We start from the raw sequence: 123,065 nt of genomic DNA, 5'->3' as shown, positions 1-123,065 counted from the left end.
ACCCCCGCGACTGAGGATCCACCACTCCCATCAACCCCCGCTCCTGAGGATGCACCACTCCCACCAACCCCCGCGACTGAGGATCCACTTTCCCATCAGCCCCTGTGAGTAGGATCCACAGTTCTCATCAGCTCCTAACCTTAAGGACCTACCACCCCCCTAAACCCTCATCAGTTTGTGGTTCCACTTATTCATACGCTTATTGGTTGATTCTTGTCTGTGCCCTGACTAGGGGTCAAACTTGAAACCTTGGTGTATGGGGACGACGCTCTCATAAAGTGAGCTACCCAGGTAGGGCCCACCTATGTCTTCTTGTGCCTTCGTCTTTTCATCAGTGCAATGGGTATGACAATAACCTACCTTGCAGGGTTGATATATAGGGATGAAAGGAGTTAATAAATGTAAAGTGTTTGAAACAGTGCATGGCACATGGTAAGTCACGTAAAAATTATTTGTTTTTATTATTCCTACAGCGAAACAGAGAACTAGGTCTTTATCCTACTTTCTTTATGCACATGCACAGAATTTGGCATAAACAGGACAGTTTATACTTATGGAGATGGTTTTAAAGCATTTTTTAATAGTGTAAAGGGGTCCTTAGACCAAAAAGTTTGAGAACTGTTACCTTAGAGATACTTGTGCACAGTTAAACCAGATGCATGTGCAAGAATGTCCCTGGCAGCGTCGTTTGTCATAGTCTCAATCTGGAAGCAATCCAAATGTCCACTTAGTGTCAGATAAAGAAAATGTAATACATCCACACAATGGAATACTACTCAGCAATGAAAAACCCCACTGCTACACGATGACATGGACAACTCTCCCAAACACAGTGCTGGAGGAAATAAGACACAAAAGAAGACATAAAGTCTTGTTCCAAAAAGATTTAATCTTAATAACAGTGAAAAGAAAACTACATAAGTGGCAGCACTAAAAAGAAGAGCAAGGGCAAGATTATAAAAATGTTAGAATGTTTCTCATTTCTGGAGGGATGGAGAAATGACTGTTGGAGAAGCCACTGGAGGAAATTCTGAAATATTGTGTATATTTCAGTTCTTGAACTATATCACAAGAGTGTTTACTTTAAATTTATAATATATGTATGAATACATTTGTTTTATGAATCTTTTTGTATGTTATACTTCACAAAAACTAACTGAGGGCAACAGTCTACACCTACTTCTGAAACTACTGGGGAAGCAGCAAAGATTCTGTTTGTGGTACAGCTTGAGCAAAATTACATTATCACTTTCGGCCAAATTTTCCTGAAGAGGAAGTAATCCTTTCCCTTAGTCACTTTCTATTAGTGAGGAAGGAAAGCTTAATAACTCTGTGGCAATATCACTCTTACTAGGATCTTTTACTAGCCAAGTGAGCATGTATTTAGTATCAGAACTGAGAAAAATAACAGCTAAAAGTATTGAGAAATCATTGTTTCCACATTCTAATGTTAGAATATTAAAATGAGACTGCTATACAGCTTTAACTCTCCATGTTGAATTAATTTTAGTGTTTTGAAAAGTTGCAAAAATAGTACCTCAAATTCCCATATACAGTTCTCCCAGATTTCCCTAATGTTAACATCTTATTACTGGCACCAAGAATACACAGTGGGGAAAGGACAGTCTCTACAAGTGGTGTTGGGAAAACTGGATATTCACATATAATGAATGAAATTGGACCTTTTGTTTTTACACTACACACAAAAATCAATTCAAAATGGATTAAAGACTCAAACATAAGACCTGAAGCTGTAAAACTCCTAGAAGAAAACACAAGGGACGAGCTCATGACATTGTTCTTAGCAATGATTTTATGGATATGACACCAAAAGTAAACACTTGTTATGATATAGATCAGGAAGTGAAATATACACAATATTTCAGAATCTCCTCCAGTGCCTTCTCCAACAAAAACAAAACAAAGAACAAGTGGGACTACATAAAACTAAAAAGCTTCTGCACAAAAAGGGACAATCAATAGAGTGAAAAGCACCTACAGAATGGGAGAAAATATTTGCAAACCATATATCTGAGGAATTAATCTCCAAAATATATAAGGAACACCTACAATTCAAGAGTAAAAAACCTAATATCCCAATTTAAACATGGAGTAAGGACTTGAATAGACCTTTCTCCAAAGAAGACAGAAATGGCTATTAAGAGTAAATATTTTTATATTTGGAACAAGACTTTATGTATTTTGTGTGTGTCTTTTTTAATTTCCTCCAACACTTTTGGAGAGCTGTCCATGTGGCCAAGTAGCTCTAAGAATGTTCAACATAACTAATCATCAAGGAGATGCAAATCAAAGCCACAATGAGATGCCACCTCCCACGTGTCAGGATGGCTACGATAAAACACAAAGGCCCTGGCCAGTGTGGCTCAGTTGGTTGAGTAGCATCCCATGCACCAAGAGCTCGCCAGTTTGATTCCTGGTCAGGACATTTACCTGGGTTGCATGCTCCATCTTCAGGGGGCGTGCAGGAGGCAGCTGATTGAGTTTCTCTCTCTCTCTCTCTCCTTCCCCTCCCTTCCTCTCTCTCAAATCAATAAAAACGTATTTAAAATAAATAAATAATTAAAAACCACACAAAAGACGACAAGTGCTGGTAATGCAGAGAAATTAGAACCCTTGTACACTGTTGGAGGGCATGCAAGGCAGTGCAGTAGCTGTGGGAACAGTATGGAGGTTCCTCAAAAAATTAAAAATATGATGCAGCAATCCCATTTCTAGATATTTATACAAAAGAATTGAAACCAGAATCTCGAGAACGTATTAGTAATCTCGTCCATTGTAGCACTATTAACAACAGTCAAAGCGTGGAAGTCATCTAAACGTCCACTGAGAGGTGAATGGGTAAGAGGAATATTACTCAGCTGTAGGAGGTGGGGGCTGGGTTCTGCAGTGTGCAATAATAGGGTGAAACTCGCTCATGTTAACCGAACTAAGGCAGTCACAGAATGACAAATATTGAATGATTCCACTAATGTGAGATATCTAAAATAGCCAAATTAATAGAATCAAAGAGTGGAACCATAGTTCCCAGGGGCTGGGGGGAGGGGGAATTGGGGAGTTACTAATAATCTGACAAAGTTTGATTAAGTAAGATGAATGAATTCTGGAGATCTGCTCTATAACACTGTTGACCTCTAGTCAACAACACGGTATTGTGCACTTAAAAATTTGTTAAGGTAAATCTCATGTTAAATGTTACCATAAAAAAATTAATTATAAACTCAGGAAATTAACATTGGTGGAATACTACTGGCATTATTATATATTTAAAAATAAACTATTGAGAACTTTTCATATAATTAGCAGTCTTTTGGACTTGTTTTTTGCAGTCTGCTCAGATCATTAGCCAATTTTTCTAGTGGGTTTTCTAATTTTTTTCCAATTAAATTTGTGGTTTCTTTATAATCCCCATTGAGGATTATTGTGAAAATATTTGTGTATTAAGTCATTTAACATAAAACAGTTAATCTATTTCATCACATATACCTATATTTTCAAAACCAAAAATCAATGTGAAGAATGACATTGTTTGGAAGATAACTGAAATTGCATAGTACCTGTTTCTTTAGTGAATTTATTGTGATATATATTTTTAATGTTCACCAGAGGACATGCTTATTAATTTTAGAGATTGAAGAAGGGAGAGAGAAACATTAATCAGTTGCCTTCTTGTATCCGCCCCGACCTGGGATCAAACCCGCAACCTAGGTATGTGCCCTGACTGGGAATCGAACCCAAAACCTTTTGGTGAACGGAAAGGTGCTCCAACCAACTGAGCTACACAGGCCAGGGCAGTACATTTTATTTTAATTTGTCATTATTTTTCTTTAATTATTTCCCCTAGATTTCCAGTTCAGTTTTTATTCTGTTGTCTTTTTTTTTTTTTTTGAAGCAATCGAGTGTGTAAGTTTTTGTGACTTTGGGTCAGGCAAAGACTTCTTTTTAAAAAATATGTATTTATTGATTTCAGAGAGACGAAGGGGGGGAGAGAGAGAGAAACATCAATGATGAGAGAGTCTCACTGATCAGCCGCCTCCTGCACGCCCCCTATTGGGGATCGAGCTCTCAGCCCGGGCATGTGCTCTGACCAGGAATCGAACCTCCATCTCCTGGATCCTAGGTCGATGCTCAGCAGCTGAGCCACGCCCAGCTGGGCCTATTCTGTTATTGCTTATATCTAAAAAATAAAGTTTTCTTTAATTTCCTTATGAATGCGAAGCTGCTACAGTCTGCCGGTCTTTTTGTTTCTTAAGGTTAATCAATTAAAATACTCTTTATAATTTTTCCATGTTATATTCTTTTTCTACTTTATTGTTTTTCAAAATTGTGCTGGAAGAGAGCGAGAGCCTTGGCCTCTGGTGGATGCCCGTCTCCCCACGATTCACCCGTCAAGCGTGCTGAGCGCGGGTTGTCCAGCAGGGGGCGGACTTGGGCTTTGATTTCCTCTGGTCCTCAGGCTGAGCAAGACCCACCGGTGAGAAATGAAGTTAGAGAGTGAACCTCTGGCTAGAGGAATTTTCGTTTGGTTTCAGTGCAGGGGAGACCACTCAGAGAGAGAATGCAGCCAAATAAATCTGGCAGCTCTTGCTCAGCCTCAGCTGATTTCTGCAAGAGACCCTGAATCACAATATTCCTAACAACAAAACTAACAAAATAGTTTCAAGACTTCTACACTAAAAACTGGAAAATGTCACCGAGAGAATTTAAAGTAGTTCTAAATGAGAAATATATCATGTTCATGGATTAAAATACTCGATATTTTAAAGTCAGTACTTCGTGAAACAGGAGCCCAGGTGCGGATGGTTTTTCTCCCCAAGGCTCATCTTAGTGCTGCAGGACAGGGAGTGGACTCTGCGGTCAGCCAGCCAGACCAGGTGTTCTTCATCTCTGTTGCAGTGTTTTTTTTTAATTCTACCATTTCCTTTTGATTCTATCTTAGAGCTTCCATCTCTCTGCTACTTTCCCACCTCTTCTTGCATGTTGTCTACTTTTTCCTTTACAGCCTTTAACATTGTAATCATAGTGATTTTAAATTTTCTGTGTGATAATTCCAACATTTATGTTGTGTCCGAGTCTGGTTCCGATTCTTGGTTTGTCTTTTCAGACTGTAGAGTTGTTGATGTTTTTAAAAAAATAAACATTGATTTTTTTAGAGCTGTTTTAGGTTTACAACAAAATTGAGCAGAAAGCACAGAGAGCTCTCATATATCCTGCCTGCTGGTTTGTTGTTTTGTCTAGCTTTGCTTTGTCTTGCCTTTTAGCATGCCTTGACATTTTTTTGTTGCAAGCCAGACATGATGTATGGAGGGCTAGGAACCGAGGTACCTAGTTGTGCCTTTACTGTAAGATTTTATGTTAATGTGACCAGGAGTTGGGCTGTTTTTGTTTTCTGTAGCTGTAGGTGCCATACTCCAAACTCCTCTCCTCTCCCCTATCAGCTATAATCTGTTGTTGTTATACTAGAGCCTTGCAGGTGTGGCTAGGGGAGGTATTCTGTACTTTTATGTAACAGTTTTCTATAGCTGCTGTAACAAAGGACTACAAAATTAGTGGCTTAAGACAACACAAATGTATTCCTGGAGGTCATTTCTGCTTCCATCATCACATTTTTTTCTCTACTTCTGTAGTCAAATGTTCGCCATGCCTCTGTCTTTTAAGGGCCCTTGTGATGACATTTAGAGCCCACCCATTTAATTCAGGATACTCTCCCCATCTCAAAGTCCTTAACTTAATCACACCTGCAAAATTTCCTTTTCGATCTGAGGTCACACTTATAGGTTCCAGGATTAGGACCTGGGGGTCACTATTGAGCCTACCACATTCTATGATTAAATCCAGGTTGGTAATAGACTTATTGGGGGGATCATTTTGTAAATTATATAAATGTCTAACTTCTGTGCTGTACACCTGAAACTAACATAATATGAAATGTCAACTATAAATGAGGAAAAATTAAAATAATAAAAAATTTAATGGATGTAGTGAGTGTGCCTGACATTAAGCTTTGGATTGCCAAAACATTCATTTAAAAAGACATCCATCTTGAATAAACATTGCAGGTTTTAAGGTACAGCTTCCAAATTAGGCCACATCCACCCATGAAAGGTCCTTTTATTAGAAAGCCTTGGATAACCAAGATAATTGACCATTGAGTGATCCTATTTCTCCATTCCCATGCCTTAATTTCCTCCCTTATGTTTTCAATTAGCCAATAAAGAGTAAAGCTTTGAAACCCAAAGCATCCCATCATTGGACTCTAACAAGGGCAGAGTCCCAGGTCCATGCTCCCTTCTTTTCTCTCTACCAGCAACATTGACCACACCTGCTTGTCCTTTCCAAGACCTATGAATAATAAGTCTTTTTTTTCTTAAAAAAATATTTTTATTGATTTCAGAGAGAAGAAGGGAGAGGGAGAGAGAAACAGCAATGATGAGAGAGAATCATTGATGGGCTGCCTCCTGCATGCCCCCGGCTGGGGATCGAGCCTGCAACCCGGGCATGTGCCTTGACTGGGAATTGAACTGTGATATCCTGGATCCTAGGTCGATGCTCATCTGCCGAACCATGCCAAGTGGCTGAATAATAAATCTTGTTCCTCAAAGTTCCCTTATGGTTTTTGCTGAAGTCATTATAAGAACAATATTTGCTCTGGTTGGGGAAATGTCTTTGGGGCTGGCTGCCAGGAATAGGGGCCAGGTGGGTGCCCAGGCGTTCCTAACCCATAGCATCACTACTGAGGCTGGGACCCACACAACAGTGGGCCTGTGTTTCTGGCCTGTGGCTTTCACATGTGACCCTCAGCCTCCCTCCAGCCCTCTTAGGTGAGACAGGAAAGCACGGGTGTGCTGGATTTAGAGAAACGCCATGAAAATGCTGACTGCGCCGGGCGCAGCAGAGGTTGGGCTTGGCCTTGGCTTTCCATCCAGGACCTGAATGAGCCAGACCCTTGCTGAGGAGCTGAATTAAAGAGACACCCTTTGCAATCGCCCTGGGGATGCAAAGCGCAGGACAGGGAATGTGGACAATGATATTGTAATAACTATGGGCGGCGCTGGGTGGGTGCTGGGAATACTGGGGGGAGCCGCTGGAAAAGTACACGATGATTTTGTGTTTTTTTTTGTTTTAAAAAAAATTTTTAAAATATCTTTATTGATTTCAGAGAGAGGAAGAGAGAGAGACAGAAACATCAATGATGAGAGAGCCACCGATCTAGCCCACAACCCAGGCACATGCCCCGACCAGGAACCGAACCCGATCGCCTGGATCCCAGGTCGACGCTCAACCTCTGAGCCACGCCCGGCCGGGCAGTACACGATTGTTTAACCACCCTGTTGTACACCCAAAACTAATACAAAATAATATTGAATTGTAAACTGTAAATGCAAAGTTAAATTTAAATTTAAAAACAGAGACACCCTTCCGCCTGTGGGGATGGCGAAGGGGTGCAGTAGGCCTTCGGAACTGACCATGGTGGGGGAGGTGCAGTGAGCAACAGCTCCGAAGTTTACACCCCCAAAATGAGCATTAGCAATTCTATGGGAATTTCACCTCCACAAAATTTCATCATTAGTTTATCTGTAAAAGACACACACACACTCCTCTCCCTCAGATGGATTCTGCGGCCCTCCTTGAATGAAAAAATAGTTGCCTCCTTTCCCCAATACTTTAGTTTGGGGTCTATCAGGATGGGGGACCTTGTGCTCTGAGGGGTGTCAGCCCAGTCTCTCCATCTGCCCCTGAGGCCCATCTTGCCTGGCACAGGTTCTGGGGAAATTTCCTCTTCTGCTTTCCTGTCTATACCTTGTGGCTTGTGGTGAGGGAGAGTGTGTGTGTGTGTGTGTGTGTGTATGTATGAGAAGAGAGAGAGAGAGCGAGAGAGAGAGAAACATGGATATGACAGAGAAACATTGATCGGTTGCCTCTCTTTCGCGCCCTGGCCCAGGACGGAAACCCCAACCTAGGATAAGCCCTGACCAGGAATCGAACCCACAACCTTCTGGTGTATGACGGGATGATACTCCAACCAACTGAGCCACCCGCCCAGGGTTATTTATTTACATCTTTATTGTCCTTCCAAAGAGATTTCTTATTTCTGCCACTGAGGAAGTGCATCAGATATTTTTGTGAGGTACATTTCTGAATATTCCAGGAATATAAGTTTTGATGCTAATGGCAATGGCATCTTTTATACCACCCTATTTTTTGTTTCTCGCTGTGATAGAGGAACACATTTAAGTTTTGTAATTCGATTTTGTCTCTAGGAACCTTGCTAACTCTTCTTAAGCCCCCTAAATGTATCTGCATACACTTGTGGACTGTCTAGATGTAGTCATTTGTTAAGAAAGGCAGCTTTACTTTCTTTTGAGTTGTCATAGCTTTCACTTACTGTTCTCGTCTGTCTAGACTAGGACCCGCTGCTACTGCATTAGGTGTGATGTTTGCTGCAGACACCCCGTATCGTGTCTGGTGAGGAAAGTCTCCTTTCCTCCTGGTTGCCTGTGAATTTTATCATGAATGCCTTTGAAATCGTCCAGTGCTCACTGTTTCATCTCCTGAGATTCCATCGGGTTTAATCCAGGGCCAATGAGGAACACAGAAGCCCCACCGTGTATTTCAGCCTCGGGAATTTAATGTGAGGAATTTGTTATGCTGATGCTGGGACACAAACGGAGCAGAAAGAGAACATGTGCTGTCAGCCTTGGTGGGGCTTTGAAAAGGGACCGAGCATGTGAGGGGCCCTGAGGGTGGAGTTCCCTGAGCTTCGGGCAGCCAACTGGCTGCTGTGCTGAGGTCCCCGACAAATGGGGCGAGATCTCCCTTCACACATCCCGTGCTGAGCGGGCTTGTGCGCCCTCCCTCTCCCACGGACCTCAGACCCCGGAAGCCAACACATGTGCACCCCGTGCCCCCAAAAGCCTTCAGAGCAAAAGGCTAAATGCTCAACTTTTCCCTTGGGTTCCAGCCTCCACTGGAGTTGGGTCTCAATTCCTTTCTCTTTTGCCGGCAGTTGGTCTAAATAACTATTAAAATTACTCTTTCCCAGAAAGTTCCATGGTTTCAGCTAGAGGGTGGGTCCCCATGAGTCACCAGGACCTGCTCTGACTGACATGGCCCCTGGGTGACTTCCCTCTGGACTTAAACACCACCTGTAAGGCGATCCCTTTTGGGTTGACACCTGGACAAGGCTCTCACCCTTGGGGGCCCTGGTATTGACCTGCAGGGCTGGGGTGGGGGTGGGGGAGGTGAGACAGGATGATTTCTCCATTGCCACCCCACCCCCCAAGTCCTGTGGAGCCCAAGTTCCTCTTCCAGCTGGAGCACAGCTCTCCCCCAGGGCTTCCTGTTGGCGTATACTCGGCCCCACCCCCCAGCTGGGCATCTCCCTCGGACCCAGGGACCTGGACTGCTCTGCCCTGTCAGATGCAGACATGGTGCCCCTGCTGCTGCTGCCCCTGCTGTGGGGGGGTGAGTGGGCCGAGGGAAGGGGGGCTGGGCAGGTGGGGGAGGGGCAAGGCTGCAGCTGAGCCTCTGTGTCCCCCCAGGGTCCCTGCAGGAGGCACCAGGCTATGAGCTCCAAGTGCCAGAATCAGTGACAGTGCAGGAGGGTCTGTGCGTCCACGTGTCCTGCTCCTTCTCCTACCCGAAGGCTTTTCAGGGTTCTTCTAACAAACTCTACACCTACTGGTACCGGTATGGGGACAGCCCATACTATCCTCATCTTGTGGCCACAAACGACCCCCAAAAAACAGTGAAGAGAGAGACCAAGGACCGATTCCTCCTCGGGGACCCCTGGGACAAGAACTGTTCCCTGACCATCAGAGACGCCAGGAGGAGTGACACAGGAACCTACTTCTTCCGAATGGAGAGAGGAAGTGTGAAATATACTTACCAAGATAAGCTGCGGAATTTGCAAGTGACAGGTATGGCAGGGGCTCAGGAGAGAACCCAGGGACATGGGACCCTGTCTTAGAACAGGAACAGGACGCTGGGACACTCCCTGTTCAGGCCTTGGGCCAAGGGTGGTGGGAAGAGGCCCAGGGCCTGGGGTGAGCTGAGGCCCTGAGGCTGGGTCCCTCTCAGGGTCACGCTCTGAGTCCCCACTTCCTGGAGCCCAGGCACCTGCCTCTCTTCTCAGCCCTGACAGAGAAGCCCCACATCCACTTTCTGGAGCCTCTGGAGTGTGGCCGCCCCACTCAGCTGACCTGCAGCCTGCCAGGGTCCTGCAAAGGGGGAAGACCTCTCACCTTCTCCTGGGCGGGAGCCGCTGTTGACTCGCTGAACCCCCAGACCCTCAGCTCCTCGGTGCTCAACCTCACCTTGAGATCCAGTGACCATGGCACCAACCTCACCTGTCAGGTTAATCGCCAAGGATCTTTGGTGACCACGCAGAGAACCATCCAGCTCAATGTCTCCTGTGAGTGCCTGAGGGGTCGCTGGGTCCCATGAGGCAGGAGGGCCAGAAGGAGGTCCAGTCCCGGGATCCCTTTCCCAGAGGGTTTTGGTGAAGTAAAGCTCCACCCCTTCCGCTTAGCGGACTCCTGGGGCAAAGGGCAAATGTCCCTGCTGGCCCTCACCGCATTTTCCCTCCCCAGATGCTCCTGTGTTGACGATGAGGCTTTCCCAGGGAAACTGCACAGGTCGGAACGATTCTCTCCTCTGTGGGGATGGGAGGGGAGCTGGATCTCTGCCAGCTCAGGTGTCAGGGCTTAGAGATGAGACTTCCTCCCTCACCCTTCCCCCCCGTGTGGCTCTGCCCCCTGCACCCTCACCAACGTCTCACATCCACGGGGCCACTCTTGCTTTTGGCTGCTCTCTGCTCCTTTGTCAAGTCCTACGTTTATGTTTCATTGCGGCAAAGCACACGGAACATACCATTTACCATCTTTGCCATTTTTAAGGGGGCAGCTCAGCAGGGTTGTGCAAGATGGAATTTCTTCCATCTTCCAGAACTGAAACCGAAACCCCCATCAGACTCTAACTGCCCATCCAGTCTCTACCCGCAGCCCCTGGCATCCGCTTCCGCTTGCCATCTCTAGGGTAGTGACAACTCCGGGTTCTGCATCTTCCTGCTCTCATTTCTAGAATTCCCCTGTGCCCTCCCCTCCTTCTTCATCTCGGATCTGGTCATTTTCTGCAGGAGCCCTCACTGGTCCCACTCCCCACAGCTCCACCTGGGCCTCCTTCAATCTCTCTGCACTTTCCCAGGCTTGCCCGTCTCGTCTGTCTCCACCTGAGATCCTTCCTCTGTCCTGACCCACAGCTTTAACCCGGCCACAGACCTGCACAAGTAGGCACCTCATTTATTTTCTTTCTTTACTAGTCCTCACTTGAGGATATTTTTCCATTGATGTTTTAGAGGGAGTGGAAGAGAGGGAGGGGTAAAGAGAACGGGACAGAGAGAGGAAGAGAGAGAGAAACACTGATGTGAGAGAGACACACCAATTGGCTGCCTCTTGCATGTGCCCTGACCGACCAGGGCCGGGGATGGGACCTGCAATCCAGGTATGTGCTCTTGACTGGGATTCGAACCCGTGACCCTTTGGTGCTCGGGCAAGTAGGCGCCTCTTGCCGGTGCTTCTCAATTGCCCCGGGATCACACTTAAGCCAGATGTGGTGTGACTCACTGTAGACGACTCCCTTTCTCACCAGCCGCACCCCGAGTCAGTGAGCCTCGGAAACTTCACTTCTCAGATCACTTCCCTCTTCTCCTTGCCCTTGGCCCCAACTCAGTCCAGTCTTGTCCTCAACCCTGGACCCCGTAGCCTCAGCCTGCTCCTCAGCCTCCCTGCCTCCAGTCTAATCTCCCTGGTGCAGACCCCACGTGGCCCAGCTGGATCTCTGTAGACTCAGCACCCATCCTCTGCTTCCCTGCGCGTAGCTCCCTGCTGTTCTCTGGAGAGCCCAGGGCACACCCTAATGCCCTCAGCCAGGCACTCAAGGCTCTAGGTTTCTGACCCTGCCTCCTCTCCACCGCTATCGAGCCCTTGCTGCTCCCTGGCCTCCTGCCACTTTGCAGGTGTGGATGCATTTCCTCTTGCCTGCTGCGCGGACTAAACCCTTGACGCATCTCCCTCTGAGCTGCCCACCCACGACTCACCTGTCCAACCTCAGCTCAGCCCAGCCCCCATCTTCCTGGTAGCCTGGCCTGACAAGCAAAGACATTGTGTCTCTTATTTCTGTTTTTCTGTTTTGTTTGTTTTTTTAGTTTCTTATTGATTTCAGAGAGGGGATGGGAGAGGGAGAGGCCGATAGAAACATCGAGGATGAGAGAGAGCCCATGGATTGGCTGTCCCCTGCATGCCCCTACCTGGGATCTAGCCCACAACCTGGGCAGGGTCACTGTCTCTTGAGTCACCTTCTGTGTACCCCTCCACAGCCCCCAAGACCCTGAGCAACCACACGTCCCTGACTGTCCTGGAGGGCCAATTCGTGTGCCTGGTCTGCATGGCTGACAGCAACCCCCCTGCCATGCTGAGCTGGTTCCTGATGGGAAAAGCCATGAGCCCCTCCCAGCCCTCAGAAACCGGGATCCTGGAGCTGCCCCATATAGGGGCTGGAGAGGGAGGGGAGTTCACCTGCTGGGCACAGCACCGGCTGGGCTCCCAGAAGGTTTCCTTCAGCCTCTCTGTGCAGAGTGAATGCAGGACGGGTGCTGGGGCCGGCTGCTGGTCAGGTGTTGGGGCTGCGGGTGGGACTGAGACCTGGGACACACTTCACTCCCTCCCTCTCCCCAGGAAGCCCGCATTCCGGCAGACCCATGACTGAGGAGCAGCAGGGCTCCTGGCCCCTGGTCTTCACCCTGCTCAGAGGGGCCCTCATGGGCGCTGGCTTCCTCCTCACCTATGGCCTCACCTGGCTCTACTACACCAGGTGAGGAGGTCTGTCTCTCTACACCGGGGTTCATTGGTTGTCCCCGAGTTCCAGGGGGGCTGAGCTGTCTGGCTCTGCCTGGAGTTAGAGAGAAAGTGGCCGAATCTCTGAGCTGAGACGTGTGTTGGCTCCGCAGGTGTGGAGGCCCCTGGAGAATGAGGCAGAGTTCCTGACCCAGTCTCCCTTCTTGTCAAGACGGGACTGAGGTGTGGGACAGTCGTGGGACATCAATGTCACCGTCTCCCTGGGAACTCTTGACTAACCTGTCTCAATTGTACTCCTGGGATTTTAATTTGTGGAAGGGACTGAGTGACAACAAGGAGAGACACTGTCATTGAAAGATTTTTATCACTTTCATTTCCTGTCAGGTTCCCACCCTCCCACCCACCTCACGCCAGGCAGGACCACAGGGGAAGCACCGGGTTTCCTCAGGATGTGGGCGCAGGTGTGGGGAAGCCTAGCCAGATCCCTTATTGGGGTTTCCATGGGAAATACAAGGCAGGGCAGGGTGCGCAGTTTAGGATCAGCTAGTAGGTATAAATCTGGGGAAGCTGGGCCTGCGGGCATGGTGTCTATTTGCCTGGTCCCAGGTCCTGGGTGATTTAGGGCAGGTTGGGGTGGCTGGGGAACTTGGGCTCAGGATGGGTTGGTTTGCATCTGAAAGGCTGTTCCTGGCAGAGTTCTTTGCTGTCTCTGAGAATGGGCTAGCCCTGGGAGGGGCTGTCTCTCTCCTTGGCCTCAAAGTGGTGTAAGATGTCAAAACTTCATAAGGTACAGAAAATAAAAAGTCATACACACCACTGACTGCCCCCTGGTTGCTGCCCACGCCTCTCCTATTTGACCCGTTCTGTGTGTGTCGGTCCTGCCCACCCACTCCCCAACCCGCTGCTCCTCTCTCCCCATCCTCAGGCCCAGGAAAGAATAGAATTATTTGGGGCCTTAATCTCCCGTTGCCTAGAAGTTACCTGGTTAACACCTGAGCCTCTCGTCTCCCAAACTTCCCCATCAAAGTAAATGTCCATACACAGCAGAGTTAGGGGCACAACTCTTCTTCCCCAGTTCAAAGATACCTACCTTGCCATGATCACTATAAAAAACCCCAACATGGAATTAAAAATAAAAATTTTATTAATAGGACATAAAAATTGAGTTTACTATTTAGTGAGTGTGGGAGTTTCTTGAGCCAAATTGTGGGATTCTGAGACTGGCTGTGATTAAGTGAATGGTTCTGGGCCAGGCCGGTCATGAATGTGAGCCGTGAATTCTTGCCTTTCCTCTCTCGAGTTTCACTGACTCTAGATCCAAAGTGCACAAAGCAGAATCAAAGTCTACCTTAGGTTCTGGGGGACCAGCAAATCTGCCCCTGCTCCCTAAGCTCTAGAATCTCTCAGATGTTAGAGTAAAAATCAGGAGGTACTTGTTCCCATGGGCAGGGTCTGGTGTGAGACGTATTCTAGACCAGGAAAATGCTGACTGAACTGGGTTCAGCAGAGATTGGGCTTGGCCTTGGCTTTCCATCCAGGACCTAAATGAGCCAGACCCTTGCTGAGGAGCTGAATTAAAAAGACACCCTTTGCAGTCGCCCTGGGGATGCAAAGCGCAGGACAGGGAATGTGGACAATGATATTGTAATAACTATGGGCGGCGCTGGGTGGGTGCTGGGAATACTGGGGGGAGCCGCTGTTGTACACCCAAAACTAATACAAAATAACATTGAATTGTAAACTGTAAATGCAAAGTTAAATTTAAATTTAAAAACAGAGACACCCTTCCGCCTGTGGGGATGGCGAAGGGGTGCAGTAGGCCTTCGGAACTGACCATGGTGGGGGAGGTGCAGTGAGCAACAGCTCCGAAGTTTACACCCCCCAAATGAGCATTAGCAATTCTATGGGAATTTCACCTCCACAAAATTTCATCATTAGTTTATCTGTAAAAGACACACACACACTCCTCTCCCTCGGATGGATTCTGCGACCCTCGAATGAAAAAATAGTTGCCTCCTTTCCCCAATACTTTAGTTTGGGGTCTATCAGAATGGGGGGCCTTGTGCTCTGAGGGGTGTCAGCCCAGTCTCTCTGTCTGCCCCTGAGGCCCATCTTGCCTGGCACAGGTTATGGAGTAATTTCCTCTTCTGCTTTCCTGTCTATACCTTGTGGCTTGTGTTGAGTGAGTGTGTGTGTGTGTGTGTGTGTGTGTGTGAGAGAGAGAGAGAGAGAGAGAGAGAAACATCAATGTGAGAGAGAAACATTGATCGGTTGCCTCTCTTTCGCGCCCTGGCCCAGGACGGAAACCCCAGCCTAAGTATAAGCCCTGACCAGGAATCGAACCCACAACCTTCTGGTGTATGACGGGATGATACTCCAACCAACTGAGCCACCCGCCCAGGGTTATTTATTTACATCTTTATTGTCCTTCCAAAGAGTCTTCTTATTTCCACCACTGAGGAAGTGCATCGGATATTTTTGTGAGGTACATTTCTGAATATTCCAGGAATATAAGTTTTGATGCTAACGGCAATGGCATCTTTTATACCACCCTATTTTTTGTTTCTCGCTGTGATAGAGGAACACATTTAAGTTTTGTAATTCGATTTTGTCTCTAGGAACCTTGCTAACTCTTCTTAAGCCCCCTAAATGTATCTGCATACACTCATGGACTGTCTAGATGTAGTCATTTGTTAAGAAAGGCAGCTTTACTTTCTTTTGAGTTGTCATAGCTTTCACTTACTGTTCTCGTCTGTCTAGACTAGGACCCGCTGCTACTGCATTAGGTGTGATGTTTGCTGCAGACACCCCGTATCGTGTCTGGCGAGGAAAGTCTCCTTTCCTCCTGGTTGCCTGTGAATTTTATCATGAATGCCTTTGAAATCGTCCAGTGCTCACTGTTTCATCTCCTGAGATTCCATCGGGTTTAATCCAGGGCCAATGAGGAACACAGAAGCCCCACCGTGTATTTCAGCCTCGGGAATTTAATGTGAGGAATTTGTTATGCTGATGCTGGGACACAAACGGAGCAGAAAGAGAACATGTGCTGTCAGCCCTGGTGGGGCTTTGAAAAGGGACCGAGCATGTGAGGGGCCCTGAGGGTGGAGTTCCCTGAGCTTCGGGCAGCCAACTGGCTGCTGTGCTGAGGTCCCCGACAAATGGGGCGAGATCTCCCTTCACACATCCCGTGCTGAGCGGGCTTGTGCACCCTCCCTCTCCCACGGACCTCAGACCCCGGAAGCCAACACATGTGCACCCCGTGCCCCCAAAAGCCTTCAGAGCAAAAGGCTAAATGCTCAACTTTTCCCTTGGGTTCCAGCCTCCACTGGAGTTGGGTCTCAATTCCTTTCTCTTTTGCCGGCAGTTGGTCTAAATAACTATTAAAATTACTCTTTCCCAGAAAGTTCCATGGTTTCAGCTAGAGGGTGGGTCCCCATGAGTCACCAGGACCTGCTCTGACTGACATGGCCCCTGGGTGACTTCCCTCTGGACTTAAACACCACCTGTAAGGCGATCCCTTTTGGGTTGACACCTGGACAAGGCTCTCACCCTTGGGGGCCCTGGTATTGACCTGCAGGGCTGGGGTGGGGGTGGGGGAGGTGAGACAGGATGATTTCTCCGTTGCCACCCCACCCCCCAAGTCCTGTGGAGCCCAAGTTCCTCTTCCAGCTGGAGCACAGCTCTCCCCCAGGGCTTCCTGTTGGCGTATACTCGGCCCCACCCCCCAGCTGGGCATCTCCCTCGGACCCAGGGACCTGGACTGCTCTGCCCTGTCAGATGCAGACATGGTGCCCCTGCTGCTGCTGCCCCTGCTGTGGGGGGGTGAGTGGGCCGAGGGAAGGGGGGCTGGGCAGGTGGGGGAGGGGCAAGGCTGCAGCTGAGCCTCTGTGTCCCCCCAGGGTCCCTGCAGGAGGCACCAGGCTATGAGCTCCAAGTGCCAGAATCAGTGACAGTGCAGGAGGGTCTGTGCGTCCACGTGTCCTGCTCCTTCTCCTACCCGAAGGCTTTTCAGGGTTCCTCTAACAAACTCTACACCTACTGGTACCGGTATGGGGACAGCCCTTACTATCCTCATCTTGTGGCCACAAACGACCCCCAAAAAACAGTGAAGAGAGAGACCAAGGACCGATTCCTCCTCGGGGACCCCTGGGACAAGAACTGTTCCCTGACCATCAGAGACGCCAGGAGGAGTGACACAGGAACCTACTTCTTCCGAATGGAGAGAGGAAGTGTGAAATATACTTACCAAGATAAGCTGCGGAATTTGCAAGTGACAGGTATGGCAGGGGCTCAGGAGAGAACCCAGGGACATGGGACCCTGTCTTAGAACAGGAACAGGACGCTGGGACACTCCCTGTTCAGGCCTTGGGCCAAGGGTGGTGGGAAGAGGCCCAGGGCCTGGGGTGAGCTGAGGCCCTGAGGCTGGGTCCCTCTCAGGGTCACGCTCTGAGTCCCCACTTCCTGGAGCCCAGGCACCTGCCTCTCTTCTCAGCCCTGACAGAGAAGCCCCACATCCACTTTCTGGAGCCTCTGGAGTGTGGCCGCCCCACTCAGCTGACCTGCAGCCTGCCAGGGTCCTGCAAAGGGGGAAGACCTCTCACCTTCTCCTGGGCGGGAGCCGCTGTTGACTCGCTGAACCCCCAGACTCTCAGCTCCTCAGTGCTCAACCTCACCTTGAGATCCAGTGACCATGGCACCAACCTCACCTGTCAGGTTAATCGCCAAGGATCTTTGGTGACCACGCAGAGAACCATCCAGCTCAATGTCTCCTGTGAGTGACTGAGGGGTGGCTGGGTATTAAAACTGGCGTGTGTGTGTGTGTGTGTGTGTGTGTGTGTGTGTGGAGGAGGCTGAGCTAACCTGAGGACATGTTTGCATGGATGGGAGTGTAGGCTGGAAGGGGCCAGAAGGACAGCATCCCACCTTCCCAGATCCCACAGTCCCTCCCTGGGTTCGGGGGTGATATCCTTCCTTCTCTCGCCTCTGAACCGGGGCCATATCTTTCTGTCCCAGATGCCCCTCGGAACCTCACCATGGGACGCTCCTTCAGAAATGTCACAGGTAGGAAAGAACCTCACTTCTTGGGAGCTGGGACCTGCCCCTGGGCTGTGGTGGAGCAGAGGGGGGATCCTAGTTTGAATGGGATCAGACATGGGAAGGGCAAGGATGGGAATCATCAGCCTAGTGCCTCAGCTCTTGTAGGTGGCTGCCTCCACCTGAGTTTCCTCTCTCTCTGTCTCTCTCTGTCTCTGTCTCTCTGTCTCCCTCCCTCTCTCCACGTCTCTCCCCTAAGCCTTTGAGATTCTGCAAACCACATCCCTTTCCATCCTGGAGGGCGAGGCTTTGCATCTGCGCTGTGTGGCTGACAGCAACCCCCCTGCACAGCTGAGCTGGTTCCGGGGGTCCCCAGCCCTGAACGCCACCCCCATCTCCAGCACTGAGATCCTGGAGCTGCCTCGAGTGGGGACTGCAGAAGAAGGAGAGTTCACCTGCCAAGCTCAGAACAGGCTGGGCTCCCAAAATGTCTCTCTCAGGCTCTCTGTGCTCTGTGAGTCAGGAGGATCGGGAAGCACCCAGGGAGTGGGCGCCTGGGTCCTAGAAGGGAGGAGGAGCCGCTGACCCTTCTCCTCTCTCCCCACAGACCCCCCACGGCTGCTGGGACCCTCCTGCTCCTGGGAGGACCAGGGTCTGACCTGCAGCTGCTCCTCCCGAGCCCAGCCGGCCCCCTCCCTGCTCTGGCAGCTGGGGGAGGAGCTGCTGGAGGGGAACCGCAGCGAGGCCTCCTACACCGTCACCTCCCACTCGGCAGGGCCCTGGGCCAACAGCTCCCTGAGCCTCAGCGGGGGGCTCAGCCCCAGCCTCAGACTCAGCTGCGAGGCCAGGAATGACCACGGGGCCCAGAGCGTCGCTGTCCTGCTGCTGCCAGGTCAGGGGGCCTCTCGGGGCAGAGGCTCAGGGAGACAGGAATGGGTCAGAGAGCAGGTGGAGCTGGGGGAGAGGGGCTGCGGCCTGGACGGGGGTGATTGCTGGGACAGGGCCCTCCATCTGCTGCCCAAACAGAACCTACCGGGGGTTCTGCAAGGAGGTGGGAAGAGGGGAGACTGAGCCCTGCGAGTGGTGGTCTCACGCCCCTCCTCTCTGCAGGGAAGTCGGTGTCCCAGGTGGGAGCGGTTCCTGCGGCTCTCGGAGGTGCTGGTGCCATGGCCCTGCTGGCCCTGTGTGTGTGTCTCATCTCCTTTTGCATGTAAGCTTCTGTCACAGGACAACAAGGAGCTGTGTCCTAGGGAGTGTGGAGGGAGGTCACTGAATCTCACAAAAATGGAGCTTAGGACATCCAGAGGGGACATATTTGGGCGGGGGAGTGGTAGCAGCTTTATTGAGGTAAAATTCCCATATATTTAAAGTGCACAATTCAATAGCTTTTACTTCAGTCGCAGAGCTGTGCACGCATCACCACAATCAATTTTAAAACTTTTTCATGACCCTGAAATGAAAAGACAAGGAAAGAAAGTAAGACACGGCACATCCCTTCGTCGGCGGCCGGCCTCCATTGTCCCCCAGCCCTTCGGCAACCACTATTTCCTGTTTCGCGACATGTGCCCATTCTGACATTTCACATAAATGGAATTATATAATACACATTTCTTTTTGTGACTTTTTTCATATTGCCTGATATTTTCAAGGTTCCTGTGTCAGAACTTTATTCCTTTTTATTTCCAAATAGTATTCCAAGGTTTGCTGGGGGCACATTTTTGTTGGTCTGTTCATTGATGGACATTTGGGTTGCTTCTGCTTTTTGGCTATCACAAATAACATGGTTGCGATCACTTGAATACAAGTTTCTGAGTGTGAGAGGAGCCTTCGGTGATGAAAATTCAGTCTTGCCCAAACACCTGGTCATCCAGGGGGACAGAGTCCTCACCTGCATGTCAGGAGGGTCCCTCAGTCTGGTTCCAGGGTCTGGATGCCTCGTTGTCTGTCATGCAGTGGGGGCCTCCTGCCCACCTGTGCCTGAGCCCTTCTGGCTGCTGACTTCTTTCCTCAGAGTGAAAGCCCTCAGGAAGCAAGCAGCCGGCAGACCAAAGGTCACGGGTGATGAAGACCCTGTCATGGGCACGGCCACCTGGGTGAGTGATGTGGGTGTCTTCTCACGCAGTGGAGGGAGGGCTGGGCATGTCCATTGAACGAGTCCACACTCAGCTCCTTGGCATTTCCCTAAACCTGCTCCTTTCTGATCACTTCCCGGAGCCCATGCCAGCCTTCTGCCCCAGCCATCCTGACCACCGAGCCCACCTGACTTCTCTGATAGGCACAGGTTGCCAGAAACATCTCCCCAAGACTGTAACTTTCTATCCATTCTGCGTGTGTTGCTTCACCTCCTCAGCTCAGTTTCCTCATCTGTAAATGGGGATAACAGTGTCATTGACACTGGTTTTTCTGTGAGGATGAAATGTGATTAGTAGGCCTTCAGTATGGTCTAATCAGTTGTAGTATTACAAAATCTTTAATGCATGAGAGAATAGTTGAGTTCATAAGAAGCGTGTGGAGTGAGAGGATGAATGGAAAACTGTTCCATCAGCTCAACTTCCCCTTGGGACCGTGTCTGCCTTAATCTTCTCTCACTCCCTTCTCTCCCCTTCACTCAGGGCCCCCAGCAAAATCCCAGACCAGACAGGCCCCCAGAACAAGTGTCACCTGCTGAGCATGACCCTCTCTCAGGGGAGCAACAGGAGCTCTACTATGCCAACCTCAGCTTTGAAGGGATGAAGCCGCGGGAGCCTCAGGACCAGGAGGCCACCAACACCCACGAGTACTCAGAGATCAAGACGACAAGCAAGTAAGGACTTGCTCAGAGCTCGGTCCTGGCCGGAGGCATCACAGCCCCTCTGGGGGAAAGAAGTCAGAGACTCATTGGTGAAGCACGAGATCTTGTGGCATGACTGCCACTGCTGTGCAGGCACCCCTGGCTGAGCGGAAAGAAGACAGGTGATGGGGTTACAGAACTTGGGGGCTCATAGGCAAGCTTCAGTGCTTCCTAAGGCATTGTCATCAACCGATCCACTTTCATTTCTCGGTGCCTCAGTTTCCCGTTCTGTGCAGCACAGGCCATGCATCCTACTCAACCGTGGTTGTGAGCATTAAAGGCGTTAACACACGGAAATCAACAGCGAGTGCTCAGGGCTTGCTGGTCTCTCTTATTTATTTTGACAGAAAGGTCCTGCTGGAACGTTCCCCTGAAGCCGGCGGTGATGAGACACAGAGGGCAGGCTGACAGCTTGTTGGTGCCATTTTCCATCCCAGAACTCTTCAAAGGCCCCCCAGGGAAAGACCAGCCTCCCCGACCTGGACTTCGGGCCCTGTAGCATCTTATCGCCTCTCTGGGGTCACCTGGCCTCATTTTCCCCTGTCCATTCTCCCAGCACCTCCTGACCTCCAGTCCCTTCCCTGTGCCATTTACGGCCCCCACATGGATCTTCCCAACAGCCTGTCCACCGTCACCAAAGCGGACAAGGTAGTTCTTCACCAAAAAGGACTTATTCAGGGGGAAGAGACAGGCACGCGAGGCAGCGAGCGCAGCCAAGGCGAGCAGCTGGCACAGGCTGCGCCGGACGCAGGAAGGAAGCCCTTTTACGGAGGGGAAGAGGAAGTTAGGGGGCGGGGCTATTAGGACCATAGAGCTCTGCCCGTAACCATAGAGAGGCGCCTGCAGGGCTCTCAGCACGACACAGGGTGCGAGAGCTCCCCCCACAGGCCCTCCCGAGTCCTGCCTTGGTTGAGGTCTCCGGGCTACATGTGGACAAGCGCGAGAGTTGACCCTGACTCTCTCCTCCTGCACAAACCCCTTCCTGACTCCCTGGCTTTAGAAAGTACAGAGCAGGCATCTTCCCCTGTCATTTATCTACTCCCCCACCCTCTCCTCGCGGCCCTCGTTCCTTCAGTCCTCCATGGAAGTCTTCGCAATTTCAGATCCCTCTCCAGGAGGCCATGCCTTCTTGCTTTCATCTGGCTTACACCATCCTGTCCTTCAAACCTGAGTTTGTTTTTTTTTAGTATGTATTATTGAGATATAATTGACATATAACATTATACCGGATTCAAAGGTCCAACTTCATGACTTGATGTATGTCTATATTGCGAAGTGCTCACCACAACACGTCTTGTTAACATCCATCACCACTTTGATTTACACACCATTTTTCATGAGATGAGAATTTTTCGCAATTCTCTCTCTCTCAGCCATGTACTCTCTTAGCAATTTTCAAATATGCAACACAGTATTCTTAACTACATTATTGTAGTTAATAGTATTAATACCTACTATTATTAACTACAGTCACCATGCTGTACATTACATCCTCATGATTTAATAACTTTATAACGGGGAGTTTGTACCTTTGACCACCTTCATTCATTTTACCCACCCCACACCATCTGCCTCTGGCAACCACCAACCAGTTCTCTGTATCTTTGAGTCTGATTTCTTTCAAAGTTTCTACACCTAAGTGAGATCATACGGTACTTCTATTTCTCTTTCTGATTTAGTTCACTTAGCACAGTGCCCTTGTGGTCATTCCATGTTGTCACAAGTAGCGGGATTTCTTTTTTTTTTTTATGGTAGTGTAATATTCCATTGTATCTATCCCACGTTTTCTTCATCCATTCATCACTGGCCACATAGGTTGTTTCCACATCTCAGCTATTGTAAACAATGCTGCAAAGAACATAGGGGTGCTTATGTCTTTTTAAGTTAGTGTTTTTATTTCCTCCAAATAAATACCCAGAAGTGGAGTGGCTGGGTCATGTGGCAGCTCTATTTATAATTTTTGAGGAACTTCCATGCTGATTTACATAGTGGTTTTTCCAATTTACATTCCCAGAAACAGTGCTAGATGGTTCCCCTTTCTGAACATTTTTGCCAGCACTTATTATTTCTTGTCTTTTTTATAATCCTGGCTTTGATTTGCTGGACGGATCAGTGATGTGGATTTTGGGGGCACAGCCATGGAAATCCTGCTTTCTTTAGCCCTCTAGCTTTCACTAGACAATCTTCATTGTAATACGTGAAGAGTCTGGGTGGGTGGGGGTGGAGCTGGTTACCACTCGTTCACTTGTGCCCGGGGCAGGGGAAGACTCAGGTTTTGTGGAGCCTGATATTTATAGAAATGTTGACATCACTGTACCAAAAAAATACAAAGTGTCGCAGACATGGATTTTTCTGAAATGAGAAAACACATCAGAACAAGTCACAAAAGTGAAAATGCTTAAAACCAAAATATAAGACAATTGAGGAAAAGTACAAGCTGTTTTTGTTAGCCGTGTGGCACACCTGTCTGGCACACCTGCAAAATACATGTTCCCTACAATTTTTTTAAACCGTCACCCAAGGGTATGTTTATTGATTTTAGAAAGAGAGGGGGAGAGAGAGAGAGAGAGAAAGAGAGAGAGAGAGAGATCGATCAATGTGAAACAGAAACATCAATCGGTTGCCTCCTGAACTGACCACTACAGGGGATGGGGCCCTCAACCTAGGTATGTGCCCTGACCAGGAATGGAACCCACAACCTTTTGGTGTATGGGGCAACCCTCCAACCAACTGAGCCACAACACAATTTTTGACTGATACTCTTTGATTGCCTTTTTATAGGAGATTAATTCTGTCACATAGGAATAAATGTTTGTATTATATGAATAAATATTAATTATTATAATAATATTATATTTATATAATACAGAGAATAGAAAGAGAATTCAATACTTCCTTCAACATGGATGATTGACATTTCTTTTTTCCTGTATAGTTAAAGAAACTTTCTTTCAATCACACAACTTGTTATTGGGTGCCTGAACTGTTTCACATCCTTGTAAAATTTGGAAAATTGTTTATCAAGGTTCTTTCTTTCTTAAAATAGCAGTAGGATTGCAGGTTAATTCCACACATCACTGGAGCCCTTGCTGGGCTTTGAAATGGGACTGAGTACATGAGGGGCCCTGAAGATGGAGTTTCCTGACCTGTAAGGTGGCAAATTCGAGGCTAGGCTGAGGTTCAGCCTTTGGGGTCCCCCAATGGGATGATATCTCCCTTCACATATAGTGGATTGAGGGGCCTGTGTGCCACTGCTGACCCACAGACCTTCAGGCCCTGGAAGACCAATGTGTATGCTTCCCCTGTCCCCAAAAAGCCTTCAGAGCAAAGGACTTTAACTCTCAGCTTTCCCCCTGGGTTCCACCCTCCACTGGAGTTGGGTCTAAATTTTTCCCCCTCCTGCCAGCGCTTGAGTTATCTAAAGAAAATTTAAAGTTATCTTTTTCTAGAACATTCAGTGGTTTCAGCTGGAACATGGGTCTCCCCCCAAGCCACCAGGACCAGCTCTGACTGAGATGGTCCTCTGGGCAACCTCTCATCTTAAACATCATCTGAAGGTGGTCACTTTCGGATGCACATCTGGACAAGCCTCTCAGCCTCTGGGGCCTCAGTATAGTCATCTGCAGGGTCTGGTGGAGGGAGACAGGATTATTTCTCAGCCACCACCACAACGCTCACAACTTGTGGAGGCCAAGTTCCCCTTGTAGGCCTGCCCACAGCTCTGTCGCCCAGGGCTTCCTGTGGGTGCACTCTAGGCCCCACCCACAGCTGGGCATCTCCCTCCCTGACCCAGGGACCTGGACTGCTCTGCTCTGTCAGATGCAGACATGGTGCCCCTGCTGCTGCTGCCCCTGCTGTGGGGGGGTGAGTGGGCCGAGGGAAGGGGGGCTGGGCAGGTGGGGGAGGGGCAAGGCTGCAGCTGAGCCTCTGTGTCCCCCCAGGGTCCCTGCAGGAGGCACCAGACTTTGAGCTCCAAGTGCAAGAATCAGTGACAGTGCAGGAGGGTCTGTGTGTCCACGTGTCCTGCTCCTTCTGGTACCCGACGGGTTTTCAGGGTTCTTCTAACAAACTCTACACCTACTGGTACCGGTATGAGGACAGGCCATACTATGGTTATCCTGTGGCCACAAGCAACCCCCAAGAAACAGTGAAGAGAGAGACCAAGGACCGATTCCTCCTCGGGGACCCCTGGGACAAGAACTGTTCCCTGACCATCAGAGACGCCAGGAGGAGTGACACAGGAACCTACTTCTTCCGAATGGAGAGAGGATATATAAGATATACTTACCAAGATAAGCTGCTGAATTTGCAAGTGACAGGTACAGCAGGGGCTCAGGAGAGAACCCAGGGACATGGGACCCTGTCTTAGAACAGGAACAGGACGCTGGGACACTCCCTGTTCAGGCCTTGGGCCAAGGGTGGTGGGAAGAGGCCCAGGGCCTGGGGTGAGCTGAGGCCCTGAGGCTGGGTCCCTCTCAGGGTCACGCTCTGAGTCCCCACTTCCTGGAGCCCAGGCACCTGCCTCTCTCCTCAGCCCTGACAGAGAAGCCCCACATCCACTTTCTGGAGCCTCTGGAGTGTGGCCGCCCCACTCAGCTGACCTGCAGCCTGCCAGGGTCCTGCAAAGGGGGAAGACCTCTCACCTTCTCCTGGGCGGGAGCCGCTGTTGACTCGCTGAACCCCCAGACCCTCAGCTCCTCAGTGGTCACCTTCACCCCAAGGTTCCGGGACCATGGCACCAGCCTCACTTGCCTTGTCAAACGCGAATGGTCTAGGTTGATCACACAGAGAACCATCCAGTTAAATGTCTCCTGTGAGTGCTGGACAGATGGATGGGTCCGTAGGGGTAGAGGGACTAGTGTACATGCATGCTTGTGTGTGCTTACACTTGTGTGTGTGTGTGTGTGTGTGTGTATAGAGTAAGAAGGCATAGAGGCTGAGCTAACATGAGGACACTTCTGCATGGAGGGGCCCACAAGGAGAGCATCCCACCTTCTTGGTTCCCACTGCCTTCCTTGGGTTCAGGTCATCTTCACTCCTGCTTCTCCCCTTGAGGCTGGGCCATATCTTTCTGTCCCAGATGCCCCTCGGAACCTCACCATGGGACGCTCCTTCAGAAATGTCACAGGTAGGAAAGAACCTCACTTCTTGGGAGCTGGGACCTGCCCCTGGGCTGTGGTGGAGCAGAGGGGGGATCCTAGTTTGAATGGGATCAGACATGGGAAGGGCAAGGATGGGAATCATCAGCCTAGTGCCTCAGCTCTTGTGGGTGGCTGCCTCCACCTGAGTTTCCTCTCTCTCTGTCTCTCTCTGTCTCTGTCTCTCTGTCTCCCTCCCTCTCTCCACGTCTCTCCCCTAAGCCTTTGAGATTCTGCAAACCACATCCCTTTCCATCCTGGAGGGCGAGGCTTTGCATCTGCGCTGTGTGGCTGACAGCAACCCCCCTGCACAGCTGAGCTGGTTCCGGGGGTCCCCAGCCCTGAACGCCACCCCCATCTCCAGCACTGAGATCCTGGAGCTGCCTCGAGTGGGGACTGCAGAAGAAGGAGAGTTCACCTGCCAAGCTCAGAACAGGCTGGGCTCCCAAAATGTCTCTCTCAGGCTCTCTGTGCTCTGTGAGTCAGGAGGATCGGGAAGCACCCAGGGAGTGGGCGCCTGGGTCCTAGAAGGGAGGAGGAGCCGCTGACCCTTCTCCTCTCTCCCCACAGACCCCCCACAGCTGCTGGGACCCTCCTGCTCCTGGGAGGACCAGGGTCTGACCTGCAGCTGCTCCTCCCGAGCCCAGCCGGCCCCCTCCCTGCTCTGGCAGCTGGGGGAGGAGCTGCTGGAGGGGAACCGCAGCGAGGCCTCCTACACGGTCACCTCCCGCTCCGCAGGGCCCTGGGCCAACAGCTCCCTGAGCCTCAGCGGGGGGCTCAGCCCCAGCCTCAGACTCAGCTGCGAGGCCAGGAATGACCACGGGGCCCAGAGCGCCGCTGTCCTGCTGCTGCCAGGTCAGGGGGCCTCTCGGGGCAGAGGGTTAGGGAGAGAGGAATGGGTCAGAGAGCAGGTGGAGCTGGGGGAGAGGGGCTGCGGCCTGGACGGGGGTGATTGCTGGGACAGGGCCCTCCATCTGCTGCCCAAACAGAACCTACTGGGGGTTCTGCAAGGAGGTGGGAAGAGGGGAGACTGAGCCCTGCGAGTGGTGGTCTCACGCCCCTCCTCTCTGCAGGGAAGTCGGTGTCCCAGGTGGGAGCGGTTCCTGCGGCTCTCGGAGGTGCTGGTGCCACGGCCCTGCTGGCCCTGTGTGTGTGTCTCATCTCCTTTTGCATGTAAGCCTCTGTCACAGGACAACAAGGAGCTGTGTCCTAGGGAGTGTGGAGGGAGGTCACTGAATCTCACAGAAACGGAGCTTAGGACATCCAGAGGGGACATATTTGGGCGGGGGAGTGGTAGCAGCTTTATTGAGGTAAAATTCCCATATATTTAAAGTGCCCAATTCAATAGCTTTTACTTCAGTCACAGAGCTGTGCCCCCATCACCATAATCAATTTTATGTTGTTTGTTTTTTATTAATTTCAGAGAGAGGAAGGGAGAGGGAGAGAGAGAAACATCAATGATGAGAGAGAGTCGTTGATGGGCTGCCTCCTGCATGCCCCCAGCTGCAGATGGAGCCCACAAGCCAGGCGTGATGCTCAACCACTGAACCAGGACGACCTGGCACCCCAATCAATTTTATTTTTATTTATTTATTTATTTATTTATTTATTTATTTATTTATTTATTTATATTTAATATATATATCTTTATTGATTTCAGCAAGAGGGAGAGAGAGAGAAAGAAACACGAGGATGAGAGTCACTGATTGGCTGCCTCCTGCACGCCCCCCACTGGGATTGGGCCTGGAATCCCGGCATGTGCCCTGACCGGGAATCAAACCATGATCTCCTGGATCCTAGGTTGATGCTCAACTGCTGAGCCACGCCGGTGGGGCCACAATAAATTTTAAAACTATTTCATGACCTGGGCATCCAGGGGGACAGAGTCCTCACCTGCATGTCAGGAGGGTCCCTCAGTCTGGTTCCAGGGTCTGGATGCCTCGTTGTCTGTCATGCAGTGGGGGCCTCCTGCCCACCTGTGCCTGAGCCCTTCTGGCTGCTGACTTCTTCCCTCAGAATGAAAGCCCTCAGGAAGCAAGCAGCCGGCAGACCAAAGGTCACGGGTGATGAAGACCCTGTCATGGGCACGGCCACCTGGGTGAGTGATGTGGGTGTCTTCTCACGCAGTGGAGGGAGGGCTGGGCATGTCCATTGAACGAGTCCACACTCAGCTCCTTGGCATTTCCCCAAACCTGCTCCTTTCTGATCACTTCCCGGAGCCCATGCCAGCCTCCTGCCCCAGCCATCCTGACCACCGAGCCCACCTGACTTCTCTGATAGGCACAGGTTGCCAGAAACATCTCCCCAAGACTGTAACTTTCTATCCATTCTGCGTGTGTTGCTTCACCTCCTCAGCTCAGTTTCCTCATCTGTAAATGGGGATAACAGTGTCATTGACACTGGTTTTTCTGTGAGGATGAAATGTGATTAGTAGGCCTTCAGTATGGTCTAATCAGTTGTAGTATTACAAAATCTTTAATGCATGAGAGAATAGTTGAGTTCATAAGAAGCGTGTGGAGTGAGAGGATGAATGGAAAACTGTTCCATCAGCCCAACTTCCCCTTGGGACCGTGTCTGCCTTAATCTTCTCTCACTCCCTTCTCTCCCCTTCACTCAGGGCTCCCAGGAAAAGCTAGGCCCAGACATGCCTCCAGACCAAGCGTTGCCTGACAAGGATGCCTCTCCATTGGGGGAGCAACAGGAGCTCTACTATGCCAACCTCAGGTTTTATGGGATGAAGCTGAGGGAGCCTCAGGACCAGGAGGCCACCAGTACCTATGAGTACTCAGAGATCAGGACGACAAGGAAATGAGTACTCGCTCAGAGCAAATTGAATTATCTCTAGCAACCACGAAAAGCAGAAGAAAACAAATACTGTGTTTAAACATCACATTAAAATTTATGCTCAGTGGAGATCATTTAAAAATGAGAAAGTAATACAGATGTTTTGGAGCAAATAAATGGGGAGAAGCATTGCCTGTAGTGTAAAAATATAGGTTTTAAATTCCTGACAGTAATAACAGCTAAGTCCAAAGTGGTCATGGTGGCGTAAATGGATTTTACATTTCTTAAACAGAGAGGTTTTTGTTTACTAAGTTAATTAGGATGAAGTAAATTTTATGCTAATGACTCTACAAATAGAATCAGAATGTGTAAGTTACCAACTAGAAGTAGTTATAAGTGTACTGTGGCCCTGGCTGGTGTGGCTCAGTGGGTTGGGTGTTGTCCCATGAACCAGGAGGTTGCAGGTTCACTTCCCAGTCAAGGGCACATGACGGGGTTGCAGGTTTGATCCCTGGTAGGGGGCATGCAGGAGGCAGTCGATGGATGTCAAGCTCTTACGTTAATATTTCTCTCTCTCCCTCTCCCTTCCTTTCTCTCTAAAGATCAATAAACTATTCTTTTTAAAAAAAGTGTACTGGGAAAACTTAGTAAATCAGAAGAAGGCAATATCAAAGGGATAAAGTAATATGGAATTGTTGGCACATATATAAAATAAACATAGTGTGGGATACAACTGGATAAATGCTTCAGTTAAAAACAGAGGGTCAGCTTGGATTAGTATTCTAAGTATATGCTCTTAATAATACATTCATCTAAATGATAAGGATAGCAAATGTCAAAAAGTCAAAGGAGACGAGATTATGTACTATGCCAACATAAATAATAAAAAAACTGGAGTAGTCCAAGTAAGGTCATACAAAATACATGTTACTACATCATGTTACTTACGTGAATTTCCGAGGCAACTCCCTTGTTTAAGAACAGATATGAAGGTGCTATGCTCACAGGCAAAGGCAGGAAAAAAGATGGCCCCAAACATCATGGGTGGTAACCTATGAGGAGGCTTGGATAGAATGGGCAACCGAGAGACATTCTGAGGCTCCTGGAGCCTTCATGACTTGAGAGGTGATCACATAATGTAAACTATAAATATATATTTATATAATATAAAATATACTTGTAAGATATATTATATATTTACACTATATACATACATTTTAATAACATGAGATACAGTATAATAAATTATAATATATTATGAATTATTATAATTATATTTATAATACACACTTATATAATATACACTATAATAAATATATGAGGTTTACACAGAAACTATAAGTATGTTTTCCACAGCAAATATATGTAAAAATATTTCAGGCAAGGAAATGTCTTATATTCTGATGGTCATCTTTTGTGGAATAATTTGAAGGAAGAATAACACTATTGAAAGAGATAGTGACAAAAAGTTAATAAAAACAACTAAGCCTTCTCGACAGAAACTGTGAAGGATGAGACAACAATAAAGTTGAAAACACCTGTGAAGGACAATGCAGAAGCAGTTAATAGGTGAGAGACTGGGGGGAGGGGTCGGCAAGGTGAAGCCCCCAGGGGGCAGAAGTGGGTTGTGGAGAAGCAGGGACGGGTATACCAGATGGAAGGACCTTTCTGAGCAAAGGCAGGAGGCCCAGCACAGCCTGCCTTGTCCTGAAATTGGGAGGGAGGTGTGGCTAGGGTTGGGTAAATGCTGAAGAGACATTAGCAATGGGGCAGTCGAGGTCCCCAAGGCTCCTCCCTGTCCTCACAACCGCCCCAAGGTCACCTCAGGCCAATGGTGTTCTGTCCTGTTATACAGACAAGGAAACTGAGGCTCCACAGGATGTTCTGCTTCACTCTGAAGTCAGTGTCAAACCTGCTTTGTTCACCTTTGAATCTCTAGCACGCGGCCCAGTGTGCAGCCAAGGCAGATGCTCACGTTTATTTATGACTGCTTCGAGTAGCTCAGCCTCCCCTCAAATATAGTTTATTTTGTAAGGTGAATTCCTATATTGCTAGTGCAGGGGAGAAAACATGCAAACAGCTAACAGTCTTTCCAGCCTCTGGGCAGTAAACACATATGGTCAATATTTCTTTTAGTCATTATGAGTGCCTGCAAATTCTTCCTCTTTATGTGCTGCTTCCTCCCAGGCTCCTGTTTCTCCTTAGCTGGCCTAACCTTTCCCCCAAACTACCCTTTTTGTATATCACACTGAGATCTTAATTCTTAGTGGTGGCCTGATTATCGTGGCAGATCCCCTGAGACATGCAGCAATTCAATGGGGAACTTCCTCTTTTAGGGATATTTCAGTCTCAACGCTGAGTGGAACCCACCGCTTCAGTAACAGTGAGCATGCTGCTGGCACCACAGGTTCAAAGAGTAAGGCCCAGAGGGGTGAGAGGAAAAGCACAGATGCGAACCAAGCCCGCTCCACCCCTTCTCCTGACTTTCCTCCCCAAGAGGGCCCGGGCTTTTCTGAAGCCCCACTGACTTAGGTGCCCTGCTGGCCTAAGGCTTGGGACCTTGGGCTTGTGAATTGAGATGCTTGGCAGAGCTGAGCCCCTGCTGCTCCAGAATCGGGACAGAGCCACCCTCTGGCCAGGGGCTCCCCAGGTGCACGGATTGCCCCCTGGAGGCCCGGCCTTGACTTGTCTCATGTGGAGGGGAGAGGCTGGGGAATGAGGCTGGTGACATTCTGCCCTACAGGACAGAGGTGCAGCCAGATGCCCCCTCAGTTTCCCCCTCATCCTAGGGAAGAGGGGTCTTAGCTCCAGAGCCACAGTGCGTTTCTCAGAGGCCGCTGGGTTGCTTGCCCCCAGGGCTGACTCTGCCTTCATCCCTCCAAAAAGCCTGAGCCACCAGACTCCTGCCCTTCCTCCTCTCACTTCCTGCCCTCGCAACAGCGGGTCAATATTTTGCTCTTGATTTTAATCTCTTCCTGGTGCTGTCACGGAGCTCTGGACGACAGAAAGCACGATCTGCGATCCTTTCCTGGTGCCGGGCAGGATGCCAAGTCCTGACTCAGTGCAAATGAAGAAATGAAGAGTCAGAAGTCCGGTTGAGATGTATTTGGAGCTGGCAGGTTACACAAATTCTAAGTTTTAATTTATTCTACATAAAGGGTAAATACTCAGATTGGGGAAAGGATCCTGTGGCCTCAGTGGACCACAGCATGGAAAGAGTTGTCATGAAGGGCAGGGCAAAACGGCAAGGTCAGGGGGAAATGGTGGTGGGGTAAGGAGAGGGGGATTCAATAGATGCCATAAAGAGGGAAGGCCTTTTGTAGCTGGAGGAACTGTTTAGGAGTTAGAAGGAGTGAGTGCAGGACTCATGGGAACCCTGAGGATGGGTTCACAGCCACGCACAAGTCCAGTGTTTTTCTAAACTGAAATCGACACCAGAAACCCACAAACAGCACACTCACACCTACAGCTGGAGTCAGGGTCACCGCCGTCAGTTCTAGCCTCTGGCCATAAGGGGCCCCTTGTGATGAGTGAGTTCAGCCATCCCTCCTTGTGTCGCCAGGCCCGGGCTGTGGGCCAGAACAAAGACAGGATTCGTTTCCAGGTAGGTCCTGGCTTCCAGACCCTCCTACTCCCAGAGATATGTTCGGAGAATTTATGAGAACAGAGAGGGAGCACACTTCATCCCTTCTCTGAAGGGGGGGGGAACAAACACTTGGGACAGGTGACACGAGAAGGGAGCGGGATGGAAAGGGGCCACCCTGACAGGTTGTCACCAGACTTGGGGTCAGAAGAGCTCAGTCTTCACTTCCCTGGCTGTCACTGGGGAGAAGGGAGCTCCTGAGAGAGGCAGGGTTTGGAGGAAACCCAACCCAGAAAGAGCCCTTGGTGCCCGCTGCTCCTGCCACTGACCCCGATCTCCAGAGAGATGGGACTGACTGGGTGATGTCCAGCGTCCTGGACTTGGCCCCTCCCAGCCCAGCTGTTGCCGCCGACCCTGCTGTGCACGTGTGGGGTAAGAGGGCTGTGGGACACGGTCCTGGGTCTTCACTGGAGTACAACTTAGAGCAGAACGCAGGGTAGAAGCTGCAGGTATGAGGATTGGGGACACGGTGTAGGACAAAGTGCCCGTGTATCCCATGCTCTGACCGTCTCTCATCCTGAAGTTTATGGGTTTACTGTAGAATAGCCCACACATCCTCTGATTTAGGAAGAGGCCAACATATACTGTGGTCCTCCTATGCCCTACAGACCAGGTCAAAAGCTGCAGGTGACGACCAAGGACCTCGGACTGGAAATGGATGAGCCCCCATAGGGATGGAAGCCGGGCTTTGAATTCTCTTAATCCCTGATCGGATTGCAGGGACCCACCTGCTACAGGCAACAGTAAATATACCTGGAGGAAGAGGTACTAGCCAGGGTCTAAAATCGGCTGTATAGCTGGTCAGAGCCGCATCAGACGGTGCGATCAGGAAAACAGCCACCGAGAGGACCATGAGAGGAAGGGATTTATTAGAAAGCCCAGGCCTTACGCAATGTGACAGGGGCAGGAAGTGATGTTCTGGAGGCGGCGGGACGCTACGAGAGCATCATGAAGCAGCGCCCCTGAAGCACAGGTGTGGGTGGACTTGAGAGCGTGGGGGAGGGTGCAGAAAGCCAAGATGTCCAGCCTCCAGCTCGGGAGTCCAAAGGAGAGGCCCACAGAAATGTATCGGGGAAGCTGTTGTGTCTGCGTGGCCACTGCCTCTGTGCGCACACAGCCGGTGGCTGGTGATGCTGGAGTTGCTCATCGGGGTTGGCAGTTGGGAGCATGAGCTCCAGGTGGAGCAAGGTGGAGCGCATTGCCGACCGTGTTCCATCTGGTGTGACGGTTGTTCACAGCGGGAGGGTAAGTGTGGTACCAGTCATTCCTTTCTGCCTGGGTCTTTTGTTATGTGCTCTCGTTTGACAGTGAAAGTCCCCATTTTAGCACCTGTTTTCTTAAACATGTTGATGACTGTCCATGCCTGAAGCTCCTGCGCCTGGTTCACCCGTGACTGTGTGGATGCCCTATTTTCCTCTTGGTGCTCAGCCATTTCGTTCTATCCCCAGGCGTGCTAGTACATTATTAAATAAAAATAAAAGTTTGAATACTGGGCATTTTGCGTGAAAAACTGTAGAGATTTTCCGAGGCTCTGGTTGAAAAGTTTTCCCTCTGGATTCTAGCACAGTCTAGAACAGTGCTGCACAATGGCATTTTCTATGATGGAAACATTCTGTACCGGTGCTGCTCAGTGCGGTAGCCACTGGGATATGTGGCTGTGGAGCACTTGAAATATGTTTAGTACGACTGAGGAGTGGAGCTTTAAACTTAATTTTAACCAGTTTAAATGTAAATAGGACCATGCGGCCAGGGCTACCCTTATTTTGCTATCTAGCAAGCAGATAGAGTAGGAATCTTCCTAATCCAGTGTAGGCCCTGGCCAGTGTGGCTCAGTTGGTTGAGCATCATCTCGTGTACCAAAGGGTCACTGGTTCGATTCCCAGTGGGGCACATGCCAGGGTAGTGGGCTCGATCCCCGGTTGGGGTGCATATGGGAGTCAACCAATATTTCTCTCTCACATTGATGATTCTCTCTCCCCCTCTCCTTTCCTCTCTCTCTGAAAATCAATACAAACATGTTTTTTAAAAAAATCCAGTGTGGGATTGAGTTTGAAACTGGGCTCTGGTGTTGTGGTTGGGTCTACTTGCCTGTGACCCTTACTCTAATTTATAATTCTATTTGGGTCCTAAGTGAGGTATTTATGGGCCTCTCTTTCTTCGGAGACCCTGAACATCAAGTTTTGTTTCCCAAATTCCATGACACTGCCCAACGTAAAATATGAGCACAATGTTGAGCTCAACTCATTGCTCTTCCCTTCTCCCCAAGATTTTGGCCTCTTGAGTCCTACCTGCCTCCATAGCCCCAGACTCCATTTCTGTCTCCAGCCCCACGAGGCTGCTGAAGACTCAGCTCGGACTCCCAGCCTCTCAGCCTGTGCTTTTTGGCAGCTTCCTTAGTCTTCTGGCCCCTCCTGCAGAATGAGCTGCCCTTTGCTCTGGGATCCTGGCCACCTTGGCTGCTCTTTGATGTAGTCAAATACATTGTGGGTATTATGTATTTTTTTCCATTTGGTCTCAGTATAAGGATTGTTCTGACAAGAGATATTCCATCATGGCTGGAAACCTCCCTTTCTTTACTTTGGTTTCTACCCAAGTCACCTCCTCAAAGAAACCCTGATCTCCCAAACTAAAATAGCTCCCTTCACAGTCTTTCCCCTTGGGTTCCTTCATTCTCTATTCACAGCAGACCTCATAGCACGCATTTACTTGTCTGCTGTCTCTCTCTCACTGGACTGTAGGCTCCACGAGTGAGATGATTCTTTTTTCTTTTTTCCACTAACCCCTTGCATATATTAGGGGTTCAATAAATGTTGGATGAATGATGCTGTGTTGGTTGGTGGGGAAATTGTTCAGCCACCTGCTCCCCAGACCCAGGAGCCCAGGGTCCCAGGTACCTGGTTCCGACCCCCTCCCAGCCTCACGCTGAAGCCCGGGACAAAGGTAACAGGTTTATTCACAGTGTCATTTACAGGCGCCCCGCGCTCCCCGGTCGGACCCCAACAGAGACCCTTGGTCCCTAGGACGTGAGGACGGCCTCGGAGGCGGGAGTTCGGACCTGCTCCGGGCCGCTGGGCTCCCCCGGCGGCCCCGCCTCGCCCCGCGCCCCGCGGCCCTCGCCGATGGCCAGGCGGGGCCGGCCGCGGTCCAGGCCGTCCAGGAGCGCGCAGGCCTGGCAGAGCGCGCGGCTGGCCAGCGCCCCGCAGCGGGAGCAGGCGCCGGCGGGCGGGGGCCGCGCGCCCGGGGCCAGCGCCAGGCGCTCGGCCGAGTGCACCAGGTCCAGCGCCGCCGACGGCCGCGCGGCCTCCAGGCGCTTGAGCAGGTCGCGCGCGTGGGCGCGGAAGGCGTCGGGCGCGTACACGCACTCCTCGGAGAAGTAGTCCAGGCGGCGGAAGTGCGCGTACAGCACCACCTCCTTCTGCGAGGCCAGCTGCAGCGGGCGGCAGCGCGGCAGGGCGCCCCCCTCGCCCGCCGAGCCCAGGCCCCCGCCCCGCGCCAGCCGGCCCGCGTCGCCCCGCAGGAAGTTCATGAGCACGGTCTCCGCCATGTCGTCCGCGTTGTGGCCTGGGGGTGAGACGGGGAGCGGGTCAGGAGGGGCGGGGGGCAGCTGGGTGGAGGCGGAGGGTGGACACGGCGAGAACCAGGGAGGACGGGCTCCGCTGGAGCAGCTGGGGGCCCTCACTGCCACCCCCCTACCGGACCAGGCGCGCCCTGTGCTAGGTGCCGCTCGCGGAGGGAGCACAAGGGCTTCACTGCAAATACCCTCCAGTCTCAGTTTACCGCGCGCTCGCGCTGCACACGAAGGGCCAGATGGCACCTAGTGCGGGCTCTGGAGCGCGGCCGACGGAAGGGCCTCCGGGAGGGCAGAGCGCGGGGAAGGGACTACGCAGCAGGCGCCGTAAAACTCAAGCGAAACCTCTACTTACTCGGCACCCTGTCATCTTACACTCGAGTCTGTCCAGGGAGGCGCTGGGCTCCCTGGGGCTCCCCGTCGGCCCCGCGTCTCCCCCGGCCTTTGCTCAGACACCCCCAGCCTCTCCCCGACAGTCACCCAGTTACCCGCGCAGCCTTCGGGTCTCGCTGCCTCGGGAAGCGCTTCCTCAATCCCCACCTTCCTGCCTGCACTAGGTCCTCCTGCCGCAAACTCACAACGTGTGATTTTCCTTGTTGGCATTTCTCAGGCTGTGGCTGTTACGGGAGAGTCGGGCAGGAGCAGGCGCCTCCAGCCCTCCTGCCACTGCGCGTGCGCCGGATGTGGGGCGCCCCAGCAGCTCGCCGCGCGCGGCCCGCCCGCCCCAGGGCCCCACACAGACCCCCTCTGCCTCCCGAGACCCTCCGCTTAGGACGCACCCGGGCGCCCCCTTTCCACGTCTTGGGCATGCGCCCCAGCCCCTTCAGCGCGCGCCCCTCCCACAGGCGTCCGGCTGCGGCTCACCCGTCACGACGTGCGTGGCTCCCACGAGGCGCGCCCCCTCCTCCAGCGCCCGGCGCCGCAGCACCCCGCAGAAGGTGCAGCAGGAGCGGCTGCGGCCCGAGCCGGCCGTGCTGCGGGCCACCGCGTCCATCGTCCAGCCCCCGAAGAGGTCGGCGTAGGCCACGACGGTGAGCGGCAGCGCCCAGCGCGCCGCCTGGCGCCGCACGGCCGCCAGCGCCGCGTCCCGGTAGCCGCCGATGCCCTCGTCCACCGCCACCAGCCGCAGCGCGATGCCCAGGCGCGGCGCCAGCTCGCGCAGCACGTGCGCCAGCACCGTGGAGTCCTTGCCGCCCGAGGCGCCCACGGCCACCACGGCGCCGGGCGGCAGCAGGCGGCCCGCGACCACCGTGTGCAGCACCTCGGCCTCGAAGGCGGCGCAGAAGCAGGCGCCACACAGCGCTTGGCCGGAGCGCGGGCGGCGGAGGGCGGCGCGGGCCTTGTGGCAGGAGGCGCACTGCGGCGCGGGCATCTTGGACTCGGGCGGGTGGCAGGGGTCCGCCTCTCCTGGACTAGGACAGAAGGGAGGCGCGTTACAGGTTGATTCTGGGTTGTTGGGTCGTTGCCTCCAGGGAGGCTGCCTGGATAGCGCCCAGAGTAAACCCACTGCCTGGAACACTCTTCCGTCAGCACTGTGCAGGCCAGGCATCTTCAAATCTCAGGTCAAGCTTCCATCTATCCATCCATCCATCCATCCATCCATCCATCCATCCATCCATCCATCCATCCATCCAACAAATACCAACTCAGTGGATACTAGGCACAGGGGACACAGAAGTGAACAAACAGGAAAGGTTGCAGGCACTACGTTCAAGTGGAGGGACCAACCGATGGATAAGTAAGAAATAATCGAGATACTTTAAAAATAATGAGAAGTAATGTGGAGGAATTATCATCTGGGATGAAGGGCAAGGAGCCAGGCATTGGATCCGGATGAGAAGCGTGTTGCAGGCAGAGTGAGTACCAGACGCACAGGACCTGAAGGGTGGGCGCCGTCCGTCTGTGCTCGATTGGTTGGAAAGTGTGCGGTGGCTGAGCGGGAGAGGGTCGGGGGCTTGGAGGTTGTCAGGGTGAGTAGCTTGGCCCTTTTCTCAATGAGACAGGACTCACTGGGCGGTTTTACGCTGTGGAGTGGCAGGGTCTGACTTATATTTTAACAAGCGCCCGCGGACTGCTGTGTGTGACTAGAGCGTGGAGAGCGGCCGGCCGACCCGAGGGGAGGCTCCTGCGGTGATCCAGGGGAGCCGCAGTGGAGGCGCGGAGCAAGTGGAGGGAAGTGGTCAGATTCTGGGTCTCTTTTGGAAATGGAGCAGATGGGACTCACAGGACATGGTCGGGGGAGAGACACAGGGGGCTCGGGGCAATTACAAGGTTTTGACTTGAGTAACTGTAAGGAGAGTGGGACTGTTTAGTAGGGAAGAGGGGCGGGATAGGGAAGAATGGGAAATACTGCGAGGGGGATAGGTTTAAGGCGGAGAATCTGGAAATTCACTTGAGCATGGCAGAGCTGAGGGCCTTCGCTCAGGAAGTCTTTCCTGATGGCGCCTTCCCTGGGCTCCAATGGCCGCCACGATGCCCCCCCCCCCCCCCCCGCGCCCCCTGGCCAGCCCTGACCACTCTAGGTGGTAACCAGGACAGAGGCAAGTGCGATCGCACCGCACCCAGCTTGGGTGGTGGAAACGAGGAGTCAGACCCGGCCTCTGAGGCCAAGGCGGGTCGCCGGGAGACGGGCACTGGGGGATCGCGGAGAGGAGTGCCATCTCTGCAGGGGCGCCTACCCTGTACGGGAGAGAAACAGAGAAACCACCCCCTCCTGCACGGCAGCGAGACCAGCCCGCTGCGAGAGGGGACACTCACCCGAGGCGAACGGGCGCTGGAAGGTCCAGGCTCCGGGAAAACGCGGAGGCGGGCAAACAGACTACGACTCCCAGAAGGCTTCGGGTCCGCCCGCCTACGACTCCCAGGTGCGCGTCTCGGGCCGCAGCGCGAACTGTGCTCCTTTCCGACAAGCTAGGCCTACAGCTCCCGGCGAGCCTCGGGTGACGTCACGCGCCCCGCCCGCCCCGCCGGCTCCGGGCGCGTCCCGCCCACTTCCCGTCTGCGCCCGTTTCGTGTGCGCTGCGGCGCCGCGTACTGTGCGGTGCGCTCCGAGCAGGGGGCGGGTGTTTCTCAGATTTCGTGCTTTCTTGAGAGTATGATAGAGTTTGTGGTGCTGGTGGGGAGGTATGGGGTGGGGCTGGGGAGGAAGGATGGGGTGCGAAAGGGAGAGGTGACGCGTGCGCCGGGCAGGTTCCGAGGGGACACGGGGTGGCCCCTGGCGCGCGCCTCCGCTGCCCGGCAGTTGGGTGCGTGCGCGAAGCCCTCCGAGCCAGGTTTGCGGTTCTCTGCACGTGCCCCAGGCTCGCGGCGCGGGCCCGGGGAGCGGGTATGCGCAGGCGGGGTCCGTAACCTGTGCGCACGCCTCCTGTCTGGTGGGGCTGAAGGCAGAGCTCGGGATGGAGGGCAGGTGAGACCCGTGAAACAGGGTTCCCCCGGGCACAAGCCCCCCAAACCAAAACACGGATGACCCCTCCAGGTCCGAGCCCCCGGTCCTGTGTGTTATTATCTGAGTTCCTCTTGTGTCTACTCTTGTGAAGCCCTTGATAAGGGAGGGTTGAGAGTGAAGGATGGCTGGGTGGGTGGGGCATCTGTTGTAAGGGTTGAACCCTGGTCATCAGACTCATTCATTTCCTGGGGCTTCCTTTGTACTAAGGCCTCATTTTGTGAGACGGGTGTGTCAGGCCTGGTCGGGGAGATAGGATGATAAGGCTTGATGGGTAGGCACCTGAGTCAGGGGCTGCAGGAGCCCAGAGGTTACAAGTGCTAACCGGGACCTGAGGGGCCGGGGTGGGGTGGGGTGGGGGGACAACACTTAATGAGCAGTCCGCCTGTGCCAGGCACTGCTTGGCACTTCCCATGCACCACCTCAACTTCCTCATTTGTAAAGGGGATGACAGTAATAGTACCTACTCGCGGAATGCTTGTGAAGAAAAATGAGTTAACATGGAAAGTGTTTATTGACCAAACAGAAAACTTGGATTATCTTCTCATTTAGTTCTCACAATCAGGGAAGGCTTCCTTTTCTGGGCCAGGCCTAAGTTTTCTTTTAAAACAGGCAGTGAGATGGGAATTTCAGAACCTCAGGCAATCTACAGATAGTCTGTCAGTTCTCAGCTGGGGGTGATGTTATCCCCCCCCCCCCAGAACTATCTGAGGACATCTTTGGTTGTCACAACTAGGGGACAAGGGGAAGGGTGTGACTGTTACGTGGTAGGTAGAGGTCAGGGATGCCACAAAACACTGCACAGGAGAGCCTCCCGTAACAGTTATCTGGCCCAAAACAACAGTAGTGCCAAGGTTGGGGAACCCTGGCCTAAGTGGTATTGTACTGTACCTTGGTTTTCTACATGTTCAGCTGTTTCTGTGTTGGTTTTAGTCTCCTGCTTTCAAAGCTTCTTTAATATGTTAGCAGATCTCAAGACCAATCACATACTTTTGAGTGAGAAGTTGGTAAAAAGAAAGTAAACTGCAGACTGGGCATAAATGAAGAAAACGGGATGTGAAAGCCAGCCTGCCCGGGTGACTAAGCCCACTTACTAAGTTGTATGACCTTGAATAAGTGGCTTAACCTTTCTGTGCTTCAGTGTCTTCATTTGTTCAATGGGGATGATGATAGCAATTTTTGGGAGAACTAAATGAATTTGCACATGTAAAGCGTTACGATGTACTTCCTCCAGGAAGCCTACAGGATCCCTCCTCCACTGCACTGGATTAACAAGCCATGTGAGGGCTCCCACAGCCTCTGGTCCCTCACTTTGTCAGAGGCCCTGTCACCTTCTGTGTCTATTTCACTGTCTCTCTGGGCTGGGAACCCCTTGAGTGAGGGGTTTGGTCAGATTTGAATCTGGCTTTCCAGCATCAGTGGGCACAAGGCCTGGTACAGAGCAGGCAAAATATTCAAGGCCCTTCCTGAGCTATTCCCAGCTTACATCTCGTCTCCTGTTACCTGAATCCCACTGAACACAAAGCTCAGGCAGGAAGCTGGCTGTGGGATAGATAGGTAGTTAAGGACTGAGGTGCCTGTTTCAGATCCTGGGACTTCCATCCTGGTTGTGTAACTGAGCTAGTTATGTTTCCTCACCCGTAAATAGAGATATAGCCCTCATCGGGTTAGAGCAGTGGACCCTCAGGGGACTTTTAAAATTTTTTGTTGTTGTTAATTCTCACCCGAGGATATTTTTTCCCATTGATTTTCTGAGAGAGTGGAAGGGAGAGGGAGAGAAACATTGATGTGAGATAGACATATCGATTGGTTGCCTCCTGCAGGTGTTCCCACTGGGCCAGGATGGAACCTACAACCCAGGTACGCACCCTTGACCAGGAATTGAGCCTGAAGCCCTTTGGTGTGTCAGCCGGTGCTCTAACCACTCAGCAACACTGGCCAGGGCTATTATTTAATAAGGTTTTACTGTGGAAAGAATAGGAACTAGCAAAATCGTCTATCACCAAGAAACTTAAGAAAACATTACGTGCTATTTACATGAGGCCTGCATGTAGCAACCAAAGACTCAGAAAGTGAGAAAGTAAAAGGGTGGGAAAAGATTACCAGGAAAATAATCCAAAGAAATCTAAGTTTACCTGCATTAACCGCAAAGCAAGATAGATTTTTAGTTAAAATAACTCTTATCAGGAATAACCAGGATGACAAAACAATTCTGAACTTTGATGCACCTAACAACATAGTCTCAAAAGAAATTAATGTTAACAGGATGACAAGAAATCAACCCATTCTATAAGCACTGTGACATTTTAATATATCTCAGTAATTAAAGAGACAAAAAACTAAGTCTCCACTAACAAGCTTGAAGTAATGGACAGAAATGGATTCCTCTACCCAGTGATTTGAGAAGACAGGTTTTTGCCAGGCACACATGGAATCTGTACAGATGTCCTAGGCATAACTGTTCAGTATGGTCCCCACTGGCGATATGTGACTAATGAGCATTTGAACTGCAGCTAGTCTGAATTGAGCTACAAAGTACATACCAGATTAGAAGACTTTATGTGAAAAATGGTAAATATCTCCCGAATTTTATCTTGATTACATGCTGAAGTGGTAATATTTTTGATATATTGGGATATATTAAAATTAGTTGTACCTGTTTTATTTTTACTTTATAAATGTGGCTAATAGAAAATTTAAAATGACATCCAGCGCAGCTGGGGTGGCTCAGTGGTTGAATGTTGATCCATGAACCAAGAGGTCACCGGTTCCATTTCCTGTCAGAGCACATGCCCAGGTTGCGGGCTCTATCCCCAGTACGGGGCATGCAGGAGGCACGCGATTGATGTTTCTCTCTCATTGATATTTCTATCTCTCTATTCTTCTTCCTTCCTCTCTCTCTGAAATCAATAAAAAATATATTAAAGCAAAAATGCTGGAGATGTGAGAGAACCTGACCCATTCCTGGAATAATGCATACCCTGACCTGAGCACATTGCATGTCCTAGCGCAATGAGCCTGGTCCAGCAGTAAGCCCTATTTTACAGACAAGGACATGAAGCCTTAGAGAGATTGAGTGTTGAACCAGGCCGACAAGATGAGGCTGAAGGTGTGTACAGGGCAAGTTTTTTGCACAGATGGTGTGGCCTTGAGTGGCCTCAGGAAGTGTCTCACTCTGGTCTCCCTTCTGTGGAGTGTGCAAAGTCAATCAGGGAAGGATGGGTGCAGGAGATGGGGACTCTGTGGCACAGAAGTGAGGGATTTGCAAAATGGGAGGAATGACCTTCTGTTTTCCTTTCCCAGAATGGAACAGCAGAAGGGGCTCCTGTTATTACTTCTGGGGTTACAACTGCTGCTTATGGGGTTATTCCTCTACCAAAACCACCGCCACCATGGCTTCACCTCCTTGCACTTCCTCATACAAGACAAGCCAGAGGTGGGAGAAGAGCTTCCCTTTGTGGCCCAGGTCTCCTCTCTAGGAATCCCTCACCAGGACGTGTACTCCAACATCAGCCAGATCCACCATGTGGACACCAGTAGGGAGGATTTGCCCAACTGCCCCATCATCTCACCCTACATCAGTAAGCTTGTGGGGGGCCTCCTACACCCCAACCCTACTTCAGGCTTTGGGAGCTGGCAAGGAATTGCTGAGGAGGGAGCAAAACCTGGAAGCAGAAGCTGTGGACCTGGTGGCTTTAGGTGGAGAGAGAGCTGATTAACTATTGCTGCATCATAGTGAATCACCCCAAAACTTTGTGTCTTTAAAACATTCATTAACTCTCAAAATTTATGTGGGTCAGGAGTGTTGGGAAGGGTTCAGCTGGGCGGTTGTGGCCCATGATTTCTATGCAGTTGCAGTGAGATGTGGCTAGAGCTTCAACAGCAAGGGGTGGGTGTGGCAGAAACTGGCTGGGCACCTGGTTCTCTTCATGTGATCTCAGGATCTCTCTATAATGTCTCTGCAATGGGCTAGTTCAGGCTTCCTCAAGGCAAGGTGGGCCTAGAGCTCACATGGTGGCTGATGGCTTCAAAAGCAAGTATTTGCTTAAACAAGGCAGAACCATATGGCCTTTGATTATCTAGCCTCAAAAGCCACATAACATCACTTCTGCCATACTCCATTCATTGAGACAGTCATAAAAGCATACCTGATTTAAAGGGTGGGGACCCTGACACATCTTCCAATAGGACTGGTAGTCACATTGTAAGAAGGGAATGTTGGGTAAGACATTGTTGTAGCCATCTTTGGAAAAAATATGGTCCACCACAGAAAGAGAGGAGGCAGGGGGTGAGTGGGCGGACAGTGGAGCCCTCCATGGTGGGGAGAATTGAGAAGGACAGTATTCTGAGATGTAGGGAAAGTGGTCAGCCTGAGAACCATTCAGGAGGAGACGTGGGAGGCTGGTTGGGGTTGGAGCTCAGGAGGCAGATTTAGGACCATTGGGGCCCACAGGAAGAAAAGCTATAGGAGGTGATGAGCTTGCTGAGGGGAGAAGAGAGAAACATAGGAGCTGGGGGAGAGAGGAAGGAAGAATCAGAGGAGGAGATTTTGAGAGGTGCAGGGAAAACCAGGAGGGCAGGGCATTTTTGAGCCAACAGAGGAACCTCAGAGCCCTTTGTGCTTGTGTATTAGTTTCCAGAGCTGCCATAACTAAGTACCACAAATTTGGTGGCTTAAACAACAGAGATTTATTCTCTAGAAGTTCTGGAGGCCAAAAGTCCAAAATCAAGGTGTGGCCAGGTTTGGTTCCTCCTAGAAGTTCTGAGGGAGAAACCATTCTACGCCTCTCCCTGCACTTGTGGTTGCTGGCAATCCCCAGTGTTCCTTGGCCTGTGGGCACATCACTTTAACTTATGTCTCCATGGCTGCCTTCTCTCAGGGGCTTCGCATGGCCTTATAAGGGCACTCGTCATTGGATTTAGGACTGACCCTAATCCAGTATAACCACATTTTAACCAATTATGTCTGTGAAGATCCTATTTCCAAATAAGGTCACATTCTGAAGTTCTGGGTGGTCAGGAATTTGGGGGTTGGGAATGATTCAACCCAGTACAGCTGGGTTGTGGGGTTTCTGGCATAGGTTCCTGATAATCTCTGGCCTCTCCCTCTCTTAGGTGGCCCCTTGAAGGTGATGATCCCAGAGAACCTGACACTGGAACAGGTGGTGGAAAAGAACCCACTGGTGGAGCCCGGAGGCCAATACTGGCCACCCGGCTGCTGGACACAGCACCACACGGCAGTAGTGGTGCCCTACTACGGGCAAGCCCAGCACCTGCAGCACCTGCTCTTCCACCTGCACCCTTTCCTGCAGCGTCAGCAGCTGCATTATGCCATCTACGTGGTGAATCAGGTATGGTGAGAATGGGGAGGACCAAAGGCAAGAGGCAGGGGGCTCTTAGCATGGCCTTGGGCAGCCAGAGCTGAAGTTGTCACTCTGAGCCAAGAGTGTCTGGGCCAGAGAGTATCTGGGGGCTGGGCTTATGAGTCAAGAAGATCTTGAATGGGGGGCAATCAGAGCCGATGGCTATAGGTTTGGTCTCTCGACTGGCTTGAGTTTGGGATCAGCTTGAATGGCTGTCTGAGGGAAAGGCTCAGTTTCACTGAATCTGGGCCTCTCTGGGGAGGAGAGGCAAGTCCTCTCATGGTTCTTAGACATCAAACCCAGTCATTGTCTAGCTAGAACAGAAACAGACCCAGGGGTTCCCTGATTGCTCCTAGCCTCTGCCTCCCTCAGATGGCCTCTTGAAGGTAGTGATCCTTGAGAACCTTGAACATGGCTGAGGAGGGAGAACTGAGAGGCTGAAGTTACTGCTCTGCCTAGGATGGGGTTGGGAGTCCAGGAAAAGTTTCCCAGGGGAGGTAACCTTTGAATTGCACCTTCCTGGACAAGTGTGGGTTTTCCAGCTCCACAGTGGGAATAAGAAGGGGTTCCAGGCAGGAGAACAGCACTGGAAAAGATGAGGATAGGCCTAGCAGGTGAGAGAACACAACTGCCTGCTGGTGAGGACGACACTGAGCGTCTCTGTCCACCCAGGTGAACAACACGGCCTTCAACCGGGGCAAGCTTCGCAATGTGGGATTCTGGGAGGCCATGAAAGAGGAAGACTGGGACTGTGTCTTTTTCCACGATGTGAACCTACTCCCGGAGGACAACCGCAACCTCTACATCTGTGACATCTTCCCTGCCCATGTGTCCGTGGCCATTGATAAGTTCAACTACAAGTACGTGGAGGAAGGTGGACTGTTGGCCAGGCCCTGCTCATCCCTGGATCTTGCCACCCATCTCTATGATCTAGATCCTGATCCCTAGGGTTGAGGCAGGGAGGGGACAATGGGACCTGGAGAGGGACCTCATAGACAGTGAAGAATCTTCCTTTTGGATATGGGGTGTCAAATGGAGGTGGAATTGGTTATTCATAAGGGAGTCAGGATGCACTTAATAAAGTGGTAGGTAGACAGGTTGTTAACTGAGGTCAGAGGATGGGAATGAATGCTAGGAAGGGCCGACTAGAGATCAGGAAGGGGCCAGCAATGGGGTCACAAGATGGGCTTGTCAGATGATTCAGGGAGTAGATATGCCAGGATCAAGTAAGGGGCTCTCTTAAGGATCAGGGGAAGGGCTACCCAAGGATCAGGCAAGGGGACTTCCTAGGGGTCAGGGGAGATGTTATCACAGGGGTGAGTGGACAAGGGCTAACCCAGAAATTAACCTTGGAGATCCTGGCTAGGAAAGGGCCAGGGCCTATTACCTGAAATTCCTTGTTTCCAACCCTCTCTGCCTCTCCAGGCTGCCCTACCGAGGCTACCTTGGAGGAGTGTTTGCCCTGCGCCCAGTTCACTACTTGAGGATAAATGGCTTTCCCAACACATGCTGGGGCTGGGATCGTGAGGATGAAGACATTGCTGCCAGGTAAGGGGCCCTGCTCCAGGGTGCCTAGCACGGGGGCTGCAGGTCCCTCCATGGTGTGGGAACTACAGGCCACCCTGGCCTGAGAGGCTAGGCTGTGGCATGGGGATCCTATCACAGGAGACAGGCATTTGGCCTCCCTGCCCTCTACCCTCTAAGGCTGGAACTAAGCGGGATGCTCCTCTCACGACCGCATCTGCTCTTTGGCCGCTACCACATGCTGGAGGAGGGGCTGGACCCCAGCCACAAGCAGAGTCCCAAGAGGTGAGTTGGGGTTAGAAGGGAGTGGCTGGTCCTGGGTCATCCCTGGGCTCACCTGGCTGTCGCTCCCCCTAGTCCTGGCTTCCTTGCCCTGATGCAACGCAGGTGGCGGCATGATGGCTTGAACTCACTGGGCTACACGCTGCTCTCCAAGGAGCTGCAGCCCCTCTATACCAACCTCACTGTGGACATCCATGTCCCAGCCCCAAGAGCCCCAGTGCCAAGCTAAGGGCTATCTGGAGGCTGGAAGAGAATCTCTAAGACGGGCTGCAGGGAAGAAGCCCTCCTACCTGTTTCATCTGATTTCTTATTAAAGGAGTTTATTTTATTCACTTCTTCTGTCATCGCTAATCCTCACCCTTTCATTTTTTCATTCATCCATCCATCCATCCATCCATCCATCCATCCATCCATCCATCCATCCATCCATCCATCCATCCATCCATTCATTCATGTTCCCACTCAGACTCACCGCATTGGTTCTCCCCATGCAGTTCCAAGTGCTTTACACCAACCCACCCACCCCCTTACTTCTCATGCAGACTCATGGGGTAGGCACTATTATAATCTTCCTTTTGAAAACCGGGACAGATGAATTAAATGACTTGCGCAATTGATGTAGATTCAAATACAGGAACCTAGCTTTCTGTAGCGGAAAAAAGTGGAGAAAATGATGAATGAAAAAATGTGAGGATGGTTGGGTAAATACAGCATGTCCTCGTGATAGAATACCATGCAGTCATTTAACAGCTGTATTGTGTGAAGAGAACAAAATGCACATGTGTGTGATATGACTTGATATTTATAAAACAGAGGAACGAGTTCCTACATAGGTATATGATTATGAGCATAGTAAGGAGTGTATGTGGATAACAGATGTTGGCAAACTTCTGTAAAGGGCCAGAGAGTACATATTTTTGGCTTGTAGGTAATATGGTCTTTGCCACAATTACTCAACTCTGCCACTGGAGCACAAAAGCAACCACAGACAATAAACAAATGAATATGAATGTGTCCTAATAAAATTTTATTTAAAAAAACAGGTGGCAGACCAAACTTAGCTGGTAGCATTTGCCTGCTCCTGGTGTGTATGATTTGGAGCCTGTGTAAAAATATTAGAGAGTCCATAACCAGTCCATACACTGGTTATCCACGAGGCTTATCACAGATGGTGGAGTGGAAAGAAAAAGCGAGGGTAGAGCTGAGCTATTCACGAACAAAGAGAAACACTACATTATGAATACCAGTATACATTATACAGTCACATTTACGCATTTACCAAAACGCACATTCATGTGTCTACATAAAGAAATGAACAATTATTGGCTGTGCAATCTCAAGATATAAATATCAATAAGGACTAAATTTAATCATTACATTCTTTAAAAAGTATATAATCTATCCACACCTCCTGTTATGCAGTGGATTTTGTAGCAAACACTACAGAACTGAGGGTGTGTGTGTGTAAATATACATACATATATAAATATACATACAAATACACATACATACATACATACATAATTGTCCTGTTGTTTGCTGGCACTTTAAAAATATTGATATCTCACATTGAACACAGTTATCATTAACATGATTTCCAATCTGACTTTTATCCCTTTCTACAGAAATACTTTTCTCAAGACATTAGCCACAATTTCTTCCCCAGATGAGTTTTATAATCCTTAACAAGGATACCACAAATATGGAAAATTCTACTCATTCTTAAAAGTTCTTTTCTGAGTAATTCCTTCACATAGAAGAATGTGGAACTTTGTGACATGCAATGCACAGATTTTTTTTCTGAATCCAAAATATACAATTAAATCTGACTCATGAGATTATTTTTCTTCAAGAAATTCAGAGTGTTTGTTTCATTTCTGTATACATTAATTTGTACTGGGTATTGATTTCTAGGTGTAGCCTTTCACAGAATTAACTGCTTTGTAAGATTTGTCTCTGGTATGAGTTGTTTGGTGTTTATTAAAATTTGATCGATTGTTGAAGGCCTTCCCACATTCAGAACATACATAGGGTCTCTCTCCTGTGTGAATTCGTTGATGTACTTTGAGTTGTGGTTTCTTACTGAAGGATTTCCCACAGTCATAGCATTCATAAGGTTTCTCTCCAATATGAATTCTCTGATGTGTAATCAACTCTGATTTCTGAATGAAGGAATTCCCACATGTGTAACAGGCAAAAGTTCTCTCTCTAGAGTGAGTTATCTGATGTTTATGGAAATTTGACCTCCCATTGAAAGCCTTCCCACATTCACTGCATACGTAGGGCTTCTCTCCAGTGTGAATTCGCTGATGCTCTTTGAACTGTGACTTGGAAGTGAAGGCTTTCCCACACTCACTGCATTTGTAAGGCCTCTCTCCAGTGTGAATTCTCTGATGCATGCTGAGTATTGACTTCTGGTTGAAGGCTTTTCCACATTCACTGCATATGTGGTGTCTTTCTCCAGTATGAATTTTCTGGTGTATATTGAGGTGTGACTTTTGGGTAAAGGTTTTTCCACAGTCACTACATTCATAAGGTTTCTCCCCAGTATGAATTCGATGATGTATATCAAGTTGTGACTTAGAAATGAATGATTTCCCACAGTTGTGGCACTTGTAAGGTTTCTCTCCTGTGTGACTTCTTTGGTGCACAACTAGATGTGCCTTCTGGATGAAGGCCTGCCCACATTTGATACACACATAGGACTTTTCCCCTGAATGGATTCTCTGGTGTAAGCTGAGCGTTGACTTCTGGGTGAAGGCCTTCCCACATTCACTGCATGCATACTGCCGCTCACCAGTATGAATTTTCTGATGTATAATAAGGGTCGAATTCTGGGAGAAGCCTTTCCCACACTCACTGCATTTGTAGAGTTTTTCTCTAGTATGAATTCGCTGATGTCTGAAGAGAGAGAGCATCTGGAAAAAGTCTTTTCCACATTCATGGCATTTATGGGGCTTCTTTCTAGTGTGAGTTTTCTGGTGTATAATCAACTCTGACCTCTGAATGAAGGCTTTTCCACATTCCTTACATATATAAGGTTTGTTACCTGTGTGATCTGTCAGATATTCACCAAATTTTGGTTGTGAGGTGAAGGCTTTTCTGCATTTGCTGCGTTCTTGGAGGTTTTCAACACTGTGGAATCTCTGTGGCTTGATGGGGTGTGACTTCTGCATGAAGTCTCTCCCACATTCAGTACATTTATCTGGTTTCTCCTGGGTATGAATTTGAGGTCGTGCAACTGACTGTTTATGGTTGAGGACTTTCGTACATTGATTACGTTTACAGACGTTCTCTCCTGTATGAATGTTCTTGCAGCTAGCATTGGAAGAGCTATGGGTGAGTAGCTGACCAGATCCAATAATCTCATCAAGGTGTTTTGTGGTACTGCTTTGATTTTGACAATTGACTTCTAGGTTAGGCTTCAAAGTTTTTGCAAATGAACAATGTTTACGAGGTCTTTTTTGTGAAGAAACAAGGTGAGGCCTCACATGAGTGATTTTCCCAGGGTCCTTATATTCACAATCTCTCTTTGTATTCAATTTTTTCTTGTTGAGGGAAGCCCTATAATGTGGTTTATTTTGATTTTGCTGCTCTCTTTCTGTATGGTCAGCATCTTTCCACAGTTCTTCTAAAATATAATACCAAGAGCCATCCCTTGGGACTTTGTCCACCATATCATTATGAAATGAAGCTCTTCCAGAAATTTCCTGTTGTGGGGTTTTAAGACCAAACTTCATTTCTAGAAGGAGAAAAAGATGAAATAGACATGATGAATAGTTAGAAAAGGGTAGAAGAAAACTCATATGGAGCTGACTGAGAGTGAGCAAGGGAAATAGTTGAGTCATATGACAATGGTAATGGTGGTAGTGATTGAAGAAAACAGTCACACAGCCCTTATATGTCAAGCACTTATCTATCTAGCACTTAGCATTTTCCAGGCAATGTTCTATGTGATGCACATATAAACTCATTTATTCTGGACCTTGTTCTCTGTTATAACTTTCAGCTTTCTGCTACCAAATATACCTTTTTTGGGGGGAGAAGCAAGAATGGGAATCACTGATGATAATTTACTAGTATAGAACACAAGATGCAGTAGATACTAAAAAATAAAAAGTGACTAATATCTCACTAGAGATTTAAATGAGCATGATATGACCATCAGAGGTGAATGAATACATCTTGTTTCTTTTGTCTTTCAGTCACGTTGGATAAACAGTATTCCAGACCCCTTGTCCTATTAAAAACCTAACTCATCAATATAACATTTACCACCTTAGCCATTTCTAAGTCTATAGTTCAGTAGTGTTAAGTATGTTGACATTGTTGTGCGACCAATCTCCAAAACCTTTCATTTACAAGATAATTAGCTATAGAAATTGGGAGTAGGAAGCAACTTAAGCGTCCACCACTGTGGGAATGGATAAGTGTGATAGGTTGAATAATGGGCCCCCCAAAGATACCTACATCTGCCAGGGTAACAGTCACTCACCTTGATGCCTCTGATGTGGGAGTTCAGCCTCCTCTATCCATAGCTCCTTTTCTTTTTCCATCCTGAAAATGACCTCTGGGTCGGGAATGTGAGACCCTGTTAATGAGAAAGGATATTGGATTTGGATATGGTCTTGGGCTTTAGAGGCCATTCAATGAAGCCTTGCATTGGCTCAGCAGAAAAGTCAACATCTTTCACTAAGAACAAAGTAATACTCAAAGATGCCCAAAAGTAATGAACAGTTTAGGACAAACCAACTACATACTATAGATGACCCATTGCAGTCCATGAGGAGGCCCATCCAAGGGTCCCAGGGCATGTGTGCTTACCCATAGAGAATAGGTGGCTATAGATCTCCAGCATCACATCCAGGTACAGGCATCTCTGGGCAGGGCTGAGTTGCTGCCACTCCGCCCTACTGAAGTCCATGGTCACATCCTCAAATGACACTGATCCCTATAACATACCCCAGCTCAGTGTGAATCAGTCAGCATTGGTGAATGGGAAAGATACATGTAAGAGCATGTTTTTAATTTCTTTTAATAGTGTTAAAGTTTCTTTTAATGTCTTCTATTATAAAATGTTTTTGTCAGGTTGAGATGATTTTTAAACACTACTGAAATATATAATCGTCTCACAATATATTAGCTCACAATGATAAAAAGCCATGCATTTACTATACCTTTTTAAAATAGAACTTCTCTGTAATTTGAACATAAACCTATCACATGACAATGATGTACTATTATTACTGCCACTCATTTACAAGATAATTAGCTATAGAAATTGGGAGGAGGAAGCAATTTTAAAACACAAAGTGTCATGAAATATACAGAGTAACTTAGAATTTCAAGAAATCTTGAGTATACCCAAGTATCCTGCTTTCTCATTCTGAAATATTAATAGCTGTGGGCAACTTTTCAACACTGTTCTCTGGCATTTTTATGTGTTTTTTAAAACAGGAAGAATCACATGGTCTTAAGAGGCAGTTCCTGCTCTAGGACCCTATGACTCTATAAACTATGAAGACAGAGGGAAAACAAGCCAACCCAACAGAGCAGGTAAGTAGAAGTCAGGTGGGGACCAACTGAGAATACAAAAAAGCCCTGCGGCAGATCTCAGCCTATGCTGAGCAGGAAGGAGTTAGCATTGTCTTGCTTGTGATTAGGGCTTCCCACCTAAACCATGGGCTAAGTTTTCTTCTTCCTTTGGTCCAGAGCTGACCCTCTTCTCTAACACAGCCTCTTTCATAGGCCAGTTTCCTCTTTAATACAGAAGGCCTGTGAATATGAGGTAACATCAGCCTCCTGTGGTCCACTCTCAGTAGGAGGATCCAGACTGTCTCAGGCACAGGGAGTCCAGAATCAGCTGCTTCCTGTGTCTGTCCAGAAGTTCTAAACAGCTGTTTCTGGGGCTTCTCCTGCTGACCTCACATGATCCATCCTGCTCCTCTGGACACAGGACCTGGGGCTGCTGGGGCAAATTCACATCAGCAGGCATGTCCTCTCTGGGCTTCAGCTCTTGGTCTCTCTTGCAGACAACTCCACATTTCCCAGGAGCCCGAAGCTGTGTGGGCATCTGGAAGCTCCAATCAGGGCTGCAGGAGAGAACAGGGCTGTGAAGGGAGATCCTATAGCCTCAAAGATGTGGCCTGATCCAGGGGCTCTGAAGAGACACTAAGAAGCCCCGGAAAGGCAATGCCCGCAATGTCACTCACCTAACATTTGCTCCACACCAATATATCTGAGGGCTCTTAGGTGAAGGTCATTGTGCTAGATACTGTGTGTGAAAAAAGCCAAGTTCAGAAAACTACAACTTCAGTTATTAATCAGTGAAAAATAAAGAAAAAAACATGAGTTTGGACTAAATGTAATGAAGGTTTAATTGCAGCTCTGCCACCTTTTACCAGTGAGAATATGAAGCTATTATTTTAGCTGTAGCTTCCAAAATGAGGAAGAAGGTTTTCTATCACAGGCATTGGGAAACTTACACAACATGAGGCTTATTAAGCCCTGGGCAGCTGCGTGGCACGCAGTAAACACTGAATAAAAATCACCAAGTTGCAAGTCAGGTATCAGGTACCTTGTTTAATTTTCACACAATACTATCAGCTAAAGGGTATAATCATTGTTATTACTTTTATTGAATTTACTGGGGTCACACTGGTTAATAAAAGTATATAGGTTTCAGGTGTATAATTCTATAATCCATCATCTGTGTATTGCATCGTGTGTTCACCACCCAAGTTGAGTCTCCTTCCATCACCATTTACCCCCCTCTACCCTCTTCTACCTCCCCCCTCCCTATAATCATTATTATACCCATTGTGTGGGTAAGGAAACTGAGACTGAATGCTGTTACATAATTTGCCTTAAGGTCACTCAGTCTGCAAAGGGAATCAGTCCCGTGTCTGCCTCGTTCTAGACTGCACACCGTTGCCACTATCCAGTGTGGTCCCCTGCAGGGACAGCTTCCAGAAACATCCTTTCTGGCCTCCAGAAATCCCCAGTGAGTGGGCCTCGGGACTGCCGGAAGGTCACTAAATGCCTCCCAGCCACTGACATGGCCAGGCTCCTGAAAGCATTACTACCTTGATTGTCAATAAACGTGTCCCAGAGAGCGTGATATCCACAGGACCCCAAGTAATCCCCAAAGGTGGGGTTCCAAATAACACCCTGATAGGAAACCATCATCTATCTGCTCAACTGCCAATTACTGACCGTCGCCATGTCCACAGGCAGCAAGGAGAGGCCCGCACTGACCCTACCACCCATCCCTGGAGGACCCCAACACTCACTGCCCACAGAGCATCGCTGCCAACTGGTTCCCACATGCTACCCCTAGCACCCCACGTCACCGATTTCACAGGTAAAGTGATTTTAACAAATCACTGCCCCCACCTGAATGTGTCACAACGCCCCCCCCCCCCAAGTCCTCCAAGCCCCAAAGCTCCTGCTTCCAACCAATCACTGCCTCCTTCAGTGCCTCAGGCAGCGGAGCCCTTCCCCAAATGTCCCCAGAACCATCTACTAAGGCCCCTTACGACACACCTCAAACGAACAAGTTTCATGGGCCAACAACATAAAATCTGATTATTAAAGTACACTTGGGATTTAAGTTACAAAAAAATACTTATTACATACAGAAAACACGCAGAGAGTGAACTTGAATGAGCCAATCGTCCCACTTCAATTCGAAACCCCCCGCTTACCCCACTGCTCCCATCACTAAGAGCCCCATTGCTCACCCCACAGATCCCCCCATCACTCCGCAGACCCCGCCACTCGTCCCCCCGCCCCCACATCACTCACACCAAGCTGATCTTACCTCACTGACCCCACAGAATCCCCACTGCCAATGTTCCCAATCACCTCAGCGTCTCGCAAGCCACAGACGGTTAGAAGCAGTTGACCACACAAACAAAATGGCCGCCCTGGGCCACTTCCGGTTTGGGTGAACCGTGCGCATGCTCACTAAGAACCTTTGAAGCCACATTCTGCCAATAGTTATCATGGCGTATTACGGTGTATCTCTATCCCGCGGTTCATTTTCTTCCAGGGACTGTCATGGCCGCGCCCTTAAGGATTATGACACTAGAGGCCGCCATTTAAAAAAAAAACTTCCATTCCGTACAGCCGGCTTTTGCATTTGCAATCTCACAGAGTCAAGTCTTGGGGTCGTCCCGCGTTGGCAGGAGGCCTATTCAATACCCGTGTATGTTTATTTCTCGGAGACACCGGCATTGTATGTTCTGAAAGATACCTTTTCTGTGTATTTTCGCACCGATATAAAAGCCCCGCTCTCAGAATCCAGGTATCCGGCCCCGTCGTCTCTCCCACGACTCCCTCTGCCGCGGAGACGCTGACGGAGCCGTGCTGGGAGCCCAGAGGCTGCTGAGTTGGCCGAACTCTCCTCCATCGCCAGGCTCCGCGGGGCAGCTGCGGGGCCCCGGCTCCGGGCTTGGCTCTCAGCGGAGCGAGGGGCGTTGCTGTCAATCACGCGCACCGAAGGTGGGGATTGGCCCCGCCCGGCGCCCTGCGGGCGACAGAGGCGAGGGGGCGGGGCGCCCGAGAGCCTGCAGTGGCTGTCAGGGTCTGAACGTTTAAAACTGAACGAGCTGTTACACGAGGAAGAGGAGGCTCATTCTGTTTCATCCATTCAACAGATAGTTGCCAAGTTCCTATGATGTGCTCGAGGGAAAAATTGCTTAAGGTCAATGTTTGCAAAAGTGCTTGAGGATTTCAACATCCCCACCCCCGCCCCCCAAAAAACCACTAGCAAACCCTCTGATGTTCAGTTCGTTCTCTGTTGAATCATCATGCTGTCATTCTTACTGGTTCCATTACAGTGCTGGGCCTACCTCTTCCGGATCCTCCCAAATTCATGGCTTTGGCACGTTTCCCAAACATCACTTTTCATCACCGACCTCGTGAAATCCTGCATCTCGTGAGAAATCGGCAGCTTCACCTGTTATTTCTTTGTATTGTATTCACGTTGTCGCCTAGGAAGTTTGCGTCGCCGGACAGAGAGACTGTCCGAGGTACGTATTTGTGATACTGTGATTTATAATTAGGAATACAATACAAAATACTTAAGTCGTCATTCCTGTTTCTGGCAGAGCTCCCCAAACCCTCAGAATTTCCTCAGGGACAGAGCTATAAGCGGGTCTTTAGTCAAGCTGACAAAGTGACTTTGGGAAAGCACCTAAAGGTGGGGGGCTGGTTGCCAGGGGAACCAACTGTGTGATTAGAGGGTTGGAACCGTTCAGTCCCACACCCCGGTCCCCCAGCCCTGAGGAGAGGTGAGCAGCTGGAGGCAAGGCCAATGATTTCGTCAGTCGTGCCTAGGAAATGAAGCCTCCATAGAACCCCAAAAGGACAGGGTTTGGACAGCTTCCAGGTTGGTGAACACGTGGAGATTTGGGAGAGTGGCACACTCGATTGGGAAGAGCATGGGGGTCCCGTGCCCTTTCCCCATACCTTGCCCTATGCATCTCTTCCCTCGGGGTGTTTCTGAGTCATATCACATTCTCAGGCTCAGGAGGTTCATATAATCAGAAGAGAACTTGGGGCTTCATGTAACCACAAGCCAGATGGTTTTCAGCGAGGCAGCTTAGCAGGCCAGGGCTCTGCTGGGTCAAGGGAGGCAGGGTGAGGAAGGGAGATGTCATGGTCTCAAGAGATGGGATCTGGAGGTGGGGGGGGGGTAAGGAGCTGGATGACGCGAATCTTCAGGACCTGCTGCAAGAGCCCATGTGACTCTAAACCCTGAGAAAGAAGAGGTCTGAGGGGGAGGCAGAGGAGGGTTTTGGGGTAGTGAGAGCAGCAGATGGCAAGGCTATCTTGGTCCTCTCTGGGAGAGGAAAACCACACTACAAAGGTGGAGCTTGTGGGGAAACCCAAGGAGGGAGGACGTGTGAGGCAGGCTGCTCCTTGAGCCTGTGGATGAAAAAAAGGGGTCACATACTAAACCTGACAAGCTCAGGGGAGGCCTGTGTGGCAGCCTGACAAACTCAGAGACCTCAGAGAACCACAGAGGGTGGTCTGAAATGAAAACTTCTCAGCTAAAAGCAAGTCTTCGTGGGTAGTCATGTCCTAGGCTGGTATCTTCCTTGACGGAGGTTAATCTTTACCTTAAGTGATCTTGTCTGTTGTCATCTTGCATCTACGACAACATGGAATGTCAGAATTATCCCCCTTTTCCCAGACCCTTCAGGGCACAGTCTCGCGCCAGAGCAGGAGACCATGGACCTCTCGTTGTTATCTTGTTGCCCAAATACCATCTCTGCATGCTGTAAATGTTAATTGTTAGCTGTCCTGTACCCACCAACGTAAAGGAAGTCTTTGTCTCTTCATTTTATTTTTTCTCCAATCTCACGGAGTCCCCCCTGCTTTGTTCTCTCCCGTCTCCCACCTCCCTAATCTACCACCAGTGAATTTCGTGTAACCCTTTTTATGCCTCTTCCTTTGACTGTAACATAAAAATAAAAGGTAAAACTGCCATTCTCAGGAGCATTTTCTCAGTCTGCTGAGATTTTGCTTCTTGGCAATTGTCGTCAGTTTGGCTCAAGCAAGCTCATAAAAATTCTCACAGGTTTGGAAGTTTCTTACATGACAGTCCAAACCCTGACCTATTGAATGTTGGCCTTTGCTTTGAAGCACCTGGCACACGAACCTTGGGTCTGTCACAAGAGGAATTTAGGAGCTCTGGCCAGTGCTTCCCAAGGCTCCCTACGTGCTCAGACCTGGGCTGAGGATGGACATGGGGTGGGAGGATTTGGTCCCAGGTGAGTCCCTGCATGGTGGGAAGATTACCCGAATTCCTGCTCTCCCGAGGGGAGATGGAGAAGGGTCTCCAGGAGGTGGAAAAGGGTCTGTGTGGGGAAGTGAAAGGAAGAGAGCTCCCATCTGAAGTGTCCTTGGGGTCAATTAGGCTTAACTTTCACTTCCCCTGCAGTGATTTGGGGTGGTCCTGTTGGAGAGAAGAATTTGAGGCAAAACCCAGAGATAGATGCCAGACGTTTGCCAGGAAGGGCTGATCTGACTGTGTTAAGGAGTTCTGAATAGGCCCTCCCTTCTCAGAGATGTCACCCCTGCTACTACTGCTGTCCTTGAAGTGGGGAGATGAGTGGGCTGGGGCAGAGGAGGGTGGGGGACTGCTGGAGCTAAATGTCACAGAGATAAATGTGGGGCTCTGCACAGTGTCCCTGGAGGAGCACACAGGGTATGAGCAGCAGGTACCAGGGTTGGTTACCGTGCAGGAGGGTTTGCATATCCCGGTGCCCTGTACCTTCTCCTACCTCCCAGATGATGGAATCACTTGGACCCACTTTCCAGCTTCTGGTTCCTGGAAGGTGCCAACATACACCAGGATTTTCAAACAAACAAACCAGGTCCGAAGCTGCGGGAGAGGACCCTGGGCCTCTTCCATCTGTTTGTAGTTTCTATGAAAAATTGCTGGTATGGGGAAATAGAGTGGAAAAAAAAAAGTTGGGGTTAACTTTAACCTTTGCAAGGTATATTTTGTGGTCTGTTTCCTCTTTGTGGTCTGTGTAAACGATAAGATATGGGCAAGTAGCTATTCATCTTTGCAGGATTTTTCTTTGTGGGGGGCTTCTTGTGGTCTGCTTGCATTTCTGGTCAGCTGAGTCCCATTTCAGGCAGCATGTAGAAAGCCCTGACTTAACTCTGATTTTAGTTAATTTATATAGTTCTCATGCCCCTCTGCTCTTTTATTGTCGCCCTAGGAGATAGGGCCCTAAATTCAGCCAGAGAGGGACTGCTCACATACTCTTGGCTTCTTGCTGCTCAGGGCAGACTCCACACCCCCCTCCCCTCCTCCTGTGCTTAGAGACAGGAAGGGCCCCTCTCTCCAACATGCTGATTCTCTCTCTCTTCCTCTCTCCCCCTCTTTCCTGCCCCTCGCCCCTGCCCCTCTTTTCCTCTCCTGTTCTCTTGCTCTTGCTCAGTCTCTGGCTGGTACCTACATAGAGTTCTAGAAGACAGAGAACAAAAGCACATGGTCCCTTACTGTCTGTTACTGTCTATATAGCTCTGTGCCAAATCCTGGAAGATTTAAAAAAATTTTTGAAATGGATTTTTAGAAAGAGGAAAGGAGAGAGAGAGAGAGAGAGAGAGAGAGAGAGAGAGAGAGAGAGAGATCAGTTGCCTCCCAAATGTGCCCTGACCGGGGGTCGAACCCCACAACATTTGTTGTACAGGATGATGCTCTGACCACTGAGCAACGCTGCCCAGGGCCTGAAAGATTAAAAAGAAAAAAATGCCTCAGTGCCTGTGGGATAATGAAGGAAAAACCAATCAGGAGGCTGATGGAGGGCTTGTCTCAGAGGTCATGGAAAACATGCAACATGTCGGCACCTGAGTGATCTTGCTTAGACTGGAAACCTCAAGGTGCAATCTGAGGAACAGATGGCTGCTAGTGTAAGACCTAGAAGCTGCACCAGGGAGACAAGTAAGGAGAGAAGCATTAGGTGGCCGCCCATGGAGGAGAGGAACTCTGGAGGCTGGAGGAGCTATGGAGAACACGGGGAGGAATATTTTGTACTTGTATGTGCTGGAACTCTGAGGAGGGGTTAAAACCCAGTCATAAGTTGTCTCCCTCTGAACCCAAACTGTTCACCCAAGCCTGGCGCTGGAGTGAGCCCCAGGCTCAGTCCCAGACTCTGTCCATAGGGTGTCTAGGGAGATGGAGTCAAGAGTTCACCCAGTGCTTCCTGAGGCATCTGGGGTGCTCCAGGCCTGGGATGGGTTCTACACAGAGAGGATTTGGCCTCAGGAAAGTCTTGGAATCCCACTCTTCTGTTCCCATGAGAGGGACTCTGGAGAAAATTGACCCTCAAACTCCACATCTGTCTTGAGGGAAGTGAATGTTGGTCTTCAGGAGGTGAGAGCAGGGTTTCAGGCTACAGGTGGAGGGAAGGGCCCACCCTGCTGTGGTCCAGGGGCAGAAAAGCTCAGCTTTCACTTCCCCTGCAGTGGCCTAAGGGAGAGAGGGGTGTTTGCGTTGAAGGGGGAGTTTGGGGCAGAGACCACACACTTCCATCCAGAAAGAGCTCCCAGTTTTCTTACCACCCAGCAGTTGCCCCTACTTCCAGTCTGAGAATCAGATGGTGTCATGGGATTCTGGACTATTTCTCTGCAGCCCAGATGCCACAGCTGTGAGGGTGACAGAGGTCTGAGCAAGAGACTTCTGGGTGGGGCTGCAGTCAGAGACTCTGGTCCTTGGGGGATATTGCAGGTACAATGTGTGACCTTTAGTCAGTGACAGCAAAGGAGGGCCTGCCTGTGTACCCTGTCCCATTCTCCAGTCCAATCCATGGATTTCCTGGGCTAATGTTAGCTTGCTCGACACTCACCCTCAGATCCTGGTGGTGGCCAACAGGCACCATCAACTCCTCAGGCCACAGACCCTATCAAAACCTGGAAGAGAACCTGGGGCCTGTTCCACCACCTTGGGGGCCTAAGGGCTCACAGTGGCTCTTTGAACATCAGGATAGAAAGATATTACGTGAACTATGACTCCCAATATATGGCATTGTCTCTGAATGTGACAGGTAGCCAAGGGCCCCCAGGAAAGAGCCCCATGGGCCAGTTCTGCTGTCTTCCTATGACTTTCTTCCCAGCCCAGCCCTGCCCATTTATTTTGCTCTTGGTGATGGCACCTCCATGCCCCTGTTACTAGAGTCAGGGCTCTGGGAGTCATTCTAGGTGCTTCCCTTCCCCACCCACCACACCTCCCTTCAAGTTTCACTTACTCAAAGTGTCTTCTATCTCAAATCTTTCCTCCATCACATGCAGGTTTGGTTCTTCCCTCCCTGAACAATCACAATAGTCTCTCCTCTCTGGCCTCTTGGCCTCCTGCCTCTCCTTTCCAGCTCTTTCCCTACACTGGCCTCTGAGGGTCCATGATGATACCTATAGGGCCCTGCCCCTTTCTTGTTTAAGAACATTTGCCTTCAGATAAAGCTGTAGCCCATCAGCTTGTCTGTCTTTCCTCACTGCTTGAACTACTTGAGGATCAGGATGGATTCAAACCTTTTCTGTTAGTTTGCAAATGAATGAATGAATGAGTGAATGAATGAATGAAATGAGTGATGATATGTCATGTTTCTGTTGCCTCATCTGGACCTTTTTCTGCCACTGGTGCCCCTATAGGCTATCTGGAGACCCATCCTTAGTAGGCCCCCTCCATGAGGGTCCCAAGGCCATGACTGTCAGGGACCTGGTCAGGTGGGACCTGCTTCTCTAGTGCAGGTGGTTGCCCATGAACCCAGGACTTGGGGGCTTGTGTCTTCCCTTGCTGCCTTACTTGGGCAAGCCCCTCACTTCCTCTGAGCCTCGGGGTTCATTTGTCATGTGCAGAAGTGGGGCTGGACCATCTCAAAGAGTCAATCATAGCACACACTCTGTGAATCTCAAGTTCCCTCTTCTGGACTTGTGACCTTAAGTTCTCACCACAGGTTTCCTGTCTAAGCTTTCTCTGCCCTCCCTTATCTGCATCTTTCCATTGTGTCTCAGAGGGACCCGAGTAGGCAGACCATCCCAGGGCATGAGGAAGGGATGTCTCTGAGGCTGCTGCTGCTGCTGCTGTGGGGAGGTGAGTGGGCCGATGGGAGAGGGGAGCCCATTTGGGGGAGGCCCTGGAGCTCCAGGCTGTTTTTCTCTCTTCTCAGGGCCCCTGGCTAAGAGTTCAGACTACAAGCTGCACATACAGGAGTCCGTGACAGTGCAGGAGAGCCTGTGCGTGACCGTGCCATGCACATTTTCCTATTCCAGAATGCCCTTTGGATATCTCTACCTGTCTTGGTTCAGGAAAGGAGTGGATACAAAGGATGGTCTTCCAGTGGCCACAAACAAACCAGCACAGAAGCTGCAGGGGAGGACCCAGGGCCGGTTCTTGCTGCCCATGGGCCTCAACCACAACGACTGTTCCCTGATCATCAGAGATGTCAACAGGAGGGACAGTGGGACATACTTCCTTCATATACAAAAGGGCTTTAGTACACACTCATATTCAGATAAGATGCTCTCTCTGAAAGTGACAGGTACAGTAGGGGGCCAAGGAAAGGCCCCAGGGTGTGGGGTACCAGAAATAGAAAAATGAAGGCCCCTGGTGGTGGAGTGGGGACAGCCATGACAAGACCCTGGGGCAGGCTGACATTGTGCTGAGTGGCCCTAATCATCTCTCTGTTCACTCCAGCCCTGACCCACACACCCAGCATCCTCAGCCAGGGGACCCTGCAGTCAGGCCACCCCAAGAAACTGACCTGCTTTGTGCCCTGGGCTTGTGAGGAGGGCACGCTCCCCATCTTCTCCTGGGTGTCAGCTGCTCACACCTCCCTGGGCACCAGGACCAATCTCTCCTCTGAGCTCACCCTCATTCCACGGCCCCAGGATCACGGCACCAACATCACCTGCCAGGTGTATTTTCCTCCCACTGGTGCGACTGTAAAGAAAACCACCAAGCTCAATGTCACCTGTGAGTGCTGGGTCAGGATGCCCGAGTCCTGGAGGGGTTGGGGCCAGGGCTTGAGATCAGGGTCTGAGTAGTCTACCAGGAAGGGAACCCCCTTATCTATTTCCACGGCTCCTGGGGGGAAGGCCCCGTGCCTACCCATCTGTCACCATGGATGCTGAGGCTGCCATGTCCTTCTGTCTCAGATGCTCCACAGAACATGGCCATCAGCGTCTTCCAAGGAAACAGCACAGGTAGGAAAGGACCTCTTCTCTCCAGGGCTGGATGAACACAGGATCTAGGTGGGTCTCAGAGCTCCAGTGTGCCAGGGATTAAGTGGGATATATAGGGAAAGCCAGCTACTGCGGTCAGATGGAAAAACCCCTCTCCAAACCTCACCTCTAAATCTTTTGCTCATCTGCAGCTTTCTGTGACCAAAATCAAAAGGAAGCTCTCCCCCTCCTCTCACTTCCCTCTACTATCTGAAGTTTCACCTTCTCCTACTTCTGTTAGCTCCTCTTTGGCCCATAACTGCATTTCCCCCCCCATATCTCAAGCCCTCTGCCCTCCATCTGCAAGACAGCTTGGGCAACTCCAGGAAAATCATTTGGGCCTCTTCTGAAGACCTGAGGCCTGGATGCTGCTAGTCCCCTCCTCCGAGCAGGTGTGGACATCACGGAGGAGGGAGACTCCAGCTTTGCCCACCCCACCTCTCTCTCTCTCCACGTCTCTCCTCTAAGCCTTTGAGATTCTGCAAACCACATCCCTTTCCATCTTGGAGGGTGAGACTCTGCGTCTGCGCTGCGTGGCTGACAGCAACCCCCCTGCACAGCTGAGCTGGTTCCGGGGGTCCCCAGCCCTGAACGCCACCCCCATCTCCAGCACTGAGATCCTGGAGCTGCCTCGAGTGGGGACTGCAGAAGAAGGAGAGTTCACCTGCCAAGCTCAGAACAGGCTGGGCTCCCAAAGTGTCTCTCTCAGGCTCTCTGTGGTCTGTGAGTCAGGAGGATCGGGAAGCACCCAGGGAGTGGACGCCTGGGTCCTGGAAGGGAAGAGGAGCCGCTGACCCTTCTCCTCTCTCCCCACAGACCCCCCACAGCTGCTGGGACCTTCCTGCTCCTGGGAGGACCAGGGTCTGACCTGCAGCTGCTCCTCCCGAGCCCAGCCGGCCCCCTCCCTGCGCTGGAAGCTGGGGGAGCAGCTGCTGGAGGGGAACCGCAGTGAGGCCTCCTACAGGGTCACCTCCCGCTGGGCAGGGCCCTGGACCAACAGCTCCCTGAGCCTCAGCGGGGGGCTCAGCCCCGGTCTCAGACTCAGCTGCGAGGCCAGGAATGTCCACGGGGCCCAGAGCACTGCTGTCCTGCTGCTGCCAGGTCAGAGGCCCTATTGGGGGCAGAGGGTTAGGGAGAGAGGAATGGGTCAGAGAGCAGGTGGAGCTGGGGGAGAGGGGCTGCGGCCTGGATGGAGGTGATTGCTAGGACAGGGCCCTCCATCTGCTGCCCAAACAGAACCTAAAGGGGGTTCTGCAAGGAGGTGGGAAGAGGAGAGACTGAGTCCTGCAAGTGGGTCGTCTCACACTGAGCTGGTGCTGGGAGAAAAAAGCCCTGAGCCCCTCCCAGCCCTCAGACCCTCGGGTCCTGGACCTGCCTGGGATACAAATGGAGAGCATGAAGGTGAATTCGTGTGCTGAGCTCAGAACTTGCTGGGCTCTCTCCTGGACTTGCTAAGCCTCTCTGTGCACTGTGCATGGGGAGTACAGGAGTACGTGGGGGCAGCACACCTGAGCCCTGGTGTTGGCAGTGGCGAGAATGGTACCAAGTGTTAAACTGGTGGGGTCAGACCAAACCTCGGTTCACCAACCTTAGTTCTTGATTTCTGGCTAAGAAAGAATTCAGAGTCAAGACTCAAGCTATAAGAGAAAGTTTATTTAGAAAGTCAAAGAGGTAGAAGAAGTGATCCATAGAAGAAATGAGCTCAGGAAACAAGTTACAGAGGCAAAAGAAGGGGCCCTTGGAGCTTGGGAGAGAGGAGAACAAAGTTAAGGCACCTGGGAGATGTGGGGGAGGGGGAAAGTGTGGGCGTGCTCCCTAGCGCACTGGATCCTCTCTTGAGGGTATGTATCTGGAGGTCTGGGGATCCCAGTAGAATATTCATCAGCTTTCCAGGTGTGTCTATCAGGGTCATGGTTTCCACTGATTGGTGGGTGCCAGGGCAGGGGGTCATTAGTCATTGCAGCTGGTCCTGAGGTCAGCTATGGCGGCACTTATCTGGTTTTGCTGCTCTTCTGGGCCTGGAGCTGAAACACAACTGAGTCCTAGATGTATCTGATGCAGGTCAGAACTTCATTGTCCTGGGGGCTTAATGTTTATGGACTCTTCTCCATAGATTGTGCTAGGGAAGGGAAAGTCAGGGGAGGGTCCGAATTGCATGACCGGCCATATGAAAGGTCATGGGATCTAAACCGCATGACCAGTGATGTGCTGGGGAGGAAAGGTCACCCTGGGGCACCAGGTCCTTGTCGGGCCAGTTTTGCCCTTTGCTAGGCACCTGGGGCTTTTCATCCTGGTGACCTTCTGTACCTGGCCTATGGTCCTTACTCAGCTCATGTCTGTATAGCTGCCTACCAACTGGGAGGGCAGAGGTACCCCTGACCCTTCTCTCTCCCCACAGACCCCCCACAGCTGCTGGGACCCTCCTGCTCCTGGGAGGACCAGGGTCTGACCTGCAGCTGCTCCTCCCGAGCCCAGCCGGCCCCCTCCCTGCGCTGGCTGCTGGGGGATGGGTTGCTGAAGGGGAACCACAGCGAAGCCTCCTACAGTGAGGTCACCTCCCACTCAGTGGGACCCTGGACCAACAGCTCCCTGAGCTTCAGCAGGGGACTCAGCGCCGGCCTCAGACTCAGTTGTGAGGCCAGGAATGTCCACGGGGCCCAGAGCGCCTCTGCCCTGCTGCTGCCAGGTCAGGGGGACTCTCAGGGGCAGAGGCTTAGGGAGAGAGGAATGGGTCAGAGAGAAGGTGGACCTGGGGGAAGGTGGCTGAGGCCTGAATGGGGGTGATTGCTGGGACATCTGGTGCCTGAACAGAACCTGTAGGTGGTTCTGCAAGGAGGTGGGAAGAGGAGAGACTGAGTCCTGCGAGTGGTGGTCTCACACTGAGCTGGTGCTGGGAAGAAAAAGCCCTGAGCTCCTCCCAGCCCTCAGGCCCTAGGGTCCTGGAGCTGCCTCGGATACAAATGGACCATGAAGGAAAATTCATTTCCAGAGCTCAGAGCCTGCAGGGCTCCCTTAGCGTCTCCCTGAGCCTCTCTGTGCAACTGCGAATGGGGGCATGAGGGGCTCCTGGGGGCAGGACATCTGGGTCCTGGGGGGGAAGAGGCAACACTGACCCTCCCCCCCCCCCGAGCCTCCCACAGCTGCTGGGACCCTCCTGTTACTGGGAGGACCAGGGTCTGCACTGCAGCTGCTCCTCCAGAGCCCAGCCAGCCCCCTCCCTGCTCTGGTGGCTGGGGGATGGACTGCTGGAGGGAAACCACAGCAAAGCCTCCTACAAGGTCTCCTCCCAGGCACTTCCAGCTCAGCAGGGCCTTGGACCATCAGCTCCCTGAGCCTCATGGTGGGGAGTGGGGCTTAGTACTGATCTCAGACTCAGTTGCCATTTCCCTTGCTGTTCATTAGGCCCAGAGATCCACTGCCCTGCTGCTGCCTGGGATCTATTGGGGGAGGGTGGTGATGCCTGGGGGAAGAGCAGCCTGGACATTTGTAGTAGAACAAAATACCAGTAGCTACCAGAACAAAATACCTCCAACTGGGAAATTTAAACAGAGGGATTTATTGTTTCACAGATCTGAAGGCTGGAAGTCCAAGGTCAAGGTGTCAGCAGGGTTGATTCCTTCTGAGGTAGAGGGTGTGTTGCAGGTCTCCCCTAGCTTCTGGGGTTTGCTGGCAATCATTGGTGTTCCTTAGCTTGTACAAGCATCCCTCCAATCTCTGCTTTCACGTCCTCGTGGCATTCTCCCTGTGTGTGTCTGGGTGCAAATTCCACAATTTTATGAAGACAACAGGCATATTGGATTACAAGTCCACCCTAGTGATCTCATTGTAACTGTTACCTCTGTAAAGACCCTATATCCAAATAAGGACACATTCTGAGACATGGTGGAGTGGTGGGGGATGCACTAATGGAGCACACAGGGACAGAAGTGGCCAGTTTGGAGGATGCTTTGGATTGGGGTTGGAACTTACACAAAACTCAAATTATCTACAGGTAAACCAGAACCCAAGGCCGGCAGGGTCCTCGGAGTGGTCGGGGGAGCTGGCATCATGGCCCTGGCCCTGCTTTCCCTCTGCCTTTGTCTCATCCTCAGGTGAGAGTGAGCGCCAGGGACAGAGAGAAGGGTCTGGGATGGGAAGGGCTTAAGGTCTTGGAATCTCAGAAAACCTGAGCTGGAGGGCCCTGGGTTGGTGGGAAAGCCTGGAGCCTGTGGTCAACTGGGCCAAGTGTGGGTCTCTTCCCAACTACTCTGTGTCCAGTGCTTGGGTTAGGGGAGCACCTGGAGACAGGACCCACCTCCACCTACTCACAGGGAGTAGGGATGTTCTGCCCAGTCCATGCCCCAAATAACAAGGCTGAAAAGCCCAGGGTTGTTTCCTTAGAGTGAAGACCTGCAGGGAAAAAGCCGCCCAGCTTGTGCAGAGCATGGACAAGGATGTGAAACCAGTCTCGAGCTCTGGGGTGAGTGACGGGACATAGCTTCCATTCAGCATTGCGTCCGATGGATGCTGTCCTCTGTAGGGGCTTTTAGACATTTCTATGTTAGGTATCCAGCACTTTCTGGAATTCCACAGGTGTTATTTTAAATGACTGACTCGACTGTTCTGATGCTACTGCTTCTGGTGGAATGTCATGTCATCCAATTGGTTTGTTGGGGTGAATTCAAGCCTCATGTCAGATTATCATCTACCCTGGAATATTTTTTTTTGTCTACATATAACAAAATGCAGATATCTCGGGTGTACAGTTAGATGGGTTTTTATTTTGAATCTGTTCTTTTTTCCTTTTTAAAATTAAGTTTATTGGGGAAACATTGGTTAGTAACATTATATACATTTCAGCTGTACAACTTTATAATACAACATCTGTATACTCCATTGCGTGCTCACCACCCAAAGTCTGGTCTCCTTTTGTCCCCGTATATTTGACCCCCCTTTACCCTCTTCATCCTTCCCCCCAGTCCCTTTCCCCTCTAGTGACCATCATTCTGTTGCCTGTGTCTACGAGTTTGTTGCTTTCTGTTTTATATTCCACACATGAGTGAAATCATACAGTTTTTGTCCTTTTGCATCTGACTTATGTCACTTAGCATGATACTATCCATGTTGTCTCAAATAGCAGTATTTCATCTTTTTTATGGCTGAGTACTGGGAATATTAGCCTTTTCTTCTGGTGTTAAACACTGAGGAAGAGTAATGACCCAAGCTTAGTCTGTGTCAGACCCATTGAGTACAAGGAAGGGGTGGACAGGAGCCCCAGGGTAGACAGCTGAGGCATCCCAAAGTCACAATTCATCACTCTCATTTTGCATTTTTCAAATCAAATAACATCAACTTTATTGAGGTATACTTTACATATAACAAAATGTACCATTTGAAGTACACAGTTAGATGGCTTTTGACAAATGTATACATTCTGTAACCATATCCCCAGTCAAGATATGGATGATTTTGATCACACCCCCACCCAAATTCTTAAGTTTCCTTTCCCAGTCAACTCCCCCTTTGCAGCAATCTCTGATTTCTGTCACTGCAGATTAGTTTTGTCCATTCTGGAACTTCATATAATTGGAACCATGCAATATTTACTCTACATAGTTGGCTTCTATTACTTTATTAAAAAATATAAAAGTACTAAACATGTATGCTCCCAATAACAGAGCACCAAAATAAATAAGCCAAAACTGACAGAGCTGTGAAGAAGAATAGATACATTCACAATTATTTCAAAAGCCTTCTCTCAGTAACTAGAACAAGTAGACAGGAAATCATTTTTAAAATTTTAATTTGCATAAATCCCTGTATTGTTGCTTGATCGATCTTGGGGAATGAAATCCTTAGTGTGTACTAAATCTTCATCTTGTCAGGAATTACAATACACCTGTTTCATCATTTAATTTTTGAATTTTCAGTCAACTTCTTTTCCCTTTTAATAACTGTCTCTTGTAGTCAGTATCACACAGAGGTTCAAAGCAGGTACTGTGGAGCTAGGCTGCCTGCATTCAAATCCCATTTCCCCCCACTTAGAATCTGTGGAACCTTGGACAAATGATGAACCCTCTCTGTTCTTTGTTTATTTTCTGTGACATGGTGATGTTAGAATTACCTGTATCACAGAGTGGTTATGAGGAGTGCTTCAAACAGTACCTGGCATACACTAAGCACAGGACTCATGATTACCATCAGAATCATTCTCTCCTCTAGCATGTAAGCCCCAAGGGCAGTTTGATTCCCTGTTGTATACCCAGGGCCAAGGGGAGTGCCTATTGCATAACTCACAGTAGGTACAAGAAATATTTCTGGAATCAATCACTGAATGACCATATTGCTGGGCCTCGTTTTCTGTTAAAAACCATTACTCTATCTTTTGATACAAATACTTTAGTTATGGTTATTAACAGTCACAATGTTTCCTCTTTTGTGCTTTGGCTGCAGTAGAATTGCGGTCCACTTATTGTTTATTTCCATCTTGCTTTTGCTTACCATGGGCATCCTTCTACCTATCCTCTATTTACTCTGCTATAGTGAAGCTCTTTCCACCTCATCTGAGAACTATTAGTCTTTGCCTCTCTGAGCTACTGTTTGAAGGTTTCTAGTTCATGTTTCTGCAGACTGAGGGTGCTGTGGGCAGGGAGCAGATATGGGTGAGGGTGTCTGGTTGCTGCAAGACCTGATCTCTGGTCTGTGTCTTCTAGGATATGCCACCCTTGGCCCTGCTTTATATTTCAAAATATCTTCTATCCCAAATTTAGAGCTTGAAATATATTTGTTTTCTATCTGTTTAGTAACCACCTCTCCTAGAAAACCATAACCTGCCTGAACAAAGGATGCCACTATTGTTAGAAAGATTGGTACTGAGTCCTGGCTCAGTGGTGCATTTACATAGATGTGTGTCTTCAGGTCAATGTGTATGATCTCTCTTAGCCTTAGGTTTGTTGTTTGTAAGATGAACACAATCATAGCATCCTCCCCCAATATTTCTTAAAATAATAAAATGTGATTAATACAAACACTCCCTAAGGACTGGCCAACCTTAATTATTGCACATTTTTAAATAAATGGGTGAATAAATGATAAAAGTTCTACCAGTCCCAATCCCATCCTGGCTCTTGGCTGCTTTCTCCCGGACCCTTTTGAGCATCTCTGAATCCTTTCTCTTCTTTCCACTCAGGAGCATCGGCACCAGTTCGGGACAGACAGCTCTTCAGCTCACCCGGGCCCTGATGGTGCTAGCCCCGTCGCAAAAGAGGAACAGGAGCTCCACTATGCTTCTGTCAGATTCCGCAACCTGAAGCTTCAGGAACAGGAAGATGCCAACATCGTGTACTCAGAGATCAAGACACACTAGCGAGGAATTATTTTCTCACAGTTCTGAAGGCTAGAATTCTGAGATCAACATGTCAGCAACGTGTAGGTTTCTCCTGAGGCTTCTCCTCTTGGCTTGTAGATGGCCATCTTCTCTCAGTGTCTTCACATGGTCCTCCCTCTGTGTGTCTGTGTCTTAATCTCCTCTTCTTATAAGGACAACAGATATATTGGATTAAGGCTCACCATAATGACCTCACTTGAACTGAAATATCTCTTTAAAGACCCTATCTTGAAACTAGACAGGGCTGCAAGGAGAAATTATGAGGTACTGGGGTTAGGACTTCAACTTGTGGATTTCATGATTTTCAGCCCATAATCTCAGTGTCTGATTATTTTAAAATTAATGATTTTCCTGGCAATGGTTTGAATCCCTTAGTATATATGAAGGACCACAGGACTTGTATCAAATCCATCTATGCCACTTATTGAGTTAGTTCATTTATTTCCCCACGCTCTGCTTTACTGTTCCGCAAAGCAGGGAAATCATCCCCATCTAACTAGATTATTGCGGAAGATCAATAGATGGTACATGTAAAATAGCTAACTAAAGTGCTGACACAAAGCTTTTTGTGAACTCTGAAGACATGTTTGTGTCAGGACTTTTGTTAGCTGTTATAACAGAGTTTCTGCCAACAATTTCCCCTACAACCTGGAGGGGCCAGTCCCAGATGTTTATGTCACAGCCTGCTCAGAAGTGAAGACTTCTGAGTGCCCCAAATAAAGTTTATGTCCTTCATATTTCTGTTCAAGGCTCTACAAGCCGCTGTCCATACTAATTTCACCAACCTCACTTCTTACCAGCCACCGCTTTCCATGCCAATCCCAACAGCTTCCTCTTCGGTCTTCAGTGACACCAAAGAAAATCAATGAAGACCAAGGAGTAGGGGAGATTCTTAAGAGTAGCCAGAAGGAAAAAAAAAAAAAGAATACTTTAAAAAAGACCACAGTTAGACCGACAGTTGGTTTTTTTCAGGGGCAATATGGGAAGCCCAAATACAATGGAAGAGTATCTTTTATGTCCTGAGAGATATAAATGCTAGTTTAGAAGTCCTACTTAATGAATGTTATGTTTTATGACTGAAGGTGAAATAAAGATATTTAATACAAATGAAAATATGATCATTCACAAACAAAAGACTTCTCAAAGTAAATTCTGAGAGATATGATTAGGTTATTAGTGACCGCAGATTGAAGGTCTAATATGCAAAAAGGACTGAAAACGTTAGAAAGTGGCAAATCTGTGAGCAAAAGGAAACAAATATTCATTGTAAAAAAATAATGTTGATGTGTAGAGGGGTCAAACATAAAATATAATATTTAAATACCATACTACAGTAACATAATTCAGGAAAATGTAAGTAGAATTTACCTTTGATAAAGTCTTTATGTTATTCAGGAGACAATGAAATGTTATGCTAAGCTTTAGATTTTGATATTTTGTTGTAATCTCAAGGAAATTTTCTAAAAGAATTGACCCCAAGTTTATCACCTACGAACTAGGAGAAGTATAAAAGGTTCTGGAAACATTATTCAATCAAACCAGAGAAAATAAGGAATGAGAGATTAAGAGGGGGGAAAAGGAGAGTAGAACATATCGTGTAAAAATATAAGATTTTGTATTTAGGCCGAAATGCATTTAAAAAATTGCATAAAGCACAAGTGGACTTAGTGCTCACGGTAAAATACAAATATAGTCAGACTGGGGGGAAATGTGGTTATATGTTGTTTACAAGAGATCTGTGTGAAACCTAGATTAGTATTTGAATTTTTCTGAGGAATACTGACCATCATGAGTATATTAAATCAGAAAATATATACTGTGCAATAAAGAGTTTCAATGGGGATAAATGGGACCACTTCATAATGATTAAAGGTTCAACTACCAGGAAGGTCTAACATTTGAAATGTGCATGGATATGACAACATATGGCAAAAACTGACACATTTTTAAAAAACAAAACTAATCCACATTCCTAGAGGGAATTTTAATATATATGTTACAATGACTGATGCAACACACAGACAAGAAAATCACTAAGGGTATGTTGTTATACTACATGTAAACAACATCATTAATGAACTTGATTTACAGCCATAGACAGAAACTTGCCCCAGTGATAGCAGGGTATACACTCCATTTGAGCATACACGCAGGACATTCCAAAATATTTTATCATATACTGCGTCACATAAAGTAAAATTTCAACATGTCAATGGATTGAAATAATACAGAATATGTTCCCCGATTCCAAGCTAGAAATCAATAACATAATCATTATTAAATTATATTTATATTTGATTATATATTTTATAGTCATAAATATATAATAAATTATGTTTACATATTTATATATTATATAGTCACAAATGTAACTCTCTATATAACTGTGTATGTAAATATTAGTGGAAATTAAGAAAATCCCTCATAAATAAGTCAAGGATAAAATAATCATAATACAAATTCAAAATTATTTAAAACTAAGTGATAATAAAAATACTAAAAAATGTTTAGTGTAAAACTAAAGTGGTTATTAGAACAAATATATATAACGTCAAATGTCTATATCAGAGATGAAGGAAAACTAAAATTTAATAAGCTAAGGTTTTATTTTTTTAAAAACTTAAATAACAGTAAAATAAGCCAAAAGGAAGCCGAAGGAAGGAAATACCAAATGATAAGAGCACCTGTAAGAGAGAAAATACTCAATGGAGATGAACAACATCACACGAACTTCTAGCTCTTTGGTACAGACAGGAAAGCTGAAACAGCTCAGTTAGTTCCAGAAATAAATGCAGAAGGCAGCAGTAACAGCACCCAGGAACACAAAGAAGACATCACTCTAAGTGGCAGAAATTGAACAGAAAGTAGTGAAAATCTTTAAAGCCCGTAAGTTTAAAATCTGTGGTCAGTGGGCAAATTCACAGACAATTACATTATTCAAACCTGTAGCCGCTGGTCAGTGAGAATCGGTGGGTCCCCAAGGCCGCCGCTCAGCCCGGACGAAAGGGAGACCCAATGCACTTCCGAGGCTCGCCACTAGGGGCGGCGCCGGCGCTGCGCTCCGGTTCCTGCGACCCGGCAGCGAGCGCGCTTCTCGCTGCGCCCGCGTGTTGTCAGAACAATTTGTGACCCGAGAGAAAATGCTCTCTCCTCGTGCAGCGGGCACGAAGGACGACCCGCGAGATCATACGTGTGATTTCTTTAAAAAAATTCTTTAAAAAAAAAAAAGCAGCCCTGGGCGGTGTGACTCCGCGGTTAGAGCCTCGGCGCGCACAGACCCGAGGGCCTCGGGTTCGATTCCCGGCCACGGGCAGGCGCCTGGGCTGCAGGTGTCCATCCCCGGCGCCAGCTGGGGCGCGTGTGGGAGGCAACCGGTGGATGCCGTTTCTCTCCCTCCCTCCCCCCACTTCCGCTCTAACAACCAGTGGGGGGGAAAATACCCTCGGGTGGGGATTAGAGAATCAAAGAGGCGGCATTTGCATGGCGGCCCCCTGGGGGCGGCGGCGGGATGGGTGCCCTCGGCCTGGCACCTCCACCCCAAGGCCCCCTCGTCTCCACGCCCCAGGGCTGGCGGTCCCGGGAGGGCACGGGGCCCAGCGCTCTTCCCGCGTCCCGGAGCTGGAAGGGTGGGAGCCAGAGGGCGACCCCACGAGGCGCACAAAGGCACGCGCCTGGCTGTGTTTGAAGCCCTAACCCTCGGTGGGTTTTTGAAACTGGATCAAAAAAAAAAAAAAAAAGAGCCCAGAACAAAATTGCAAAGGAAGCCAACCCTGCGCAGAAAGAGTTTTTAGAAGCTGCCGAGAAAGCGCGCTGCGGCCCCCAGCAGCCGGCGGCCGGGAGTGGAGGGCGCTGCGCCCCCCAGGCGCGTCCCGGGTCCCAGGCGCTCTGGGGGCCCCGCGGTGCCGTGGGAAACGAGAACACCCACATTTTGAAATGAGGATAATTTAACTGTCTTTCTGTCTTCTCTTTTTTTCTTTTTTAAAAACTATATCTTTATTGATCTCAGAGAGAGGAAAGGAGAGGGAGAGAGAGAAACATCAATGATGAGAGAGTCATTGATCGAGCCCGCAACCCGGGCATGTGCCCTGACCGGGGATCGAACCCCGACCGCCTGGATCCGAGGCGGATGCTCAACCCTGAGCCACGCCCGGCTGGGCTCAGTTTTCTCTTGAAAGTGGGGCCACGGCCACTTCTGCCCGAGCTCCTGGTGCTGCTGGGTACAGTCCCTCCCTCTTTCTCTTTGGCTGTTTTTTTTGTTTTTGTTTTTGTGTGTGTTTTTTTTGCTTTATGGATCCTGGACTTGCCAGGAGGGAAACTGAGGAGCCTGGTCACGTAGGCAGGGCCCTTCCATAGGGCGGTGTCTGGGCTAAATGTCTACTGGGTGGAGCCTGAGAATTAAGGGTACCAAGTAAGTTTTATTTGCATAACCTCACGTTCCCCTGTGCGTTTCTTGTGTTCCCAATACTCTGTGTTAACTCACTTTGACCAGTCCTGCGGCCACCCCCTCACAGGCCAGGCCTCTGACTGCTGTGTGGTTAAGGGGTTTCCTCATCTGGCTTATTTGTCCTCTTCAAGGCCACAGAGGGGCTGTAGGTAGAGCCCCTCCGGTGACAGGCTCCAGTGGCTGGGAGGGACAGAGGAGGACTGACCCTTGGAGTAAAGCTGGCCTCTTGCTTTGAGGTCGGTTGGAGACCCTTCCCCTCCAGTGGGCACATGGCAAGGTGACAGCATTTCCCTAAAGCAGACAAGGAGAAGGCCCCTAATGCGGGACATGGCCTTTTCCAGGGGCTGCTCTGCACTTTCCCCCTTCTAGTCAGAAGGGCGCAGAGCAGATTCTCCCTCCAGCCCTGCTCTGGACGGGCTGCCATCCACCCGGGCCGGGGGCGAGCAGGGGCCGGAGGGAGCCCAGGAAGGGGCGCCTGGGCTCACATTTCCCCTATTCTGCCAACAGCTGTCTCCCATTAACGGTGCCTGTTAGGTGGCTGATAACTCACCTGTCTAGCTGTTTCCCATTAAGGATGTGGGTTAGGTGGCTAGTAACTCACCTGTCTTTGTAATATGACTCTTCCTAAAGTAGGACATGGAAGAAATTCATTAAAAAATTGTACTGGAAAAAAATTAAAAAGGCAATACACCAGGAGGTACTTTAGGAGACTCATGTGTCCCATCTTTAGATGCCCTCAGAGGTCCCGGTCCTGATGCGGTGACGGAGGGAAGCCCTCCAGATGGCGCAGGACCGAGGTCTGCCCCTGTGTACTCATCTCTGGGCGGATCTCCAGGGTTGGGGGGCTTGGGTGTGTGCCTGCTGTGTGCAGAGGGTGTATACGAGCTCTAGCTCTGAGGTTCCTCTTCCGTGGGCGGGAAGGTCCCATGTTCCTCCCTAGCTTTGGTTCACTCCCCACAGCAGTCCTCCCACTGACTTCCTTCTTTTTTCACCCGCAGGAGCCCAGATACCCTCTGGAGATGCTGCGGCTGCTGTTGCCCCTGCTGTGGGCAGGTGAGTGCCCGAGGGGAGAAGGTGGGGGTGGCATGGGGGCTGCAGCTGACCCCCGCTTCCCACAGGATCCCTGGCGGAGGATGAGGGCCACCAGGTGACAGTGCAGAGGTCCGTGACAGTGCAGGAGGGCCTGTGCGTCTTTGTTCCCTGTACTGTCATCTATCGTCGTTACTACTGGACCGACTCTACCCCGGCTCATGGCTACTGGTTCCGGGAAGGGGCCAATGAATTCCAGGACCCTCCAGTGGCCACAAACAACCCCGACCGTACAGCGCAGTACAAAGCGCAGGGCCGATTCCACCTCGCCGGGGAGCCCCGGGCCTACAACTGCTCCCTGGACATCAGAGATGCACAGAGAAGAGACACGGGGACATACTTCTTTAGAGTGGAGAGGGGATATTATGAGGCGTACAGTTACAAACAGAACCAGCTCTCTGTTCATGTGACGGGTGAGCAATGGGGTCAAGGAGAGGGCACATGGATGGGTCCTGAGGGCTCCTGGGCGGGGAAGGGACCCATTTCATCTCATCCCGGATAAAACCCAGGGGGACCCATGGGGAGAGGACACTGGGGCTGCCGAGAGGTAGAGGCTGCTATTAGGGGCACGCTCGGGGACCCCATCTCCAGGACCCGGGTCTGTCTCTCTTTTCTTCAGCTCTGTCTCAGACTCCTGACATCTACTTCCAGGGGTTCCTAGAATCTGGGAACCCCAAGAACATTACCTGTACAGTGCCATGGGCCTGTGAGAGGGGGACACCCCCCAAATTCTACTGGATTGGGGTCAACATCACCTCCCTGGATTCCAGGACTTTCGACTCCTCAGTGGTCACCCTCACACCAGGGCCCCAGGACCACGGCACCAATCTCACCTGTAGAGTGACTTTCCCAGGAGCTGGCGTGAGCACAGAGAGAACCATCCAGCTCAATGTGTGTGAGTGCTCAGCCAGGCCTACAGGTCCCTGTGGGCACAGTGTCAGGGAGGGGGCAGGATGCCTGGTGACTGTTCTGGGAGGCATGGCTAAAGTGAAGATGGGGAAGACACCGAGACCCAGCACCTTGCTCATGACCAGCCCATCCTACTGCAGGTGGCCAATTATGTATTTCTCTTCCAGATGGCCCGCAGAACCTTACCATTCATGTCTTCAGGGGAAACAGCACAGGTGGGAGAGGCCCTGGAGTCTCAACACCCCCCTTCAGGATGCCACAATTTGAGCCCCAAAATGATCTCTCCATACCCCAAATGTGACCCCATTCCTTCCCTGCTCAGAAGTCACCCTGGCTCCCTCAGCCCTTGGGGGAGAGGCTGAGAGCATCACCTGTGTATGAGCCTCCGATGGTCAGACCTACGTGTGCCAACATCTCTGCACGATGCCACACATCAAGGACCACTTCCCCAGGATTAGATTTAACCAACTATTCCCCAAATGTCCATCCCCCTGTTCTGGGATCAGCAGGTTGCCTCTCCTTCCCCCACCTCACCCCATGGACATTCACCCCTACTGGCCATTACTTGCAATGCTTGCCTCAGAGACACTATTTTCCATTCTTTTGTCTGTGGGTGAACATATAAGGGAAGGGCCTCTCAGCCCTGCCCTTCTGGCTTTTTCTGTCTCCTTAGTCCCAGAGGACCTGGACAATGCCACCTCCCTGAGAGTCCAGGTGGGCCAGTCCCTGCGCATTGTCTGTAAAACGGATGGCAAGCCCCCTGCCAAGCTGAGCTGGTCCCGAGGGAGCCTGGCCCTGAGCCCCTCCAAGCCCTTGGATCCGGGGGTCCTAGAGCTGCCCCAGGTGGTTTTGTCAGATGGAGGGGAATTCACCTGCCGAGCTCAGCACCCATGGATCTCCTACCACATCTCCCTGAACCTGGTTGTGCAGGGTGAGTATTAGCAAGACCTGCATTGTGAGGTGGGGCTGTAAGCAGGACTAAGGAGTGGACTTAAAGGAATGCACTTCTGCACCTTCCCCCCTCTCCTCCCAGGCATCTCTGGGTCCTGTCCCCAGATCTGTGGGGAGCAGTAGGGTGCCTGGTTCCTGGTCTTCACCTTCTCAGGGCGGGAACCCTCACGGGGCTGGTTTTCTCCTCACCTATGGCCTCACCTGGATCTACTACACCAGGGGAGGAGGCCTTCTCAGAGTGTCCTGGAATTTGGGGACATCTTGATGGCTTCACACTTCTTGTCCACTCTAGAGCAAACTCTTCAAAGCACTGCTCTCTCACTTGTTTATTCCACTGCTTCAGAGACCTCCATGGCGACCAGGCTGCAAGGAGTGACTGAGTCCCTTCCTCGAGGTGGTGCTGTGGTCTGGATACCAGAGCCCTATCAGGAGGATGAGGGCCCATCTAACCACTGTGTCCCAATACCCACTCTGCACAGCTTTGTGGAGCAAGGAGGTGCAGTACCACTCATCCCCACACCCCACTCAGAAATAATTCTTTACCTTGGGTTCCCAGGACTCTTATTGACAGTTCTACCTTACTGGTTGGGAGGACAAGTGAGGAAAACATGGAGTGTTTTGTTAGGAATTTGAATCATACTCCATGTAATATTTGCTTTGGCGCGCTTACCTTAATGTGGTTTTGATCTCTTTTAGTTTTTTATCTTTTCTTCTTTTATTATGGTAATATTTCTTTTACATCCTTGAGTATATAGAACATATTTGTAAGAGTTCTTTTAATGTCTTTGTCTGCTAAGTCCATCATCTCTGCCATGTCTGAGCATGATTTAGTGAATGGTTTTTCTCTTAATGAAGTGTTGCATGTTCATACTTCTTTATATGTCTAGTAATTTTTCACTGTGTGGTGGACATTGTCAGTTTTATGTGGCTAACAGCCTGTTTTTGTTGGATTCTTTTAAAGAATATTGGTCCTCCTCCTCGAAGGCAGTGAAGCGACTTGCATGTTAGGCCAATATTTTTAAGGCTTTAATTGTTAATCTCTCTCCTATGGTAGATCTAATGTTGCCTTTATTCTAGGGCATTCACTTGAATGACATGGTTCTTTTCAATATTTGACTGATACCATGTATTCAAGGAGGCATCTTCACTCTATCTGGTGGCACTATGTACAGGACCAAGCGCTTTATGGTGTCTGGGAATTTTTTACCTAATAGCTCTCTGGTAACTGTTGTCTCCTTAGACATTGTTCTTATTTGGCCTCAGGGGGTTTCAGGTAAAGGATCTAAGAGGTCATTTGATATGAGTTGTACAAACTCTCCTCATTCCTTCTCCATGACCAGGGTATCAAATGGATGCATTCTGATTTTGTTTGCATCTGTAATAATGGGAAATTGTGACATTTATTTTATTTTGCTAACCAAAATGCTGCAATGAATATTGTATCTAATTTCACAAATGTGTGTGTTGTGTGCATGTGCACATATGCACACCTTTGGCATAACTTCCTAAAGTTACAAAACTGAGTTCATGTGTTCTTTCTATTTTTCTATTTATAAAATTTTATTTTTAATGTTTTTCTTGCATTAAAATCTTTTAAGATATACTTCCTTTGCAACTTTCAAATATGCAATACAGTATTGTTAAGGACAGTCACCATTCTGTACATTATATCCCTAAGAATTATTTATTTTATTAACTGGAAGTTTTCACACATTCACCGAACCCCATCTGCTGCCTCCTGCAAACACCACTCTGTTCTCTGTCTGTGAATCTGTTTCTTTTGTTGTTATTAAGATTCCACATATAAGTGAGATCAAATGGTATTTGTCTGTCTCTGTCTGACGTATTTTAAGCATAATGGCCTCGTGGGCTATTCATGTTGTCATAAATGGGAAAGTTCCATTTTTTATGGCTTTGTATGTATACCACATCATTCTTACACATTGATCTATCGGTGGACACCCAGGTTTATTCTGTATCTTGACGACTGCAAGTAGTGCTGCAATGAATGTGGGGGTTGAAATACTTTTCAAGTTAGTGATTTTGTTTTTTTCATATAAATACCAGGAAGTGCAATTGCTGGATCATATGATAGTTTCTTATGCAATTTTTTGAGGAACCTCCATGCTGTTCCCCAACAGTGGCTGCACTAATCTACATTCCCACCTACAGTGCACAAGGGTTACCTTTCCTCCATATTCTCTATTTCCCAAAAATATGCAAATTTGTTTCGCATCGAGGGTGGACATTTTCATCCAGACCAGCGATGGGTGAAAGTGTCAGTGTTCCCCCAGCCTCACCAGACTAGGGGTAAATAAAACGTTTAGGGCTTTCACGCTATCATTAGCGTTTCTCTTGTTCTGAACGGTGTTGCGCATGACTTTCTGTGATGAAGAGCACTTTGTGTATCTTTCGTTCTGTGAACCGTCTGTCGATATTCTTTGCTGAGCCTTCTACTTCGTGTCCTTGAGACTTTCCTAATCGCTCTTGGAACCAATGTTCAAGTTAGAGGAAGTAGCTCTTTTTCAGGAACATGAGCTGAGACGAGTTTCTTCAGTACGCCACACACTTTTCTTTGTGGTCAGGGAATTTTTACAGTGCTTAGGGATCTTTTTATATCTGCAGTCACATTGATCAATCTTTTAGGACTCAGGACAGAGGTGGTGCTGGTGGCCATCGGGGAAGCAGCTGTGAAGACCCTGTTCCTCCTCCTCTGCCTCACTGTCCTCATGTGAGCTCGGCCCCGGGGGAAAGGGACACGTGGGGAGGGCAGGACCATGAGGCTGAGTCCCAGAACCAGTAATGGGGTTTGAATGAGTCAGCGAATGGAGCACCCAGGAAGCTGATGGGTGGCGGGTGAGGATTCCACATGGGCCATCGTCATTAGTGCACCACCTGGCAAGTGTCCAGGATGAGAGGCACCTGTTGTACTCAAGGTGGTCTGTGAGGCCAGACCAGCCCTCTCCCGCCTCAGTCTCCCTTTTAGCTCCTTACAGGGAACAAGGTCTGCTGCTCCTGCACCCCAATCTCATCAGCCTTAAAGACACTGGTCTCTTTTCTCAGAGTGAGGTCCTGCAAGAGGAAGGGGGTCAGGACCACAGAAAACATGGCGGATGCAAACGTTGTCCCTGGTTGGCCCCTCAGGTGGGTGACGCAGGTTTCTACCAGCCTACGCCCCATGGACACTTTCCCCAGTATGTTCCCCCAGGTTGCTCCACTCAGCACTGCTAAAGCCGAGCTGGCACCTTCTTCCCAAATCCATTTCTTCACAGTGATGACACGATGGTCCCCTTCTCTAAGGCCAGGAGTGGGGTGTGGTTCTCCACTTCGTGCTCCCTCTCTTCTCCCCAATCCAGCAATTCCCTAAGTCTTGTCCATCCTCGCACCTAATCAGAGCTCATCTGATTTCTGTCCCCTCCCCATTTGACCCTGGTCATTCCTGTGGTGTCATCTCTCCCCTGGCTGTCCGAACACATCAACCTCCTGACTCCATCTCTGTGCTCGACCCAGTCCTCCAGGTGGTGGTTCCCAAGACATATGGTGCACTTCTAGCAAAGTATGAACACTGATGGTTCTTCTCCGTGGCCAGAGAAGAGTGCAAACACCACAGGCTGGGTTTGAGGGCTCTGCGTGGTCTCTCCCCTCTCCACCAGATTCTACCATGTCTCTGAATCTCACACCATCTCCACACCAAGCCCAGCCACAGCCTATATGGTTCTGAGATGTCGCATGTGCAGTTTTTCCGGCTGAATATCATTCCCTCCCCATCCCTACATCTCTAAGTCTTAATCTTCCCTCATTGTGTGTGTGTGTCATTGGATAGCTCTGAGCATAGTGACATTCGGGCATCTATCTATAGACTCATTTAGCAAGTGTTATTGAACACCTATCATGGGCCAGCATTGCTGTAGAAGCAGAGGTACATCACTGAACACAACTTAAAAACACCTACCATCTGAAAGACTTGAAAAGACGCTTCTGCAAAGAATGTATACAAATGACCAAGAAGCACATAAACAAAATGGTCAACAACTTTAGTCCTTGGAGAAATGCACTCAAAACAACGATGAAATACTACTTCACAATCATTGGGACGTACGTGTGCTATATGTTTTACAAAACAGTAAATAACAAGCATTGGTGAAGATTTGGACAAATTGGAACCTTGTACATAGCTGGTGGAAGTGAAAATTGGTGCAGCCTCCTGGAAAGCCCTTTGGCTTTTCCTGCTAAAGTTGAACCTAGAATTACCATATGACCCAGCACTTTCACTCCTGGGTATATATTAAAGGAATTGGACCCACAGACTCAAAAACAGGTAATTGCACTCCACGGGTCATAGCAGTGTTAGTCAAAGTAGCACTGGAACCAACCTTAGTGTCCATCCACGGAAGAATGGATGAACCAAAGGAGGTGAACACATACAATGGAACATGCTTCAGCCTTAAAAAGCAATGAATGAAATTCTGACATCTGCTCCAACGTGGATGAAACCTTGAAAACAATACACTAAATGCAAGAAACCAGACACAGAAGGACAAATATTGTATGATTCTGCTTATGTGAACTAAGACTAGGCAAATTCATCGAGACTGGAAGTGGCATGGTGGTGGCTTGGAGTCAGGGGATGGGGAATGGGAGTTACTGTGTAACTGTGTAGAGTTTCTGTCTGGGATGGCGACAAGTTCTGCAAATAGACAGTGGTGATGGTTGCACAACATTATGAATGTAACTAGTGCCAATGAATTGTACCCCATAAAATGTTAAAAATGGAAAGTTTCATTTTACAGATATTTTACCACAATAAAACAAAGGACTTGAGAAGCTCTTAGGTCTTGAAAATGCTGTCATTACGGCTGGCCAGCATGGCTCAGGGGTTGAGCATCAACCTATGATCCAGAAGATTGAGGTTCGACTCTGGGTCAGGGCACAGGCCCGGGTTGCAGGCTCGATCCCCAGCAGGGGGTGTGCAGGAAGCAGCCGATCAATGACTCTCATCATTGATGTTTCTCTCTCTCTCCCTCTCCCTTCCTCTCTCTGAAATCGATAAAAATATATATATATTTAAAAACAAAAAGGATGGTGCCCTTATTAAAGAGACCCCACGGAGATCTCCTGCCCCCTCCACCATGCGAGGACACAGTGAGGAGACAGTTGCTACGAGCCAGGAAGCGGGCTCTCACAGACACGAACCCGCGGGCCTCTTCATCTTGGACTTCTACCCTCCAGGACCGTGAGAAATGAGTGTTTGCTCTTGAAGCCACCCAGCCTGTGGTGTTCTGTGACAGCAACCCGAAGGCACTCAGACACCACAGGGATGTGTGTTTTTTTAAGGTGACATCACATGGTGAGTGCGTCTGGGTGGATGTGGTTTCAGAATGATGCTGTGAGAGTGGGGGGCAATATTGAAGTGTTTTAAATTTGGAGGAGGGTGGGTCTGTAGGGGGCCAAGTGGGGTGGTGGTGGTGACAGTGTTTGCACTGATAGGCTCCCCCTGGGCAGAGACTCAGCTCTATGGAGGTGCCATGAAAGGGACACAGTCATCGTTTGTAGGTGCAAATGAGAACGAATGCAGTATTTTTGGAAGAACAATATTTGCAAACGTGTCCAGGTCCTGGGAAAGCAGTCCCTGCGGAGCTGTACCTCACCAGTACTGTGATGGCCCAGGCCCTGGTGCCTGGGGCTCCACAGGGTCAGTCTGTGCTGGTGGAATGGAGCGCCCCCTGCTGGCAGCACAGGACGTTAAGGAAGGAACTGGGACAGGAAGACGCGCCTTCATCTGGAGTAGGTGCATGGTGTCCCCACATGACTAAGGTGGCAGCTCCAGGTGACACGGGGGCCGCAATGTAGTGCTTCAAAAGGAAACAGGTGATGAGCACATCACATGCTGCTGAGGGGCATCTGCTTCAACAAATTGTGGGTTTTGGTCGTTTGAGGTCTTTGGTGATTTTTACAGGATGAATTTGAGTGATGTGGGGATGGAGCAAGGTTGGACGAAGCTGGGCAGGGTGGATGGTCAATAAAGAAGGATTGATAACTGAAGAAAGTTCCCTGTGAAGGGAAGAAAAGAGAACCCTCAGTGTTGCTGGGAAAGGGGAGGAGACGATGATGGTCTCGGGACCAGCTCCAGGAACTTCTTGGTAGCTGCCTCTGGAAGGGTAAGGGTCAGTCCACAGCCGAGGTCACTGACGGGAGCTCAGACCCCACTCTTTTTCCACCTCTCCCTGCCAATGTGGCTGTGGACATAGAGCTGCCAAGCTGTCCTGCCTGGCACTGGAGTCCTCCTCAGCCCCACACCTGAGGGATCAGCTCTGAGCTTCAAAGGGCCATCTAACCCCAAGAATGGTCTACACTCTGAGGTGGGTTCTGAGGCCCCAGGTCAGCCTGGAGGAGCTGGGGGGATGTGGATTGGCATCTTTCAGCCCTGACGAGGCTGAGGGTCTTCTGTCCCTTCTCCAGCTGAAGGGGCAGCATCCAAGAGTGGTGTGGAGAAACCACCTAAGGACCACGAGGTTGCCATTTTCCTGCTTCCCACCCCAGTGAGTGCCACAGAGGCATGGGAATGCTCAAAGGCAGAGGTGGGCCTGGGTCTAAGCTGAGGGTTGGGGACTCAGCTCTCAGCTCCTCCAGAGCGTTCTCCCAGCAGGACCAGGCACCCTTCCCTCCCTCTCACTCCTCCCTGTAGAGTTGCCTCTTCTGTGAGCTCCCCTAGGAGGAGGGAGCCTGGTTCTCCCCCAGTAAGCCCAGGTTGGGCAGTGAGGACCTAGGGATCACAGTGAACAGGAAAGAGGAGGGTGGATGCTATGAACTGAATTATGTCCCACGTCTAACTCGTATGCTGAAGTCTTAACCCCCAGTAATTAGGAATGGGACCATATTTGGAGATAGGTGCTTTCAGAAAGCAATTCAGTTAAAATAAGGTCATAGGGTGGGCCTAAGGTTAAGAGCACCAGTGTCCTTATAAGAGTAAATTGGGATACAGACACACAGAGGGCCAACCATATGAGGACACAGGGAGATGACAGCTGTCTACACACCAAGGAGAGAGGCCTCAGAAGAAACCAACCATGGTGACACCTTGACTTTGCACTTCTACCCCCCACAACTGGGAAGATATGAATTCCTGTTGTTTAAGCCACCCAGTCAGTGGAGTTATGACAGCCAGTGCAAGGTAATACAGTGGATATGAGAGCAGGACAGGAGCAGCTGGATGTCACCTGCTCTAGGACACCTGTCCTGACTTCACTTGGAAGAAGGGACCCCTCTTTCCCCAGGCCCATCAAGAACATTCCTGCCAGCAGGGGGGTGGGTAGTGAGACATTTATGAGCACTTTAGTACTTTGCTGTTTCTAAGGATCTCCGTTTACCAAGCTGGGTCTCTTGAGGTCAGTCACTGTACTTCATTTACGTGCAGGTCTCCCATTTGCACCATGGCACCTGCCACACATGAGGTCCAAGGACATGGGGTTGAGTGGTCAAGCACAGTGACTCTACACAAACAAGACAGAGTCATTTTAGAAGAAGAGCTATAATGGGGTTTTTATCTCACTTCACGCCTCCCATGCCCTTTACATCCCCTGCAACTCTCAACCTCAGCTTCACCTCTGGGTGCAGGTGTTCTTATTACAACAGGTGTTACAAGTATGTGTCACCCAATTGTATGACAGAAGAAGAGGAGATGGGCAATGGACTCAGGTCTTAGGTGTGGGTGCTCCTGGGGGACCAGGGTCAGTGAACCTCCCATGGATGATTATGGGTGGCCCTGAGACCAGCCTACAGTTGCCAGATTTAGCAAATAAAAATAGAAGACGCTTGGTTAAATTCAAATTTCAGATGTAAAAAACATATGTTAGTATAAGTGTGTCCCGTGCAATATTTTACCAAAAAAAAAAAAAGATTCCTTGTTTATCTGAACGTGAAATTTACTGGGCACCCTGCATCTATGCGGCAAGAAGAGCCCTGTTCCCACCCCCACACACTCACCCTCCACTGCACTCTGCTCCATCACTGGGGCCCCTGTAAGAAGGGCTCACTGTGAGCTTTCACTTCTGCTTCCCCAATGACCCAGGGCCCAGCAGGGGAGCCCCCACCTTCCACCTACGCCAGCCAGGCCCCAGGACTGGACACATGCCCCCCACTGCCTCCTGCAGAGGTGACTTGGGAAGGACCAGCTCAGAGAGCCCAACACCAGGCAGGCACCCCCAGGAAAGACAAAGAGTCCAGGTGGGGGAAGTGAGGTGGGGAGTGGGGAGAAAGGGAGATCCCGTTGGTCTCAGACGAGAATCTCATGTCATGCATCAGTCCCCCACAGCCAGCTTCCGCCTGCCCGCCCCTGGCTTCCTCTTCTGTCCCTTCCCAGTGTCAGTCACAGCTTCAGGGGAATGAACTTGTCTCAGGGCAGGTCCCAGTGTCTCCTGGGCAGCGATGCTCCTGATGCTGCTCTGGGCCCTGCTGTGGGGCGGTGAGTGGGCCGAGGGCTGGGTGGGCCAGGATCAGGGCCACAAGAAGGCGCAGACACTGGTTCCAGGTTACTGGCTTAAGGTGGAGAAGACGGTGACAGCGCAGCGAGGCCTGTGTGTGCTCGTGCCCTGCTCTTTCTCCTATCCTCAGAAAGGCTACACTGAGAGCACCCCAGTTCATGGCTACTGGTTCGCACATCCAGCGAATACGGACAGTGCTTCTCCAGTGGCCACAAACAACCAGTTTCGGGAGGTGGCATCATGGACCCAGGGCCGATTCCAGCTGGTGGGCAGTCTCCGGGATCGCAGCTGCTCCTTGCTGATCACAGATGTGCAGGAGGGAGACAGAAGATCGTATTTCTTTCGGTTCGAGAGAGGCAATTCTGTGAAATTTAATTTTTTGGAATATCAGTTCTATCTGAATGTGACAGGTATGGAACTGGCTGGAATGGGGTGGGACCTCCCCCTGCCACCCGCTGTCTCTCATGCTGGGATGGATGTGGGGGAAGCACCCCCTAAAGTACCCCATCTGGGGCTACAATCGTGCCCTCTCTCATCCCAGCCCTGACACAGAAGCCAGCTGTCTACGTCCCAGAGTTGCTGGATCCTGGGCGCCAGGTGACAGCCATATGTGTGTTTGACTTTTACTGGGAACAATGTGAAGCCCCTACTTTCTCCTGGACGGGGGCTGCCCTCTCCTCCCAAGAAATCAATGTGACAACAGCCCATGTCTCAGTGCTCACCCTCACCCCGAGACAGCAGGACCATGACACCACCCTCACCTGTCGAGTGGACTTCCCCAGGAGGGGTGTGGGCATCGAGAACAGTGTCCTGCTTAATGTGGCCTGTGAGTTGGGTGGGGGACTTCAGGGTGGCCAACAGGAGAGGTGGGTGGAGAGGTGGAGATGTGGCTGGTGATGGGTGGCTTGGGGGGGGGGGTTCCCAAGGAGAGGAAGGTGTAGAATCTCAGGATAGGAGAATAGGAGGGGGAATGATGCCATCTGGCCCTCCATCCAAAAGCTTGTCTTTGTCATTCCTTGTCACTTGACTTCCCCGAGGTTAGTCACACTCTGTGTTCCCAGAGTGGGTTCTCTCTGGCTGTGGGATACCAAAGCTTCCTCCCCAATGCCAGCTCACAATCTCATTGCAGACGCCCCCAAAGTCCCAGTCATCAGCATTTCCAGCGACAAGGAATCAGGTACTGGGGGCCTGCGGGGTGGGACAGGGCTGGGCTGGTCCTCTCTGGGGATGAAAAGCTGTCAGGAGTGTGGGGAAAACAGTGTTCCTCCCTCCCCCTTTTTCTCTCCCCCCCTCTCCGCAGTCCTGGAGCTCCAGGGAGACAGCCCATCTTGGCAAGCCCAGAAAGGCCAATTCCTGAGGTTGCTCTGTGCTGCTGACAGCAGGCCCCCTGCCACCCTGATCTGGGCCCTGGAGGACAGAGCCCTTTCTCAGTCCCACCCCTCCGGCTCCGGAGGCCTGGAGCTGGTACTGCCTGGGGTGCAGCCTGGGGACGCAGGGCGCTACTCCTGCAGAGCGGAGAACAGGCTGGGCTTCCAGAGCCGCACCCTGAAGCTCTCGGTCAACTGTGAGTGTGACAAGCGGGGCCTGGTTTCCAGGAGGCAAGAGGGTGAGGGGGCAGGGACTGCGGACACGGTCCCAGAGTTCTAGGAACCCAGGCCTATGGGACTAATGATTCTGGTTTCAATTCTAATGCAGGTATTTCTCTCCCCACCACCAAGCAATTCTCTGACACCAGCTGGGTGTCCTACAGTTGAACTCAATTCTGACACTAAGTGCCCGGAAATACAGATCCCACAGGTTAAGGGCTCAGTCCCACAAGACTGCCCACTTCAGACGCCCATAGCAAGTGCAGGTTGTCACCTGTGCTTCTGCCCATAGGGTAGAGGCTACAGGTGGAGTCCCATGACCCCTCCTCAGGTTCGACTAACTTGCTAGATAGAGCAGCTCCCAGAGCTCAGAGAGACGTATCACTTACTAGATTACCAGTTAGTCATGAAAGGATCTGACTCAGGAACAGTCAGATGGAAGGGATGGGTAAGGCCAGGTATGGGGAAGGGCTTGGAGCTTCCATGCCCTCTCCAGGTGCCACTCTCCCCAAATCTCCAGATGTTCACCAACCCTGAAGATGCCCTCTCAACGCCCTCTTTTCGGGTTCTTATGGAGGCTTCATTACATAGGCATGATTTCCTAAGTCCTTGGCCATTGGTGACTGAACTCAATCTCCAGTCCCTGCACCCTTTGGGAAGTCGGGGAGTGGGACTGAAAATCCCAACCCTCCAACCCTCCAATTCCCTGATGGTTTCCTTGGCAACCAGCCCCCATCTGTAGGTGCTTTCCGAAAGTCACCTCATTAACCTAAACTCAGGTGTAGTGGCAAAGGGTTTGTTATGAATATCAAGGCTCCTTTATCACTCTCATCACTTAGAAACCCCAAGGCTTTCAGGGGCTCTGTGTCAGGAAAGGGGACCCAGACCACATATATATCTATATGCATATATGTGTATCTATATCTATATATCATCTGTATCTGTATATCTCTATGTATCTATGTCGTCTATCTCTGTATCTCTATGTCTATCTTTCTCTCTATCTGTACCTATACATATATATACTATAAATCACTGTATCACAGGAACCAGCCCCTCTTACCTACCTACTTCCTTGAGTAGTTTGTGTCAGTGGGTGATATAATCCTCCCCCCACGCCTGCCACTGTCCTTTGTCCCCAGGGACCCTTTGCCCAGAGTGAGGCCCCTGGCCTGTCTGGAGCTGGTGCTGTGTCTCTTTTTCAGATGCCCCTGAGAACCTGACAGTGACGGTGTCTGGAGCAAATGGGACAGGTAGGAAAGGGGGGCAGAGGCGCCTGGGCCTCTCTGCCTGACTGGGGCCTGGGCGTCTGGAATGTGCCCATGGGCGAGGGTCCCGGTGCCCTCAACTACGTGTACTCCCTGCCTCTTCCCTCTCCTAGTCCTGGAAAACCTCAGGAATGGCGCGATCCTCCCCGTCCTGGAGGGCCAAAGCCTGCGTCTGCTCTGTGTCACCCACAGCAACCCCCCAGCCTTGCTGAGCTGGGCCCGGGGGCGACAGCTTTGGAGCCCTTCCCATCCCTCAGGCTCTGGGGTCCTTGAGCTGCCTCGGATACAATTGGAGCATGAAGGAGAATACATCTGCAACGCTCAGAACCTGCTGGGCTCCCTCAGCGTCTCCCTGAACCTCTCTGTGCACTGTGAGTGGAGGGACGGGGGCACCTGCGGGCAGGACGCCTGGGTCCTGGCAGGGCAGAGGCGCCGCTGACCCTTCTCCTCTCTCCCCACAGACCCCCCGCGGCTGCTGGGACCCTCCTGCTCCTGGGAGGACCAGGGTCTGACCTGCAGCTGCTCCTCCCGAGCCCAGCCGGCCCCCTCCCTGCGCTGGCGGCTGGGGGAGGAGCCGCTGGGGGGGAACCGCAGCGCGGCCTCCTACTCGGTCACCTCGGCGGGGCCCTGGACCAACAGCTCCCTGAGCCTCAGCGGGGGGCTCAGCGCCGGCCTCAGGCTCAGCTGCGAGGCCAGGAGTGTCCACGGGGCCCAGAGCGCCGCTGTGCTGCTGCGGCCAGGTCGGGGGCCTGCTGGATGCCCGCGGAGGCCTGGCCTGAGCGGGGCAAGGGCGGGGTCCTGCGGTCGGAGCTGGAGCTGGAGTGGGAGGGCCCCCTGCCCCTGCGGCTGGGGCTTAGCGGGGGAACGTGCCCAGCCCGGGCGGGGCTGCAGCGGGGTTTCAGAGAACCAGGCCTTGAGGGGTTGCGGGCGAGGCGCCGGGAACGGGCGCTGGAAGCCCGGGCGCCCGGTCCATGGAGAGGCTCAGGGGCGCTGACTGGTTCCAGGTGCGGGGAAGACAGGGCTCACCTCGAAAGGATTCTCTGCCGGAGCACTTCTGGGCGCTGGCGTCGCCGCCCTGGTCCTCTGCCTCGTCCTGTTCGCGTGAGTGAGGGGCAGGGGCGAGGGGCCGGGCGGGGAGGCGCCGGGGCGCACACCCACGCGGTCCTTCCCTCAGCGTGAAGGCTCTGCGGGAGGCTCGGACGCACGCGGAGGCTGGGGCCCAGGCAGAGGCTCAGGCTGGGACAGAGACCGGGAGGGCCAGGGTCACCCGGAGGAGCACCATCCTGGATTACGTGAACGTGGTCCCCGCCGCGCGTGGCCTGGTGAGTGGCCTGGATGCGCGCGCTCTGTCCCTTTCTCGCCCTGTCCCCGCCCTTCGCCTGAGGGACCTCACGGTTGTTGGATTCAAATCCTGACCCTGGCACTTACCGTCTGCGAGACCTTGGCCAGAATCGCGGCGGGCTCCCTCTGAATTGGTTGGGGGAGTAAAAGGCACGCCCTTGCTCGGGATGCAGCAGCTAGGCCGGATCACCACCACCAAGGACGTTATTAATTATAATTAATGATGGAACCGTTATTGGCATCGCGGAGAGGCAGTGTGTCCCGGTGGCTAACAGCAGGGCTGCCTGGGTTCAGGCCCGCGTTCATCGCTGTGTGTCCTTGGGCAAGTCGCTTAACTTCTCTGGGCCTTTTCTTGAACTTTAAAATGAGGGAAAGAGTGGTACCTACCAGCTAGGATCATTCCAGATGTTTGGTAGGGTCCTATTGTACCTGTTAAACATGTAGAATAGTACCTGGCACTTAGAAAATGTAGGGCAAATGCCGGATATTTTCAGGAGAAAACATCTATACGCGGATGACCCGGAAATTCACATCTCTCAGACTCACCCCTGAACCCTACACTCTCATCCAACTGTCAGGGCAGCAGCTCCAAACTCAGCCTGTCCAAAGGCAAACTTATGAGTGACTACACCACTTCCATGTCTCCTCCATCACAGCAAAGAGCACGTTTCCCGAGCTGCTTGAGCCCAAAGCCTCAGTCCCCTGTCACGCGTCTCCTCTCTATCACCTCCCAGTCCATCCACTGGCGAATCCCCTCCAAGACACGTTCAAACCACTTCTCCTCCTGCTTCCCTCCTGGGCACCACCGCCACCTTCTGTGGGTCCTCTCTGCTCCCCACACCCCCAATCCATTTCTCTGTACATTGTATCCATTTAAAACCTGAACAGGGCCATCAACCCCCTCGAATACAATCAGAAGGAAGGAACAAATGAGTGACACTTGCTACCGGTTAAACAGAGCTTAGGGACCAATCTCCAATGGTCACACGTACATGCTTCCATGTATAGAACAGTCTTGAAATGACCAACTTGTAGAGCTGGAGAACAGATTAGTACCTGTGGGGGGTTAGGGCCAGGCCTCGGTGGGGTTAGAGCCGTTCTGTATCTTGATGATGGTTACAGGACTCGGCCTGTGTGAGTCTGCCGGGGTGGCCACAGCAAAGAGCCACAGACCCAGTCAGTGGCTTACTCAACAGCCATCTGTTTATTGTTTCTGTCCCAAGATGGGAGGTGAGCTCAGTGAGAAGGGAGACTTTATTTTACTTCCCGACGTAACCCCGGTTCCTCCATCAGTGCCTGCCGCACGGCACATGCCTGAGTGTTGGCTGAATCACGAGTGATGGTCGTTTTCCCCTTAGGCTGGGAATCGAAAGGCCAAACCCAGCAGCCCTTCCCGGGCCCCTCCAGCAGGTGCTAACTCCCCAGAACTCAAGTCGCCCCCTCCAGCCCCAGGGCCCAGGAACAGCCAAGAGGAGATTCACTATGCTGCTCTCAGCTTCCCACGCCTCCAGCCGCAGGAGACCCAGCAGCCCAACGACACCAGCTCGGAATATGCAATAATCAGGTTCCACTGAAGGTCCGCTGGGCTGTGGGTCGGGATCCAGGCTGGGGAGAAGGGCAGAGTCACTGAGCAAATGCAGAAAAGAGGGAAAAGCCTCTCTCTCTCCTCTTTTTACTCCTCCAAGGGTGGGTCATCCCATCCCAGACCTGGCATTCGCAACCGCTGGACGCCTCTCTCCAGAGCCACCTTCTCTGGGTCCATCATTCTGAGAACAGGGATAAACTTTTTGTTTCACAAACCCGGGCACCGCCCTAGCTGATGACTCAGCCTCACTTTTCCCCAAGGTGGGAGAACCTTTAAAAATGGTTCAGCAGTCGCCTCTCTGAAGTGCAGCACAGGAAATATAGTCAGTAGTATTGTAATAGCTATGGATGGGGCCGGGGTGGACTAGACTGATCGGGGGGATCACTTCATAAAGTATGTAAATGTCTGGTCACTATGTTGTACACCCCAAACAAATATAATATTGTATGCCAACTGTAATTGAAAAATAAATTTTAAAAAGGAGGCTATTTCATTGGAACGATGGACATCTTTATAAAATCCAGTCAATATTTTACATGGTCTTTCACTTACCGTGTCCTTTAAATATTTTTCTCTCTATAATGCTTTATAATCTTTTGTGTAGAAGACATACATATTTTCATTAGATTTCTCTCAAGGTATTTAATATTTTTTGGTTCTATTAAAAACGGCATATTTGGGAGATGAGGGCTGGGTGGAGGGGGCAAAGGTGGGGGAAGTGGGGACATCTGTAATAGTGTCAACAATAAAAAGAAAGGGAAAAGGGCATATTTCTTTCTCTGTCATTTTTTGGTTGCTTCTGATCTATGTAGAAATACATTGAATTTTGCATGTTAACCTTATATCTATCAACCTTGAGAAGTTTGCCTATTTTAAACTTCATCTGAAAATTATTTGGGGTTTTTCTATGCAAAAAACTTCTATCAGCTGATAATAAACATTTCCTCTTTTTCTCCAGAGGGAAATATAAATAAATAAATATTTAAAAGATGCTGAAGAGCAGGGCAAGATTTAGAACAGAAGGCAGACAATTTCAAAAGGCGACAACCTAGACGGAGAGGACGAAGCTGTGAATGGAGAGGTTAACGTTGTCTAAGCTGAAGCAGGGCTGTGTGGCAGATGCGCTGAAGTAATGATGTCCCGAGCGAGGGAATAAGAGAGGAAGTCCAGAGATTATACCCACTTGAGCTAAACCCTCTCAAATTCCAGAGCTATTTATTTGTGAAGATGTTTACAACACTGACTTACATGGAGCACTTACCCCAGGCACTGCTGTTTAACGCTTATATCACCCCACCTAATACTCATAGTAAGTTAAGGATGTCTTTGGCCAAAGACCACCTTGCCAAGCCCTAATTAACTAGGAGCCTTGATTTGGTAGTTACTGGGTAATTGAGGATATGGCGACGAGGCCTTTTCTGACATGTTGTGCTTCCCCATGTGCCAGCGCCTCTGGGTACTGAATAAAATGAAAAACTGGCCCTGGCCAGGTGGCTCAGCTGGTTGGAGCGCCGTCTGCTACACCAACAGGTTGCAGGTTCAATTCCCCATCAGGGCACACACCTGGGTTGCGGGTTCAATCTCTGGTAGGGTCCAGATGGGAGGCAATCAATCGATGTTTGTCTCTCACATCGATGTTTCTCTCTCTCTCTCTCTAAAAATCAATAAAAACATATCCTTGGGTGAGAATTAAAAAACAAATTTAAAACTGAATGAGCTGCCAGGACTGAAGTTGGCCCTCAGAAGCCAGGACACACACAGTAATGGAATTACAGACTTGTGGATGGGGTCACCCAGTGCACCCACTTCCTTTCATAGATGGGCCCAAGGTCACACTGCAAAATAGCAGAATTGAGAACCAAACTCAGACAGGTCCTAAAATAGATGAGCACTGCAGGTCCTGAGCTCTTTCTCATAAACTCAGAGCGGGGAGGACGCTGGAGGAGCTTCTGCTTCCCTCCCTCGATACCCACATCCTTCCAGGAGAGCAAGCCCTCCGCCTTTGTCTGACCTGGGAAATTGCAAGATTGTAAGTCTTTGTCGCTAGGGCAACAGGTTGACCAGGGGTCAGTAAATTTGCAGTGTGTGTGCTAAGGTCCTGACTTATGCAATAATGACTTGGGACTTGGAGGGAAGGAGGGGTGTCACCCAATTCTCGCAGTGTTGTGTAGATGAGAAAGACAAAAACAAACAAAAAACACCACCAGGCCCGGACTCAGAGGACCTAGCCTGGGCTTTCTGCATTGCCAGATACTCTGCATAACCAATTAATCAGAGACTATCAGCTCCAGGAAGTGTAAGTATAGAACAGTTCCATATTTCTGATCACTGACTCAGTTGTGTTCTGTTAAACTTTTTTTTTTTTTTTAGCCCCTAACAGCGTTTCTGACATTCTGTAACTTTCCAGTCAGTTCTAATGACTAAAATCAGCCTAATCTTATATCTTCACCTCAAACTTGGTTTAAACCCCATCATCTCCCCCTCCATCCAGCACAGGCTTAGGCTGGGACCTGACTCCTTGGAGGAGACAGGGAGAACAGTTGTCCCTGACACCTTTTCTTCATTCCCACTTCAAGTCCTAGTTTCCCCAAGTACTGGGGCTCAGAGGAAGGGCAGGTATGGGGCCAAGTGACTCTTGACCAAACTGGCCACAGCTATGGCCTCTTGTTGGCTGAAACTGGTCCCTCTGGCTAACTCAGGCTAGCCCTCTGTGTGGCAGGTGTCCAAAGACAGGCTTTCTCATGGAGCAAACAGTGTGAGACGGGCCTGGTCAGACTTTCTCAACTCCTCTGTTTCTTGACATGAAAGTGCACCCTCCTCCCACACTGTAAGGGCTAAAACCCTCCTGTGTGTTCCTCTTTTACTCTCACACTGCTATCATATTTCATGTCACTTGTGACCTCAGATGTGTGGTTTTTCCACACATCAAGAGCTTCTCTAACACCAGCTGGGTGTCCTATGATTGACCTCAATTCTGACACTATCTACCTCAAGATAGCATCAGAACCCACAGGTGAAGGGTTCAGTCCTACAAGACTGCCCCTCTCCCAACTTCAGACGCCAGTCACAAGTCCGTTTGTCCTTTGTGTTCTGACTGATTCGCAATAGATTGGGAGGTTCCCATGACCCCCTCCTTGGGTTTGATAATTTGATAATGGCTCACAGAATTCAGGGAAACCCTTACTTACACTTGCTGGTTTATTATAAAGAGATGTTTTAGGGGAACAGCCAGATGGAAGAGACACCTAGGGCAAGGTGTGAGGAAGGGGTGAAGAACTTCCATGCGATCATCAGATGTATCCCCCTCTCAGCACCTTCACCTGTTCACCAATCCAGAAGCTCTATAAGCCCCGTAGTTTGGGATTTTTAGGGAGGCTTCATCATGCAGGCAGGATGGACCATTAACTCCATTTCCAGCCTCTGTCACTTTCCCAGAGGGGAGAAAAGCCCAGGTTTCTAATCATTGCTTGGTCTTTTTGGTGACCAGCCCCCATCCAGGAGCCCACCAAGAATCACCTCATTAGAACAAAATACATTCCTATCACTCAGGAAATTATAAGGGTTTCAGGAGCTCTGTGCCAAGAACCTGGTGTGTGTGTGTGTGTGTCTATATATATACATATATACTATATTTTCTATTATTTTACACACATCTTCTCCAATTCCATCACTAGCACACGTCACTTGGCCTCCTGCTGCCTTCTTGGGTGAGATGCCCTCCTGGGTGCCCCCTCCACTCCCACACCCTAACCATGCTGGACTGTGGGGTGCGGGCTGCACCTCCTCTGCCCCCACTTCAGACACAGCCGCGAGCTCAGAGACCCCAGACCACCAACACTTCTGACCGACTGGCTACAAATTCAGGGGTTCCCACCACCTCCCTGGGTTCAGTCATTCGCTACAATGACTCACAGGACTCAGGAAAGCGCTGTACGTGACTCCAGCTTTATTATCAAGGGTAAAAATCAGGACGAGCTGACAGATCAGGCGCGTAGAGGGAGGTCAGGGAGGGTCCCAAACGCACAGCTCTGCGTCGCGACGCTCGGTCTTCCCGGCACGCAGGTGCGTCACCAGCCGGGAAGCTCGCCCTGCCCCCCGCCCCCGCCGAGGCTTGGGGGCGTTTTTATCGGGTTTCCCGGAAGTGGGGGGAAGGGGCCTTAAGGGACCCCGGGGCCCTGTGGGCTGGGGAGGCCCTGAGCCGAATCTTGCGTCTCTGGCTGTCCGAAGCCTGCGGGCAGCGCTGAAAGGAAGGGCTGGTTCTAAGGCGGGGGAGGGGCAGTGGGGCTCCCTGGGCGGGACTCCCCTCAGCCTGGGGCCCCGTCCTCTCCAAGCTCCCCTCGGGTCTCTAGGCCTCGGCTGGATGTCACCGGGCGCGGCCGAGGAGACCCTCCCGGAGCGCGGGCACCTGCCACCAAGAGAAGCCAAAAGCAAAAGCACGAAAAAGGTGCACAAAGAGAACAGCCAATCAGAGGGTGAGAAAGAAGCTCGGGCTCAGACACGTAGCCAATCAAAGAGCGAGGGAGGAAGGGAGGGGACTTGGACGCAACTCAAGCTCATCCTCCAATCAGAGCAGAGGATGAGGTCTCGCGCTGCCTCTCAAAACAAGAAGTGGGCGGAGGCTAAAGAGGTGCCCAGCGAATCGGAAGCTCTACTTCCCCAGGCCCAGGAATTGATTGGCCACTTTTCAGAACTGGTCTGTCAATTTTGAAAGCCGGGCGAAAGGCCCTTCTTTAGATCCCGCCCCCTCCCTCCGAGCGTGGGCGGGGAGCCCTAAAGGGCCGGGTCCGCGGCCCGGGAGGAATCGGACCGTAATCGCGGCCGTAGCGGGAACCTAACAACGGAGCCGGGAGCAACCCCCTTATGCCCGGTGTGAGCAGTAAGCGCTGTCTCGCAAAACAACAAAACGTTGACTCATATAAGTGGACCCACGCAGTACAGATCCGTGCTGTTCAAGGGGCACCCGTACCTCTCAAATTCATGCCCATCTTCCCATGCCCACCACCTTGGTGTCACTGCCACCCCCCGCCTGGGCCAGAGCAGCTTCCTCCCGGGGCTTCCATGCGCCCACTCTTGCTTTCCGCTACAACCCAATCTCCAAAGCGAAGGCACAGTGCTCTTCTTAAGCCACAGCTCAAATTATGTCACACCTCTACTTTCAAACGTTCAAAGTCATCTGAATGTTCTAGAAGTTAAAAAAAAAAAAATGTCTAAAGTCTTTACTGTAGCCTACAAGGTCCTTTGCAGTCTGGCTTCTACTTGTGTCTCCATTGAAAGCACAGACTCTGCAGCCAGGCTGCCCCAGGTTCGAGTCCCTGCTGTGCGGCTTACTGGCCCCATGACCTTAGGCAACTTTCTCAAACTCCCTGAGGCACAGTTTGGTCCTCTCTGAAATGAGAATCTAATGAGTTGGAATTATTAATTGAGGTCGATCTCTGTTTTATAAAATAGCTACTGGTATTCCTCCAAACTGTCAAGATTGGGGGGGGGGGGGGGGGGGAGACGTTGCCACAGAGCAGAGAATACAAAGGAGATGTGATGACCAAATGAGATCCTGCATTGGATTCTGGAACGGGAGGGGTGAAGGGCAGTAGTTTAAAAATTAGTTAACACGTTGGTTTGTAACTTGTGACAAATGCTACACAAAACGTAAGAAGCTCACATTAGGGAAGCTAGGTGAGGAGTGTATGGGAATCCTCTGTATTATTTTTGTAACTTTTCTGTAAATATAAAAATACTCCAAAATCAACAATTAATTAAAAAAAAAAAAATAGACCTATCCCTCTCCTCCTATCCCTCATTCCTGCCCAGCCCCTCAAACACTATGCTTATTCCACCCTCAAACCTTCGCATTTTCTGTTCCCTCCACTGGGAACGCTCAAGCCCCAGGTCCCCTGGTACCTTCCCTAACCGCCTTGACTAGAATAACTGCCCCGCTGCACCTCTGCATCCCCTCACCCCGACTTCACACCGTCACAGTACTTACAGGAAATGTATTGATTGTGTCTGGTCCGTCTCTCACAACACATGTGGGAGTAGGGGTCGCGTCTATTTTATCCCGGGCTACAGCCCCAGGGTCCAGCCTAGCATAGAGCAGGGCACTGAGCGCGTATTTCTTAAATGAATGGGTAGAAGAATGACTCTTGGTCCTCAATAAAATACCACCAAGACTGCCAGCAATAATGCTAAGTCACCCTCATTTGTTGAGGTTTATTATAGTTGCAATTCTGTGTTGACTTTACACACGTGGTGTCCTTTAAACTTCCCCAGAACCCGGAAGGTAGTATAGCCCCATTTCTCAGATGGGGAAAGCAAGGCAGCGGTTAGGAGGATTTAAGGTCGCAAAGCAAGTCAGAGACAGAGCCTAGAATGGAATCCAGCCCCTAAAACTCTCAGCCCACGCACTAACCCCTCCGCCTTGGGGAGGGTCCAGACCTCGAGGTTTCCCTCTCTAAATGTCCCTTTAGCCCTAAAGAGCACCATCAGGGCCCCGGAAAGCGGGAGTTCAGGTGCAGAAAGAGGAGGGGGTGGGGGTCCCGACTCCCGCGTCCTGAGCCGCCTGCGCTGGAAGAACTACCTCCCCCGCCCCGCCCGGCTCTGCTTTCCCGCAGCGTCTCACGCCCTCAGGCCCCGCCCCGCGCCTGCCAGGCCCCGCCCACTGCCTTCCCAGACCCCCCCCCCCCCCCCCCCCCCCCCGCCTCCCGGGGCCCCGCAGAGATGCAGTGGAAGGTGCTAGAAGAGACTCGGGGGACCCTCGCGAGGATGGCGCAGCAGAAGGAAGGGTCAGGGCCGGAAGGGTGAGAGCCTCCAGACAGGGACCCAGAGAGCCGAGGGGACACAAGAAAAGCAGAGAATGGTGAACAGGCCCAGGGGGAGTAGCAGAGAGAAAAAGGCTCAGCTACCGCCACGTGGAAGCAGAATCCTAAAGGATCTTGGCGGCGGAGTTGAGCAGGGTGCTTAGCACTAGGGGGAGCGCTAGAAACAGATATTAGTGGAACAGAGAAACTTCAAGAACGGAGCAGGAGAATGGAAAATGCCAGGAACCGTAGGACTGGGGGGGGGGGGGGGGATAATAATAGTTGCCTACATTTCTTGAACACTTCCCAGACCCTGCCCTTTAACAGGCACCTTTGGTATCACCAAAAGCCATCTTTTGGTAGGAAAAATTGAAGTGCAGAGTGGGAAAGTGCTTTGGCCTGAGACACAGGACGAGCAAGCAGGGCAGCCTGGAATTGGAACTGAGTTCTTGCTGATGCTAAGTTCTGGCCCAGCTGCCCGTCTCTCTGCAGAGAGACATGGGGAGAAACAGAAAAGGGGGTGGGAAGAGAGGGGGTTGGGGGCAGGGGGTGAGGGGCTCCTGGGTGGATGCAGAAGTCAGGATGGAGAGGTGGACCCCAGGAGAAGCACAGAAGCAGCCTGGCTGCCCTGGGAAAGGTATGTGGATGGTGAGACCCGCTGACCTGTCTTCTTGCCATTCCAGGAACAGCCTGTCCCCACCATCACCTGGGACTGAGCCATGGCCCCCTGCGCCTTTCTCAGCCCTGCCATCTTCTCTCCTGGGCACCCCAGATCCAGCACACCTGGGGCTCCCCGAGAGCGTGGCCTCTGTCACCGTCCCCATCCGTCTGGATGCCCTCTCCTACCTCCTGCACAGCGCCTTGCTGGGGGCCTATAGCCTTCAGCAGTCCCTACCCTCCTGCACCTGCCACCCCCAGGCTTGTGACACCCAGCCGCACACCGCCAAGAGGCCATGCAGGGGACGTGGGGACTGGGGCGTCCCTCGAAGGTCTAGCTGGGGCCGGGGCCAGCAGCGATGGGGACGTGGAAGGTCTGAGGAGCCAAAGAAGGTCTGGGCAGGGGTCTCTGGGGCTGGCCCCAAGACCCCACCCACGACGCCATCCTCACCACCAACACCAACTACTCAGGGTGGGAAGAAGGAAGCCCGAGGTCCGGAGCCAACCCTGGCCACGCCACCTGCCACTGAGGACTGGGACACTGAGTACTAGGACCTTGAGAGCCCAGAACCACAGAATCCAGAGAGGGCCACTCGGAGCCTAGAGATGACCCCAGCCCTGCCAGAGATACCTCATCCCTCTTCCCCCAAACCGTGGCCTCAGCAGCGGGGGTGGGAGTCCCCTGGCGAAACCTGGACCTGACTTGGGTTCCCAAGCCAGAAAAGGCCCTGGACCTCATACCCAGTGCCTCTCCCCATCCAGACACTTTCCCCAACTATAGCGACAACCCTCAGCTCATTCTCAACCCAGGGCTCCTCCAACCCAACTCTGACGCCGTTCTCAATCCCAAAGCCATTCCCCTGCCTCTGCCACCCCACCCCGTCCCCACTCTCGGCACCACATTCCTGGGCTCCCTCCCTCGCATCTCTGTCCCATCTCCACGGAGTCCACGCTCCCAGCTTCTTTATCCTGGTCCCCACCTACTTCAGGCCAACCCAGCCCTCATCCTTGACTTCATCTAAAGCCAGCCCCAATCGCAGCCCCACCTCGGCCTCAGCCTCCTTCCTGTCCCTGCCCCAACTGTGACGAGCCCTGTGACCCCACCACAAGCGTCCCCTAGGCCCAGGATACCCAGACACCACCCTGCCTCCCGCCCTTGGGGGTGGGGGCCCTGGCTGAACAATAAATGGACGTGTCCCTATGCCTCGTGTCCGTGTGTGCTTACCAGCTGAGGCTGACCCAGCGGGCGCTGTGAGCGTGGCCTGTGGGAGGGTGGGAGGGTGGCTGGGAGGGTCACAGGGAGGCCAGCGGGGCCTGGGGCACAGGAGGGAGGCCTGGATCCCTGCTTCAGCGAATTCCATTCGGGGCCCCTGCCACCGTTGCACTTCTGCCTTCTGGAAGCTGCTGGGCTGTGGGGCCATTGTGTGGGGAGGCTTAAGGGATTTGGGGGACACGGGGAGCAGAGAGGTTAGCGACCTGGCTCGACTCAGTCTGCACAGAAGGGCTGAGGCAGACGGAGGGTTTAGGACAGGCTCTGCCACTCAGGTAGGGACAGGGAATGGGACATGCAGCCCCTCCTTCCCCAAGACGGAAGGATCCAGTCCTCCAGCTCCTTCCTCTCCCTGGTACCTGGTGAGGTTCCAGCCCCAAGCCCCCTTCACCCCTAGGACCCAGGTGTCCAGGGCCCCAGTCTCCTCCTCCCCCAAGGACTTTGGTGTCCTAGTGCCCAGCCCACCCCCTGGCTTAGGACCTGGAAATCCAGGCCCCTGGGCTCTTCCTCCCCCAAGACCCTGCAGTCTGCATCCTCAGTTGGTCCTGTCTCAGACCCAGGAGTTCATCCCCTGAGCCGCCTTCTTCCCAGGCCCCAGGAGCCCAGGCCCCAAGTGCCATCCTCCCCCAGAGCCCGGGAGTCCAACTCCTGAGCCCATCTCTCCCCTTCCCCACAGATCAGCATGTACAGCTTCATGGGTGGCGGCCTCTTCTGCGCCTCGGTGGGGACTATCCTCCTGGTGGTGGCCACAGCGACAGACCACTGGATGCAGTACCGGCTGTCGGGGTCCTTTGCCCACCAGGGCTTATGGCGGTATTGCCTGGGCAACAAGTGCTACCTGCAGACGGAGAGCATTGGTGAGGCTCCTGGCAGCGTCTGGCTGTTCCTGGGGGCAGAGCCCCATAGGGCAGAACCTCACAGCCAAAGGGCCACCTGTTTTGCAGATGGCGAAACCTCAGACCTGTGGCTCAGGGAAGGAAAGAGGCCAACCTGAGCTCATTGAGCACGGAAGGGGCAAAGCTGGGATTTCTGTATTTCTTTCTAGTGCAGTCACAGAATGTACCGATTGAGGGGTTAAGGGGGAAGAGATGACATGTCCCGAACAAAGTAGAGGTCAGGTACAGCAGGTGGGCTGGGGTCACCAGAACAGCATTTTCTAAATATTGACTATGTATCAAGAACTATGTTAAAATGCTGAGTGAAATAAGTCAGGAAAAGACAAATAACATGTGATTTCACTTATAGGTGGAATCTAAACAAAATAGAAACAGACTCATAGACTCAGAAAACAAACTGATGGTCGCCAGACAGGAGGGGGCTTGGGGTGGGGTAAAAAAGGTGAAGAGATTAAGAGGTACAGGTTGGTAGTTAGAAAATAGTCAAGGGATTGTAAAGCACAGCACAGGAAACACAGTCAGTAATACTATGGTAACTATATGTGGGGCCAGGTGGGTTCTTGAGTTATTGGGGGATCATTTCTCAAATTATTTAATTGTCTAACCACTATGTTGTACACCAGAAACTAATACAAAATAATATTGAATGCCAACTGTAACTGAAACAAAAAACTATGTTAGGTACTGGGGGATACAAAAGCAAGATAGACCCTAAATTTGCTAAATATGGATGAGGTATTATACTTGCTATGTGCCAGGCTATGTGACATATATGTATATTAGTATATTATATATGTGCGTGTGTATGTATATATTACAATATATATTATAAATATGGGGATACGGGTAGTACTTACAGTGTAGGGCTCTTGCAGCGTATAGCATGCACATATACATTTATAGTGTGGACGTAGTATGTATTATATCACGTGCTACGTCTCTGTGTATGATAGAGTATGTTACGTAGTACACAGCTTATGGAGAGAGAGGAGAACGACCTCTAGTGCTCAGCATCCTGTCGCTCCAGGTGTTTATTGAGTATCTCTCGCGTGCCAGGCGCAAGGTGCTGGGGACGCAGCAGTGCCTGAGAAAGCCAGACCTTTGTCCTCACAGAGCTGAGGATTCCGTGGGGAGAGACAGACAGAAACAAAAATCAACACATGGGCATTTTCAGAGGTGGGCAAGCGGTGTGAAGGCAGCGAAACAGCGCTGTGACGGGACAAAGAACGGCGGGCGAGGCAGCACCCGCAGCAGCGCCCCCCACCCGCAACCGTGTCTCCAGGCCCCTGTGCAAACCAAGCCTATGCTGGGGGTGTTCGTGACATAGAGTCAGCCCAGCCCCTGTCCCCAGGGGGCAATCAGGCCGGGAGGGGAAGACAGATAAGAGTCACAACCCAGAGCAGGGCGTGAGGATGATGCCTGAGTGGCAAAGGGATGCTTCCTAGAGGAGGGGATTTGGGAGCTGGGAGTTGCAGGGTGGATACGAGTTTGCCAGGTGAAGAGCAGGCCACTTGCAAAGAGGTGAAGGAGAAGCTGGGTCAGGGATATGGAGAGGGGTAAGGCATTCCCGCCCTCTGAGATAACAGCTTTCACCACTGAGGGCAGGGGAGGCCTGGGAGTGACCGTGGGGTGTTCCCACAGCATACTGGAACGCCACCCGGGCCTTCATGATCCTGTCCTCCCTGTGTGCCACCTCCGGCATCATCATGGGCATCCTGGCCTTCGCTCAGCAGCCCACCTTCACTCGCCTCTCCAGGCCCTTCTCTGCCGGCATCGTATTCTTTGCCTCCAGTGAGTGGACCTGCCCTATCCTCTCCCTCTCCCTCTCCCTACGCCCTGCCCATCTCCCACCCCTATCTGTCCCCACCCCAGCACCACTCTCATCCCAGACTCCTCACTCTCAACCCCGCCCCCGCCCTAATACCAACCCCTCACCCAACACCAACTCCAAGACTATTTCTAACTCCACCTCTTCCGACACTGACATTCAGTTCTAGCATAACCACCCTGAGTCAGCATCAGACCCCATGGTTTAAGGCCATGGTTCCCAATAAGGCTACCCCTAGTTCAGCTGCAAGTGGGGTCCCCAAGCCACCTGCACTTTTGACAAACTGGCTACAAATTGGAGGGTTCCCAGGACCCACTCAGGTTTGAAAATTTGTTAGGACCAATCACCAAACTCCGAAAAGGACTCTACTTACAATTACAGTTTTCTTACAAAGGATAACTCAAGACCAGCCAAATAAACAGACGCATAAGTAGGGTAGAGCCTGAGAGGGTCTGTCACCCTCCCAGCACACCCACGTGTTCAGCATCCAGGAAGCCCAGGGCGCTTGGCATCCAGCGGTTGAACCACTGGCCACGTGACTGAACTCAACCTCCTCCCCACACCCTTCCCCAGAGGAGCTGATATCAATCAGCTTAAAGCCTCAACTTTCCATTCTGGTGGTTGGTTTTTCTGGTGACCAGCTCCCATCCCGAGTCATCTCGGCTCCACAGCAGGTGCGATCCCACAGGCTCGACAATAGCAAAGACCCTCATAACTCAGGAAGCTCCAAGGATTGAGAGTCCTTCTCCCAGGAACCAGAGACAAAGACCAGTCGGATTCTCTATGATGTAGCACAACCCTGCCCCATCCCCACCCAACACCACCCCAACCCCACTCCCTGCCCGTCTGCACTCCCACTTTCAACTCAACTGTGTCCCCACCTTTATCCCCAAACCCACCACCCCACCCCTTCCCTCAGTCTCACCCCCACCCCATCTCCAAGCCCAACCCTATTCTGTTCCCACCCCTACTCTGCCTCCCCAGCCTTTTTTCTCCTGCTGGCCTTGGCCATTTACACTGGAGTCACCGTCAGCTTCCTTGGTCGCCGTTTCGGGGACTGGCGCTTTTCCTGGTCTTACATCCTGGCCTGGGTGGCCCTGCTCATGACCTTTTTTGCAGGTACCTGGGCTTGGGGGTGGGAAGGGCCGTGTCTGGGGATGAGCTGGTGCAGTCTTGAGGGTGAAGTGATGGAGTGTCCCACCTGGGCCCCTAGCACCCAGCCAGAAGGCAGACTCCAGGCCCTGTGGACACCCAGGGGGGTTGGAAGGGGCGTCCATTGGACCCTTTTCTCGCGCAGGAATTTTCTACATGTGTGCCTACCGGATGAATGAATGTCGGCGCCTGTCCACTTCCCACTGAGCCCAGATGCATCCACAGACTTCACTGGAAAGTTAAAATGAGGTCATTGAAGAGGAGGGGGAGGGTTTAGAGGCCTGAAATCCTGGTTCCTGGGGACATGAAGGGGCTCAGTTCTGGACTCTGGGTGGAGTCCCACAGTGGAAGGAGAAAGGATGGGCCTGGTGGGAGGGAGCTGAGAAGACCCAAGGCTCTACCTGCCAGGGGGGTTGTTTGAGAAATGGAACACCCATTAGAGCGATGTTTTGGAGTCTAATTAAACTGATGTGAAACTACTACAGTGTGACTCCCGAGGGGTGGGGGTGAGTGTGGTGGATGGGGTTGGGGGTGTGCGATGGCAACCCAACCTGCTGTTTGTGCAGGCACGGGGACAGAGGTAACTCACACAACCCCTACACAGGCGGCAATTCGGCTTCTAGGAAACTGATGTTGTAGGTCCAACTCTGACGCCCATTCAATGTGTACTTTTTTCCCTCACACCACCAAGCTATGAATTGAATGCTGACATTATCTACCTGGAGATAGCATCAGATCCCACAGGTTAAACGTCCGGTCCTACAAGACTGCTCTCCACCCCCCCACCCCCCACCCCCGCTTCAGATGCCAATCACATGTCCAGGTTGTCACCTGTGCATCTGACCAACTATAGATCAGAGGTTTCCCAAAACCCCTCTTTGGGTTTTATTAATTTGCTAGAGCAGCTCACAGAACTCAGAGAAACATGTTACTAGATCACCGGTTTATTATAAAAGTATATAACTCAGAAACAGCCAGATGGAAGAGACACATAGGACCAGGTGTGGGGGAAAGGCCCGGAGCTTCCATATCCTCTCTGGTCACCACTCTCCCCATCTCCACGTGTTCACCACGCCTGAAGTTTCCCAGGAGATTTCTTTACACAAGTGTGACTGATTAAATTCTTGGCCATTGGTGTTTGAAATCAACCTCCAGCTCCTCTCTCCTCTCCAGAGGTCAGGGGCTGGGACTGTAAGTGCCAACCCTCTAATCACGTGGTTGGCTCCACTGGCAACCATTCCCCCAACCCTAGGTCAGGTCCAAAAGTCACCCCATTTATACCTTTATGGCTTTCGTGACTTGGGGGATTCCAGGGGTTTTAGGAGCTGTTCATAATCAGGACTCAGATAAAATATGTATTTCTTATTATAAATCTCAATATCACAGTAGGATAATAGCATAAATGAAGAGCTCGGTAAATAAAAGCAGCTTCCCTGCCCCCCTGCCCCCTCCCATCTCCAGTTGGCCCTTCCAGCCTCCTCTCCCCTCCCCAATGGGCTCCTCCAACTAGACACACGGGAACTCTGACCTCTCACCTTCTTCCCCCACCTCTTCACACTCTGACCTCTCACCTTCTTCCCCCACCTCTTCACACTCTGACCTCTCACCTTCTTCCCCCACCTCTTCACACGCTATTCATGACCGTGACCTTCTCTTCATTTGCTCTTAGCTCATCCATTAAACTGACGCCACTGCCATGAGATTTACTGACGCCAATCACAAAATAATTAGACTATTTACAAGACCAATTCCAAGAGTCTTTATCCACGGCCCATGCTAGTGGTTGTTATATTAACAGAGGCTGACTCCCTAGAAATAATATTTATTGGGGACTCCTCAAATAACAATAATACTATGTTTATAGCGGCTTCTTCCCATTATAATGGCAGTTGAGGCCCTCTCTAATGCCGCCTCACTGCGGCCTCTTTAAGCAGAAACGTTTCCTGAGGCTTGTTTCAGCAGTCATGTTTACAGGGGCTTACTCTAGCAATAATGATGTTACACCACCAGCTCCTATCTCCACTGCCCTGCTCGGCGTTTCCACCAGAAAGGACGGATCTCCAGCCTCACACTTCTGGTTCTTCTCACACCCCACCCCTGTCCCTCCCACGGCCTCCCCCATCTTAGTAAATGACAACTCCCTGCACACTGGGGTCATGGCCGGCTGCTTTCCCTCTGTTACATCCCACGTCTGACTCATAGGCCAGTAGTGTGGGCCTCCCTTTAAAACGTGTTGGAATTTCACTCCATCTCGCTTCACCTGTCACCACCCTAATGCAAGCCACTGTCATCTATCACCCACCTGGTTTATTGCCACAGCCTCCAAACCAGCTCAGCCCTCACCCCGCCCTCCCTACAGTTCATTCTCTGTGCAGCATCTGCAGGAATATTTATGGCAACCATGTCACTCCTGCTCTAAGCCCTCCAGCAGTTTGGGTGAAGGATGGGGGCCTGCAAACTGGAGTCTCCAATAACAGAAGAGGACTGGCCTACGGGGTCACTGGTTCTCCCTGCTCCAGCTGACTCAGTTTGTCTTCACAACAGAGGGCCTCTTCAGGGCTGTTCCACCTGCAGAGGGGTCAGGTTTGCCTGGGCCTTCTTCCTGGGCCGTGGCACCTTCACCTTATACCTGCTCACAGGTGAGGTGCTGCCCAGGACCCCATGCTGGTGTGGGAGGAAGAAGCTTGGAAGGCCAGAGGGTCCTGCACCGACATCGCTACCCCCTGTCCCCCGCCAGGCACTGTGACCTTCATGAGAAAGCAGGCCACTCTCGGAGCAGAGCTGTCTGTGAACTCATTTATCAGCTGAGGATGTGGGCTTGTCTTCCCCTCAGAGACTTTTACAGTTGTCATTCTCCACCTCTGCCTGCCCTGAGCATAAGCTCTAAGCGGGTATCCAGGACACTGAGCCCTCCACTGCCCACCCGCCCCTTCCTCCCTCCAGGCCTGGCGTCCGTGCCTCCAGCTCCTTCCTCCTTCAGCCCCAGACGTCATGGAGACCCTAGAGTGGGCCCCCCCAGACCGGAAAGTTGCAGCAGCCAGCCACAGGAAAGCATGACGCATCCCCCAACTGTCCCCTCTGGCCACATCCCTCCTCCCATTTAACACACACCTTGGCCTCATTTGCCACCTCCGCCTCTGAGCCCCCAAGCCTCTCTCAGCTCTTCCGGAAGCCCCCTCTGGTGTTGAGGGCTTCCAGGGCGTCAGCTATAGAACCTGAGATAGAGAGGCATGTTCTGAACTGTCAACCAAACCTCTGATGACACCCTTCCCACCACACACTGTGGGTGAGACCAGGACCTCCAGGAAGGGAGACGTTCGCAGTACAACCCAGGAAGGGAGGACTTGTGTGAGTCGGCTGCCGGGAACTGAACTGGGTGAAACAGAACCAGCCTGGTCTTAGGAGCACAGGCCCCCGAGTGGCCCCTACTGCTTGCTGGCTGCTTTGTTTTTTGAGCGCAGAGGACCCTGGAGTCAGGGCGTACAGCCTCCTCTCTCAGAGACCCAGGAGTCTGGATCACCAGCCCCTTCATCCTTCGGGACCCGGAAACCCAGCGCCCACTGTCATGGAGCCCTGTCGGTCCGTGGCCCTGCTGGTGGGGTCCCTGGCCCTGACCTCCGCCCTTGTTGCTCTGAGCACGGATTTCTGGTTCGTGGCCATTGGGCCCCACTATTCAGCTCACTCTGGCCTCTGGCCGGATGGGAATCAGCAGTCAGTAGCAGGTAAGGGGGAGTGGTCTGTCTTGTCTGGGGGATAGTGGAGAAGAGCCGGAGGGCACAGCCCTCAGAGGTCTCCTCTGTGAGCAGGCTACATCCATGTGACGCAGACCTTCAACATTCTGGCTGTCCTGTGCGGCGTGGCGTCTGTGGGCCTCCTGGTCCTGTCCTGCATTCCCTCGCTGTCCGCACCGGGCCGCGGGCCCCTTGTCTCGTCCATCACAGCTTTTGTTGCAGGTGAGAAATCTGGGCTGCCCGTGGGCACTGGGCACTGTGAGTTCCTGCAGAGGGGCTTAGCAGTCTTCTCGTCTTTTGTCCCAGCCCTCTTTATGCTGGTGGCCATGGCGGTCTACACTGGTGAGCGGTGGAACCAACCTCGACACCCCCAGATCCAGTCCTCCTTCTCCTGGTCCTTCTACCTGGGCTGGGTCTCGGTTCCCTTATGGCTCAGTGCAGGTGACTGCTGCCCCAAGGGCTCGGGAGGGCCCACTGGGGGCTCTGAGGGAGCAGGGAGGGGGCAGGTGCTAACCCTCCTCTGTCACCCCAGGTGGCCTGGGTCTGGTTGCTCACAGCCGTGTCCCCCGGCCTGGCTATGACACCTTGTGAGCACAGGTGAAGAGAGCAGGTGGGTTGGAGAACATCGTCTGGAGCTTCCGGATCGCCTGGCCCTCCCCTCGCCCCCCCACCCCTTCCACAGCCCCTATGTTGGTTTCTCTATCCACTCAACAACACTTTGCTGCAACCTGGTTATTCTGACATTAATTCAACCACGACACAAGCCAATGGCGCGTCAGCTCCATGGTGGGTGGACACTGGGCACCCAGAAAAGAGTCAGAAACCGCCACCTGCTCTCAGGGGGCTCCCGTGCAGTGTGGACTCGGGCCCTGCCCACATCCCTTCTCCCCTTCCCTAGCCTTTGTCCGTCTTCTGTTTCCGTCTCTCTTCCTTGATCTCCTCGATCTATTCTTCCCTGTGCCTTTCTTGCTCTAGCACCTTCCTTCCCGCTCCCTCTCTGTCCCCCACCTGAGCCCTAGTTTCCTCTGTTCGTTTCATTAATCCATCCGCTCCTTCTGCTGGCTTTCTGCTGAGCCTCGCTGGGAACACTGACACGAGTCAGACCCAGGTCCTGCCCACCAGGGGCTGCGAGTCTGGTGGCGGGGCGAGGTGTTGATACAGGCCGGGGGACAGGCATGGCCAGGGGGACAGGCACGGCCCAGGAAGGGCGTGGGACAAAGGGTGATTGTGTTGTGGGGGGTGGAGGTGAGCTTTTCCAGGGAGGGGGTGTTTAGGGACTTCTTGAGGGCCAGGAAAGGTAATCCAGGCAGAAGGACTCCAAGGTGGAGGCATGAAAAGGCCGAAGTGTTCAGAAGATAAACAGCGATTTGTGGCTGGGATGTGGAATGTGGGGATGCAGGGTAGAAAATGAGGACAGAGTGGTGGTGGGTGGGAGCCAGGACCCCTAATGCCACAACTAACTTTCTCCTGAGGGGAGCCAGGATGAGAGCAGGGGAGGGTCAGTGCCAGCTCCCAGGGCCAGCAAGCCCTCTCTGGGGCATCCAGAGAGGCTGAAAGGGAGAGGAGAGCTTGGCAATGCAACAGGTGGGACAGGAGTTAGGACAGGGCCTGACAGAACAGGGCGTGAGGTGGAAAGGAGGGAAGGAGCCAGAAAGATACAGGGAGCAGGAGGAACCAGACTTGGGGAACCCAGTTCCCCAAGTGGGGTGAGGAGAGGGAAGGGTGCAAGGATAGTGCCCAGGGGTGGGATGGTGAGGTCTTCCCTGGTTTGGTGGAAGATGCTAAGCTCAGGTAGGAGGTGGCTGAGTGCCAGATGTCTGGGAGACGGGCAGGAGCAGGCAAAGACTCCAGTCCAAAGCTGGGAGAGAGACCAGGGCTGGAGATGGAGTTTGGGGTGCTCTCAGAGCGCTGTGGCCACTGGAGCTGCGGGAGTGAGGAAGCTCACCTGGTAGAAGTGCAGGATGTAGGGAGCAGGAGCGGCAGGAGCCTGCGTAGGGGCCTGGGAGGCACAGTCCGAGTTGGGGACCAGGAACACTTATGGGGTCAAGGGAAGAGAAGTTTTTAGAAGGACGTGGTCTACCGTGTCCTGTCCCTTAGGCTTCCCCAGACCTGCCGTCTGACTCTGAGCTGTCGCTTTGCTGGGAGAGATGCCTGTGTGGATGGGTGGGTGGGTGGTTATCTCTTTAAGTGGCCCTGGGGAGAGGGGTTCTGGAACCCCTGCTGCCTCACAGAGACTGACCAGTCTCCCTTCCGCCACCCCTCTGCACTCTGCCTCTAAGGAGTCCTGGGAGCTGGCTGTGAGTCACTTAGGGGGTGTGGGGCGTGGGGCGTGGGAGTGCACTGGACAGGCCAAAGGGACATCCCTCTGGGGGGTGGGGGCCCCTAGAAGGCAGGGAGCTTCCTAAACTGTGACTCCTGGGGGCGGGAAAGGCCTCAGAGTCCCCAGGCAGGGGTGCTGGGGTATCGGCTGGGGTGTGGAGAGACATGTGGGAGGGGGTCCCAGGGAGCCTGGAGAGGGGCCTGGGGTGCGAGGGGTGTTGGCCAACCCTGCGTGTGTGGCCCCAGGAAGCAGCCTCCTTAGCATGGGGGTGAAGTGGAGCCTTCAGTTTGGGGGCACCATGCTGGGCCTCCTGACCAACGTCCTCACGATTCTCTCCACGGCCACCAACTACTGGATCCGTTTCCACGGAGGACACAGTGGCCTGTGGCAGGATTGTAATGACGGTGTCTGCTCTAACATCCCCTGCCAAGGTAGGCTCAGGCTCCAGGGGTCAGCCCCCCCACTCCACAGACAGCCCAGCGCTGGCCCCCTCCCCTGACACAAAGGCGGGGCGCATCCTGCGGGGCCCCCACCCCGCTCCTTCCACGCCAGCCTCGGATCCAGCCGCCCCTCCGTGACCAATGCCACGGAGAACACGACCCCCCCTCGTGACAGCTTTCGAAACCCCCTCCCGCACCCCGACTCCGCTGCGGGCGGGCGGGGCGGCGCGGGCGCGGGGCTGAGGCTCCCGCTCCCGCAGCCACGCTGGCGGTCACCGCGGCGAGCATGGTGCTGGCGGCGGGCTTCGGCGTCGTGGGCTTGGTGATGGGGCTGCAGATTCTGTATCACGGGGGCGACGTGCGGGGCAGGACTACGAGCGCCGTCTTCTTCGTCTGCGGTGAGGCGGGCGCGGGCCCCACGCGGGGCAGAGGGCGCGGAGGCTCGGCCTGGGGCGCGCGGAAGGGAGCCGGAGGGCGTGGCCTGGGGCGTGGCCAGAGTGGGCGTGGCCGGCGCGAGCTGGGGCGGGGCGTGGCCTGGCGGGGCGCGGCCTGGGTGTGGCCCGGATGGCGCCCGGGCCGCGCTGACGCGACGGGTGGGCGGGGCCAGGCTTGCTGCTGATGATCGCTCTGACCGGCTACACCGTGAAGACTGCGTGGAAAAGCGACGTCTTTTTCTCCTGGTCCTATTTTTTGGGGTGGCTGGCCTTACCATTCTCTATTCTCGCGGGTAACTTGGACAGCGGGAAGAGGGTGGAGGAGACCACCCAGGGGAACCTCCTCCCGCAGAGCCTCCCCAGCCGCCCTTCCAGGAAACCCCACTTTGACCTCCCGGGAACTCCCCCACATGCTCCAGTCCGCTCCCGGGTCCTTCCGCAGACCCGGCAGAGGCGCCCTGCGAGCCCCAAACCCCAGGCCCCGGGCCCTCCGGGCCACCGCCCCGGGACACACGCCCTCCCCCGCCTCCTCTCCCCTCCCGCCAGGCTTCTGCTTCCTGCTGGCGGACATGATCTTGCAGAGCACGGAAGCCATCAGCGGGTTCCCCGTGTGCTTGTGACCGCGGCTGCCTGGCGCAGAATAAAGGAGCGGCTACCACAGCTGCGGCCCCGCCTGCCTTTCTGGGGGATGTGAGGACTCGGGCACGGGCGACAGGAACACACGTGGGAACGTGACCGTGAAGAACACGGGGCCTCGGACACGGGGGTCCATAGAGGCTCAGGGAGGACCTAAGGGCTCGAACCTACAGGGAACACGGAGGCCTGCGGGACCGGGGCAGGGAGACACGAACGTGGAGGGGGCCGGGGACACGGGGGAGTGGGGTCGGGAGGGTACAGGGGCGCGTGGAGAGGATGTAGGAACACGGGCATGGAGGAAATGGGGAGACAGACACCGGAGGACGCAGACGTGGGGGCCTCGGCACGGGGCGCGACTCTGAGGGGCGAGGAAGAGGCAGGGAACTGGGGCGGGGGTAGGTCCGAGGACGCTAGGAAAAGTTTGGGGCGAAGGGGAGGAGTCCGCCGTGGGAGCGCCTCCCACGGGGCAACGACCTTTCCCCTAGTTCCCTGCCACGCCCCCTCCAAGAAGCCTGTCACTTACCCTCCGGGTTCCGCCTCCCTCTCTGGAAGCCGCTTCCCATTGGTCCCCCTCTGCTTGACACACCTCCCTCGCTCCGGCCTTCCGATTGGTCCTCTGTCGGGGCGGAGGCGGGCCGCGGAGGTTGACAGGCTGGCGGCCGGGGCGCAGGCGCAGAGAAGGCCGAGGAGGCGGGGCGTCGGGGCCGAGAGGCCGAGGTGCAGCCTGACCCCCAAGGGTGGCTGCGGCTGGAAGATGGCGGAGCTGCGCGCGCTCGTGGCTGTCAAGAGGGTCATCGACTTCGCCGTGAAGGTGACCGGGCCCCCCCTCTCCCATCTCCCTGTGCCCTGAGGCCGTGCGATTCCGGGGTCACTAGTGCACCCTGTATGGGGGGTTCTTCTCGTAACCTCTGATCTCTAACCTCTCCCCTCCAAACGTCAAAGTCACACCTGAGGGCAAAGATCAAGGCCTGTGAGGCTCTGACATCCGCTCGCTCCGCTGGGGTTACGATCCCGCCTCTGAACTCAGCGTCTCAGTAACTGGGTGCAGGGCGAGTGATGGCCTCTGTCTCCCACCTGCTGGTGGAGTCACGGCCCCTGTGTAACACACGGAGAAACTGAGGCACAGAGAGGCCCCTGAGCCGGGAAGGGGCAGAGCAGAGGTGCCTGTCCGGGCCCTCCCGACCCCTCACCCCACCAGGGCTTTGCACACAAGCCATGCTTCTACCCACGAGGCTGCACTGCAAACCCTCTGACCATTGCAGTGCAGGAGACGTGCCATCAAGGGGCTCAGACCGGGTGCCAGGGGAGCCCCGAGGATGTGTCCCACCCTACGTAGCTGGAAGGGAGGGAAGAGTGTGTGCCCCAGACGAAAGCCCGTCTGATGAGTTGTTGGGATGGCTCCCATCCTCCATGGGACGGCTCGGGGGACGGCTCTGAGAGCCTGGCTTGTCCCCAGAGAGAAGCTGGTGGGGACAGAGGTGAAGCAGACACACTCCCGCAGGCCACTTTCTTTCAGGACTTGACCTAAACCAGACAAGGTGGTGGCTGCCCAACCATGTCTGCTCCCTGCCCATCCATGTCTGTGCCCCGCTTGCCTTTATGTCCCCAGCATAGATCCTCTGTGTCCCCAGCATTGCCCTGCACAGGACCTGGCATTCTGGAGGCCTCAGGGTGGGTGAAACTGGGGCCCCTGCCAGGTTGGGGTACGTGGTGGGGAGGAGGGCCCAGGAGCCAGGTCTGGGCATGAAAACTTCAGCGATCATAACAGCTCGTATTTGGTGGATACTTAACTGTTCACCAGGCAGCATCCTAAGTCCTTGGCTGAGATGAACCCATTTAGCCCTTTCAGCACCTTCTAGATCAGCGATTTTCAGCCAGTGTGCCAGGGCACTGGTGTGCTGCAGAAATTTTTAAAACAGGCAATACCTGACTATTTAGTCAGGGGCACTGACCTTTTCCCCCTTAGCTTGTCAAATAAAAATGAGAGCAGCCAACACAACCATAGCTGTCTGGTGTGAATGAATCGAAAGTACACTTTTTTTTTTTTGTCAGATTGGCAAGAAAAAGGATCATGTATTTTTGGGTGTGCCGCAGAATTTGAGTAATTAGTTTGTGTGTGCCGTGAGATGAAAAAGGTTGAAAATTGCTGCTCTAGACTTATTAATCGTGTTACACAGGCGGGGAGCTGAGGCCCGTGAAGGGTCTGTTACTTGCCTGACCATCCAGCAGGCAGCGACAGGTAGTATTGAAACAGGCCAGGCCTGCTCCAGTCTGCACTCTTCCCACTCCATGGGACAGCCGTCCGCCTCCTGGCAGCTTTGGCAGCATATGGCAGGGGTGTGGCCGCCAAGCTTTTGGAGAGCTTCTCCTCTTGGATTTCTGGGACTCAACTTTCCTAGTTTCCTCCCACCTCTGCCTGCTCCTTTGGGCTCCATAGTCCCCCTGGGCTCCTGTCAACCCTGATCTATCCCCAGCCCTGGTCCCTGGCCCGAGATGGCTGGGATTCTATCTGTCTCCCCTACCAGGCAGGCTCATGTTTAATCAGCTCTGGGTCCCAGCATCACCCAGCCCAGGGCCGGCAATGGGTGCCTCCGCTCTGTGTGCTTCGAGAGCAGAAAAGTGAAGCATCCTGGTATCGGCTCCTGAGCTTTCCCAAAGTGTGGGTGCTGCGTGCCCCTCCCAGGGCCCCCTCCATGGCATCCTGCCTCTATGGGTGTATCTGTTGATGTCCCTTTCTGAACAAATAAATGATTCAAACACCGGCAACAACCTAATCACCCGGCCAGACCCCGGGCACCCCTCCTTCCCTCACCTCCCACAGCCCATCAGCTGGGGATTGCACCCACTGCCTAGGTATGTGCCCTGACCGGGAATCAAACCCACAACCTTTTGCGTGTATACGGGGACAATGCTCCAACCAACTGAGCCCTAGCCAGGGCTGAAATGACTGTTTAAAAACGAGATGATGGTGATAGAAAATGACGGTTGTCCTTTTTCTCTTTCTCTCACCTTATAATGTTTCCGGTGCCTAAGGCACAGCCAGGCTGGGAAGCCCTGCTGGAATCCCAGATTCTCACTTCTGATTCTGTCCTGCCAGTGGGAGGGACAGCCACACCCACCATTCCCAGAGAGGAAGGTGCAGGGAAATAGTAAGAGTGTCCCAGCGTCCCCCAGCTGGGCTAGGACTGCTTTGGCCAGACGTTTGGTGGCAGCCACATGGGAGAAGAGAGAAGGCAGGCCCCAGGCTGGGTCGTGCAGGCTCCTCTGGGAGTCTCATCAGCCTCTTGAGCACAGAGAGCCTAGAGCCGAGGTCAGCATCCTCCCGGCTGGACAAATGTCCCACCAGAACCCTGAGAGTCCTCTTGGACTCTCCCTCCTCACCCCACCAAGCACCCTGTCGAGCACCAAGTTCTACCTCCAAAGACTTTTCCAGTCCTTCTGCCTCTCCGCCTCCACTGTCAAGGCTGCCCGAGCCACTATCATCTCTTGTTTCAATGACTCACAGCTGCCCAGTGGTCTCGCCACTTCTGCTCTTGCCATTTTTCCAATTTTCTTCATTAAGAACATACATGACCTTGTCCAGCTCAGGGCCAGGCACACAGCTGCTGCTCAGGGAAGACGCACCCCTGTGAGGAAAGGTTTGCTTGTCCCACCCCCACCTTTGCCCGTGGGGCAGAGAGGCCTTGAAGCTGGTGTTTTTCAAACTCCATCGTGACCATGTGTTGATCATTAAATCCATGTAGAGGGCTGACATTAGGGAAAAAAGAATAGCTCTGACCTGTGTGGCCTCCTCCCATGTACCGAAAGGTTGAGGGTTCCATTCTGGGTCAGGGCACATGCCCAGTTGTGCCCTGGATCCCCAGTAGGGGGCGTGCAGGAAGCAGCAGATAGATGTTTCCTGATCTCGCTCTCCCTTCCTCTCTCTCTAAAATCAATTAAAAAAAAAAAAAAGAATAGAAAATGTCATGGTATAGTGTATAAAGTAAAGGTAAGTGTCCATCGAGCCTCACATTGCAGTGGTATTTATATTTATATGTAAATATATATATGTATTTATAATACAGTTGGGGATATCATCAAATGTATTTCTCACTGTGGGTGATGATAAAACTTTGAGAAACGCTCTTTCAGGTCCAAGGAACAGCGACGGAGTAGGGACGAGCACATCAAATGCCCCTGGTGTCAGGGAATGCCTGCAGGAGAGGGTGAGAGGGCCACCCTCCGCCCGCCTGTAGTCTCAGCCCGCTCTGTGCCTGGAGCTGTGGAGCCCTGGGCAAGGCCCTTCCATCTCCAGACCCCTGTTGTCCCCATCCAGCCTGTCTGAGGGTTGGTGCTGTGGCCCTGACCTCTGACCCCGTCCCTTCCCCTCCTGGCTGGACAGATCCGAGTGAAGCCGGACAAGACGGGTGTGGTGACAGATGGCGTGAAGCACTCCATGAACCCCTTCTGCGAGATCGCTGTGGAGGAGGCCGTGCGGCTCAAGGAGAAGAAGCTGGTGAAGGAGGTTATAGTTGTCAGCTGCGGGCCCAACCAGTGCCAGGTGCCAGGGCCTGGGAGGGGTGCTCAGCCTGGCCCCCTGGGTCTGAGGGAGGAGGGGGCTGAGGGCCTGACTTTGGGTCTGACAGAAGAAGAGGCTGGGGGCCAGGCTCCTGGATCCCCCTGGTGCTAGAAACAGGAGTCAAGCCCCCCCTCTCCTGGACAGGAGACCATCCGCACTGCTCTGGCCATGGGCGCAGACAGAGGCATCCATGTGGAGGTGCCGGCTGCAGAGGCAGATCGCCTGGGTCCCCTGCAGGTGGCCCGGGTCCTGGCCAAGCTGGCAGAGAAGGAGAAGGTGAACCTGGTGCTGCTGGGCAAGCAGGTGGGTGTGCTCAGCCCCTTCCCCCCCAGGCCTGCTCCATTCCTGCCTGGGAGCAGGGAGGAGTGAGGCGAGAGGCAGGTGACCAGGCCCAGGTGCAGGCACTCCAGGCTGAGCAGCTTGCGACTTTGCTGTCCCTGCTGGAGAGTTTCAACAGGAAGGCAGGGTCACTGTGGGCTTCAGAAAGTCCCCTTGGAGTCCTAGGAGGTGAGATTGGGACCCTGGAGGCCATGATGATGGTCCAAGTGGGAGAAAAGGAGGCCTGGGCCAGGGCCGATGGGACAGAGCAGAGACAGATGTGGCTAGAGGGTCAGGGATCCCGTAGGGAGTCAGGGGGAGGGAGGAGGGAGGAACGGTGCCAGGCAGGCTTGGAGGCACAGAGACAGGTGGGGGTGGGGCATCCACATGGGTTCTGAGTGAGGCCTGGGCCTGAGCAGAGATCTGAGGCCTTTGGAGGGTGCTCAGGAGCCATGGGGGCTCTGTGAGTGGGAGAAGCGAGACCAGCTGTGGATTCAGTCCATGAGCAATGGGCTGGAAGGGGAGAGACTAGAGACCTGGGGTTTAGGGAGGAGACTGGGGGCTAACAGACTGCACTGGGGTGAGAACTTACCTAGAACCTTCCCAGCACACAGCACTCCTGGCCAAGGCAGGTGTGCCTTCCAGCTCATCCTTCCCCCAGAACACCCAGGGGGACCTCCCTTGGGGGTAGTCTCCCCACCCCACCCCATCCCATCTGAGGACAGACCTGGTGGCCTTACCCAGGGGAAGGGCAGAGGGGGGCCATCGGAAGAGCCTCAGACAGACAGGAGTTGGACTGGGAGGTCATGAGGCAGGGAGGAGGCTGAGAAAGAAGGTCAGAGACAGCAAGATGAGAGGGTTGCAGAGAACAGGGGAGGCTCAGAGGTAGAGCCAGGGCCCCAGCTGGGGAGACCAGGATTCCAGATGCCCGTCAGCCCCTGGGGAGAGGGGGAGACTAATGGGTCCAATTAGGTCATAGGATGTCCTGCCCAAGTCAGGCAGTAGAAAACAGAGAGAGATGACAGTAGGTGAGTTAGACTCCAAATCAGGAAATTGAGGCAGAGTCTAACCACAGAAGAGGCCAAAAAGGCAGGGGCTGGGTGGGGCTCAGGTGTCACACAGGCTCCCCAGGTAACAGGTGCTGGCGACTATTGAAGCTTCCTGCATTTGCTAGTGGGTCTCAGACTCTGATGTCCTGCTTGTCAGGGACAGCTCCTGGGGTCTGGGCCTCCTGGGGCCCGGGGAGATGCTGGATGAACCGATGGGGATGCTCTTTGTTATAGGCGGCAGAATCACAACTCAAACTGGCTTAAGCCAAAAAGTGAATTTAATAGCTCATGTGAGGAGAGCTTCAGGCACAGCTTGATCCAGGATCACACATGTGCTCTATACTCTGCTCCTCTGTCTTGGCTTCACTCTCTGCATCTCCAGGCTTACATCCCACCAACCCAGCGACACCAGGAGAAAGAAAAGAGCCTCTTTCCCAAGTGCTCCAGCAAAGCTCCCAGGGCTGACTCTCCATTGGTCCCGCTAGAGTTGTGTATTCATCCCTGAGCCAATCTCTGGAGTCAGGGATAGAATGTTCTCATTGGCCCAGAACCCATTCATTTGGTTCCCTAGTGTGGCCCTCCCAGCCCTGGCTCACAGGAGGCTTCTGTGAATATTTAGACAGGGCAGAGATTTGGCATTGGGGATGCCAGATGCCCTCATGTGCCCCCTGGTCGAGTGACTGCCTGTCTCTTGGCCCCTGTGAGGGGATGGGATCACTTCAGACCAGAAGTCAGCAAACTGTGGCTCATGGAGACAACAATTTTGTAAATAAAGTTTTATTGGAACACTGCTTCACCCATTCGTTTAGGCAGACAGGTGTTGTCTATGGCTGCTCATTCACTATAGCAGCGGAGTTGAGGCGCTGGGATAGAGACCACAGGATATTCACTCTCTGGCCTGTTGTAGACAAAGGCCCCAGGGATGGGCGAGAAACCCCGCTGTCATATAGTTTTCTCTCTTTCCCCACTCAGGCCATTGATGATGACTGTAACCAGACGGGACAGATGACAGCTGGATTTCTGGACTGGCCACAGGTGAGGCTGGATGGGGATGGGGAGCTCCTGCCGAGGGTCAGGACACTGGGCCTCATCAGGGCCTTCACATGCTCCATCCCCATGAGCCCTGCTGCTCCTGTCACACCAAACTCATTCCTGCCTCAGGGCCTTTGCACTTGCTATTCCCGCAGCTGGAACATGGTTCCCTCAGCTGGAACATGGTTGCCTCAGGGCTTTTCACTCCCCTCCTTCAGGTAGAGACCTCTCAGACATCACCTCTTCAGAGAGGCCCACCTTGCCCACCTTCTGTGAGGTACTCACGCTCCCTCCAAACTCCAGGTTCCCCAGTCCCCACCTCTGCCAGTCCAATAGAAATGCAAGCCACAGAGGTAATTTAAAATTTTTCATGGCCATGCTAAAAAGGAGAGAAAAACTGGCAAAATTAATTGTAATGATATTTTTAACCTAATATACCTTAAATATCATTTCAACATGTAATCAATATAAAAAGTAATGATCTATTTTGTATTCTTTTTTAAAAATCTTTTACATTTCTGTATCTTTATTAATTTTATTTTATTTTTCAATTACAGCTTATATTCAATATTATTTTGTGTTAGTTTCAGGTGTACAGTATAATAGTTAGACAATCATACACTTTACAGAGTGTTTCCCTGACATTTCCAGTACCCACCTGGCACCATACGCGGCTCTGACAATATTACTGACTGTGCTCCCTGTGCTGTATTTTATATCCCCGTGACTATTTTGTAACAACCAATTTATCCTTCTCAATCCCTTCACCCTCTTCCCCCAGCCCCCAACTGCCCCCCATTCTTTTTTCTTTTTGTATGAAAATTTCCAAATCCAGTGGATATTTCATATTGACAGTACATCTCAATTCAGGTGATAAATTTCCACTAGAAATACTTGATTTAGAGACCTAGAATGCTCCGCTGAAAAAGTAGATTCATACACCCACGTTTTTCCAAACAGACTCAAACATTTTCTAATAACTGCATCGAGTATCTTTTTAAAAACAGCTTTGTTGAGCTATAACTGACCTACAAAAAACTGCACATGCTTAAAGTGTACAATTTGGTCATCTTTGAACACGTATACACCCATGAAGTCATTACCACAATCCTGATCACCTATCTCGCTTACCGGTTTTCAAATTTAAAATAATTAGGTCAAATGAAAAATCCCACCCTCCCTCCGTTGCGCTAGCCACGTTCCACACACTCAGAAGCCCCTCGTGGCCAGTCGCTGGTGGCCTTCCCTGCTAGGATAAGCGCCCTCTCAAGCTGGGCAGGGCCTGGTTGGTCGTTTTCACAGTATATCCCCAGAGCTGGACTCATGGGCACTTGAAGGAGACCGAGCATAATGGGACATTTCAACTAAGTCCTGAAAGATGTCCAGCAACTAAGGGAATGGGGAGAACAGATTGGTTAGACAGGGTGCGGTCAGGAAACGATGAATCAGGACTGAGGGGCAGAGGGGCCTTGACCAGAGCATGGGCACTGAGCCAAGAAGGTGAGGCCCCAGAGGATGTTTTGAGGGTGGAGGTAAGCGCACAAGGCTGTTGTCAGCCCAGCAGAGGGGCCTTGAAGGGAGCTCCTGGGGACGGAATGGTGTGTAGGCGAGAGCATGACATGGAGCGTAGAGCCGGACCGCCCGCTTTCAGATTTGCCAGCTCTGAGTGACAGTGGGAATGTCTTTGAGCCTCTCTCTGCCTCAGTTTTCCTCATCTGTAAAGTGGGGATAACAACATTTCCCTCGTAGAAGTCCTATGAGGATCCAATGACTTAATTCATTTAAGTTGCTCAGAACAGCACCCGATATTCTACGCACGTTCATTATTAAGGCAGGGAGACCCACTGGCAGGTTCAGGACGGTGGGACCTACGCCTTGGCTTCCAGTGAAAGTGAATACACCCCCCTAGGTTGTCGAGACCCCTTTCTGTGGCTTACCCCAGCTTTGAATTCATGTCTACAGAGCACCCTGCAGGATGCTCCCTCTCCAGTTGTCATTTGTTCACGCTCCTGCGCGCACTCCTCAGAGTGGCCTATGGAGGACAGCCCGGGCCTGCCCTGAATTAATCTCCCCACTCCCCCCACGCTGTCTCTCCCCAGGGCACCTTCGCCTCCCAGTTGACGCTGGAAGGGGACAAGATGAAAGTGGAGAGGGAGATTGACGGGGGCCTGGAGACCCTGCGCCTGAAGCTGCCTGCGGTGGTGACCGCTGACCTGCGGCTCAATGAGCCCCGATATGCCACGCTGCCCAACATCATGGTGAGCCCCTGGTGGATGGGTCAGTGAGGGCCTGCGCGTGGGGTACACTGAGGGCCCGGGAATGCGTGAGTGCTGCAGGCCCTGTGCCTCCCTGGTGGTCAGGTGGGAGGAGACAGGATCCAAGGGACATCTCATCCAAAGGAAGGGATCACTGGTCATTTTGTCTAACACAGAGGGCTCACTGGGTCATCTATGCCAATAATGAGAGCTCCAGGGGGTGTTTTGGCTAAGCGGGGGGGGGGGGGGTGGGGGGGTGGGGGGGGGTGGGGGTGGGGTGGGGGGGTGGGGTGGGGGGGGGTGCTGTTCACCTCAGCCAACAGAAAGGCTTCATTAGACAGTAAAGGAGGGTTCCCCTTATCATTACAGCCAGTAGGAGCAGTTCATTCTCTAATCCTAGCCAGAGGAGGGTTTACTGGGTCTCTCAGCCAGAGGGGAGAGTTCAGTGGGTTATCTTGGCCAGTAGGACAGCCTCAATGAGTCATCTCAGCCAATAGGGAGAGTTCAGTGGGTCATCTCAGCCATAAGGTGGGTTCCGTGGGTCATCTCATCCAATCAGATGGGTTCACTGAGTCACCTCAGCCAATAGGGCGAGTTTAATGGGTCAGTTTGACCAAAAGTCCAATGAGTTATTACTGCCAGAGGATGAGTTTGCCAGTTCATTCCAGCCAGTGAAGACTGTTGACTAAAGTAGAACTCTCACAATAGGAGGGCTTCCCAGGACATCCCAGCCAACAGGAATTGTCCACACCAGATGTGGCCCTACAAGGGGTCATATGTGTCCTGGCTGGTGGGTAGATCCAGAAGGGTTCAGCAGATATGGCACCTACGAGGGCTGCAGGAGGGTGGGCAGGAGATTCAGCAGCCTTGTGAACTGTGGCTTCCTGTCTGTAGAAAGCCAAAAAGAAGAAGATCGAGGTCCTCAAGGCCGCGGACCTGGGCGTGGACCTGACCTCCAAGCTGTCTGTGGTGAGTGTGGAGGATCCGCCCCAGCGCACGGCTGGCGTCAAGGTGGAGACTACGGAGGACCTGGTGGCCAAGTTGAAGGAGATAGGGCGGATTTGAGCCCCTTCCATGAAACTTGGCAATAAAACTATGACTCTTGATGTCTGTCTCTGTTACTTCATTCCATGGACACCCATTCCTTGATTCATCAACAAACACTTAATCTTCCTGTGTGCCAGGCCCTGTGCTGGACAATGCCAAGATCCAGGTGAGTCACATCTAGTCCCTGCCCTTGAGAAGCTTCCATATTGAAGGGAGGATGGACATGGGCAAAGGCAGCCATGAGGTGGGGTGCTGTTTGCTGTACATGGAGGCAGCATTGGGCATTGGGAGCCCACATGGGGCATCTGAGCAGCCTATGGGGTCAGAAAGACTTCCCAGCATGGTGGCATCTGATTCTTGAAAGACAAATAGTGAGGTGGAGGGGATGGAGAGCTTTCATCTGCAAAGTATTTGCTGGGGACTCCTGAGTGCCAGGTCCCTGCTGAGTCTTGGGACGCAAGAGGGAAGGAGGTGAGATGCTCTGATTCTGGTTGGGGAGACAGACAAGCAAGAGACAATCAAAATCTGGTGTGTGGATGAAGAGCCAGGGCCTGAGCCAAACTTAGTGATTTCAAGCTCTCACTCTCCTATTTACCAACTGTGAGATCTTGAGAGAGTCAGTTCCTGTGTCTGAGCTTCAGTTTCCTCACTTGGCCTATTGAAACAGTAAGAGTTTAGTGTAGTGGTTATGAGCCTGGCGTCTGGATCCTGAGGCCCCGGGTTCAGGTCCTGGCCAATCCCTGTCTCCAGGAGGACCTTTGTCAACTTCCTACTTTCTAAGCCTGAGTTTCCTCCTCCATCAGCTGCAGTTAGTAGCAATACCTGTGATCTGGTTGTCTGCTGCTTGGTGGCTTAACCCAACAATCATTTACTTTGCTCACAAACATGAGATTTGAACTTGGCAGGAACAGCTTGCCTCTCTTCCATGTCAAATAGGGCCAGAGGATCGACATCCAAGATGGGTTCATCACATGCTTTCAAGCTGGCTGGGGCTATTGGCTCCAGGTGACTGTTAACTAGGAGCCATGATTCTGCTCCATGGGGCTGCTTGAGCTTCCCCACAGCATGGAGGCTGGGTTCCAAGTAGGGGTGTTTCATGATACAGGAACTAGAATATGCCAGTATCTTGAGGCCTAGGTGCAGAAACATGGGGTCACTTCCACTCTACTCTCTTGGTCTAGAGGTCACAGAGCCTATCCAGATGCAAGGGGAGGGGACAGAGACCCTACTCCTTAAGGGGAGAAGGGTTGAATTTGCAGCTGTCTTTAAACTATAAAACCTACCCCATGGGGTTTTTAAGGGTTAATGTAGCACCCCCAGAACCACATTGCCTTGCAGAAAATGCTCACTATATAGTATTACCCTTATTATTATTTGCATGGCGAGAACTCTATCTGGGTCAGCTCAG

At 51.5% G+C, this 123,065-nt stretch overlaps 14 protein-coding genes and 1 long non-coding RNA gene across 28 annotated transcripts; 13 read left to right on the top strand and 2 right to left on the bottom strand.

Annotated features, from left to right (window-relative positions):
* The first annotated feature begins 9,419 nt into the window (after positions 1-9,419).
* LOC107540452 (sialic acid-binding Ig-like lectin 14) lies at positions 9,420-12,892 on the top strand. Its single transcript, XM_016217222.2, has 6 exons — positions 9,420-9,483; positions 9,561-9,938; positions 10,154-10,432; positions 10,611-10,655; positions 12,395-12,652; positions 12,753-12,892. The coding sequence occupies exons 1-6, from the start codon at positions 9,447-9,449 to the stop codon at positions 12,890-12,892; spliced, it is 1,137 nt and encodes a 378-aa protein (XP_016072708.2). The 5' UTR covers positions 9,420-9,446.
* Positions 12,893-16,630: 3,738 nt separating this feature from the next.
* Positions 16,631-20,853, top strand: LOC107540432 (sialic acid-binding Ig-like lectin 5). Of its 7 annotated transcripts, XM_087826886.1 has the most exons (10): positions 16,658-16,694; positions 16,772-17,149; positions 17,262-17,275; positions 17,340-17,643; positions 17,886-17,933; positions 18,166-18,420; positions 18,514-18,798; positions 19,017-19,116; positions 19,918-19,999; positions 20,519-20,853. In XM_087826886.1, exons 1-10 carry the CDS (start codon positions 16,658-16,660, stop codon positions 20,711-20,713), a joined length of 1,698 nt encoding a protein of 565 aa, XP_087683012.1. In that variant the 3' UTR covers positions 20,714-20,853. The 7 variants fall into 7 exon arrangements, with proteins under 7 accessions (XP_087683018.1, XP_087683017.1, XP_087683012.1 ...); XM_087826892.1 differs by lacking the exon at positions 17,262-17,275 and having other exon boundaries at positions 16,631-16,694; positions 17,365-17,643; XM_087826891.1 differs by lacking the exon at positions 17,262-17,275 and having other exon boundaries at positions 16,631-16,694; positions 17,365-17,643; positions 19,918-20,008.
* A 3,683-nt stretch (positions 20,854-24,536) lies between these two features.
* Positions 24,537-28,686, top strand: LOC107531761 (sialic acid-binding Ig-like lectin 5). Of its 6 annotated transcripts, XM_087826894.1 has the most exons (10): positions 24,564-24,600; positions 24,678-25,055; positions 25,168-25,181; positions 25,246-25,549; positions 25,817-25,864; positions 26,097-26,351; positions 26,445-26,729; positions 26,948-27,047; positions 27,891-27,972; positions 28,492-28,686. In XM_087826894.1, exons 1-10 carry the CDS (start codon positions 24,564-24,566, stop codon positions 28,684-28,686), a joined length of 1,698 nt encoding a protein of 565 aa, XP_087683020.1. The 6 variants fall into 6 exon arrangements, with proteins under 6 accessions (XP_087683025.1, XP_087683024.1, XP_087683020.1 ...); XM_087826899.1 differs by lacking the exon at positions 25,168-25,181 and having other exon boundaries at positions 24,537-24,600; positions 25,271-25,549; XM_087826898.1 differs by lacking the exon at positions 25,168-25,181 and having other exon boundaries at positions 24,537-24,600; positions 25,271-25,549; positions 27,891-27,981.
* A 6,550-nt stretch (positions 28,687-35,236) lies between these two features.
* On the bottom strand, positions 35,237-37,853 carry LOC148091099 (cytoplasmic tRNA 2-thiolation protein 1). Its single transcript, XM_087826901.1, has 2 exons — positions 36,734-37,853; positions 35,237-35,862 (listed from the first exon to the last, which is right to left on the bottom strand). The coding sequence occupies exons 1-2, from the start codon at positions 37,416-37,418 to the stop codon at positions 35,318-35,320; spliced, it is 1,230 nt and encodes a 409-aa protein (XP_087683027.1). The 5' UTR covers positions 37,419-37,853; the 3' UTR covers positions 35,237-35,317.
* Positions 37,854-42,323: 4,470 nt separating this feature from the next.
* LOC107531762 (beta-1,4-galactosyltransferase 3-like) lies at positions 42,324-46,739 on the top strand. The gene is made up of 7 exons (XM_016205914.2): positions 42,324-42,340; positions 42,615-42,892; positions 44,427-44,662; positions 45,347-45,534; positions 46,100-46,222; positions 46,379-46,483; positions 46,556-46,739. The coding sequence occupies exons 1-7, from the start codon at positions 42,324-42,326 to the stop codon at positions 46,707-46,709; spliced, it is 1,101 nt and encodes a 366-aa protein (XP_016061400.2). The 3' UTR covers positions 46,710-46,739.
* A 747-nt stretch (positions 46,740-47,486) lies between these two features.
* ZNF175 (zinc finger protein 175) lies at positions 47,487-53,642 on the bottom strand. Its single transcript, XM_016206008.2, has 4 exons — positions 52,404-53,642; positions 51,305-51,431; positions 50,976-51,071; positions 47,487-50,222 (listed from the first exon to the last, which is right to left on the bottom strand). The coding sequence occupies exons 1-4, from the start codon at positions 52,551-52,553 to the stop codon at positions 48,391-48,393; spliced, it is 2,205 nt and encodes a 734-aa protein (XP_016061494.2). The 5' UTR covers positions 52,554-53,642; the 3' UTR covers positions 47,487-48,390.
* On the top strand, positions 51,981-60,987 carry LOC148091098 (uncharacterized). The gene is made up of 3 exons (XR_015716001.1): positions 51,981-52,036; positions 55,324-55,515; positions 60,955-60,987. It is a non-coding gene; the product is annotated as an uncharacterized LOC148091098 (long non-coding RNA).
* Positions 60,988-61,054: 67 nt separating this feature from the next.
* On the top strand, positions 61,055-70,130 carry LOC107531763 (sialic acid-binding Ig-like lectin 6). The gene is made up of 9 exons (XM_087827332.1): positions 61,055-61,091; positions 61,168-61,539; positions 61,695-61,973; positions 62,156-62,203; positions 62,690-62,944; positions 63,038-63,322; positions 66,213-66,312; positions 66,602-66,680; positions 69,390-70,130. The coding sequence occupies exons 1-9, from the start codon at positions 61,055-61,057 to the stop codon at positions 69,564-69,566; spliced, it is 1,632 nt and encodes a 543-aa protein (XP_087683458.1). The 3' UTR covers positions 69,567-70,130.
* Positions 70,131-75,050: 4,920 nt separating this feature from the next.
* LOC107531764 (sialic acid-binding Ig-like lectin 13) lies at positions 75,051-84,682 on the top strand. The gene is given in 11 exon segments (XM_016205916.2): positions 75,051-75,084; positions 75,150-75,533; positions 75,740-76,015; positions 76,197-76,244; positions 76,703-76,960; positions 77,063-77,130; positions 77,132-77,207; positions 77,324-77,476; positions 79,627-79,711; positions 80,044-80,124; positions 84,595-84,682. Coding segments are annotated over 11 exon segments (1,551 nt in total).
* A 720-nt stretch (positions 84,683-85,402) lies between these two features.
* Positions 85,403-91,388, top strand: SIGLEC10 (sialic acid binding Ig like lectin 10). The gene is made up of 10 exons (XM_016205917.2): positions 85,403-85,870; positions 86,002-86,286; positions 86,590-86,637; positions 86,761-87,024; positions 88,252-88,299; positions 88,428-88,685; positions 88,776-89,054; positions 89,319-89,415; positions 89,489-89,636; positions 91,014-91,388. The coding sequence occupies exons 1-10, from the start codon at positions 85,405-85,407 to the stop codon at positions 91,227-91,229; spliced, it is 2,109 nt and encodes a 702-aa protein (XP_016061403.2). The 5' UTR covers positions 85,403-85,404; the 3' UTR covers positions 91,230-91,388.
* A 6,573-nt stretch (positions 91,389-97,961) lies between these two features.
* On the top strand, positions 97,962-99,600 carry C18H19orf84 (chromosome 18 C19orf84 homolog). Its single transcript, XM_016205965.2, has 2 exons — positions 97,962-98,034; positions 98,718-99,600. The coding sequence occupies exons 1-2, from the start codon at positions 98,000-98,002 to the stop codon at positions 99,241-99,243; spliced, it is 561 nt and encodes a 186-aa protein (XP_016061451.2). The 5' UTR covers positions 97,962-97,999; the 3' UTR covers positions 99,244-99,600.
* Positions 99,601-100,643: 1,043 nt separating this feature from the next.
* On the top strand, positions 100,644-104,044 carry LIM2 (lens intrinsic membrane protein 2). Its single transcript, XM_016205918.2, has 4 exons — positions 100,644-100,818; positions 102,499-102,648; positions 103,670-103,804; positions 103,983-104,044. The coding sequence occupies exons 1-4, from the start codon at positions 100,644-100,646 to the stop codon at positions 104,042-104,044; spliced, it is 522 nt and encodes a 173-aa protein (XP_016061404.1).
* Positions 104,045-107,402: 3,358 nt separating this feature from the next.
* NKG7 (natural killer cell granule protein 7) lies at positions 107,403-108,159 on the top strand. 2 transcript variants are annotated; one of them, XM_016205919.2, is made up of 4 exons: positions 107,403-107,559; positions 107,644-107,790; positions 107,875-108,009; positions 108,101-108,159. In XM_016205919.2, the coding sequence occupies exons 1-4, from the start codon at positions 107,403-107,405 to the stop codon at positions 108,157-108,159; spliced, it is 498 nt and encodes a 165-aa protein (XP_016061405.1). The 2 variants fall into 2 exon arrangements, with proteins under 2 accessions (XP_016061405.1, XP_087683457.1); XM_087827331.1 differs by having other exon boundaries at positions 107,641-107,790.
* Positions 108,160-110,150: 1,991 nt separating this feature from the next.
* On the top strand, positions 110,151-111,382 carry CLDND2 (claudin domain containing 2). The gene is made up of 4 exons (XM_087827461.1): positions 110,151-110,319; positions 110,589-110,726; positions 110,936-111,055; positions 111,309-111,382. The coding sequence occupies exons 1-4, from the start codon at positions 110,151-110,153 to the stop codon at positions 111,380-111,382; spliced, it is 501 nt and encodes a 166-aa protein (XP_087683587.1).
* A 743-nt stretch (positions 111,383-112,125) lies between these two features.
* ETFB (electron transfer flavoprotein subunit beta) lies at positions 112,126-121,716 on the top strand. Of its 2 annotated transcripts, none has more exons than XM_016205967.2 (6): positions 112,126-112,209; positions 115,780-115,893; positions 116,101-116,259; positions 118,296-118,358; positions 120,455-120,613; positions 121,505-121,716. In XM_016205967.2, exons 1-6 carry the CDS (start codon positions 112,153-112,155, stop codon positions 121,673-121,675), a joined length of 723 nt encoding a protein of 240 aa, XP_016061453.1. In that variant the 5' UTR covers positions 112,126-112,152; the 3' UTR covers positions 121,676-121,716. The 2 variants fall into 2 exon arrangements, with proteins under 2 accessions (XP_016061453.1, XP_016061452.1); XM_016205966.2 differs by having other exon boundaries at positions 115,780-115,938.
* Positions 121,717-123,065: the final 1,349 nt, after the last annotated feature.

This window comes from Miniopterus natalensis, chromosome 18, assembly GCF_054644295.1.
Source record: "Miniopterus natalensis isolate mMinNat1 chromosome 18, mMinNat1.hap1, whole genome shotgun sequence".
Taxonomy (NCBI): Eukaryota; Metazoa; Chordata; class Mammalia; order Chiroptera; family Miniopteridae; genus Miniopterus; species Miniopterus natalensis.
The sequence above is the reverse complement of the archived record's forward strand: the minus strand, read 5'-3'. Positions and strand labels throughout refer to the sequence as shown.

Bases quoted from the DNA above. Each gene is read 5' to 3' on its own strand.
- NKG7 (XM_087827331.1), top strand. From the start codon at position 107,403: ATGGAGCCCTGTCGGTCCGTGGCCCTGCTGGTGGGGTCCCTGGCCCTG. The intron at 107,560-107,640 runs GTAAGGGGGAGT...CTCCTCTGTGAG, and splicing joins GAATCAGCAGTCAGTAGCAG to CAGGCTACATCCATGTGACG. The intron at 108,010-108,100 runs GTGACTGCTGCC...CTGTCACCCCAG, and splicing joins TCCCTTATGGCTCAGTGCAG to GTGGCCTGGGTCTGGTTGCT.
- LOC107540432 (XM_087826886.1), top strand. From the start codon at position 16,658: ATGGTGCCCCTGCTGCTGCTGCCCCTGCTGTGGGGGG. The intron at 17,644-17,885 runs GTGAGTGACTGA...TTTCTGTCCCAG, and splicing joins CATCCAGCTCAATGTCTCCT to ATGCCCCTCGGAACCTCACC. The intron at 18,799-19,016 runs GTCAGGGGGCCT...TCCTCTCTGCAG, and splicing joins CGCTGTCCTGCTGCTGCCAG to GGAAGTCGGTGTCCCAGGTG.
- LOC107531763 (XM_087827332.1), top strand. From the start codon at position 61,055: ATGTCTCTGAGGCTGCTGCTGCTGCTGCTGTGGGGAG. The intron at 62,945-63,037 runs GTGAGTCAGGAG...CTCTCCCCACAG, and splicing joins TCTCAGGCTCTCTGTGGTCT to ACCCCCCACAGCTGCTGGGA. The intron at 66,313-66,601 runs GTGAGAGTGAGC...TTGTTTCCTTAG, and splicing joins TGCCTTTGTCTCATCCTCAG to AGTGAAGACCTGCAGGGAAA.
- SIGLEC10 (XM_016205917.2), top strand. From the start codon at position 85,405: ATGCTCCTGATGCTGCTCTGGGCCCTGCTGTGGGGCGGTGAGTGGGCC. The intron at 88,300-88,427 runs GTAGGAAAGGGG...TCCCTCTCCTAG, and splicing joins GTCTGGAGCAAATGGGACAG to TCCTGGAAAACCTCAGGAAT. The intron at 88,686-88,775 runs GTGAGTGGAGGG...CTCTCCCCACAG, and splicing joins CCTGAACCTCTCTGTGCACT to ACCCCCCGCGGCTGCTGGGA.
- LOC107540452 (XM_016217222.2), top strand. From the start codon at position 9,447: ATGGTGCCCCTGCTGCTGCTGCCCCTGCTGTGGGGGG. The intron at 10,433-10,610 runs GTGAGTGCCTGA...TTCCCTCCCCAG, and splicing joins CATCCAGCTCAATGTCTCCT to ATGCTCCTGTGTTGACGATG. The intron at 12,653-12,752 runs GTGAATGCAGGA...CCCTCTCCCCAG, and splicing joins CTTCAGCCTCTCTGTGCAGA to GAAGCCCGCATTCCGGCAGA.
- LOC107531762 (XM_016205914.2), top strand. The intron at 42,893-44,426 runs GTAAGCTTGTGG...TCCCTCTCTTAG, and splicing joins CATCATCTCACCCTACATCA to GTGGCCCCTTGAAGGTGATG. The intron at 44,663-45,346 runs GTATGGTGAGAA...CTGTCCACCCAG, and splicing joins CCATCTACGTGGTGAATCAG to GTGAACAACACGGCCTTCAA.
- ZNF175 (XM_016206008.2), bottom strand. From the start codon at position 52,553: ATGCCCACACAGCTTCGGGCTCCTGGGAAATGTGGAGTTGTCTGCAAG. The intron at 51,072-51,304 runs GTAAGCACACAT...TCTCATTAACAG, and splicing joins TAGCCACCTATTCTCTATGG to GGTCTCACATTCCCGACCCA. The intron at 50,223-50,975 runs GTGAGTGACTGT...TTCTCCTTCTAG, and splicing joins CCCACATCAGAGGCATCAAG to AAATGAAGTTTGGTCTTAAA.
- LOC148091099 (XM_087826901.1), bottom strand. From the start codon at position 37,418: ATGCCTGGCCTGCACAGTGCTGACGGAAGAGTGTTCCAGGCAGTGGGT. The intron at 35,863-36,733 runs GTGAGCCGCAGC...TCTCACCCCCAG, and splicing joins AGCCACGCACGTCGTGACGG to GCCACAACGCGGACGACATG.
- LOC107531761 (XM_087826894.1), top strand. From the start codon at position 24,564: ATGGTGCCCCTGCTGCTGCTGCCCCTGCTGTGGGGGG. The intron at 24,601-24,677 runs GTGAGTGGGCCG...GTGTCCCCCCAG, and splicing joins GCTGCCCCTGCTGTGGGGGG to GGTCCCTGCAGGAGGCACCA. The intron at 27,973-28,491 runs GTGAGTGATGTG...CCCTTCACTCAG, and splicing joins TCATGGGCACGGCCACCTGG to GGCTCCCAGGAAAAGCTAGG.
- ETFB (XM_016205966.2), top strand. From the start codon at position 112,153: ATGGCGGAGCTGCGCGCGCTCGTGGCTGTCAAGAGGGTCATCGACTTC. The intron at 112,210-115,779 runs GTGACCGGGCCC...CTGGCTGGACAG, and splicing joins TCATCGACTTCGCCGTGAAG to ATCCGAGTGAAGCCGGACAA. The intron at 116,260-118,295 runs GTGGGTGTGCTC...TTCCCCACTCAG, and splicing joins TGGTGCTGCTGGGCAAGCAG to GCCATTGATGATGACTGTAA.
- LIM2 (XM_016205918.2), top strand. From the start codon at position 100,644: ATGTACAGCTTCATGGGTGGCGGCCTCTTCTGCGCCTCGGTGGGGACT. The intron at 100,819-102,498 runs GTGAGGCTCCTG...GTGTTCCCACAG, and splicing joins CCTGCAGACGGAGAGCATTG to CATACTGGAACGCCACCCGG. The intron at 102,649-103,669 runs GTGAGTGGACCT...CTGCCTCCCCAG, and splicing joins CATCGTATTCTTTGCCTCCA to CCTTTTTTCTCCTGCTGGCC.
- C18H19orf84 (XM_016205965.2), top strand. From the start codon at position 98,000: ATGGCGCAGCAGAAGGAAGGGTCAGGGCCGGAAGG. The intron at 98,035-98,717 runs GTGAGAGCCTCC...TTGCCATTCCAG, and splicing joins GAAGGGTCAGGGCCGGAAGG to GAACAGCCTGTCCCCACCAT.
- CLDND2 (XM_087827461.1), top strand. From the start codon at position 110,151: ATGGGGGTGAAGTGGAGCCTTCAGTTTGGGGGCACCATGCTGGGCCTC. The intron at 110,727-110,935 runs GTGAGGCGGGCG...GGGCGGGGCCAG, and splicing joins CGCCGTCTTCTTCGTCTGCG to GCTTGCTGCTGATGATCGCT. The intron at 111,056-111,308 runs GTAACTTGGACA...CCCTCCCGCCAG, and splicing joins ACCATTCTCTATTCTCGCGG to GCTTCTGCTTCCTGCTGGCG.